Source organism: Lethenteron reissneri, chromosome 5, assembly GCF_015708825.2.
Source record: "Lethenteron reissneri isolate LAM-NWPU_2019-01 chromosome 5, ASM1570882v1, whole genome shotgun sequence".
NCBI classification, from domain to species: Eukaryota; Metazoa; Chordata; class Hyperoartia; order Petromyzontiformes; family Petromyzontidae; genus Lethenteron; species Lethenteron reissneri.
Window position 1 is genome coordinate 10,790,487 of NC_083783.1, and position 128,089 is coordinate 10,918,575.

Below are 128,089 nucleotides of genomic sequence, written 5' to 3' on the forward strand. Positions count from 1 at the left end.
GCCAGTACCATGCCCGGCCGCCTTTGTCTTCCCAGTGGCGATGTTTACACACCGCACCAGGTACTCATTTGACGCTGCGTCGACCTAGGGGAGGCCCAGGGACCCGTTCAGATAACACGATGTCACACAATTTTTGTTCATGGGTAGTCAGTGTTATTTTCTAAATGCTTATGCCTTAAAGGTATAAAAAATGGCTATTATTCCCCACAAACTTTGCTTTTGTGACCAGGGCTTTATGTGAAGGAATAACACAAATGCACACCACGTTTTCTCATTGAAAATAGGTACATTTCAAATAGCACTGTCCTGTTCACAAAAGCAAAGTTTGTGGGGAATAATAATAGCGATTTTCTGTACTTTTGAGGCATAAACAATTGAAAAATAACACTTAGTACCCAGGAACAAAAATATATATATATTTTTTGTTACACAGTGTAATCGTCACTGGTATCAGCCTTGAGCAGGAATCGAACTCGGGTCGCCGGGCTCGTAGCGCAGCGCGCTAACTGCTGCACCACCGCTCCCCACACCACTCATTAATGACACACACACACAGCTTAGCAATAATATTAGAAACGCAGTGGTGTTACCAGCTGGACAGTATTGTCCTCGAGTAACCGATTAGTGCGGCTAAGATGCTCGCAGTGGCGGGTTCCAAAATGGTCTATGGTCCGTTTTGGAGTGGCAGCTCTTAAACTAGAAACAACAGAAAATATGTTTTGTGAAAAATGCAAAAAAAATCACGGACAGACGAGATGACAGACAACCGTGATAACCTCCGATTAGCACGATTGGCTACGTATGGTGCGAAAGAAGCTCAAGATACATACATAAATGTAATCAGGATAGCAGGAAGGTTAATACAACAAGAACATTCATATACGAATAAGTAGAGTAAGGTAGGGTTAGATGTTTGTTTGGATGAGAAAGCAAGGGACGACATGTGAATGTGGTTTTCACTGGGAACATTAGAGGTACCATAAGAAGCCGGGGAAGATAGCGAATTGTGTTACTCGAGCAATTTCAACAAACTGGATAAGAATAATAATTTACATTCATAAGCAATCGTTGGATATCAGCAAGAAAATCTTAAATTTAATACGGTGACGGACAGGGAGCCGCATTTTGAACACTGCAGGCTGTTTGGATGCAACTTGGCAGGAGAATATGTTGCAAAGTCGCTGAGTAAATATCGACAGAGCCACGTGGAAGGATGGCCATGATTACTGACGACACAGGAGGTAGTGGGTTTGATCCCGACACTAACGCCTGCTGTATATTTGTAGTTTGCGTGTTCTCTCTCTCCCCGTGGTCGCGTCGATTTTCCTCTGGGTCCTGCGGGGTTTATCCCCTCTAAGACGTTTCAGAATCAACACGCGTTTCGAGTAATTGGCTGCTGCCGTGAATTTCCACGCGATGAAAATCCACGTTACTTGTGATGGCCAGGTCTCTTCTGTAAAAGAGATACGTAGCTCAAGTGGGGGGGGGCACTTTCCCTGGTTAAGAACACAATTGAAATGACCGAGCGGCCCTGCTTGTGGCTGCGGAGCGAATGGCGTGAAGTGACGGGCACACCCAAAATCCCGTTAGGCGGTTCGTCAAATGGCCCAGTTTAATAGCTGCCACATTACCCGACGCTGCGAGGCGCTTCATCTTCCACGTTGTGGAGCTTGCGGTGGGACGCTCCCCTTTGTCCGCAACAGAGATGAATGCGGACGTCCTCTGTATATAAAAAATAAGAATAGGGTTTACCCTCAGTTTAACACGTAGGCTTTCGCGACCAATGTTATTCATAATCAACGTTTTTGGGTTTAGATCGCGTTTATTTATAAATGTGTCGTAACTCTCCACCACCCGACACGGCCAATCAGTAAAAAAGTGTCACGTTGACAAAGACAAATAGTTCACTGCTTTAGCCTAACAGTACTCAAATTGTAAATGTTGTGGCTTCAACACACCGGTGGGCTAAAGCAGTGAACTATTTGTCTTTGTCAACGTGACACTTTTTTACTGATTGGCCGTGTCGGGTGGTGGAGGGTTACGACACATTTATAAATAAACGCGATCTAAACCCAAAAACGTTGATTATGAAAGGTTTTACCCTGTCTGCCAATACAACAGGTTGTTAAGATGTTCACACACCAAAAAAACACCTTTTGTAAGGAATCAAATCTGCATTAACCATACACAGTACTTGTGGTGAGCATGCAAACAAACACCCTCTGGTAATTAATAAATGCCTTGTCTTTGAAAGTGATTGGCCGACACCGGAGACGGCCTTCTTGATGGCCGAGTCTCGCCAGCCAGAAAAGCGAACAGTACAAAGCAGCTATATCATGGGACCTTTCATTGGCAGTATAAAAATCTGAAAAATAAGAATAGCGAATAGGTACCAGGATATAACATCTTCTGTTGTTGTGCTCAAATTCTATGCTCCCACTGTCAACAACCCACAACTGACCAGCGTGGTGAAGTATGGTCACGCCACACCCCAACTGCGCCGCGAGACCCCGTAGGGAGTGTTATATGTTAGAGCAGATTTGTTTTTATTGTTCTTGTGCGCTGTTGGGTTGTGTAGAATAGAAACAACATAAGTAATTACAATTCACGTCTCCTTCGCACGTGCGTTTCGGCACGACCAGCGTGCGATTAAATTTCGATTTAAAGCTTTCGTGACTGCAGGGATTCATCTTCTTGGTTCCTTCGGTAAAGTCACGTAGAATGAAAATTAAAAAAAACATAATAAAATAATTCTCACGACGTTTCGGCCACAACGCAAGCGGCCGTCCTAAGGTGGAGAGCAGGTCTGTCGAGAATTATTTTATGATGTTTTTTTCCATTCTACGTGACTTTAACGAAAGAACCAAGAGGATCAGCGTGCGATTGTTTATTAGACATCCCTCCCATCAGTGGCGCGGCCTCCTGGGAGCGCGTTACATGTCCAGCGGCATTGCTTCGAGGCAAGCGACACTCTGAGCTGGCTTTGACACGCGGGGTCTCATCGTCAGACATGACGCCCTCCCACCAAGAAGGCGGTGCGGCTGATGGGTTGTATAGACAAAGGGTTTTCATTTGCACCCGAGGAGAGACGGGCATTCGAAGGAGACATTGTCTGATTACATTCTTTTTGTTAAGGCGCTCTTCAACCCCCAATGCAGCTTATATATAAGCTCCTAGTTTGGTAGTGTCTCATTCTTCACCTGAAGACGGCTGCTTGCGTTGTAGCCGAAACGTCGTGAGAATTGTTTTATTATGTTTTATTTTTATTATTTTATTACTTCCCTTCTACGTGACTTTACCGAAAGAAACAAGAAGATGAATCCCTGCAGTCACGAAAGCTTTAAATCGAAAAATATTGTCTGATTATTTAATCGATCTCGTTGTGTGTGTATTGTAAATACTTACTGGAAATTGTAAGCCTGGCTCTGCTGTTGTGACCCAGGAAGTCAAAACTGGTTTCAGAGTTTGCTAGCTTAACACATCTGGCTGTCGCTGGATGATGCTGGTTGTAATTACTGGCGAGATGTCGTACTCAAATTGTAAATGTTGTGGGTTTACTCTCCAACACACAAGCGGTGTGCTGTACTAGTAACGAATTGGCATGTTCTGTGTACGTGGCAGACCTTACTATTTGGCTGTTTCAGGTTTAACGACGGATTTATATTTACGCAATCTAAACCAAAAAAACCTGTCTTCTTGGTTCTTTCGGTAAAGTTACGTAGAAGGGAAGTAATAAAATAGTAAAAATAAAACATAATAAAATAAATATATTATTTTATTTAAATATATTATTTTATTATGTTTTAGTAATAAAATAATACAAATAAAACATAATAAAATAAATATATTATTTATTTTAAATAAATATATTATTTTATTTTAAATATATTATTTTATTATGTTTTATTTGTATTATTTTATTACTTCCCGTCTACGTGACTTTACCGAAAGAACCAAGAAGATGAATCCCTGCAGTCACGAAAGCTTTGCATCGAAAAAAAAACCTGTATTATGGATAATATTGGTCGCGAAAGGCTACCACGTGTTAAACTGATGCTGGATATTGTCCGCAAAGACAAATGTTTTACTTTATATTTGAATAGCTATTCCTGCTTGTTTCTATTGTTTACCCCTGCAGGTGGATATACCGCCGCCCATCGCGTGCACCTTGCGATATTAACGCATTCGCTTGCATTATACTATTGTCGTGCAGTAAGTCAATGTAACACATCCTCTTATGTGTTTATGCCTTGTTGCACTTTGTCGTTATGTATTGTCACGCTGCATTATTCTACTCGGTGCAATATCGTGATTGTTGGAATTATTATCGCAATTAAATGTTTCTCAAGGGAACTATTTTATATTCTTGGTTCTTTCGGTAAAGTCACGTAGAAGGGAAATAATAAAATAATAAAAAATGAAACATAATAAAATAAAAATATTAAATAAAATAACATGAATCCCTGCAGTCACGAAAGCTTTAAATCGAAAATAATTTTTACCGTTTGCGTTTGTACCTTATTTTAAAAATGTTATTTAATCATAATCCTCACTTTAGTTAAATATTTCAAATATCATGTTGTAATATACTGTACATTATGTGATGTGTTGCCATTGTTTTTCCTTCATTATGTATTTCTTTATATTTTTCTATGCGACCTGTTACGTGCGTTGCGTTTGACCCGGTAACCTCTAGATTTGTGGTCGGGACCATTATAATTCAATGGCACCACACCTACTACCGATATGCTAATGTGACCGCTCGTTCATTTGCAAGTCACGCGTGGCATTATGTTAATTTTCACCTTCCACTACGCCCACTATGTCAGCTCCAAGCAACATCCGGGTGCTCAGCCACGGGCGGACGCCCCCCCCCACAGCCCTTCCGGCATCAACCAATCACGTCGAGATCTGCTACCCCCCCCCCTGGCCCTGCCCACCGCGGTGACGTCACCGCGAGGAGGCGGAGTCTGACCGAGGTGGGGGGCGGGGCCGAACGGGTCAATGATGGCGGACGTGGAAATGATGGCGGGAACGGAGGCGAATAAACAGCGGTCGATGGACGAGTTGAGCAACCCCGACGGCTCTGGCGACGAGAGCGTACGTGTTTCACCTCGCCGCGGTGGCGTTCGCGGGCGCTTCCCTCGACCGTCGCTTGCGCCGAGAGAGGTTTTAAAGGACCACGCGAGGGGTTATTTAACACGCGCACCCACGCGGTCTCGAATTGCCTAGTGCGGATAGGCGACCCCGTTGTTTTCCGCGCTTCTGGTTGGCTCGCCGGGTCACGTGGTGGTGCCTCCGCGCGTCCGCGATTGGTGGAGCTGCTGGGGCTCCTACCGGTAGGGGTTTGTCCCATGTACGGAATGTAAACACACGGGGATCAATGGTCGCGTTCCGTTGACGAGTCAACTCTAATTGTTTGTGAGCATGAAGCTGTTGTTTTATTAACTGTTTCAATAAGGTGTGTAATGTGTGCAAACGTTACCGAAGTTATACGGAGTAATGTGTCCCGGTAGCCCATGGCACGCTAATTGCTATTAACATCGCTCGCGTGCAGTAGTGCATTGGATAGAGTGGCATTCCTTTACACATTTAATGGGTTATTTAAATAATTTTGAATCATTACGTACATTGAAATGGTTCCCAGCTTTACACGCCGCCAAACTTGTGAACTCTGTCGTTTACGCCGGTCTATACGCCGTTTAGTAAATGAATGGGGGAGCGGTGGTGCGGTGGTTAGCGCACTGCGTTACACTATAAACCCAGCCACTCGGGTTCGATTCCCTGCCTCGGCTATCGGCGAGTGGTATTTTAACCGCCCCCCCGTCCCCCCATACATAACCCACACTGACCAGTGTGGTGAAGTATGGTCAAGCAAGCCACGTAACCGACACGGCGTGGGGAAGCCACCGTTCAGCAAGACTAAGGGCTAAAATGTACTCACATGGTTGTACTAAGTACCGTATTCGTTATCCACGTCTTTGTTCCCATGTCTGCGCTCCCTTCCTTCACCTTCAACGCGCACTCACCAGAGTGGTGAAGTATGGTCGAATATACTCGTGGCCGGACTGATATGGGGGAGGCCCTCATTCAGAAGTGGATGTTACACTGGCGAAATCCCTACACAATACGTGTGGAATCTGTACTACCAATGTGAATCTTGCATATAAAATGTTAATGCTGTAAAATGTAATATTATGGGTCTTTAAATCTCTTGACTAAAAAAAAATACACATTTTCCACACGTAAATTCCATTGAACAATCAAAATTACGTTAACCACCGTTATTTATTTTTTACAAAGTGATACATATTTTAGCGACACTAGAGAGGTGATGATGATGATGGGCAGAGTTATAACGGTTGCTTCTTTACGCAGGAGAGCTACACTTGAGGCAGAATTTTTTGTTCAGAAGCTTCCTGTATTTAAATGTTTGGCCAACACCACTTACATTTTGTGTTTTAGATATGAGAGTAAACCAGTCAAAGCGGAGGAAACCCATACAAACAAGGAGTGAACATACACATTCCACGCAGATAGGTGCCCGAGTAGGAATCGATCCCAGGATCTACTTTGTGAGGCACAGCAGAGTAGGCACAAGTCTTACCTGTTTTACGTGACAGACCTGACCAATTGGCTCAAATGTATATATGTATTTTTTAAAATGTATATTTACGCGATCTAACCCGAAAAAACCCCGATGGACAAGTGCAGCGGTCCCTAACCTTTTTGGCACCAGGGACCGGTTTCGTGGAAGACAACGATTTTCACGGACCGGGCGGGGGGGGGTCATCATTGGGTATTTCCCCCTTTTCAAAGAAGCTCTCCAGCGACGTTTGTTTTTTACTCATTTTGGCTAGGGTCAGCTTGTGGGCTTGCCAAAACTATGACAAGTGCGCAGTGGGGGAAAGAGGCGCGGACGGAAGTGGTCAATAATAAAATGATGGGCGGGCCACGCGCGGACTCGCCGCGGCCCGGTTCCTAACAGGCCACGGACCGGCCCGGGGGTTGGGGACCCCTGGACAAGTGTTACCACTGAGCCACCCTGCCACCACCCTACAGGGCTTAGAACCCTTCGACTTCCCATTCACGCGTCGACCGTCAGAACGTCCGCTCGTGAGTCGACCGCTTTAACCGCAGCACTCCTCCCCCCCGCCTCCACTTGTCGCTGGGCGAACGAATGTCCACCTCCGCTCACCGGCAGCCTCATTGTTGCACTCGCAGGACGACGGCGTGAGCACGGGAAGCGGAGCGAACCCCGACCGGCCGGACACTCCGACCAACACGGCGTTTGCGCCCGGGCGCAAGAGCTGGTGCAAGGGCAAGTGGAGAGCGAAGAAGTGCAAGTTCGCCTTCAAGTGCGTCAACTCGCTCAAGGTGCGGAGACGCGTGCGGCCCGGGTCGCCACGAACGCACGCACGCGTGCGCTCGCTCGCTCAGACCGCACGACGGCAAATGGCGGCCGCCATTCGCCACTGGTGGACGCGCTTCAGGCAGCAGCAGCAGAAATCGCAGGGCAATTTTCTATCCCGATTATTTGAACTTGTAACGCGCCATGCAAAATGTTTGCTCGCTCACGAACAGAGAAAATTTGCTCTTGAGCAGCGGGGAACCATAGGACAAGCGGGAAAAGGCAGCCAGGCTGTGTGCCGGTGCCAAATTCCCCCCAAACGCTGTCATCCTCCATATATTAAGATGTTGGCTAAATAATGAGTGCCTCCTTTGTTTTATCTCTCGTGTACGGTTTTGTTACCTCAGCATTAATGTAACCTCTTAATTTTCATTGAAATAGTATAATTGTGTACTGACATTATTCTTACACAGAGCTGAACGCATGCGTCGTGAGCATCATAATCGGGATTACGAATGTAACTGTTTACGACAAGAGCTCCTTGATGATTATTTATTCAATAATTGCAATTCAATTCAACATTGGATAATTTTTTTGGTATAGTCTTGCTCACTGTTAACCATTATCTCGACCGCTATATTACGTACAATTATAAAATAGTGCCTTTGAATAAAGGCGCTATTTGAATAAGGCACTATTTAATTTAAATATATATAAGATAAGTGTAACATCGTTTGCATAAAACAGGCACATATTTACATAATCCTGACATGCATGATTTGAAGTATGTGTTGTGAACTTAAGAATATTTGTGAAATCTATTTGCATGCCATGAAAGAGTTATAGTCTTCTTTGCTAGTTCGCATACCTGTCCGTGCCTACCTTATTACAGACCAATTTCGAACTCACTGGTCACCCCGTGCCCTTATCAGTCTCAACGTTTATCCCATCACAAGGGACAAACAAACAAATATACAAAAAAAATTGTGCCCGTATTGAAACGGCTGTACGCTGTATGGACCTGAAAACTAATTTCCCTATACAAGAAACAGTATAGGTTGAGGGGTATGAATTCGGCACCTCACTAACTAGTGTAGTCAAAGATGATCACGCTCAAGATGGTATTTTAACATTAAAACTCTTCAATAATAATGAAAAATGCGAACAGCCACCAGCACACGGCCTCGCTCCGACTCACACCATGCATCTGCCTCGCCGTCCAAAACACGGCGGGAAGAAAACTGCTGCGCCCCTTTTAACATGACGACCAAATGCACGTGCAAATATCATCTTGTGTTTGCAGTCTGCCAGTGCGGCCCACTCAGGTTTCTCGTAAGCTCCTGCGGCCTTGTTTGTACTCGCAAAACGTACTGATGATAGACGGACTTTGACATGCCCCCTTGATGTTTTGTCTTCGTCGTCCATGTCACCCGCCACCTGCTGACCGTTGACCGTTGATTTTCATACGTCGGTGGCCGTGTGGTTATTGCCCGCCGGATGCGCACGTGAACTCTTAATGAAACCAGGTAAATTCGTAAAGTTGTGTGTTCTTTTGTGCACAGGAGGACCATGGGCAGCCTCTGTTTGGGGTTCAGTTCAACTGGCACAGCAAGGAAGGAGATCCTCTGGTGTTTGCTACTGTGGGGAGTAACAGGGTAGGTACCATGCTGTGCGTCACACCACCTTCGCCACGAGCAAACGGCACTAAACACATAACCGCTTTCAGCCTCGGTCGAAAAGCGTGAAAAAATATAGCATCACGGTACTTGTTGTATTGGTGACCGGGCTAAGACCACCTCGCTGGATACTGCACTTACATGGTGACTGTGTTCCTTCCAGAGATCAGGATTGTTCTGACGGTGTTTAACGTAGCCTGGCTCAATATTTAAATAGTCCCCCGGACAGTATTATCGTACATGTCATTTACTTTTTGTGAGTTCTTAAATATATGCAATTGTTATCAGCGATAAGTAACGGTGGCGAGAGGTTAACTACCTCGCCTGGTATACAGGAGGTCGTGGGTTCGATCCTGACCCTGAACGCCATGTATATATTTGGAGTTTGCATGTTCTCCCTGTGGTCGTGTGGATTTTTTCTGGATCGTCTTCGTCTGGTTTTTCCCTCCACATTTAGAAACACGCGTGTAGAGTATTTGGCTGCTATAAATTTCCACGTGACAAGCCACGTCGTCGAGCTATCATTTGTGGCCAGGTCACTTCTGAAAAAGAGCTACATAGCTCAGTGGGTCTTACTTGGTAAAATTAAAATAGTTTTATAGTTGTTTTTTAAGTTAACAAACATCTCTAAATGTCTGTGCTCTCCAGTTACGGGGTAAAAAGTTGGGCCATGTCCTTGCCCAATCCTGGGCCAGCGAGCTCAAACATTCAAAGAACGAGACAATGGACAACCCGGCTTCATCACGGGTGGCTGAAATCCCAAATTTGAACCTGGGATGCCAGTGGTACAGGCCCAGAGGCGCCTTCGTGTGTGATTTCTAAGCACTGCTCTGCTGTTATCCGAACAGTAAACACGTGTAATCCATTGATTATATTTAGGAACGTGTATACCCGTGTTGCCCGTGAACCAAACCAGCCGGAATGTGCCCGAACTTGTTCGCACAAGCTAAGTAGTGGACGAGCCCGGGTAGTGCCTGGATGGGTGGCCACCATGCACGCCAGGTTGTCATAGGCGCTGCTACCCGGTGGACAGCAAACCCTTTCGTTGTACTCAATTCCTGTGCGCTGCCTCTCTACACCACCCCGCACCTTTGCCGACCGACACTCACCGGCGGTGGTGAGGTATGGCGAGATAACCCGGATGGTGTGGGGAGTTACTCTTGTACGTGCGTTTGTATGTATGTATGTATGCGTGCGTACATTTGCATCTTTGTAATCCCCCCCCCCACCCCTCTCTGTTCCAGGTCACGCTGTACGAATGCCACTCACAGGGTGAGGTGAGGCTCATGCAGTCGTACGTTGACGTAGAGGTGAGTGGTGGACCCGGCTGCCTGACTTTAATCTTTGCGCGGGCGCCTTCACTGCTGCTGAAATGCCACTGCCAATGTCGTCATCATCGTCGTCGTCATCGCGCACGCATCGTCTCCATCGATGATTGTGATCGTGATTGGCAGTCATTTCCGCCGTTATCAGTCCATCGTCGTTATTGTCGTCATCATGGTAATGACATCAGTTGTCACTTTTTGATAATAACACCAGGGTTGAGCGATGGCGCGTTGAATACTGCACCGCACTACGTATCTGGTGACACGAGTTCAATTCCTCGCCACAGCGAACATCAGTTGCAAGTCCATTGTATAGAGTTATGGTTGTTTATAAAATTCCCCAGCCTTCGTTCTTTTCACCTCCTGTAAACCCTCTCTTTCCCATGTAATGTGCATGTTACAATATCAGCCTTTTTGGCATTCATAATTTGAGTTAATATCTATATTGTAATTGACCCCCACTTCTGGCAAAACTGATATTATTATACACCCACACGTGTGTGTTCACATATGTGTGTTCCACTGATTGGGGGAGTGTTGGCGCAGCATTTAACGCACTGCGCTCCAAACCAATTCACCCGAGTTAGATACCCGCTCGTGATCAATAGCAGTGCCGAATATTTGAACCTGTCCTGGGCCTCCCCAAAGGTCGACTGAGATGAAAGAAAACGAGTACCCGGTGCGGTGTATAAAACACCACCGCTGCGGGAGACAAAGGCAGCCAGGCGTGGTGTTGGCCACCCAGCCCCCTCGTGTGCAACGCCTGCGTTCCTAGGTGCTGCTCGCTACAGCAATTGTTAGCGAGCAGCTACAAAGTGTCCTTCGCACCTCATTGCCTCCCTAGTGACGACGTCACATTTATCCCTCTATTTAGAGCGAAACAGGAGGAGTTCTCCACAAATGTGACTGTCGCCTGATGATGCTAATTGTAATTACTGGCAAAACGTCATGCTCAAATTGTAAATGTAGTGGGTTTACTCTCCAACCCATCGGTGCGCTGTACTCGCACGTTTTGTTTACGTGACAAACCTTACTAATTGGCTGTGTCTGTTGGTGGCGGGTTTAACGGCACAATTATATTTACGCGATCCAACCCAAAAAAAACCTCTATTCTGGATAACGGTTCTTTCCCCGACGATCCGTTAAAGGCTGCACGGGCAATCTTTGTTTTTGCGTCAGTGCCATTGCACCCGCGCGTTTGGCTTCGCGTTCGTCTGCCCGCGCGCCGCGCACTCGTAACCGACACCGAGGGCGCACGCGCCGTCGTTTGCCCTGTCGCAGGCGGACGAGAACTTCTACACGTGCGCGTGGACGTACGACCGCAACACGAGCCACCCCCTGCTGGGCATCGCCGGATCTCGCGGCATCATCCGCATCATCAACCCCATCACCATGCAGTGCGTGAAGGTGAGCGTATAGCGAGCCCCCCCCCGCCACCGCGTGGAGTTTTGAGTCTCACGCCGATTTTGTTGGGCCACGTGAGAAGTCGTTTGCAAGGGCGATGTTTGCCGGGTCGTGAAAACGATGAACGCTAAACGGATAAAAGCACGGCAGTGAAGCACGATAGAAATCGGAGCAACCAAACAAGCGTGTCACATGAGAAATTGAAAATGTTGAGCAAACGTAAGTCGGTGTTAAATAGTAAATTTGCTCTTGCGCAAGTTGACTCGGGCAGATTATTTGTATTTTGATCGTTGCACATTTAAGTTTACTATTGTACTAATGTGTAAAAAAACCCGACTATATGATATGAAATGCGATTGAAAATTAACTCTCAAAAAAAGTGACGGCTCCGCATCAGAATTCCAGGTGTTTTGTGCCATCACCGGTGACTGTGTGCGCGCCACCGTTTCATTGTCGTGGGGAGCGGTGGGAGCAATGGTTAGGGCACTGCACTAAGAACAGCAGCGGCAGCGATATTTGAACTGGATCTGGGCCTCCCTAAGGTCGATTCAGCCTAATATGATGAACCAGTGAAATGTGTAAACATCAGTACTTGGGAGACAAAGGCGGCTGGGCAGTGGTGCTGACCACCCACCCCCTCATATGCCGTGCCGGCCTTCATAGGTGCTACTCACTAACTAACGGCACTTGCCGCGACAGTCAGTAGGGGGGATCTTTGTGGGCGGTACTGGCTGCACAGTGGTTAGCACACTGCGCTGTGGACCAGACGACTTCATTGATTGATTCCTGGCCACGGCCAACAACGAACGATGTTGAAACCGGTCCTGAGCTTCGCCTAGGTCAACCTAGCCTCAAATGAGTACCTGGTGCGGTGTGTAAATCTCAATACTGGGGAGATGAAGGTGGCTGGGCACTGTGCTGGCTCACACGACCCTCTCGTGCACTGTGCCAACCTTAAAAGGATCCACGCTAACAGAACGTGTCCTCATGGTGTGTCATCGGTAACAAATGCTCAATGTTTGACTGTATATTGTGTCTCGTTACTTTTCGTCGCGTATTTGTGCATCATGTTGCGTGTTTTGCGCGTGTCCGCACGGTTGCGACCTGACGCCTCGCTTGCCCGTTTGTAACCGGCCGATGTAATAACCGACGCTCAATAATCCCCCAGCACTACGTGGGCCACGGGAACGCAATCAACGAATTGAAATTCCACCCCAGGGACCCCAACTTGCTCCTCTCGGTCAGCAAAGGTGAGCAAACGGAGGCGGTGGCCCAATCCCAGCGGCTGGTGGCGGAAAAACTTTCCATCGCTCGTCTTTGGGGTCTGACCCGGCTGACTCTTTTTCTCCGCTCGCATCATTTTCGCCGTCATGGGAGACGCTTGGCTCTTCTTTCTCAACAATCCGCGTGCGGCTCTGAAGAAATTCGTTTCTTGCCTCTGGAGATCTGCTTTTTCGTGCGTTTGCTGGTTGCCTATGTACAGTGCGAAAGAAGTTCAACATGCAGTCCATACATATGAAGGGAGAGGGGGAGGGCTCCTCAATATTTTTAAACTCCACGGCGCGCACACTTCCAAGCCAGCGCACGGTCCATGCCGCACGCCGTTTGCCCAGCTGCGGCGCACGTGCGACCGAGGAAGTCGAGAGGTCCGGCGGTGGGAGCTGACGGCCGACCGCTTACCCTGCCGCGCCAGGGCCACCCAATGGAGAGGGGAGGGGGCGGGGGGGGGCGTGGTAGGATGGGGGGTGGGATCGACCGCTGGCCGTCACGGAGGAGGGGGGAGTTTGTTTGCCCTCGTGAACAGTGTGGGGGTTCTCTCCTATACTTCCCAAAACACGGCGGCACGTCAGGGAGTTGGGGGTGGGGGGGTTGCGATACGGTGCTGTTCCTCGAGGTTGGCTGCCCGACTCGCTCAGTGGGTTCGTGATGGCCATAGCAAATGCTGCTGCATATTACCAATAGCAGTAGCAGCTGCGTTATTAACGGAGCAGTTGCAACGTTACTTTCGATAGCAGCAGCGGTAGCAGCAGTGTTATCGTGAGTAGAACTACTTGTTATTCCTAGCAGCAGCATAGCCACAACTCCACAAGCAATGTGTCTGAGCGTAAGGATCGGTTTTCATAGATTAATTTCTACATGCCTCTGATTAAAGGTCTACAAAGCGAGTAGCATCAGTATTACTAACAACGGTAGCGGTAACAGTATTTTTTATCAGAGGCAATAACACGGATTATCAGTGAACGACAGTCGGAGCATCGTCGGTGTTGTCCCGTAAGTGGGTATCGGTGGCGGCAGCAGCAGCCTTGGTCGGCGGAGCACTGACGCGTTGGGCTTTGTGGATGCCGACAGACCACGCGCTACGGCTGTGGAACATTCAGACGGACACGATGGTGGCCGTGTTCGGCGGCGTGGAAGGACATCGCGACGAAGTCCTCAGCGCCGTGAGTTGTCGCCCTTCCTCCCACTGCGCGTGGCCCCTCCCAAACCCCGCTCGTGTCTCCCCCCCCCCCCCCCATGAGTTCACGCGCCAACGTCATGGTTCCCCCCCTTCATCGCCACGCACATTCGTAGTCCGCCTGGAGGAGTGGCACACGCTCGCTTGCTCACTTGCTCGCTCCTTGTTCATTCGCTCGCTCATCCTTTCACTCGCACGCTCGTAGGTTCACACCCCGACTCAACGAGCCACTCACCAAGTCGCTCGCTCACCCGCCCGCGAACCTCTGTAACGAGCGGCAAATGCGCGACCGCGAGGACGTATCCGCCGCTCCCCAAAAGCGGGACGCGCGAGCGCGAGCGTTTGTTTCCACAATGCCTGCTGCGTCCGTCTATCTTCTGCGTGCCAGGACTTTGACCTCTACGGAGACAAAATCATGTCATGTGGCATGGACCATTCTCTGAAGCTGTGGCGCCTGGATTCGGAGAGGATGCAGAGGGCGATACGCGGCTCCTATGAATACAACCCCAACAAGACCAACAGGCGAGAGCGGGGAGCGGGCCATCGCGGGGCACGTAGCGGAGTTGGTCGGTACCACGCGGTGGTGGCAATTGCTCTCGGTGTTCACCATGGCCCCTTGTCCCACCGCGGGCAGTGTCCAAACGTGGGCGGGAACCTTGGCGTATATGCCACCGTCTGTTTTTAACGGGCACTCCTTCATATTTCCATACTCCTTAGAATACCCTCGCGGAAACTTTCTCACCAGAAAGCTACCACTGTGCCCTTGCTATCGCACATGATTGTGGTCGAGAGATAAAATGCTTCGAGGAAATCATTGTCAGGATTTGCCACCCTGGGTGGTACCGATAAAGCAGTGTTTGGGTCCCGTGGCTCAATTCTGTTATGGCTGGCAATGGCGCCACGGTTAGCACAGAGGTCGCCGGATCGATTCTGCATCTCCATGCGGAAATTTAAAACTGTGGTGAAAGTTTCTTACCCCCCCTCCTTCCCCTTCCCTCCTTCCCCCCCCCTCCTTCCCCCCCCTCCTTCCCCCCCCCTCCTTCCCCCCCCCTCCTTCCCCCCCCCTCCTTCCCCCCCCCTCCTTCCCCCCCCCTCCTTCCCCCCCCTCCTTCCCCCCCCCTCCTTCCCCCCCCTCCTTCCCCCCCCTCCTTCCCCCCCCCTTCCTTCCCCCCCCCCCTCCTTCCCCCCCCTCCTTCCCCCCCCCTCCTTCCCCCCCCCTCCTTCCCCCCCCCTCCTTCCCCCCCCCCCCTCCTTCCCCCCCCCTCCTTCCCCCCCCCGCCTTCCCCCCCCCTCCTTCCCCCCCCCTCCTCCCCCCCCCTCCTCCCCCCCCCCTCCGCCCCCCCCCCTCCGTCCCCCCCCCTCCTTCGCCCCCCCCCTCCTTCCCCCCCCCTCCTTCCCCCCCCCCTCCTTCCCCCCCCCCTCCTTCCCCCCCCCCCTCCTTCCCCCCCCCTGCCTTCCCCCCCCTCCTTCCCCCCCCCCTCCTTCCCCCCCCCCTCCTTCCCCCCCCCTCCTTCCCCCCCCCCTCCTTCCCCCCCCCCATCCTTCCCCCCCCCTCCTTCCCCCCCCCTCCTTCCCCCCCTCCTTCCCCCCCTCCTCCCCCCCCCCTTCCCCCCCCTCCTTCCCCCCCCCTCCGTCCCCCCCCTCCTTCCCCCCCCCTCCGTCCCCCCCCTCCGTCCCCCCCCCTCCTCCCCCCCCCTCCTTCCCCCCCCCCTCCCCCACCGACCATCTTTGTTCACCCAGCAGTTTAAGTAGACCAAAGTCTGTCGGCAGGTTGTGTGTGGTGGGGTAAAGTATGGGTACTCCCACCTCTGCCAAGATGCCTAGCTAGCTTGGACAAGTAGGCCAAATACTGTCGACAAGTGGGGAGCTTTGTTGAGCTTTTTTAACGCGCAGTTGAGTTTTTCTTCTTCTCACAATCATTATCATCATCAATCTTGTTATTCCACGTGTTTGCGTTGGCAGGCCATTCCCGTCGCAGAAGGTTCACTACCCCGACTTCTCCACGCGAGACATCCACCGCAACTACGTGGACTGCGTGCGCTGGCTGGGTGACCTCATCCTCTCCAAGGTGCCAAGGGGGGGGGGGGGGCTCTCTTTTAGCTTCCGCACGAGTGGAGGCCTCTCCTCTGGCAGGGGCACGAACGAGCAATTGCAGGGCTGCACCTTTACCAAATTTTTGTTGTTGTCCATGAAGTGGCTCCACTTAGGAAGCCGCTTAGGTGGTTGTGTGTCAGCCTACGCTCCCACCCGTCTGTGCTTGTGTGCGTGCGTGTGTATTGCGCTGCTCTACAAACCCGGCGACCCGAGTTCGATTCCCGCTCACGGTCAACACGAGTGACCATTATCTGAACCAGTCCTGTGCACGTGCGTGTGTGTTTCTCTCAGTCGTGCGAGAACGCCATCGTGTGCTGGAAGCCGGGCAAGATGGAGGAGGACGTGGACAAGATTCGCGTCAACGACTCCAACGTCACCATCCTGGGGCGCTTCGACTACACGCAGTGCGACATCTGGTACATGCGCTTCGCCATGGACTTCTGGCAGAAGGTGAGAACCACGTCTTGGCCCGTAACCCTCCCATTTCTCTGCAGACTTGAAGAATTTGCCAACCAATATTTATATATACGTGAATAAAAGATTTCCTAATTCCGGGCGCGGATGTTGCTTTTCACCGCGGGCGTGCGACAAGCGAAGGGAATATTCACAGCGAGTTGAGTGTGCTCCTGCTTCCAACGTGAGCATTGGGTTGTCGCTGCTCACCTGCGTACAGTCGGGATGAGTCCATCCACAGGGCTGACATCGCTTTTGTGCGGTTTCCAGAATATGCGGCCAAATCCACCTCTAACCACATTTTGCTCTCTTGTACGGTTTGAATTCATTCGACATGAGGTGGCTATGCGGTCGGATGTGGGACAGCATTGTGTACTGTGTGTGTACTGTGCGTGTGTGTGTACTGTGTGTGTGTGTACTGTGTGTGTGTGTACTGTGTGTGTGTGTGTGTACTGTGTGTGTGTACTGTGTGTGTGTACTGTGTGTGTGTGTGTACTGTGTGTGTGTGTGTGTACCGGCCTGTTTTTGATCAGAGCGCAAACTTCCGCAGAAAGCAAAGGGACCCATGCCCCCCCACCTCAGTCAGGATTTTAACTCGAAGCATCCCGGGTCTCCTAATCCCCCCACCTCCCCCCCCCCCCCCCCAATGGAATATTCAAGAAGAGGCAAAACAAACCCAAAGACTTGCTGATGTAAAAGTTTAGTAACTTCCACGTATCGGCTATGACTGGGCTTGTGGTGAATCTGACAAGGCGCACTCAATCTAGGCCGAGTCATCGGGTGAGTGATGCTTGTTGTCGCCACACGGACTGGCTGATGTCCACCTCACACCCTCTGCCCCCCCCCCGTGCAGATGCTGGCACTCGGCAATCAGGTGGGCAAGCTCTTTGTGTGGGACCTGGAGGTAGAAGACCCTCACAAGGCGAAGTAAGAATCTAAATATTTTTTTTATCACAGTCACAATCTTCGCTATGCCGAGTACTGTGCTTGATGACCGTAAATGATGATGAATTGATGGAATGAATGGGGAATGAGCGAGAGCCATACAATGGGCATATGAAGAGGGGACAGGAGCGGTGGCGGTTGTGAGGGGGGGGAAGTTTAAGGGGGGTCGTGGGATGAGCTCGGCAACAATCGGTGAGTTTTGAGTGCGGAGCGGAAACCAGTGAGCGATGGTGGCCGTTTAATGTGGAGGGGGGAGGGCAAGTTTGAGTGAAGGGGGGCAAGAAGTGTGGGCTGGCGGCGTAACGGCGTCGTGAGACAAACCCGTTCGGAGCGCCTGCGGCGCAGCGCACGGCCCCCTTCCTTTGAGGCAACGGCTCCCCGGAAGCGGATCCCACAGAGATCTTGAGCTGCGAGATCCCGTCATGTGATCTCTGGTCACGCAGCAGCGGAGGGCAGCGTTTTCCGCACCTGCTCTTGCACGCCTGTTGCGTGACCGTCAAAGCAATGTTTGGTTTTCACAGCTGGGATTTAAGCAACCGAAGTGAAGAAGCAACCTTCAGGCGGTGTCGGTGTTTTCCGTGCAGTCTTTGGTGACCTTGCCGAGACCATTGCCCCGCCGCTTTGAGGATGTGGCTTCGGGGGCGCCGCGGTGGCTAGGAGACGTTAACTCCCTCGCCTGATTGACCCTGGCGCCTGCCGTGTGTTTGAAGTTTGCTTGTTCTCCCTGTGGTGGCGTGCAGTCTCCTCCGGGGCCTCCGGTTTTCCCCTCTGCATTTAGAATCGACGTGTCACGCGTTGAGAACATTTGGCTGCTATAAATGTCCACGTGATGATCAGCCGCCACTTCGTTGCGCTATCATTTGTGGCAGCCAGCCAGGTCGTCTGTGAAAGAGAGCCACGTAGCGGCTCAGTTGGGCCTCTTACCTGGTGAAATAAAATAAATAGTTTCGTAAAGTTCATCCACAAGCAGCTGGGAAATCCTGGCTGCCAACCCAAGAGGTCAGCAGAGAGCTCCATGACCGAGCGCTCTACTGACCCCTCGCTCGGAGGTCAGGCCACTGAGCTGGCACCACTGAGATCTTGGGATGAGTGCTCTGATCTCTGAGCCACCTGACCACCTTCCTCAACAACAATAATAATAATTATTATTTCAACTTGTAACGCAAAGTGTTCGCTCGCTCTCGAAGGTGGAGAACGACTTGAGAGCGGCGACGAACCACAGACAAGCGGGGAAGGCGGTCGGGCGATGAGTCGGCACCTACAGTTGCCCAGCCTCTGCCGTCCTCTGTGTATCCAGATGCTTTCAGCCAGTTGGTGTTTATACACGTGGGAGGAAACCCATGCATGCGAGGGGGCCAGCACTACCCCGTACAGATGGAACGGATGGAGATCAGTCTGCACTTTTCTGAACCCGCATTCTCCTAGCAAGCCAGGGCATGCCACCTCCTGGGTGCCGCCGGGGAAGGGAGTTCCACAATAACCGTGCGGTCCGCCAAGCCCTCGCTGCCGCCTCCACGGCTGCCGCCGCCGTGCAGACGAACTTGTCGTAACCCCGTGCGCGCCACCCTCCCCCGTGCGCGCCCGCCAGGTGCTCCACGCTGGCTCACCCCAAGTGCATCTCGGCAATACGGCAGACGAGTTTCAGCCGAGACAGCTCCGTGCTGATCGCGGTGTGCGACGACGCCTCCATCTGGCGCTGGGACCGTCTACGGTGAAAGCCGCACGCCGGACGCCGTGACACCGCCCCACACCCTCGTTCTCCTTTCCCCAAACTGCACCCCTCGGCCCCCCCCCCCGAGTTCCCCCCCCCCCCCCGAGTTCCCCTGCCCCCCTCCGAGTTCCCCCCCCCCCTTGCCCCCCCTGAGTACAAATCGTGCCACGCCGCCTTAACGGAAGACGCAATCCATTAAACAATATAAACGTGCACGTGTACCCTGGTCGGGGTGGTGCATTAACACCTCGCTCCGAGAGCCAATCGCCTCACCGCCCTGCTCTGTGGCGTTGCCAAAAGACGCCGCTCACGCACCGCGCGCCTCTCTTGTAAAAAATAGCCGGGCAACCGCCTAAACGGGATTGTCCCGTGCACCGAATAAAATTAACTTAAACTCGTCGGAACGTCGCCAGGCCAATGCGCGCATCTCCTTCACGAATGGAGAGTTAAAGACACAAGCGACAGGAGTGTGACCGGCCATGCAACCCAAACTAAAGGACCGTTACAGTAAACCCACTGTAGTGCACTCCGTCAACGGAGAAGGAAGAGCAAAATGACAACGCTGTCTCTCTCATCTGATGAAGCCCTCTCGGGGTGGCCTGCAGGCCTTGACATTGGCTTTCGAGCTCCTGAACATAGTGCTGCCATCACGCACGCAAGAATAGATGGAATGTCGAAAAACGATTTAGCTCATTGCAAGTGAGAGGGAAAGCGAGCAACGTTAACTGAATTGCTGTTGAACGTCACAACGCGCGTTCATAAACAAACGCGTCACCGAAATGACGTCACTTCAGTGACCTCATCTCCTGTGATGTCATACTTTTTGGAATCCTTCTCTAAATGTTGTGTCTGGGCCCGATTTTCAGATGAATTTTGATTATTCGGATAAATCGGGAACATCCCCACCATCCGCCTACCCACCGACCAACGTACCCACCAAACAACCTATCCAATGACTTACCCCGTGTATCTCTCCTCCCCCGTTCACCGCCGCGGCAATCTGCCACACGCTGCCCCAACCCGGCTCTGTGCCTCGAGATAACTTGCAGAGTCAAATGTTGCCAGAGCGGTTACTCCCTAATGTTCCGACTTCTTACATTTACCAACCTCGCCAAGTATTTCTGATTGTCATCGTACCATTTTCTTTTTTATATTCCGGTTTAATTTATGATTTTTTTTATTTGCCTTGAAGCCAAATATTGCCTTAAAGGAAGAGCAACAAATACGCTGTCGGTCTTGTCGAGCGTTAATCGGTGTTTTCATTTCGCTGACAGCTTAACGTCCTTGTAATTATTACTAGAAACTGGGAGCATCTCCGACGTTAATAACGATGGGGGTTTTTTTTACACAATACTAGGTAATCGACTTTGTATGCATGTAAAATAATTTTTGTCACTCCACTGCTGGATGAAGGCCTCCCACACGCCGCGCGGGTCGTGAGGGTTATTTGACCGTCACGCCGGCCGGTGCGGGTTGGTGATGCCGGGGACCATAGCCCGCTGGAGCGGAGTGCAGTACAACAGTGGATGTTTCTGCACGGCCCTCCGCTGACGGTGTAGCTCCGTAGCAGCCGACAACACCTTGTTTTGCACACGGCCGCTTTGCATACAACTGGTGTGCAGGCTCCGGCTTGCTTAGCTTTCAAGGTTCCGTGCAAGCGACGCCCGCGGTTAGCGATTGGTGCGATTCCGCGAATCCGGAGTGGAACGCCGAGCGCAGGAACGGGCCTCTCTTGAAAGCGTGGAATCTGCTTCCTGCCGTTTGTAAAAAATGGAAATAAGCCGATTGGCTTTTTCTTTTCACATTAATGGCCATCGACCGGCCAATATTGCAGGGAGTGATGAACGAAATCCCTGTTCCTCCAACCATTACCACAAACCTTTCCCAGCCGGTTTAGTAATTTTTCAGTCTCGGTCTTGGAGATAACTCGTGTTGCGAAACTGTATAAATATTCCTCACTTTCAAGGCTGCAACGGGTTTTTATGAACATGTTTTAAAATTCTTGACGATGCAAAGTTGTGCGTGTGTACGCGTGCGTTCGTGTGGGGAGGGGTAGCGTAGTGGTGAGCGCGCTGCAATACGAACCTGGCGCCCGAGTTCGATTCCCGGTCACGACCAACACCATTGACAATTATCTGAACCGGTCCTGGGCCTCCCCTAAGTCGACTCAGCCTCAAATGAGTAGCTAGTGCAGTGTGTATACATTGCCACTAGGGAGACAAAGGCGGCCGGGCGTGGTGCTGGCCACCCACCCCCTCGTGTGCCGTGCCGGCCTTCATAGGTGCTCGCTTACAGCACTCGCCCCAACAGTCTAAAAGGCTATCTGGGGATCTTTGTCTTTGTGTGGTGCTTTAACGCGGCTTAGAAAGGCTGGCTTATGAAGAATGTTTTGATATCTGTCTGGCTGTCGTAACGATTGTTTTTAAGTGAATGATGGAAGAAAGGACTTTGTGTGTGTGTATATGGTCGTTTTCCATATAATACATTTTCCCAAAAAAATCCAAACATTTCTACAGCTCACACCTCATAACGAATTTCGACTCGAGACTTTGATGCCCGTTTACACGTCAGAGACAGTCAAAACAATAACAAACTTTAAAATTGTTAACCACAAAGCAGACTTTCCTAGTGTTTTGGGCCATCCATGACAGCCCACGAGGTTTTTTTTCATCAAAGTTCTTTGCGTATATTTGAGTGTCCTTAATTTCACAAAAGGTTGTTTTTTTTAATCGTACATTGTAAATACGTCACGTCATGGAAGTTGAAACTAGCTGTCGTTTGAAATCTCAGTGTAATCGTTAATGCAGGGCCACTATTGTTATGCATCAAAGCGGTCTTTCTCAAGTGGAAATATTTGTAATTCGGAGATGCTAGCGATTGCCTCAAACAAAAAAAAGAGATGTGTTCATGAAAATGTTTGAAGTTGAGTTGAAAACATTGGAGATGGTTAGGATTTATCAGAACAAGTTAAGCTGTTGTTTGTAATGTGTTTTTCATAAGTATCGATGTTATTTTGTACAGAAAAATAAAGCCATGCTGTGGTTATATTTTGCCTCGAGCGATTTTTATATTGTCAGCGTTGGTATAAATTCCACATTCCCATGGCGGTGCCTGACTGGAGAATACAACGAGCCAAGGAGAGCGGCCATCGCTCATCATAATCATCAGCCATGGTCAATCCACTGCTGGATGAGGAGGGCCTCCCCAATCTGCTGCCGTATCTCACGGGCTTGCCGTGTAACAATCCGCCTGACACCATCCTGGTCTACCGAGTTCCCACCCGATATCCACTGGCTCACCCACTCGCTCACTCACTCGCTCACCCACTTGCTCAACCAGTCGCTCACCCAGTCGCTCGCCCACTCGCTCAACCACTCGCTCGACCACTCGCTCACCCAGTCGCTCACCCACTCGCTCACCCAGGGTCACTCTTGCACATCCTGGCCTCTCACCTCGTTACTCAACATCGCTCCGTGCGCTTCACCGTGACGCAGAATGCCTCGGAGCTCTCGGCATCGGACCGTGGGCGACCCCGGGGAGGTGCCGGTGGAGGTCGTAGTGGGGGTCGAGTGCGAGGAGTGAAGCACCCAGGCCCACCGAGCTGAACCCGTGGCTGCTCTGGGCGTGTGAGTAACGCGTGCGGGTAACGCGTGCACGCAACACGGCGTGTCAGGAGGCGGGGGTGGAGAGGGGTGGCCACCACCCGACTGGCCGCTGCATCTTTGTGTCGAGGGGGCCACTGGGACACGCAGGGGCTGCGTGGGTGGGAGCCGTGGCGCAAGTGGTTAGCGCGCTGTGCACGAACCTCCAGCGAATGCGAGTTGCTAGTTCGATTTCCGCTCACGGCTAACGCCAGTGACGATTGTCTGAACCGGTTTACGCCCTTTCCCCCCCCCTGGGTCGACACGGACTTGCATGGCGCGTTGTGTAAACATCGCCACTGGGGGAGACGGAGGCGCCCGAGTGGCTCTCGACACCCATTCCCGCGTGTGCCGTCCCGGCCCCCAATGGGTGCCCCTCCGAGTCTTGTGAGGCTGCACAGCAGAATCAGCGCTATGCACAGAGAGAGAGAGAGATGGTAGATGTTGGGTGAAATGTACTTTGCCTTTATTCAGAAGCCATGCCGCAGTGTCCAAGTATAAAGAGTTGCAGGTGTATAAAAATATCACATCTCGTAAAGTAGTTTTTTTTTATCTTTACACTAAAGCGATTTTGGTCGAGCAAAAATAATAATTACATCGATTCATTTGTTTTTTTGCGTGACCGTACCCGCACTCTACATGACACAGAACGTCCACAATGAGCATCATCCCTTTAGCAGCTGGCAAAAAATTTGAACGGGGACAAAATAAAAAAGGTTAAAAATTATCGCCGGACATGCATGCAATTAAACATGCGTTGAAGTCGACATGGAGGGTCCGTTCGAATGGGACGCTAAGAGAGAGTAACAATCCTTGTTAGCGGACAGCTTCACAGAGTCACTGGAGGTCGGGGAGTGAGGCGGGCGAAACCTCGTGCGGTCGAGAGGGGAAACTCCATCCCGTGCACGCACACGGTGCCAAAACCTGTTCCCTCCCAGCGCTGTGCGAGACACACGGATCCCCAAAACCGTTTCCTGAACCGAGTGGATACGAAATTAAAAGCCGCATCTTCACTCTGCTGTTATTAATCCACACGAAAGAAGCCGTCCGAACAGCCTCTCACATCCGGTCTCCCTGTACTCTTTCCAGTACAGCTGGGCCAGACGATGGATCGGAGTCTGAGGGCAGCATGGCACGGTTGTGCGTTGTGGCTTCTCTGCAAATGCTCAATGGAAAATTAAAACACCAACCGTTCTGCGTGGAAACCCACGTTGGCTCGGTTCGGATGTGGCAGTGGAAAATGTGTGCTCTCAGTCTTAGCATATGGATCTTAAAATAATTTTCCTTGATGTATCTGCTTAGGGGGGGGGGGTGTCTTGCGTCCAGTTTTTTTATTTAAAATTTTGCCAGCTGTAGCAATAACAATAACCAAATGGAAAAATATTAATTGAAAAAAAAAACACTTTCGTTTGCCGATGCAGCAGTATAACATTAAATCTTGCTTACACCATTGAGTCTAAGAAAATGTACACTTCAAAACAATAACATTCTGTACATTGCATTTTTTTACTTTCATTTTTCATGAGCGATGGTCTTTCTTAGCGTGCGGTGATGGACAACGTGCAGAAGAACCCTTCATCAGAGATGCTCGGGACGACTTTTTACAACGTTTTAACAGTAGGGATATGCGAGTAGCAGATGCTGTTTTGACTTTTTTACGAGTAATTTTTTTTTTAAGTGAACCTTGCAAAATTATTTTCCCGCTGAGGTCAAAAAGGCAGTCATTAAACAGTTATTTGCAGAGCTTCGTTATTTTTTTTCCAGGAAAGCCTCGCTGAGTCTCCGTTTTCCAGGAGGGCCCTGCCTTGGAAAGTTTGTCTAATTCATGAACTTTACTCTTTTTTTATTTTATTTCGTATGGGGTGGAAACCGGATTATCCACAAGACAACGATCCCCCGTGTACCCTCAACAGACTGTGGGGAGAAGTGCTGTTAGCGAGCACCTAGTGAAGGCCTGCACAGCACAAGAGGTGGGTGGCCAAACACCACGCCCGGCCGCCTTTGTCTCCCCAGTGCTGATGTTTACACACCGAATCAAGTACTCATTTGAGGCCTAGTGAACCAGGGAGGGAAACACAAGACCGATTCAGATAATCGTCACTTGTGTTGGCCCATGATCGGGAATCCGATCTCGGGTTGCCGGTTTTCTCAGCGCAGCGCGCAAACCGCTACCAGACAAAACACACGCGCATGTCGTGACACGAACGCACGCTTTTTTATGTACAGGGTTAGCAAACCTACTTGCTGGTACTGCCACCCACCTCTCTGCCCTGCAAGTCACGGCCTTGTGTGCGCGCGCACACACCCCGCGTTATTCCCGTCGACAATTTTGACGACCGATGTTTGCGCAAAGTTCTTTGTCGCAGTAGATTGGGGAGATGTTGCATTCTCGATGCCAGAGCCAGGATTGAAGGTGAGTCCAGAGAGCGAGAGAGAGACGATGGCTAAGGAGCGACAGGCGGCGACTACAGGCACATTGAAAACCCGCCACCCTTTACAATAAACCTTTAACCCAAAGCTTCACCACAAGTTCAAGACATTTTAAGAAATGTACACAACCATGCTCGACGGTATACGGGTGCGTACACGGGAAAGAGTACAGACTTGTTATTGTGTTGTTGTTGAAATTGTGCCGCTGAACGAGTGGACACGCTCCCCCCCCTCGTCTTCTTTAAAAACAGACGCGACGCTTTGTAACGTGCTATAAAAACACTTAAATAAAAACCTAACTACGAACAACCACAAATACGGATACACGTTTAAATTAGACGTTTTGCTTTCAGTGGCCGCCCCTTTCCCCCCTCTCTCTCTCCGATCGCTTTGGGGAAGGGTGCGAGACGTCGCCGCCGTCTCTCTCGACGTCGCCCGCGTCTCATCACCGAGGCGACTTCCGCCGTGACGCGGCAGCGCCACTGCTGAGTGCGCTCGGGGGGGACTACACTTTTATTTGTTTTAAAACCGTGGGCACCAAACTTGTAATCATTAAAAAAAAATGAGTTATCCCTGACAAAGCGAGCGTCGACGATGCTCATCCATTGGTGGAAATTCCACGTTTCCATGGCAGGAGGCGCAATCTGTTATCAGGATTGACCACGGGTTTCGTCATAATTCAGAACAACCAACTCCATGTCCACCCGCACGGTAAGATTTACGTGGCGAAACAATGCGGTTAACTTTAGACGCAGGCGTTTTTTTTACGACCCCGTGTGAAGGTTCGAAAAGAGTTTTCTTTTTGGCGAGAGAGCCGAGCTGTTGGCCATCATCTCCAGCCTGCTTCTTGAACATGGCACATTTGGCGATGACGTGACAACTCGCTTTGATCGGCTCTGTCTGGTGGTGGCGGGCTACCGTGAGATGTGTGACATTTATAGAACACCAAACGAAACCCAAAAGACACTAACCGTGAACCAAAAATAATACGGCTTAAAATAAAAACATTTCCTCATCACTTTAATAAAATAACCCTAGAAAAAAAAATATGAATGTGACATTTGTTTTTTTTTATAAATACAGTATTACATTTTGGTCAGTACCTTTTTTTCCGTCAACCATTGCAATCGCGTTCTGCTCACCACTCTGCTCTTACGTCTGCGACAAAGAGTGCCCCCCCCCGCCCGCCCTCGGCGCGTCGTGGCCTGGTGGTGCCTCGCGTCTGGGCCACTCGGCCATCTCAGGCACCTTCACAATTCCGCGTCACTCCAAAGAAAACCCACGTCGCCATCCATAACAACGAACGCACAGTTAAAAAGGCATTAAATAGTACAAACAAATTAATACATAACATCATTTAAGCCATCGATTTACTCCCGTCGTTACATACTCGTATGAATTCAGTTTCAAATTATTATTTTTTATCGGCGGAGATTGTCAGTTTTTTAATGTTTTAATTTGGAGGTGGAACGCCCCATCAACTTCAACGCAACCGAGTAAAAAAGAAAACAATGTGGCCACATACGCGTGGGCCACAGGACGCCGTTCATCATCTATTGAGTCTCCGGTTTGGTCTGCCGTGCGTGGCGATGTATTTAGACGCGGCCTTCGGTCGGCCTCCACGCGCCGACGCACACTCGCCAACGAGCCCGACGCTCCTCATTTCGTTCAATTGCAACTTGAGCAAAAGTGAAATGTTCAACAACAACAAACAAAAATAAACCCTTCTGGGAGCCGACCGCGCGTGTGGACAACGTGCGATGACGTCAACGCCGATTGGCCTGTCGAGACTCGCACCCGCGACGAGAATGTGGAAATTCCACCACTGCTTCAGTTCGATGCGACCGTCGAAACGTTTCCCGTCTGCCCGGGCGAGCGCGCTTTTGACATCAAACGAGGCCCGCGCTTCCTCCACCTCCTCCTGCGCCGTCCGGCATAGGAGGAGGTGGAGGAGGAGGTGGTGGAGGACGGGCGGACGTCGTCGTGGACGCCGCGCGACGGGCACAATTTGGCGAAGCCCGCCAGCACCTCCTGCCCGTGCTGTCGGCGACCAAAACGTCCGCCCTGTGACGCGCCGCCCGTCCAAAGGTGTCCACCACCACCGCCACCACCACCACCGCCACTACCACCACCGCTGCCGCGTCCGTACTGCTCGGTGGCCAACCGCGGCGCAAACCCCCGCAGTTGTTCACGAGACATTCGCAAGACAACTTCCACGCGGTCACCGCAAGACGATTTGGCGTAAACCACCACCCCACAAATAATAGTAAAAATCCCCCATGTGGCCCAGCGGCGTAGCGACCGAGTCGTGTGCAGGCGGTGCAACTGCGCTAGGGCCGTGGACCGGGCTACAAGGAGCGGGGGGGGGGGGGGTTTGGACTTTTAACATCTCAAAGAGATGGGTGGGGGGAGCTGTATGTTCTGTACATGCATTGCCTCGAGTGGTGGGTGATTCATTATATTATTATTCCGAGTCGGCAACTGACGACTTTTAACGTCCTGGGGCAGACTCACAGATTTCCGGGCGATAAGCGGCTCGCTGTTGCCTCGCCCAAGAGGGGACATCCCCCCCCCCCCACCCGTGCAAGATGCACGCAAACCCCCCCCACGTCGGACCGAGCACGCGTATTTTAGCAGGAGCTTGAGACACGTTTGTCAATGCCTCTCCTGTTTTCTATGAATGCCAATAACGGTAGGAGTTGAGTGTTGGGCAACAATGGATTTATTTTCTTCAAGATTATGATATTAGGGCCACAAGAAAGCTGAGTTTAAAAACAAGAACATCTTAGTTCTGCCCATATATAGAAGACACGTGGAAGGCGACGGTGTAAGCCAAGTGACACACAACTGAAACGCTGGACTTGAAATGAGTGGGCTACGACTTCAATCTTACACGGGTAACAACGAACACAACACGAGGGGATGTGCGCACGAGTACGACAGACAGTGTTTTATCTGTACACACGAACATATGCAAGTATATACATATACAGAGTATGTACACAACGCGCCGCATTAGCGCAGTGCGCCAAGAACCCGGCGACGTGAATTCGATTCCCGCCCACGGCCACCATCAGTGGCAAGAGTCCCTGTGCTGTGCCTCCTGCACAACCACGCGTGGACCAGTGTGGTGAAGTATAGCGAAACGCACCCGCCCCGCCAACCCCCTCCACCTCCCTTTCATCCAGCAGTGGATTGACAAAATGGCTGTAACTTATTCTAATGTATTGTACACACACGTGTGTAGAGCGTACACAGTACTGCATAAAGGTACGTGTACACGTGTTGTATTGACATCCTAGGCAACACACACACAATGCTGTTACAGGGTCTTCACGGCGACCCTTAGTGCATTCATCTATGGACGCATTCAGATGCGTGTGTACGTGCTGCGAATGCCACAATCGGAGGGGGAGCTACGTCACTCTTTAAAGCCTAATCACCCTACACAGCCCACCGAATACACACACACGCAGGTGTTGAGACGTTTGCATATATGTCTTCATTAGTCTGAGACGGGATGCGTTATAATACAGCAGCACTTTGCAAGTGTCCGTTTGAAAAGGACAGCATCGGTTGGATTCCTGGATGGCATCGGCTGGAGTCCCACGGTGTGGCTGACGGGACTTTCCTCCTCCGCTTGCAGTGAAATGGTGGAGCCCCCGTCCAAAGTAAAGAGATGATTGGAGTAAAAAAAAATATTCAGTTTTCTGAAGTTTCTCGAGTGCCCTGCACAGGATGGCCTCCAACAGGTCACGGAGTGTTTGTCGTACGAATAACCCAGAAAACGCTCCGCCGCTTTGAATTGTCCAGGAACTAAAGCCAACGTCGGGGTGTGCTGCTGCTGCTGCTGCTGGTCACGAGAGGGCTTCAGGACAGCGAGAGAGAGAGCGCGTCGTTCCGCCGCACCTCCTCCTCGTCCCGCGTGAAAGGAGTGCAGACGACCACAGTGGGGGGTTCACTGTAGCGCCATTGTGGCTCGTGTCTTTACACTTTCCGTTCATAGAGATGTCCGCCTTGGCCTGTCGATGTTCCGATGCCGTTGACGGTCTCGCCAGCGTCTTCGAGGAGCTATGTCAGAGCCAGGAGGTGTGCCACTTTCTGGGAGGGGGGGGGGGGTCTCGACCGATGTGTTGTCACGCCGGACATCCCCGTCGTGAGAATGCCCCGAGCCGAGCACCCCCGGCGTTAGAGGCGTCGGCGACGTCCCAGAGCCTCTCCCCCAGACACGCACGTGCACGCTCGGCACTCCGAGCTCCTCCAGCGGCACGCACCGTGCCATGCGGGCCTCGCGAGTGCCGACAACCGACTTGAATCTGACTCTTGTGGATGCTGTCGGAACGCTCCCGCCATCTCGGTAACGGAGCGAGAAGCTTTGCCGAGGTTCCGAGGCCAGCGTCCACCCTCGTTAATACCGCGAGGTGCATTGGACCGTAACATCCGCGGCCGTCTGCATCGCCAGCGGACGTGAAACGACCCCCCCCCACCCCCCCGTGATGCAAGTTAAAAGCAGCGGCCGTAGGTCACGCGCGTGCATGCCGGCATCGCCGTCAAAACTGTTGCATGCTTCACACTGCCTGGTCGTTAAAACCACGAGATGCTGGGCATTTTCGACAAGAGATAGGAATGATTGTAAAGTGACAAATGAAACAAAAAATAAGGTCGAGTTAAAGCATTTTCAACCCTCAGGCTTTCGTGACCGATTATTTTGATTCGCAAATGGTTTTTGGGTCGGGTTTGCCGAGTAGGGGAAAAAAACGTGCCGTGCGCCCTCCACCACCCGGCAACGGCCAACGAACGAATCTGCCGCATGACAAAACGAGCGTCGCCAACGTGGCGAGCGCCACCGGCGCGGGCGGGCGATGTGCACGCGCTCCGCCAACGTCTCCCGCCGGCTTCAGCCGCAACCAGCGTCGTCAGCTCCAAGTATTCTTGACGGCGCGCAGTGACTTACAACGGAGGCCACGGCAACAATTGACCGATGCAATGTGAACGCCGACAAATAGTCCTCAACTCGACTTAGACAATTACTTAAAGCTACGACGCTTTAATGTCCCCCCCCCCCCGCATTTAACGCGATCAGCCGCTCCCAACTGCAGCCGTCGGCGTTCAACAAACCGTCTCAAACAAATGCGGCAAACGTGACATTGACTTTTGCTAATCACGGCCGATGAACTCTCAAATATGAAGCGAAACGGACTTCCCAGACTTGGTCGACACGGGGATCAAGCGAACTACATTATGGCCGATGCAGATGTCATGACTTAAAAGGAATATGGCTTCGAATGTATTTTATGAACGTTAATTTATTTAGTAATATGGTAAAAAAAAAACTAGTGGTAAGCTTCACTGAACTGTCTTCAGGTATAGAGTATCCGGACATACACACACGCACGTACAGCGGACACAGATCTATAATATACGAACGCACGTGCATATATGTACACGTGTATTCGTAAAACGCACACACACACATTAACGCACACATGTGAAAGTTAACAAATACTACGTATGTATTCTTACGGGCCTACGACAATCACTGTCAGACCTCGTAGCTGAAAAAGGTTGAGCCAGGACAGTGTTTGGATGGGTGACCTCAATTCCTAACAGGTGCTATAGGCTGCGGGGCTACATTGGTGGGCCAGAATAGGGTGGTAGTGCAAATGCCTGGGATTTATTTGGCTGTCCTTCACCACGCTGGTCATACGGGCTGAAGGGAGTGGCGGCTCTGCCCTGCTAGTCCATGGGCCGGAGTACACGTCTGTACCACTTAAGTTGGTCAAACGTGAGCGGTACCCATGTATTTGTGAGGCTAATGAGAGCGAATCATTTCGTAGCCCACTCATTTGAAACGGTTGGCACGCTATTCACTGTTATTGGCCCGCAAAAAGAAACTGAAACCACTGAAGTTATGCCACCCTAAGTGAAGTATCTGGCGTGGGCTGGTGGACTACACGTGGTGTATGTGGCACCAGATGGAGACTGAACAAAATCCATCGGTGTGTTTACAGAAACTTCCTGTTAAGGGTCTCCGTCGATTGCCATCTTTGTCAGCAGTGGTCTTTATTTGGGAACTCCGCAAAAAAGCAACCTCCCGTTACAATGGGACTCGTTATTTTTATACGAAATAAAAATGATGCGTCCGCGGCAACACCACGGGGAGGGGAGTGGGGTCAAAGGTGTTAATGCACGGGCGAAGAAGGGGACGGGAGGGGGACGGAGAGAAGAGGATGACCGGGAAACGGGGATGTGAGGAGCCGCTCGGACACAAGTCCCCAGGACGACCACAGAGGGCAGGGTTCAAGATGTCTGTGATGAAAGTTTGAGAGACAGAGGGTGGAGCAGCGTCTGTTTCCACACGGGGGTTGTGGGAGGAGGAGGGGATTCTGAGGTGGGGTTGGCCACAGAGGCCACGTGATGTGCGGGAGGCTGGAGTTGATCTCGAGAAGTGGTTCTTAACCTTTACCGCAGCCTTGCAACCCCCCCCTAAGGTTCTCATTCGTAAAAAAAAATGTACAATGTTAATAAATACAGAGGTTTGATGAAAAGAAGTAGTTGTACTTACCTGCCCGTGCTTCTTAATTTGTGTTTTCGATTATTTACCTTCTAAAAACACTCTGGCCACGTCTCGCACCCCCAGGGGGCGCGTGCATCCTAGGCTAAGAACCACTGATCTAGAGAAATATGTTCAGGTCCAACATCTGGTAAGTGTGCCTTAACTTGGCTCTGAGCCTGAGGCACTTCCATGAATCCTGGTAAATCCTGAGCATCCTAGCTTTCCCAAATCCTTAATTTTTTGAGCCGCAGTTTTTAATGAACTTACATCAATTTGCATCAATTATATATCTGGCACGCAGATGTGCGTTAGCATTCACCGCATATATACACACACACAGACGCACGCACGCACAACAGGCAATGGAAACGGCAAAAGCACGCACACTCAAAACTGTCCTGTGTCCGACTTCTATAGAAAATTGGGGAAGCACATTTCTCCTGAATTTGTACAAAAACATCCTCAATTTAAACCCATCACAACCATCCCCCCCCACGTCTCCTTATGGGCAGCACTTTAAACCGAGTTGGCGATTTAGACCAGGGTCACTTTGGCGGTGTTTTTAATCAACCTGAAATCGTATCCCCCCCCCATCACCGCCTCCCGCCCACCCCCCCATCTAAGACCACGTCATACAAACGACCCCCCCACCCCCCGCCTCATTAAATAAAGCTTTGTAATATTTTTAATACAAATACAAACAATTGATGATAATTCAATAGAATAAACATTTAGCCCATGTTGGGTGGTCAAGTCCCAGGTGAGAATTGAAGGCGCTTGTACAAAAAGAAAGGAAAAGACTTCGCTGCGTCGTGCGTAAACATTCGCGCCTTTCTTAAATCGTTTGCGAATCAGCAGAGGAAGGCGGGATGTGAGCTATGGGTGGGTGCTTTTGGAAGAGAGAGGATGCAGCACGGCGGTTTGCGACCGTTCCTAATTTACGTTCCTCAAGGCTTCGCGAGAGCCGGGGCATGGGGGGGGCGGCCTCCATCAGGGTCGTAGTGGAAAAAGGGAAAGTTGTACGTTGGGCGGTCGGCCCGCGTGCACTTGACCGGACGTCGCGCGGCATCGCCGCCACCGACGTGTCCGTCCCGGTGCGGGCTGCACGAGAACGCAATGCGCGTGGCTCCGCCTCGGCTCTCGACCACGCGCCCACCGACGCAGCTCGTTCCGCGCTCACTGCTCGCTCGCTCCCCACTCCACGCCCGCTCCCCACGCCGCTCCCGCTCCCCACGCCGCTCCAGCTCGTTTCGTGACGCGGCTGCCGGAGACGTTCACGTCCCAGCGGGGGAGCTCCGCGGTGCGGCACCACGCTCGACGTGTCCATGCGCCCCCCCGCGACCGCCGCGGCGGAACGTAAACGGTGGCCGGGTCCAACCGGCAACACCGACCGCGATGAGGAGTCCGGGTGCGGGTCGTGAGCCGCGCCGCTCTCTCTGCGCCCGCCCAGGTGGCGCTGCCGCCATCTCCACGACCGCCCGGGGCGTCCCCCTGCCCGTCGCCACTGCCGCGAGCGCGGCACGGCACGGCGTTCTCGCCGCGCGTTGCCCGGTCGGCGCACCCGCCCCCCCCCCCCCCGCCCCCCCGGCGGCCGATCGTCGTTTCTTTGGCAGCCTCGGCGTTCCGCGTCGAGCTGGGAGGTCGGCGCTCTCCACGCCCGCGTCCCCGCAGAGACGACGCCCGGGGAGGAGGGGGAGGGGGGTGGCTTGCGCCCTGCGGTGCGGCGACGGAGGAGGGGAAAGTGGCGCGTGGGAGGGGGGAGGGGGGGAGGGAGGAGGAGGCGGTGGTGCCGCCGCCGCCTCACAGCGCCGTCGACGAGATCTTCTTGATGCCGCGGCGCTGGGCGAGGGTGGAGGAGCCCACTGGCTCCAGCGCCGGCTGGGCCAGCGTGTGGTGCAGGGCTGAGTAGGTGGCGGCCATAGCGCCCTGTGGGAAGGGCGAGGGGGCGGGTGGAAGAGGGAGCGTTTGTGAATGTGTGTGGCCGACTGTGGTGTGATTCTATAAAGTGGGTTTGTTCCGTGTGTGTACGCTGCGCGTACGAGACCCGATTCCCTCTCGCGGCCACCAACACCAGTGACGATTATCTGAACCGGTACTGGGGCTCCCCTAGGTCGACTCGGCCTCAAACGAGTAGAGTATAATTCTCCTATAACGCAGTAGTTGCGTTCATGAAAAACACCGTATTATGGAAAAATATAGGGTAAAGCATAGTCCGCAATAACCACATGAGATGCATATGCAGGCCGTACAACCGCTAATTCCTACTCGCGCCACGTAGTTCTGCTCACTCAATCGCGTTATATCCAATTCGCGTTCTAGAACAGCCTTTACCTGGTGCTGTGTGTAAACCTCGGTACTCGGGAAAGGAAGGCTGCCGGGTGTGGTGCAGGCCTTCGTAGGTGCTCACCAACAACACTTCCGCCAAGTGTGTTCAAGTGTGGGGATCTGGGTGCACGTACGCATGTGGGTGGGATCTCCTACCTTGTGGGGAGCAGTAGCGTCGCGGTTAGCACGCTGCACTATGAACCTGGCGACCCGAGTTCAATTCCCGCTCATGGCCAACACCAGTGACAATTGTCTGAGCCGGTACTAGGCCTCCCCTATGTCGACTCAGCCTCAAATGAGTACCTGGTGCGGTGTCGAGTAAACATCGCCACTGGGGAGACAAAGGCGGTCGGGCGTGGTGTTGGCCACCCACCACCTCGTGTGCCGTGCCGGCCTTCGTAGCTGCTCGCCAACAACACTTCTCCAAACAGTCTGTTCAGGCTATGCGGGGGATCTTTGTCTTTGCCTCCTACCTTGACAAGCGCCGCGTCCTGCCGAGTCAGCTGGCACTGGGGCAGCGTGTCGCGCAGCGCGATCCACGGGTGGCGCAGCACCTGGGCGGCCGTGAAGCGCTGGTGCGGGTCCACGTGCAGCATCTTCTTCACCAGGTCCTGCACGAGTGCGCACCACGCAAAACGCGCGTCCAAGTCGGACGCGTTGAACAATAGTCAGGCACGCGCGCAGGGTGGACTGACGGCCCAGGACCCTTCCCAAAGGAGCCGGGAGACTCGCCACGGCTTTCCTGCGACAACAATCGCGTGCGTCTGCTACCTTGGCGGCCTCGGACACCGTGTCCCAGTTGCCGCCGGACAGCAGGAAGCGTCCGCTGCCGATGCGTGTCAGGATCACGCCCGGCGTGTCGTCGGGCCCGTTGGCGAAGGGCGTGTGCCTGGCGCCCGCCAGGAGAGGGGGGGGGGATGCAAATGCAGAGGAGGACAATTCGAAAAATAAACTCGCTACATTTGTCAATAAACAAATAAATGATGGGTGATGCTCGTAAAAAAAAGTAGAGCGATTCCATTTCAAGTTCACGAACAACTTAATTGCAGCAATGTTTTATATAATTATTATTGTTGTCGTCGACATACTTCAGCAATTTGTACTTATATACGTTATTCGTGTTTGGTATTGTTGGAACTTTCTGACCCGCCCCAACTGGACATCTGCAGTCTAAATTAAGAATCTGATGATCGTGATTGAGAAAAATCACTGAGAGAGTGCCCAGTCTGATCTCAGAAGCTAAGCAGGGATGAGCCTGGACACTGCGTGGATGAATGACCACCATGCACAAGCTGGGTGTCACAGGGTTGCAGCGTTCCTCGCTGGACACGAGGTACGTCTCACCGTTCTACTTCTGTCCTCTATAGCCTCCCACCGCTACGCTTCCTCCCCCGCTCCGCCTTCATCAACCTGCACTTGACCAGTGCGGTGAAGTATGGTCAAATAACAGCCACTGTGCGGGGGGCGGCCTCATCCAGCAGTGGGATTGACAAAGTGGCTGTAATTAGCCAAGATAGTGGAATCGAGTTGTTTTATTCCCACTAACACAACTGCATGGTGCTATCAACACGGACCGCCAATGGGCGCCATGGCGTGTGTGTGTGAACGCACATTATTTGGCTGAACACCTTTAATGTGTAGAGGATTGCAGAGCTTGGGCGACTGTTGGTGCCAGCTCATTGCCTGGCTGCTGCCTGTTCTAACAGCGGCCAGGATCCACAGATAGAGCCATAATATTGCTCAATCTGTGGATCCTGGCCATAATATCGCTCTATCTGTGGATCCTGGCCATAATATTACTCTATCTGTGGATCCTGGCCATAATATCGCTCTATCTGTGGATCCTGGCCATAATATTACTATCTGTCGATCCTGGCCATAATATTACTCTATCTGTGGATCCTGGCCATAATATCGCTCTATCTGTGGATCCTGGCCATAATATTACTCTATCTGTGGATCCTGGCCATAATATTACTCTATCTGTGGATCCTGGCCATAATATCGCTCTATCTGTGGATCCTGGCCATAATATCGCTCTATCTGTGGATCCTGGCCATAATATCGCTCTATCTGTGGATCCTGGCCATAATATCGCTCTATCTGTGGATCCTGGCCATAATATCGCTCTATCTGTGGATCCTGGCCACGCCGTCCAAGTTGCTCCCTCACTCGAGTTGGTTGCAGTCATCGTTTACGGCTGAAGCCACTGCGGTGATGGCGTGCGAGGTGCGAGCGTACCCAGCCAGCATGGTGTAAAGCAGAACTCCCAGGCTCCAGATGTCGCACGCTGCATCGTAGCCCTGCCTCTTGAGCACCTACGCAGACAAAACACCCACGCGTGCAAACAAAGTAGTACAATCAATGTATCCATATCGACTGCAGGGGCAACTGCTGTCAGTAAGCAGCTATTAAGGTCAGCATGGCAACACGGGGGGGGGGGGGAGGGGCAGAACTAATCCCAGCCACCGTTGTCTCAGGAATGCCAATGTCCTTACACTCATTTAAGGTTGAGTTGACCTAAGGGAGGCCCAGGACCGGACCAGTTATAATTCTGCACATCACTGAAGTTCGCCAACGCTGCGAAATGAACTCGGCCCACTGGGTTTGTTGCGCGAGAACCACCGCTCTCCACCATAGTTCCATACAAAGACAAAGAGCCCCCATGTAGCCTTAACAGACTGTTGGGGCAAGTGCTGTTAGCGAGCACCTATGAAGGCTGGCACGGCACGCGAGGGGGTGGGTGGCCAGCACCACGGCCGACCGCCCTTGTCTCCCCAGTGGCGATGTTTACACACCGCACTAGGTACTCGCTTGAGGTCGAGTCGACCTAGGAGAGGCCCAGGACCAGCTCAGATAATTAATCGTCACTGGTGTTGGCCGTGAGCGGGAATCGAACTCGGGTCGCTAGGTTCGTAGCGCAGCACGCTAACCACTACACCACCGCTCCCCATAGCCTCATACACACGCATCGTGGTTAAAACTTGAAAAATTACTCTCAAATTGAGAGACATAGCAACAGTCGCCCTGACTGGCTAACGCTCCGTTGCAGGCCAATGCTTGCGCGTTATGACAGCAGCAGGGCATTGGAAGCGCAAGGGGCTCCGTGCTTGCCCAGACATGGCAGCCACACATGCGAATCCTCGAGTGGAAGCCACGAGTGAAACATCAGCCGGCTACGCGCTCTCTCACCTCGGGCGCCACGAAGTTCGCCGTGTAGCACGGCGTCATGAGCAGCCCGTTCTCGGCGCGCAGCTGCTTGGCGAAGCCAAAGTCGCAGATCCTCAGCGACTCCGGGTTCCCCGACTCGTCCACGTACAGGATGTTGCTCGGCTTCAGGTCTCGATGCACCACCTGGCAGAGGAAGAGGGACAAGAGGAGGAGGAGGAGGGAGTCGCAAGGCGGCATGAGTGGCTGTGCGCGTGTGGTCGGCGCGGTGTTGCTGTGTGTGTGCATGCGTGCGAGTGGTTTCTGTGTGTATGTGCACGATTGCTTGCTTGTGTATGCGTGCTTGCGTGAGTGGTTGCTGTGTGTGTGCGTGCGTGCGAGTGGTTTCTGTGTGTATGTGCACGATTGCTTGCTTGTGTGTGCGTGCTTGCGCGAGTGGTTGCTGTGTGTGCGTGCGTGCGTGATTGCAGTGTGTGTGTACATGCGAGAATGATTACTATGTGTACGTGCATGAGTGATTGCTGTGTGTGTGTGTGTGCGCGTGATTGCTGGGTGTGTGCTTGCATGAGTGGTTACTGTGTGTGTGTGCGTGCGTGAGTGATTGCTGTGTGTATGTGTACATGCGTGAGTGATTACTATGTGTACATGTGTGAGTGATTGCTGTGTGTGTGTGCGTGAGTGATAATTATGTGTGCGTGCGTGATTGCTGTGTGTGTGTGTGCGTGATTACTATGTGTACATGCATGAGTGATTACTATGTGTACGTGCGTGAGTGGTTGATGTGTGTACGCGAGTGCGTCCGAGAGAAGTGCACCCACCCCCTGCGAGTGGAGATACTCTACGGTGCGCGCTATCGTCTGCAGCACCGCGCTGGCCTCGCGCTCCGAGAAGAACTTCTGCCGCAGGATTTTATCCAGCAGCTCCCCGCCCTTCATGAGCTCTGTGACGAGGTAGACACTCTTCCCATCGTCGTACACCTAGAGATGACGAGGTACAAGCTGTCATGGTCATCGTAGACCTAGAGATATCATCATCATCATCATCATTATTTTAATCATCACCATCCTAGAGCTACATCACTGAGAATTCAAGATTGCAATTCTCACCAACCATGAATTGGCCAAAATAGCAGCAATGTAGTGGGGTAAAGTTGTAAATTACACCATCAGTGTCGCCTGGAAATTAATTCCCGTGCACCTGCGGCAGGAATCGAACCATCGGATATGTGCAAAGTGCTTTTGGTGGCGAGTGCTCCGACCGCTGGGCCATTGTTCAGCAGCCCGTACACCGTGTACATACAAGTAGGGAGAGTTAAAAGCCCTTTCAGGCCATCCACTCACAGGCCATTACTGACAAAGGGGTTGTCACAGGCGCTATTTACGACTGGGGCTAAGAGAGTTCATGCGTGCGTGCGAGTGTTTGGAGGTGTATGTGGGGAGCAGTGCCGCACTGATTAGCAAGCGTGCACTATGAATCCAGCAACCCGAGTTCGATTCCTGCTCACGCCCAACACTAATGATGATTATCTAAACCGGTTCTGGGCCTCCCCTAGGTCGACTCGGCCTCAAATGAGTACCTGGTGCAGTGTGTAAACATTGCTACTAGGGAGACAAAGGCGGCTGGGCGTGGTGCTGGCCACCCACCCCCTCGTGTGCCGTGCCAGCCTTCATAGGTGCTACTCGCTAACAGCACTTGCCCCTACAGTCTGTTAAGGCTATACAGAGATCTTTGTCTTGTCGGTGTATGTGGGAAGCAGTGCCGCAGTGGGTTAGCACAACCGCACTATGAACCCGGCAACCCGAGTTCGATTCTCGCTTGCAGCCAACATCAATTACGAATGTCTGAACTGGATCAGCCTTAAATGAGTAACTGGTACAAGTGTGTAATCCTCAGCACTGGGGAGACAAACACGGCCGGGAGTAGTGCTGGCAACATCACTCCGTCGTACACCGTGCCAGCCTTAATAGGTGCTCGCTAAAAGCATTTTATTGTAGGCTACATGGGAGATCTTTCTCCTTTTTGTAGGCGTATTCATGGATGTGTGTATTTGTACTTGTGTTGATGTGTGTGTCCGTGACTACGTACGTGTGTGCGCACTGTCTTATGACAAGCACCTACCCCTGTAGGTCTACTCAGCCTGAAATGGCCAGATCCCGCGTATGCACGTGCGTGTGTGCGTGCGATGTTGCCCACACAGCCCCTTTGCAAACTCGTGTCACGCCGACCCCAATATGCGCTTTGCCAACAGCACCTGCAGGCACAGCCCCTTCAGCCGAGAGAACTCTTTGGCTCGTGTCATCGCCTTGAGCTCCCGCTGCTCCACGCATGCACGTGCGCTCCCCATGTACACACATGCCCCGTGTACGCGCGCTCGCTGTATACACATGCGCTGTGTGTACGTGCGCTCCCGTACACACGCGGTGTGCACGTGCGCTCCCCATGTACACACGTGCCCCGTGTACGCACGCTCCCTGTGTACACGCGCTCCATGTGTATTTGCGCTCCCCGTGTACACACATGCCCTGTGTACGTGTGCTCCGTGTCTACGTGCGCGCGCCTGTTTCCCCTGCGCTGCCGTGGCAGCGTGTGGCCAGCCTAAGCCAATTAGCGTAAAGGTCGCGCGCGTGCGCCTAATGGCCCCAAACGGTCGCCGAGCCGCGACGGGGGTTTGTAAACGAGTTAACGAGGGGCCCAGCCCGTTCGATAAATCTGGAAGAGGCCGAGTTTATTGAAACCACAGCCGTGTTTCTCGCACGACAGTAAAAATATTTGTTCATTCTGAAAGCGAGAATTCAGCCGATTTAAGTGCAAAAACAAATTTAGTGTCATGGGTTTTGCGTGTGTGCGGTCATTGGTGAATGGGCTGAGACCAACAATTCACGACACTAGAGAACCCGGCTTAATCACAGGCGGGTGAAACCTGGATTTGAACCCAGACTCTTAAAGCAGTTGCGCTCAGCACCCTTCCAGTAAACATCCAACGTTGGTCGACGTTAGGCCCCGACGTTGGTCAACGTTGGCCCCGGCGATGGCCCCGACGTTGGCCCAACTCTGCACGTTCACCGTTCTGGCACGGCCATGTAAAACCCTCCAGGCCACCTCGCAGGCCGAGCATAATTTATCAGAGACGAACCTAAGACAATTTGCGGATTTTAAAGCGAGCTTACGTCTTTTAACGTGATGACGTTGGGATGCTGTCCGTAACGGAGAAGGATTTCTATCTCTTCCGATGGGTCTCGTTTACTCTTGTCGATGATCTGTTCAGCAAAATAAAACAAAGTAAACAAAACATTAGAGAATGTAACAGTTGGCGTGTGGATAGTTCATTCATTCATTCATAGATTTCCATCTATTTCTTTTTCTACATTTAAAAACAGGATGCAAACCATATATTTAAAGGAATCCACAACCCAAAAAACACAAACAGACCTTATCTGTTAGATACACGCCTGTTAAGTTTGCGCAGTAAAGGGGTGATGATGTTGCCACCGCGTGCGATCCCAATCGAGTCATTTCCAGGTACAGCATTGGGATGCTTTTTGGCAACATTCTGTGGGCTTTTAGCTATGGGAGAAAACCAGAGAACTCGGAGGAAACCCGTACACATGCACACACTCACACACGCACACAGGCACGCACACAGGCACGCGCACGCGCGTACAGACCTTGACGGCGTACTCCATGTTGGTGGTCTTGTGTATGCAGCGCTTGCACACCGAATAGGAGCCCACACCGATGTCCTCCCGCAGCTCATAGCCGTCCGAGAACTGCACGCTGTTGCCATGCAGCTGCTGTTGGGAAACAAAGCTTTAGTACTCATAGCTAAGTCCGGGTTTCATAGCCGGCTGCTGCCACGCTCCACAGTCGGTTTTTTCCCCATCGCCAGCAGGGCCGGCGACAACATCTCCTGCCTGCGCTCTCTCAACTGGCTTCTCATCATCGCCAGCAGGACCCAGCGACAAGATCCCCTGCCTGTGCCACCACTGTGCCGCTACTGTCGGTCGTCCACCGTACCGCTCCTCGCTCCTGTCACTCCGCCCTGCACTACAGCTCATGGTGGAACTCTTTGCAGCAGCAGCAGCGACTCACAACCTCCTCCTCCTGTCTACACAGAGGAGCGGGGGCCGTGGTCACTGCCGGGCGTCGTTTCTCTGTGGCAGCCCCCGCCGTTGTGACGCGGCCATCATCACGGCCCCACTGCGCACTCGCAGCAGTGGCAGCGATCAATCCACTCCGACTTTTAAGAAATACTCTAAGGCCCCACTCCTTTCTCCCAGCGTTTGAGTGTCACCTGAGTTTGGCGCCTCGCCTCTTGAGTCACGGTCATTTACATCCGTGGAATATTGTGAGTGTTACAGATTGCGTTATAACAATTATTAAAATTACTCTGCTAGCAGAGCCTGCCAGGACATAGGAAAAAACCTTGACAAAGACTCCTAGGTATGGCAGTGGGTGAATATCCATTGCATCGCTGCCTTCTTCAGCGATGTGATCGAACAGAGGCAATGAGACCCTGCAGAAGGCAGCAACACAGCGGCGTAGCCTTCACCCACCGCTGAACCGACTCGTTAACTAAACACTTGCAGGCCGGCTTTGTACTCTTTAGTGGCGTGGAGTCGCAACTAATCACGCATCCCGCTGAGGTACTCCTAACCAGGGAGGATAATGTCCTCTAACTGCAAATCTGCTGCACCACCTCACGTAACTCTATGTTTGCCTGATTTTGATGAGGAAGCGTTTGACCAGGATGAGGTTACTACTTTGTATTCGTACGGCTGATGTTGGTGTAGAGCAACAACGTATAATTGAACACGGAGATGGTTGGGTCAGATAATCGTGTCGGGAGTGGCGGGGGGGGCGGTGAATCGGTCGGCCGTGTTTGTGAATCGGGCATCTCGTCGTCGGGGCGTTCCCGGCACGAGCGATCGTAGCGCTCGGCTGCTCCACCTGCACGATGGGGTGAAGCTGCGTGGTGGCCATCACGAACGTCTCCTCGACGTCGCCCAGCGGCGTCGCCACGAAGCTGAACCCGCGGAACAGCTGGTGAGCGTTGGCGCTGGGAGGCACGCCTGGGGAATCTGACAACAAATAAACCACAAATAAGAAATGTTCTCTTGATGTAAACTTTAAACGTACGTTTATGGAGCCAACACAATGATCCACATTTGTATCTTGGGTTCGGCCGCGTGAGAGTTTTACTCCCGAACATTCTCGTTATTAACCCTCCGCCGCCCAACAAAAAAAGTCACGTTTACGGAGATATGATTTTTCTTTACACGTGCCAACACATGGACCGAACGCCCACCGATAAACTCCTACCCACTGCCGGCCTGAGAGAATTGTATGCATGTACGTTGTATGTATGTTGTATGCATGTTGTACGTATGCATGTTGAACTACTTTCGCAGCCACGATAATCAATGGCGTGGGGAAGGACAACAAACTAAACACAAAAAGCAGTTCTAGAGTAATAAAGTTTGTCAATCTAGATGATTTATAAAAGTGCATAGCTCCAGTGGCTTCCTAATATCGGAAAGCGAGACAGTCTCAGACGGCCGCAGAAGCGCGTCTGAAAGCGCGCGATGGCGGTGACCGTCTTTGTTCGATGACGAGCCAAAAGCCGCTGCATCGGGTAGCGAGCTCGGATCACAACGTGAGACCGCTTCAGCTGACCATGCTGTTCTTATGTTGTACAGACACACATATCAAGCGAGGGCGATGTTCATTAATCTGAAAAAATCTTCCAATGACCCAAATCATTTCGTGCAATGTTGACAGTGTGATGTCACTGCCGCTAAAAGTGCGTTGCGTGATCTCATGTTGGCAATACATTTAGTCACTTCAGCTTAAATAGTTTAAATATAATAATCCTTACATTCAAATCATCGATTTACTGATGGAACTTTATATATATGAAAAAATCAACGAATAAATATTTACCACCTTAGCCATACTTTTTGGATACGAGAGAGTATTATTGATGTCATGGCTATAGCACCGTTTTATAATTTTATCGTCGAGGACAATGACTTCTGGCACTGCAAAAATCTCTTTATACGCAGTTGACATGCACTTTGTGTGTGTGTTTGTGTGTTAACGTGTTTTTTTGTCTGTGTGCTTGACTGTTAATGTGTTTTTGTCTTTGTGTGCTTGTGTGTGTGTTAATGTGTCCTTGTGTGTTTGTGTGTTAATGTGTTTTTGTCTTTGTGCGTTTGCTTTTTGCCGTCAAGAGTATTTGAAAGTCCGATTCGGCCTTCTATCGCAAGGGTTCCTCCCCGCTACCGTTACAGGGAACCCGGTTCTCACCTTTTGGTGTTTTAGCCGTGAATTCAGGGTCGAAGTAAAACGTGTCTTCCGGTCGGCCTACGGCAGGCTTGAATGGCGGGTGAATTTCTTTCCGATAGAGCTTCTGTAAAATGACACGCACGGTACAGAATGAGACGTCGATCCTCCGAGTGGCTGTACAGGGGGAGCGGAGGCACAGTGGTTAGCGCATTGCGTGCTTTATCAACTCGGCGACGCGAGTTTAATTCCTGGCTATGGCTAACATCGGTGGTGAGCAACATATGACCTGGTCCTGGGCCTGCCACCAGCCTTTACTTACGTGTGCACTGACCAGTGTGGTGAAGTACGGTCAAACAAATGCCAATACCCACAATGTATGTCTTCATCCAGCAGTGGATTAACAAAGTGCTGTAATATATTTTATTTACATATTCATGATATGGCTGTTAAAAGTGCATTCAATGGCCTGCATGATAAGCATTGAATGTCAAGTTAACACAAGTCAAAATGCCTCTGTTCAAATGAAATGTATGGGGGTGGCACTCATCTCTGCTGGCAGCCCTGAGCCAGTGGTGGAAATTACACATTCCTGTGACAGGGGCCAATCTGTTTATCGGACAACCACTGATCACTCTGCACAATGTGGTCCTCATGATGACAGGCTGAATCAATCTCCAGCCAAGAAATGCACTAAGTTATTCTTGCTCACTCAGCCAGCCAACCGATCACTCAAGCACCCACCCATGACTGCACTCAATCACCCACGCATCAATCCACTCACCCACTAGCTCGCCCATCCATTCCCCCATTCACCATCAGCTAAATAAAGTAAAACGTATACAAAAACTTACGTTCCAATCAATAGTGGAAAAGAACGGATGTCTTTTGATTTCTTCCACACCATCAGAGCCAGCTCCTGAAAGTAAAGTATAACACGGCACATCAGGACAAACACGGTGGGATTTCTAGACAAGAAAACCACGTGATTGTAATTGCATGATCGCTCCCTCCCATCATGCCTTGCATCTCATGTGACACCACCGCACCGCTTGCACACAGCCTTGTCTAGACCACCGACTCACAAGGCTAAACAGTGTCACCAACGAAGCATTCTAGACAGCAGCAGCAGCAGGAGAACAACGAGACAACAGAGTTTCACCCTCGTTGGGAATCATCTGCACAGTATAGCACTTGCTGCCTCCTGCCGCCTTGTGTCACAAGGGCGCTGTGGCCGCGCTCGCTCTGGTCATTGCGGGCGACAACGAACGACTCTCAAAACTCCCGTAAAACTCTCGACGGGTCAAAGTGTCTACTTGCTCAAACAAGCGATTGGTCGGTGCTCATACTCCATTGGTGGCCCTAAATCAGTGGTGGACATTCCACATTGCCATGGGCTGTGGCAAGTCTCTTTAGGTCAAAGGGTTTTACAGATTGTTACGAACCCTGGATGGATGCATGTACCGAGTGGACCCCTAAGAGAGGTGATGTGGATTGGAGGATCGAGGAACGCGTCCGTGATTTCCAAGAAATCTGCCCATTTCTCGAGCAAGTTCCTTGTTTCGGAGGAGGTTTCGTGTTCCCGCACTGGAACATTTTTTTCTAATTTTAACTTTTCATTTTATTGCAATCTCATTTACAATGAAAAAACAGTAGGTTAAGATACGCGATACGATTGTGATTTTTCCTTCTTCCCGTTAAGACGCCGTTCGAAGACGCTGCCGCGCACGTGCCCCGAGGGTCTGGCGTGCTGGACTTGCATCGAGGGGGGGGGGGGGGGGGGGGAACCTCAACCACGTGTTTGTTTTTTAGCTGTCGGAGGAAACCGCACAGCTCGGGAGGAAACCCCATGCAGAACATGGGGAGAACATGTACAGTGTGAAAGAGTAGGCCAACATACCCCCCCCCCCCGCCTCAAGAGGGGCTCCATGGTAAATCAGGAGAGTGATAACAGAATGATGAAAAAGGAATCGGGGGCTTTATTCTTTCCAGCACTAATGCAGGTGCACTGAGCAGATATAACTGCTCAACACGCAAGCTATTAATGATTTGATATCGTTCGCCTTTTGGCATTGTTCTCTGATCCGACACTGGTGGTGAGACAAAGCCATAAAGGATGCCGTCTCTGGAGTAGGCCAATCAGTTTAAAATACAATGTGTACATTGTCATCGGAGCACGTTTGTCTGCATGTTTCACCACAAGCATGACGTGTGTTTAATGCAGACTTGACGATGCCTTGTGCCCTGAGAACGATTGTTTAAGGGCGCTTTATACATTCAAATAATGATTAAATTATTATAAGGTATCTATTTAGTGTTTGAACATCTGAACACCTCCTGTATTATTGTCGTACAGGGTAAAGCTTATTCTTTGGGTCTTTCGGTAAAGTCACGTAGAACAAAAATATTAACAAAAAGCTTCGACGTTTCGATTGCAACACGAGCAATCGCTATCACGAGGGAAGGAGGAGGGGGAAAGCTGCTGAGGCAGGCTGCCACATGTCCTAGGTGGATGCCCATTCCCACAGTGAAAGAACGGCAGGCGCAGATTACAGATGTCCAGCCAATGGATCAGCTCCAAACAGCAGGTCCTGCTGTCAGAGACAAGGGCTCCTATTTGCTGCTCTGCCATTGCTTAGTCCAGCAGACGTTCTTGCTTTGACCCGACACTTACCCAAGCTGCTCCGTTGACGAAAAAAAGACAAAAATCCCCCCTACCAGTTAGGACAAATGCTGTTCGCGAGCACCTATGAAGGCCAGAAAGGCACACGAGGGGCTGGGTGGCCAGCATCACGCCCGGCCGCATTTGTCTCCCGAGCGACAATGGTTTTACACATCGCACTAGGTACTTATTTGAGGCTGAGTCGACCTTGCGGAGGCCCAGAATCTGTTCAGATAATCGTCCCTAGTGTTAGTGGCCATGAGCAGGATTCAAACTCAGGTCGCTGGGTTCGTAGCGTAGCGCGCTAAGTGCTACGACACCACAGTCACAAACACACATACGCTCACACACACACATGTGCACAAACAAGACAAAGGCACTCACCTAGGCGATTGCCTGGGTTCCTCTTGAACAGCATTCGCAAGAGACTCTGCGCTTCTCCACTCAAGAACTGCGGCATTCCTAGCTTGGCCCTGCAAAGCACGGGTCACAACAATACCAACAAGCTGAAAAGCCAGTCCAGGAAGGGAGTCCGTATTTTGTTCGGGGTTTCAACCGAATTCGGTTTCTGAGCAATGGATGTGGAGTTGTAAGGAAAAATAAAAGTCGGAGAGCTACGGAGCACATCCGCGAAACTCTTACACACACAGCTTAAATAAGCCGCTAACCACCCCAGATATTCGCAATATCTGGGAGGGCGATCAAACTCACTTCAGAATCATAGTCATCGTCTCCTTGCGATCTTTGCCCTGGAAGGGGAGCGTTCCCGTGAGCATTTCAAACTGTAAGAAGAGGAAGGCAGGAAACGGTGGTCATTCAATTGATAACATTCATACATTTTTCACATATGGAATCTGCGCCGTTCTTATAGCGCATGAGCTGTCAAGGTGCTAATGTTTCACAGATGGGTAGAGTCTGCAAGTTAAGGGGTGATGTTGTCAAAGTGGTTGTACCCAATAAAAAATAAATAGGACATTTCCAAGTAATTTCACAAGCCTTGCAAAGTTTTCGCCGTGACAATGTGGTCAACGTGGCCGACTTTTTTTCTCTAAAGACGTTGCGGGATCCCTCACTGTCCACCGTGAAGCTGATGGAGTGTGGTATTTTTGTTGGTTCATACGGCCGGTATTATTAACCGGGGCGGTCGGCGGGCTCGAACCACGACCCTCTGCGACGAGCGGCGAACGCGCTGCCGCCGGCCCAGCCGCGTCGTTTCGAGAGGGCAGCGTTTGTTAGGGCTACGAACACCGGCAGAGGAGCTACACTCACAACAACGAGCGGAGTGCCGGTCGGCTAAAAGGCAGCCAGGTGGCAGAGTGTGGAGCACAGCAGGTGCATCTATCAGTCATCTCAGTATCAACAAACACATGGCACCTGGGTCTGTCCCGTGACCTCCTGCATCTAGCCTGGCACAGCAGTCAAACCATGGAACTTGCGTCTGTCCCGTGACCTCCTGCCAGCGAGCCTTCCACACTTCACGCGACGGCCTCAAAATGCACCCAGCCTGGCACAAAGCGCCGTGGTGACGTCACCGCCACTTGGTGGTGAACGGCAGCGGTTGTTGTTGTGTACGCGTGCGTGTACGCGTGTGCGTCGCGCTCGTTACCATGAGCACCCCGAAGGACCACCAGTCCGCCGAGTGAGTGTGGCCCTTGCGATTCACCACCTCAGGCGCCATGTACTCCACGGTGCCACAGAATGAGTAGGCCTTCTTCTCGTGGTCAATCGACTCCTTGCTCAGCCCAAAGTCTGAACACAATCACACACACACATGCTTGCACACACGTGCTCACAGAGACAAAAATCCCCCAGCCACATAGCCAACACAGACTGTTGGGTCACGTGCCAAGTGTTGTTAGAGAGCACCTTTGAAGGCCGGCACGACATACGGGGGGAGGTGGGTGGGTGGCCAGCACCACACCCGGCTGCCTTTGTCTCTCGAGTGGGGATGTTTACTACACACTGCACGAGGTACTCATTTGAGGCCGAGTTGATTTGAGGGAGGCCCAGAACTGGTTCAGATAATCGTCACTGGCATTAGCCGTGAGCGGAAAACAAACTCGTGTCACTGGATCGTAGTGCAGCGCGCTAACCGCGACACTACCGCTCCGCACAACACACACACACGGGCATGCACAAACACGGAGACACACATACGTACAAACATAAACACACAAACCTACAGCAAACGTAAACGGATACACACAAATAGGGACAAGTACGTTCTCATGCTACGACAATGATTGGAAGGGCGAATCCACTTCATACAAAAAAACTCACCCGTGAGTCCAATGTGTCCACTTTCATCCAGCAGAATGCTGTTGGGAAAAGAACAAAAATAAAATCAATTTGGCAAGCCGCTGCATTAAAAGAGCCTCCTTTTTAGTTTAATAATAGCAATAAATAATGTTGTGTTTTCATACAGAACGAAATCTTTTGCACAGAACCGCAAGGAAAAACCAGACAAGCAGAAAGGCGCCAGAAAAGTTCCCAAGCTCTGTGGTCCTATGTTTGGGGTTTCCCCCCCCCCCCCAATTCCATTCATGAGTGGAAGGCGATTCGACCACGCCAAGCAATGCACGCACGGAAACATGCGCGAGTGCGTGCGTGCGCACAGACGCACGTTTTAGGAATGCGCACCGCCACCCACGCGCACGTTCTTACTGACGCAAGTTAATCACGCCGATAAGCGGCGTTACATTCCATTTTTTTGTTAAAATGGAAACTTTTTTTCTAAGTATTCCCTTGCTTATCTCTCCCGCAAACGACACACATCTCAGCATTGGCAGGTTGACGAGCTGTGCGGCAAGCTTAGCAGTGTTTGGTTTCAGGGTTTTTCGTAGTTTTTGTCAAAGCACGGCGTGCAGTGACCTCGGACGGACAGAAGAGAGATGGATCCAACGATTCACCGAGTAGAAACGATTCCGACGCTCCCGATAGACATTTCGTTAGTGTTCTGCTTGTTTTAACCAGGAAAGCTCCGATGAATCTTTAAAACTTGTTTTCCGGAGGGTCTTGCCAAGTGTTATCGCAGTAGGAGGGGCGATGTCGCTCTGTGTAATGTTGTTGCTGTTGAGTAATTCGTAGGTACATTTTCAGCAATCGGGATGTCTTGGCCAATATCGGTTACACGGTATGGTTTAAGAAGTAGCTATGGAAGGAAGCCCATGCAGAACAGGAGAATATTCAAACTCCACACTTACTCACTCTCTGTAGACCAGGGGGAGAACACACAAACTCCACACACACACTCTATAGACCAGGGGGAGAACACACAAACTCCACACACACTCACACTCTGTAGACCAGGGGGAGAACACACAAACTCCACAAACACACTCACACTCTGTAGACCAGGGGGAGAACATACAAACTCCACACACACTCACTCTCTGTAGGCCAGGGGGAGAACACACAAACTCCACACACTCACTATTTCGCACACACACACACACACTCTCACACTTTGCAGAAAATGGGGAAAATGTATAAACTCCACACAGAAGGGTGCCTGAGTCAGGTATTGAACCCAGCACCCCCTTCTTGCTGTGAGCCACTGCGCTGCCCTGCCCCCAATATTGACGACTTACAATGAATACAAATCTACACAGCTAGTGTAACCTTCGAGCTCTTAACAGACACAGGACAGGGGCATGTGCAGCAGAATAATACGAGACCGGTAAAAAAAAAACGACACTCACAAAAAATTATGAATTGCCAAATCAAAAACGTACCCACAAGTTTGACAATAGGGGTCGAAATGCCAACTAAACCGCTACATGCGTCTTCAACAGGTACACGAGCAAGGTGAGGTTCATTGTAGTATGGCGATTCAACGAGGGAGCACAGCTAAGGGGGCGGCATCTGGGTAACTATTTTTCTGCTGGGAAGATTTGGGAAACGCGATTAACCCTCTGGCGGGGCGTTGGTTCGGTGAGAATAATTGTTATGCTGGTCGTAGAGTCTCAGCCAAGTTGACGACACCGCATGGGGTTTAAAGTCAAGAGCCTCAGTCGTCTGTGGATTTCACCGAGTTCATCTCTTCGTCTGGTCGACTCGAGCGGTCAAACGTTCAGGCAATCGCTCGCAGTGATTGGACGTTGGTGTAAAGGGCGAGCAATTCCACCCCCCCCACCCCCTCCCATGTGATCAGCTCAGCCAATCAGTGAACTCAGAAAATGTTTCCATGTTATACATTAGCAAGTAGACTAATCGCCATCTGTACGGGGATAGTGTTGTGGGCTCTTGCTGGCGTGCGTGGGTTTTTCTCTGGGTTCCACCCACATGTACGAACACAATCATTAAGCGGATGAAAACATCTCAATATATGGAAATACACGCAGCTTGCCTAATAGTTAGTAGCACCGGCTCACCGCCTCGCCGCTCCCTTCCAGCTCATCCGCTTCCTCAGCGGTTGCGAGATGCAATTTGCATAAACGACGACACTTCCCAAAACTAAACCAGACTCAAACGACACGCAAATTATCCCCTTCGTTAGGATTTCATGAACGAAACCAACGGTCGACTCACTTCTCAGGCTTGAGGTCGCGGTAGATAATGCCGAGGCTGTGTAGGTGGTCCAGCGCCAGAGCCAGTTCCGCAAGGTAGAACTTGACGTCCTCTTCCGTGAACATCACCTGCGGGGGGCACGGGGGGGGGGGGGGGCAAGCGAAGGGAACTATGGAAACGACGACAGAAACAGTTCCGCGATGACGTCATCTTCAGGGCGGCTCTCCGACGCGTGTCAGGTGGTGCTGCTCACTGCGAGACTTCTGCACGAAACTTCATTTGTCCCGTGGTAGGACGACGGCGTGGCCTGGTAGGATGGGGATGGTTGAGTTGTATCTGTATGTGTTTGGGTGATTTGTTTACCTTTCTTGTACTTGGCACTGCTATCGTGTGTTTGTACTGTTTGTTGTTGTAACGTTCTTACTCGCACACACTGGACATCTGTGAACAAGAGCTTCATGGATAATCGGATTCCTCCAGTCTAAATAAATATTCTGATTCTGCCTATGTCTTTGTTGTGTCGCCCTTCATAGGTGCTACTCGTGAACAGCACTTGCCCCAGCAGTATGTTACAGGCTACATGGGGGGTCTTTGTCTTTGTTATGCACTATGGGGAACGGTAGGGCTGCGGTTGCACGCGACAATCCCGGCATCCCGAGTTTGACTCTCGCTCACGGTCAACACCAGGGACGATTATCTGAACTGGTCTTGGGCCTCCCCTAGGTTACCTCAGCCTTAAATGAGTATCTGGTGTCATGTGTAAGCATCACCGTTGGGGAAACAAAGGGTGTCGTGCAGACCACCGACTCCCTCAAGCGCCGTACAGACCTTAATGGGGGCTCGCGAACACCGCTTGCTACAACAGTCTATGAAAGGATATACGGGGAATATTTTTCTTCATGCGTGTGTGTGTGTGACATGTGATCCGCACGTACAGCTGGGCCTGCTCACCTCCTTTGAGAGTCGAGTGAAGAGGTCTCCTCCCCTGAGGAAGTCCAGAATCAGGTAGAGCTTCCCTTCTGTCTGGAACGCTGCAGCACAAACAGAACGGGGCAGCTGAGTGGGTGACTGGGCAGGTGGCATGGCGAGTGATTGCAATCGGTGGTGAGCAATTTGCTGTACTGCTAGTTGGGTGGGTGGGTAGGTCTGTGGATAAGTAGGTAGGTGGATGGGTAGTTGATTAAGTAGGTAGGTAGATGGGTGGGTAGATGGGTAGGTACGTGGGTAGTTGGGCAGTCGGGTAGGTAGGTGAGTGGGTAGGGAGACAGCTAGGAGGGTAGCTGGATAGGTAGGTAGGTGGGTAGGTATGTGGGTGAGTAGGGAGATCGGTAGCTGCATAAACAGGTCGCTGGACAGGTAGGTAGGTGGTTGAGTAAGTGGGCAAGCAGGTAGGTGGGTGGTTGGGTGAGTGGGTAAGTCGGTAGGTATGTGAGTAGAGAGGTAGGGAGGTGAATAAATAGGTAGCTGGATGGATAGGTGGCTGGGTGGGTAGGTAGGCACATGAATGGGCAGAGATAGGCGTGTGATTGGGTGCATCTGTAAATACGTTGGTGGGAAAGTGGTTGGGTAGGTGCATAAATGGGTATATAGGCGAGTAAATAGGGAAAGAGGTGGGTGGGTAAGGTGGGTGGAGGAGTGGGTAGATGGGAGGGTATTTGTGCGGGATAATTATCAATCGTAAGTACTGGCTTGTCAATCCACTGATGGATGAGGGCCACCTCCCTTCTGTGCGGAAACATCGTTGTGTCCATTCTGGAGTGCCGGTAAACGTGTTCGGTGTTGGGAGACGTTGCTGGCATGGCGTGCTGTCGTATCGCAGCACATCCCTACCGCCGCGGTGCACTGGTGTGGTGTGTTACGGTGAGGTACGGTGGAGGGTTTACCATAGTGAAGCTTCACTATGAAGGGGTGGTTCACCTCCACCAGGATATCTCGCTCCATCTTCGTCCGCACGCGATCACGGACTGGAGGGGGCACAGCGCACGAGCAAAGTGTCACAGCAAAGTGTCACAGCTATGCAACTCTTAGCCCAGGACAGGCTGCGCGAAACATCTCAAGGGAAGACGGAACCTGGCAACCAAACGGTGCGGGTTGGTAGGTGGGCAGGTTAACGAGGTAGGTGAGGAAGTAGTTGGTGGGTGCTAGGTATGTGAGTCGGTAGGTGAGTAGGCAGGCGTGTGGGCAGTGTGTGTGGGCAGGCAGGCGAGTGGATCAAAGCTGCGTCTCAATGGCAGAACACGCCAGCATTGCTGCCTCGCCACGGTCAGAGCAAGGCCCCTGCCCTGCGAAGTCGACACTCGGTCATCACCGCTACAGCCGCGACTGCCACCACCGTCAACGCCACCACCCTCACCACCACCACCGTCACCGCCATCACCCTCACCGCCACCGCCACCGCCACCACCGTCACCACCATCATCACCACCACAGCGACCACCCTCACCACCGCCACCAATGCTACCACCGCCACCACCACCGCCACACACTCACCCTTCAGCGTGGCTTTCTTGAGCACTTTCATGGCGTACAGTTGCCCAGCATCGGGACCCTTGATTTTCCGCACCAGAAACACCTACAAAGACAAAGGTCCCCCATGTAGCTTTAGCAGACGTCTGTGACAAGTGCTGTTCGTGAGTAGCACCTATGACCAGGTGATAACCTGGACAGGCGAGAGCCAAAGCAGGTGAGAGACTGGACAGGCGAGAGCCGTGAACTGCTGCTTGAATGTGGATGATGGTGCCAGGATGCTGCGCCGGTGCAGTGGGAGAGGGTTCCAGGCGGCTGCTGGTGCAGCTCAGCCACAGGGTTGCGGGTTGTGGAGAAGAAAAGAGTTTCCCAAATAGGATGACCACTTTTGATTTCCCACACAGTGGTACGAGTTGTTTATCCACCCCAGAGGAATGATGATGATGAGTGGCTGAGTTGACCTCTGACCAGGACGTGAATCGCTACCTTCCTGTTGATTCGCGCACGACGACCACCGCGACACACAGCCGGAGTCTCAGCGCCAAACACTTTGCATTTAGTGGCAACCAAATCTGATGTCAATTACAGTTACGAACGCAGCTGCATTTTTACCGATTTTTTAAATTATATTTTTCCGATTATACCCCCGGGTGCGCAATCTGCGTTGTGTCACGAGATTAACAATGTCCACTTGAAACTTCCACTTTGAGTGTGTGTCACAGGACGGCCACGTCCTGTGACACACGCTGATGAAGTTAAAGAATTCCTGAACTTCTCAAGCCCCTTCAACAGCTTCTTATCCACGCTGCGAGCACACCATTCATGTGCCCTGTAAAGAGTGTCCGTTCCATATCAATCAGTCAAACAAAAGTGAAAAATCTCAGGGAGCTCTGCACGAAGCCGAATTAAGTATTTTTCTTTCGTATGGATTAACAGAAGCAGATGTAATTTTAGATTTGTCATCCACTCAATTGTCCGTTCTGAAGCAGAGTGGATCTCGTCCATTCCTCCTGTAAAGGTGTGAAGGCAGCGGCAGCAGCGGAGCGTTTTCGATGTGGTTGATGGTTTGGGATTCGTGGCCGCGCTACTCGCTGGCCGCTGAATCGTTGTCCATCAGGTGGCCGCATCGGCCACGTGGCCAGGTCACGATTCGGTTGATGGTCGACCATTGGCGGCATGGACGGTTGAAACCGGCAGGTTCGACGGTAGGGTCCTGTATGAGATGTCGATTTTGGACGTCGGCAGCAGCCCAGACTTGCTTCCATCTCTCTCGCCTTTATTTGTGTTTGTGGCGTGGAGTGAATAAAGTCAATAATATTTACAATTAATCTGGTTTGCTCTTTCCATTGCCATTGGTGATCAGGTTGGGGCCATCAACACACTGTACTTGAGAAACCATTTTAACCACAGCCGGTTGAAGCCTGGACACAAACCCAGGTTTTCAGCGGTAGCGGCCCCAGTGTCCATGACGCACGGTATGAGCCCCTCCCCCCACCCCCGGTGTGTCACCTGGCCACCCACGTACAAAATATCGTTAGTGTTTTACGTTTCAAAACCGAAACGTAAAACACTAACAATAGTTTTTTTACTTACTCCAACAGCACGCAGTGTCCAATGTGTAAAACATAAATAAAAAAAAATTCCCATAGTTCTGTGGGCCACCACCAACCACTGCTCCGGATCCAGATTAAAAGCCTTCTATTTTTAAACACAAGGTCACCCTGCACTTGGGAAAAGGACATTGCAATATATTTTATAATTTTTTAAAATTCCCCCACCAATCTCCACCCACCAAATGTCGAGTCCAATCAATCGTTGTGGGGACGCAGCTCGGCACTCCGCCCATGTTCGTGGGGTGTGGTGCAAGACGATTTCTCCCGATTCAAATTCCGAAAAGAAATCGCGCTGTCATCGGCTTTACGCCAGCGAGGAGATTATGACGTTTCTTCCATGCCACAGTCTCGTGTCGTATCGGCGAAAGGGGACCTCCCCCCAGGGAGAGCGTACGTGCTTTCGGATGCTCCATAAGGAGCGATCGGGGTGTCAGCAAACCTGACTCTTGGAAGCTGAGCAAACTTGTGGCTGGATAGTGATTGGATGGGCGACCACCGTGCATAGCAGGTGTTGCATGCCGCGGGGTCACGTGGTGGTCAGTAGAGCACAGTCCGTGGTTGAAACATGTGTGCTGAGCACATATGGTTCAATGCCCCAAAACGTCCAGCGACCAGCAACAAACAGCAACCAGCGATGACAATAAATGCTGATAATTATGACTCTGCTGCTACTGCTGATGATGATGCGCAGAGCAGAGACCCCTAACTACACTGCCACTCAAAGCCAGATAATTTGTGATCAGACTGCGATGGAAAACTTAAACTGTGAAACGTAATCTCTGCATCCCCACAAGTCCATGGGCAGCGATCTCTGGGCCTTCACGCCCGTGGCACCCGCACTGTGGAACTATCTACCAAAGGCTTTCAGGGAGTTGGGTTCGCCTAAAAATATTTATCTGTCAGAAGGCATTTTCTATTTTAATTGGCCCACTTCTTACCCAACCACCCCGCTCCCTCCGCCCTGCCCACTGTCATTGATGTAAAGTACCTTGAGATGTTTTGAAAGCCAATATACAAGCACCAATTATTGTAATTATCACATGTGAAGCATTAACAGAGATTAAGAGGCGGCGTAGATGCGAGAGTCTGGCTGGGTGAAATTGTACCTTTCCAAACGAGCCCTGGCCCAAAACTTTGAGCAGCTCAAACTGTGATGGGTCGGCCTTCTCGGAGCCCTCCTTCACGTGATGGGTTATGTTTATCTCCTTGATGTGACCTTCATCTTGGCTCTGTGACGACGAGAAACGCACACAAACACGCACGCGCACGCAAACACGCACGCACACAAAATAACTCAAAACAATTGTTGCTTTAACCAGGAACACATCTGGGGAAAAGCACCGTCAGAGAGTGCCTAACATGGGCGTTGACAAGGCCAGGTGGTGGCCGCGTTGACCGCTCGCAGCAGAAGTTCGCAGGTTCAAAGCCCAGCGGCCGCCCTGGTTAATACTGCAGGGCTGTACGTACCAAAAGGAGTACCGGTGGACGCTAAAGATCCCATGGGCACATTCGAAACGTAAGTCCAAATTTGATAAATTACCTCTGCTTGTCTGTGAAATAGAACGCCCGCATGATAGCCTCGCACCGCAAGAATGGCGCAAATACCAAACCAGAGGCTGGCGTGTCCAGTACCAAGAAACGTCCTCCTTTGTCTCCCCACAGCACCGCCATTCACACACTGTATCAGGTACTCATTTATGACTGAGTCAACCTAGGAGAGACCGAGCGCTCTCTTGAGTTAGGCGCACAAACGCAAGTGGCGGCCGGAGCAAGTTACTGCAGGGCCGCAGCATTACCAGCCTTCAAGAGTGTGTGCCGACATAATGTAACAATAATCCAACGTGCGATTACGTATGCAAATACCATTGCTCCTCGAAGTACCGAACAATTTGCACAAGTATAACATTTTATATATACACGACTTAAAAGCAAGCCGGGAATTAATTTAACACAATTAGACCCTGCAATGGGATTTACACTGCGAGGAATTAAGGGGCCAACATTCAATGACATTCGTGTTTGGACAGCTTGTGATTTAGCCAAGAATAGTGCACATTACAGCACTCTGCTAATTGTGTGCGAGCTTGAGAGTGTGAGCGTGCAAATATGCGAGCGTCCGCGTGTCTAAATGCGTGCCCGTCGGAGATATGTAATGGGGGTGGCGGCAGCGTTCGCGGTCAGCACAATGCACTACAAACCGGACCACACAAATTCAATTAACGGCCACGGCTAACAAAAGTGGCGCATATTGGAACCGGTTCCTGAGGCTTCGTATCCCCTAGGTCCACTCGGCCTTGATTGAGTACCTGGTGCAGTGTGTAAATTTCAGCCGTGTGTGGAGACAACGGCCAGTCGAGTGTGGTGCTGGCCCCCCACCCCCGCAGTGTGCCCTGCCGGCCTTCATAGGTGCTCGCTAGCAACAACTTAGACCAAGATAAAGATCCTACTCCCTCTGCCCCCCCCCCCCCTGTAAAGGCTACACATCCGTTGGGGCACCTTCATAGTTGTCTCGTGTGCATGTGTGCACGACGGCCACATGCACATCGTGACCAAGTCACCCGGGATGAGCTCGATCTCGAAAAGCTAAGCAGGTTTTTTTTGTTCAGCCTGGATAGTTGTTTTGACGGGTGACCACCGTGCCAACAGCAGGTTTGCTATAGGCTGCTGCGGCGCTATGCAGTCGGCAGCAGAGGGCAGAGCAGCTACGACCGCTGCAGGACTGTGCCCCGACGCCTTCGCCGAACCCGCAGACGACGAGCACGAACCGCGCGGCATTGGGAGGCCCTCGCCCAGCTCTGAACTCGCACTGAGCCCAGCTTGACTGGCGGCCATAGAGACGCTCCCACTTGGTGGCGTTCAAGAGTACGGAGTCTATAAACTATTTAAAAAACTAAAAACTATTTTTAATTTTACCAGGTAAGGCTCGCTGAGCTATACAGCTCTTTTTCAGAAGCGACCTGGCTCTCACAAATGATAGCTCAACGAAGCAGCTTATCACGTGGAAATTTATAGTCGCAGCCAAATACTCTAAACGCCGGTTTCTAAGTGTAGAGCAAAAACACCGGAGAACCCGGAGAAAAATCCACACAACCACGGGGAATGAGAACATGCAAACTCCAAATATCGAGGTGTCAGGGTCAGGATCGAACCCACAACCTCCTGTATACCAAGTGAGGAAGTTTACATCTCGCCACTATTGGAGTGTGTGTCATACCTGTCAACCCATACGGTTTACAGGGAAATTTAGTTTTCAGGTTCATACGCTGTACAGCCGTTTCAATGCGGGCACATTTTTTTATATTTGTTTGCGTTTCTCCCTTGTGATGGGATTTTGTAGGATGAACGTTGAGATTTATAAGGGCACGGGGTGACCAATAAGGTGTGAAATGGTCTGTAATAAGGTAGGGTCCTGATAAGGGGTTGACAGGTATGGTGTATGCACGTGTTGAATTTTATTCGCACAGTACATAGCCAGCCTTGCTAATCGGAGGTGCAGCAGTGTGTCGGCGATCGCCGTGCGAGCAGCTGCACATCGCCCACAACGCTAACGTCCCGGCCTTGAAGCACGGCCCTGTTCCCGAGCTGTCAGTTCCGGGACAAAACCGCTGTCCAGATCATGCCACTCAATCATCGCCTGCAACTGCTTTGTCCGTCGCCTGAGCGAGTAGCTGCACTGCAAGGTTCCTGCGTTGAAAAGCACGCGCATGGTTGTTTCTGGTAATGGCGCGGTCAGTTCTATTAAACGGACGCTTCGATCGTCACCGACGAAGGGATGCCCATTATAGTCGCCACATCCTTCACCCGTGTTCAGTGGCTAAGATGTTGACGTAGACCGAGGCGACGCTGCGTAGACGCTAGACAGGACGGCGATCGAAGCATCCCCAGAAACAAGGGCCATATCCTGCCCTTGTCCATGAGTGACCCAATGTTTAGAACAGGAAATTAAACGACGGCTCGTAGTTTTATGCACCAAGTTTATGTTTTCTAACAGGGTGAGAACTCTAGATGCCAGTATGAGTCTCAATTGTAAGAGTGACGTGCAGCATTCATTAGAATATTCCGTGGGCGATTTTTTTATTTGGCAAAATTAGTTGGAAAATGTACGAGCGATGGAACGCTTCGCCACAAACCGCACAGTCTGCCTCTACTTTCAAGCGAGCAACTAGTTGTGCCACTGCTTGCAACCCGGTTGCAGAGGCGTCCGCGTGCAAGCGAGTTGTGCAGCCGATCGTTCAGTTGCAGGTCCGGCTTCAGGGCTAAGCCGGCCAAGTTGGCACACGGACACCAAGGCACACACACGGGAAGAGGATGCCCACTTGCCAGGCGAAAACAGCTCCCCATCACCTCTCACTCACCGGCCAGCCACCGCCAGGGTGTGATGCCGTCATGACAAGTGGGGGGGGGGGGCGAGGGATCGTTTTACCAGTGGCCGAGTGCCGCGGGCCTCTAATAAAGCGACACCGACACGCAGCAGAGGCGCGGGGAAAGTCCTAATTTCTCGGGGGACTGAGCGACGTGTGAAAGAGTGTATTTGTGTCTTTGTGTGTGTGTCTGTGTAGTCCTGGGCATCCCCAAGGTCAACTCAGCCTCAAATGAGTAACTGGTGCGATGTGTAAACATCGCCACTAGAGAGACAAAGGCGGCCGGGCGTAGTGCTGGCCACCCAACCCCTCGTGTGCCGTGCCGGCCTTCATAGGTGCTCGCTAACGGCACTTGCCCCAACAATCTGTTAAGCCTATACTGGGGGATCTTTGTCTTGTCTGTGTAGTGTAGCGGTTAGCGGGCTGCGCTACGAACCCAGCGACCCAGATTCGATTCCCGCTAACGGTCGATAGCAGTGACGGTTATCTGAACCAGTCCTGCGCTTCTCCTAGAACGACTGGACCTGTCCTAGGTCGACTTGGCGTTAAATGAGTGTCTGTTGTGCTGTGTAAATATCAGCACTGGGGAGACAAAGGCGGCCGGGCGTGGTTCTGGCCACAACAAGCCCTCTTGTGCCATGCCGTGCCAAACACAACAGGTGCTCGCTAACAGCACCTGCCCCGACAGCCTGTCAAAGGCTCTACTGGGGATGTGTATCTGCATGTGCACGTGTGTGTCTATTTATTTACGAGAGCGTTGACTTGGCCTGACGTTCACGAAGCAGTGACGCTGCTGTAGAGATTCCATTCCGTTGGCCACGCCACCCTTGACTATTCCTGCGGTGCAATAACCCTGACCACACCACTCCTGCGCACGCCAGCTTCCTGGTGCAAGTTAACGATCCGTTGACGTCAGTGCCAGGAGTAGGCCATTGTGTGCCGCCGTCAGGGATTCAAATTTCGTCCCCAACAACAGGCGAAATGCCCCCAGGTAACTCTTGCAAACGAGACTCATCCTGATCTATTTTCAGGTGTCACCTGGTGGAATAAAATAAACTTTTTCATTGAACCAAGAGAGTGTGTGTGTGTGTTCATACACAGTTATGACTCAAATGAGTATACCTGGTGCGATGAGTAAAATCATCGCATACTAGGGAGACAGGCGGTAGGGCGCGGTGCTGGCCACCGCGCCCTACCGCCACTCATGTGCCATGCCGAACTTCATAGGTGCTCGCTGACAGCACTTGCCCCAACAGTCTGTTACAGGCTATACGGAGGATCTTGTTTTTTTTTGTCATACACAATACTGTATGCACAAGGCATGTATTGTACAACAGTGGTTACGAAAATGACAAACTCTTTCCATGTCACAGCATAACAGGAGACGTTTCGGGTAAAACGCCCTTCTTCACACCAACTAGAGGAGGTGCATCTGAGCGCTTTATCACAGATTTACAGTCAGGGCAGGTAAGAATTTACAACAGTACAACAACACGATAGTAGTACAACGTACAGGTAAGGCAAACAGAAATCACCCAAACACATACAAATAAACCATCCCCATCCTACCAGGCAAAGCCCACTGTGGTATTCACTTGTTTTTCAGAAGCAACCTGGCCAGAGTGGCTTATAACATGGAAATGTCAAGCAGCAAAATAATCCAAATAACTTGCATGCATATTTAGACACCATGGGCACCCAGCAGAGAACTGGGAGAAAAAGGAGACACGTCGGCTTCGGGGAAAAAAGGCGAGTGGGCTTGGCCAGGCACATCGCCAGAAGGGACGCAGGCCGGTGGCTCGGCATCACGGCCGCAGCCGGGCTACCCCCCCCACCCTCGTCGAGAGGGCGTCCACCGTGGCCCACGACCACGGCGGCAGTGGCCACGGCGGTCGGTCGCGCGTGAACCAGGCAGGGCTGTCTCACTGCGAACCCGCGACGGACGGTGACGGCTTGGGGAGGGGGGAAAGGCCTTGATCCAGCAGCGGATAGAGCACGGCCCCATGATAATAATAATAATCATGATGGTGGCGGTAAAACTTAGCAGTCTATACCGCGGTAGACACAACGCTGTAATTAGGTTAATTATATATTTGCTGAGAGCTATTCTAGTGCCGTTCAATCAAATCCATTAAGCGTATTAAATCGGCTAAATTGCTTTTCAATAAAAGCTTTATCGTACGCATTATAAAGAAAGGCTTTCCTTTATAATGCATATGTATACACACAAAGTTCATAGCTTAATACGATAAATATGGATGCAATTGTGATGGGAAGGTACATCCATAAATGCGCACATGCATGTGTGTACATAGAGCAGTACATATACTGTATGTGTATGTGCATAAACACATAAAAAGTGTACTCTTAGTAGAAAAAAAATCTTTACCTCAACCAGCTGAAGCCTCTAGTAAGTCACGTGACTCCTGTGTGGTCACCCCTCACTCTGAACCCCGCCCCTCTCCCCGCCCACTGTGAAAACGCACTCCGCTCATCCTCCTCCGTACAGCAGCAGCAAAGTCAAGGCCCTGATGCAGCCTCTCCCTCCTCACCCCTCCTCACCCCTCCTCACCCTGTGCTCCCGTTCCTCCGCTCCTTTTCCATCCTCCTCCTCCTCCTCTTCCTCGTATTCCCAATTCCTTCTCCCTCCCCATCTAACTTCCTGTCGTGTAGCCACGTGTACAACAGTTCCCCGTTAAAGCAATGCCAAGTCAAAGACATATTCGTCGTGATAACCAAATGGGTGCGTGCTGTTAGCGAGCACCTATTAAGGACAACACAGCGCACGAAGGGGTAGTGTGGCCAGCACCACACCCGGCCACCTTCATCTCTGCAGTGGTACAATTTGCATTCTGTGCTAAGTACTATTTTAATACTGAGTCGACCTAGGGGAGACCATGGACAAGGATTAGTTAAGATCATCACCACTGATGTTAGGTGTGGCCGGAAATTTCCAACGGAGGTTGTTGCGTTTGTAGCACAGTGTGCACAACCACCTTGGTTTCCCCAGTGCTGATGTTCACACACCATACTTGGCCCACATTTATGGCTGAGTAAACCTAGAAGGGGGCACAGTGCTGGTAATGACTGCATTTGTCAGCGATATTTTTCCGTACACTCAAACAGCTACACAACTCACAGGCCAGACCCCCCTCTGTCTCACCGGTGCTAAACTTCAACCACCATGCCACACACTCATTAAAGGCTGAGTCAACCCAGATGAGGCAACAATGCTGATACGGTTTGCATTTGGAACACTCGCAGAGCCTCCGACCTTGGCTGGTATAGAGGAGGTCGTGGTTTTCGATCCAGACCCTGACGCCTGTATATTTGAAGCTTGCATGTTCTCCCCGTGGTCGTGTGGATTTTTATCCGGGTCCTCTGGTTTTTTCCTTCCACATTTAGAATGGTGTTCAGAAGCTTTGGCTGCTAAACATTTCCACGTGATAAGCCAATTGGTTGAGCTATCAGCTGTGACCAGGTCACTTCCAAAAAAGAGCTACACAGTTCAGCGGGGCCTTACCTGGTCTCCCCAGTGCTGAAATTCAAAATCCATTCCAGGCACTCATTCAAGGCTGAGCCAACCTAAAGGAGGGGGCAACCGTGCCGGTACTGATTGCATTGGGAAGGGCTTCTTTGACACGAAGAACAACAACACAGCCAGGACACCTGCACGCTTTTCAGTGCAAATTGGCAGCGCATTAGGAAGCGTGGGGACGCACGGGGTTAGAAGTGGAGGGGGGGGGGAGCCCATTCTGTTCCGGAACAGCAGCAGCAGGACGGCCACTCAGAGAGAGTTTATTTTTAGCGCGCACGCGGCGGCTGAATTCTAAGCATCGTTACTTGAGTGCAAGAGTAATTGTGCTCATGCACACGCGGGCAGATTCAGAACATCACCATCGTCACCAGAGTAAGCTGCGTCACCACCACCACCACCATCATCGCCAATGGCAGCGCTGTCATGATAACCATCATCAGCAGCACCATCACCACCATCATCATTGCCGCCACCACCATCATCAACAGCACCATCGTCATATTGAGTAAACACTGTGATCATCATCATCATCAAAGGCAGCGCTGTCACAATAATTATCACCAGCAGCACAATCACCATTGTTATTAACACTCTCATCATAATCGCCACTACAAAGCGTCACCATCAGCACCCATATTCATGATGGTTACCTCTAACACCACCGCAGTCCACCACAGCCACCATCATCACCAGCATTAGTACCGTCATCTTGATTACCACGACCACAACAATGATTATCAACTAAGGGTAGATACAAATTATTTCCACTTTGTGAGTGGTCAACAACAGTTATTCGCTCGGCTGCCCATGTCAAAGTAATGTGGAGTTTTCATCGTCGAGTCAGGATTGACAGGAGAGATGAGTGCAACATAAGGCTCGTACGGATGTCGGGGAAATTTGTAGATCACCCACACACAAAGCCAAAGATCCCCTGTGTAGCCAACATCGACTGTTCTGGAAGGTTCTGTTTGAGAGCACCTATTAAGACCATCGCGGTGCACGAGGGGGGTGGTGTGATGATGTTTACACCCTCCACCAGCTACTTATTTATTGCTGAGTCAACCTAGGGGGGCCCAGAGCTGGTTCACTGCTAGTGTTTGTTGTCGCTGGTTCCCAGCGCAGTGCGACTAGCCACTATGCCACCAATCCCAACACAGAGACAAAACTTAACTCGATAGCCTGAACAGACTGTTGGGGCAAGTGCTGTTAGCGAGTAGCACCTATGAAGGCCGGCACGGCACACGAGGGGGTGGGTTGGCCAGAACCACACCGGCCATCTTTGCCTCCCGAGTGGCGATGTTTACCACACACCGCACCAGGTACTCAATCCCGACAGATACTCTTCCACACACTCTTGCTCCCAGTATACTCGCACACATGCAATATCCATGGACATTCACATGCAAAAGCGCAAAAAAACAACCACACACACAAGTATACGTACACGTAAAAAATAACCCATACACACACTCATGATTGGTGGCATCATCACGGCGCTCATGCCAGCCTAAGTGCACTTTGTTGGCCACATGAAGCGTCGAAGACTGACTGAAAGTTTTTCACAAAACAGACCCAGTTGTTACCTGCTAGCAGACAAAGATGACCGACAGATGCACCATCTGGGCCAGCTTGTTTTATCCACCCAGCACTCAACTCATTGCTGTAAGCGTCGCTCCTCTGCATTCTGTTGTTGTTGGAGGGTGACTGCCTCAAACTGGCGAGTGGTCTCGTCTACAATTTGGTACCAGTAAATGGAAATTTTAGTTAGCTCCAAATTCTCCTGTACTATATCATCCCATTTCATCTACTGCCCGTGTCGAGTCTATTTAGCCCCCTCTATGCGGCCAAACAGAAGCTGCTTGGGCATGTGGTGGCTGGGCATGCGGGCTACGTGACCCAGCCAACACAGCCTCCTCGCCTGTCCGAAGAACCCACTGATGGGACTGTGTCCAGACATCTCAAGGATCTGTAAGCCTTAATATGCAATATCAGACATTAACACGCACAAGACAAGACAAAGATACCCTCCATAGTGCTGTTAGCGAACACCTATGAAGACCAGAACTGCACGAGAGGATGGGGCCAGCACCACACCCGACCACCTTTGTCTACCCAGTGCAGATGTTCACACACTGCACCAGGTACCCATTTGAATTAGGGGAGGCCCAGGACCAGTTCAGATAATCGTTACGAGTGTTGACCACGAGCGAGATCGAACTCGGTTCGTAGCGCAGCACGCTAACCGCAGCACTACCCTTCTCCGAATGCACTGACACATTTTAACAAGCACACGCACGAAGCCACACACTCAAACCACACACACGCACGCACGTGTAAACAAAGCCAAACAAACTAATCCATGCGACCACCAATGTGTTGCGACACACCATCGCTTCCACGACGCAAATGCTCACGCGCGCCAATGCCCCCACGGATTTCTAAACCTCTGTATCCGCCGAGCCCTCTACTGTACACAAATCAGCGTTTCCCCGCCGATCGCAGCGGCGCACAGCAGCTACTTATCTGCTTTAGCTACTGCCCCCCAAACCCCGGGGCCGCGGCAGGGATGGCCCGGGCAGCGTTACTGCTACGCCCATCAAACATTAAACGAGCCGAGCCACTGCTATTATGGCCCGGCGGTCGATTCAACGCGCGGCGAGGACTGCCGCAGCAGCACATCGATTCGGACGCCGCAGCGGCCTCTGGGTAGCGGGTAGAGTGGCCGGAGTGGACGGGTAGGTTTGTGGGGAGGTGGTGATTGGGTATGCAGATGGATGAGCAGGCCTATTTAGGCTCGTGGTTGGGTGGATGGCTAAGAAGTTATGTGGCTCGGTAGTTGGGTGGGTGAGTTGGTATGCAGGTAGGTCGGTAGGTAGGTGTCGGGTTGGTGAGTATATATACAGGGAGGTAAGACATTAAGTGGGTAAGCACGTTTTTAGGTAAGTGGTGCATAGATAATTTGGTGGGTGATTAGGGATGCAGTTATGTGTTTGGGTAGGGAGGTAGTTGGGTGGGTGAGTAGGAATGCAGGTGGGTGGATAATTCAGGTATGCAGTTAGGTAAGTGGGGAGGGAGGTAGAGGAGTGGATGAGTGTGTGAGGAGGTATGCAGTGAGGTGTGTACATAGGTCGGGAGGTAGTTGGGTGCGTGCGTAGGTATTAAGGTGATTAGGGAAGAAATTGAGTAGATCAATATCAAACCGGCAAACATCAACATCAGAAAAATCACACAATATCTATGCTTTCATTGATAATTAAATAACTACATTAATTAAAAAACAGCATTCCTTTGTCAAACTACTGCTGCATGAAGGCCTCCCCACGCCGTGCCCATCATGGGAGTTTGTTTGGCCATACTTCACCAGACCAGTGAGTGCGGTCTGATGAAGAGCGGTCGCAGACCCGGTCCAGACACGGATCAGCCCCGAGGTTCCGCCACGGCCGGGAACCCGTTGGGGCTCATCCTGGCTCACAGCGTGGCGTGGCGTGGAGCGACGGTGCACGGGCGGTCAGCACGCCGCACGCTTTGAAACCCGCGATCCAATTCCAGGCCACAGCCTCCGTTCAGTAGCGAGAGAAATACAAACGGGTCGCGAGCCCAAGCCACCCCGCACCCCCTGACTTCGGCGACCTGCAACTGGCCAGCATGGTGAAGTATGCTCAAACAAGTGTCCAGACTGACGGCAGCGGCATGGGCTAGGCCTTCATCCAGCAATGGACTGACGAAGAAACAACCGATGACCAATATTACAATAGAAACCGAACAACAAGTTCGTAGCGAACCCATTGCTTTTAAGTTTGCTAACTTCATACAATGGATCACAAATCCGACCGTCACACATCCACCCTGACCGATAAGCTGCCCACACACGGCGCAGGCATTGTTATCTGAGCATGCCGCGACTGTCATTGCCTGTAAATGTTCGCACATCTGGCCTTTTAATATCACCGATAACGTCAGTCCCCATCGAGTCGCACATGCGACGTTGGAATGGCAGCCGTCGTTAAATCCCAAACACAGGGATCACAAACAAACCAAACCGACACTCCAACTGGCAGAGCCTCTTGTCAGAACACTTCACTCACAATCGATTACGAGTGCGACCACCACCATCACCATCGTCATCATCACTCCACGGTCGATAAAATAGAATACAACTACTTAGCACGCAATCAACAGCCGTCGTCCAATATGTATCACACCCCCCCCCCCCCCCCCTTCACGGCAAAGTGGACTTTACGTGGCCCAACGAGACACAATCACACCGCTCTAAGCCTCGTTTTTGAGAGGCAAAACTTTTGACTTAACCGGCACAGCCCACGGGGAGCATTTAAAAATAACCAAGCCGTGAGTCGGCGCGACCACAACGCCACGAGGCAAGTAAAGCCGCATCCTCCGCCTCGGTACTCACCATGCTTTTTTGCACCGCCGATCTTAATAGCTGTGACATCCTGGATTAATACACCGGTTGCGCGCAGCCGGGCAGCCTCCTGCGCTGCCCAACCAAACTCGATCAATGTCGCCCCCAAAAAAAAAAATAATTTAAAGTCACCCACGTGCCGTGGACACGCCAACAAACGGCCAGACTTCTTGAAAGCGGAGGAGCGGAGCAGACGTCGCGTAAGCCGCCTGGGATTATTGATATTGGGCCCGTCGATAAGGCCCCGTCGTGTTGCTCGGTTGAAACGGGGGTTTTAAACCGCACGCACAGCGACGGCGGGCAGGCGGGCGGGGGGAGCTGGCAGGATCTGCGCGCGTCTCGCGTGTGCGTGCGCACTATAAGCCTGGCACGCTCTCGCACGCTCTCGCTAATTCACGCACTTCCGCTTCGGCGTAAACCCACAAAACGTTAACCCCTCCTTTGCCGCAAACAGTCGCGGGGAATTTGCGTATCCTCCGATGCACTTTTAAAAGTTTTTTTGTTTCCGCTCGCGCTGCTCTTTTGCACTGCGGTGTGTCAACCACTTCCCCCCCCCCCCCACCATGCCCCCCACCATGCCCCCCACCATGCCCCCCACCATGCCCCCCACCATGCCCCCCCCATAATTTGTTCTTCCCCCCCTGTTGTGTGAATGGAAGAACGGCCCAAGCCTGCGTGATATCTCAGCGAGAGCTCTGTAAGGAAGGACGCACGCCGAGCTGTACCACCGGGCCATGTGCTCATTGTAGCAGTGGGACCTGCGTCGGTGGATAAAGTGAATCAAGATAAATATAACACGTAGTAGGCTTCCGTGGCCAATATCATCCACAACACAGGTTTTTTGGGTGAATATAAATGCATCGTTAAACCCGCCACAGCCAATTAGTAAGGTTTGTCCCGTGAACAGAACATGCAAATTCGTTACGAGTACAGCGCACCGGTTGTGTGTTGGACATCAAATCCACAATCTGTCGGGTGGTGGCGGGTTTAACGACACATTTATATTTACGCAATCTAATCCTAAAAATAGTCTATTAAAGAAAATGATTTTCAAGTAGACAATCTTGTTGCTGCCGTGGTGTAACGGTATATCTCTCCTCATCACCAACATCATTACAGCAGAAAGCCGTTGAATAGTCCGACGTTTCAGGTGATGCCCCTTCTTCAGGGCACAGAGGAGGGCAAAGAGAGAGAATGACTTCCATGTGTTGAGGCTCCATTTTTAGAATGCAGACACTGTACTGGGACATCTGGATCAAATTGACAAATCAGTTTCAGATATTGATTAGCAGACTAACTTTTGTAAAAACGATTCGAGGAAAAACTGTTGGTGTCAGCTCTCTCCAAGCGTGTCAAGTGTGACGTGCGATCTCCGACTATCAGTATTGCCCGCCCTCTGGTACTCCCCCTGAAGAAGGGCCATTGCCTGAAACATCAGCCTGTTACGTACTTTACCGCTGTAAATCAGAGTTAATGATGGATGAGTTAATGACAAAGGTCATTAACTTCACGTCATCAAGATAAGATAATGACGTTTAAATGTCATTACACGAGTGTCATCAAGTTCAGATAATTATTAAGTTAATGGGGAACGTATTTCGCCACTAACAGGCTGATGTTTTGGGCCACTGGACCTTCTTTGTGACAGATCAAGAGGTTTCGACACAGCCTTGATGAGCGTCATTACCTTGCTAACAGGTACTTTACTTTGCGCTTGCTGGACGTTGGCGATAAAAACGTTATCACGAATAAAAAAAAAGCTCTGTAATCACCAGCGCAACGTCAAAGCACTCAAATTGTAAATGTTTAGGGTTTGGTTCTCCAACACACCGGTATGCTGGAATGGTAACTAATAGGCACGTTCCACTCACATCACAGACCTTACCGATTGGATGCGTCAGATGGAGGTGGGTGTACGACACTTCTACATTCATGCGACCTCAACCAAAAAACACGTCATCACGAATAAAAAAGCTTTTGACGTCAGCCAACTCGGCCAGGCTTCTCTTAAGAAGTCTGAAACATTCTTGAGATGCGTCCAGAGCTAACTCGGGAGAAGCAGTGCCTCCAAAATGCTTTGGACAAAGGCGCCGGACTGCCTGGTCCTCTTGATGTATTGTGCCACAAGATTGCCCACGATTTGCCGGGACCACGAGCACGGCAGTAAGGTGGAGATGCCGATGGTGTTCGACGTTGTGGCATCGGTGTGGCGATGGTGTGCGATGGTGTTCAATGCTAATGATGACCGAGTCGAATGTTCCAAGCCATCAAAGCACAAACGATGCCAACGCCACAACTGGGACCCTCCACAACTGGGACCCCCACAACTGGGACCCCCCACAACTGGGACCTCCCACAACCGAGACCCCCACGTGTTAGCCAGACGGTCCTTGTCTGCAACATTGGCAGTTCACCCAGCACCGATTCAAATGACCAGCCCTGCTGATGAGACACTGCGTGTGTCAAAACCGGTACAGCGTATTGCTTGCCTTGAAGCTCTGCTGCTTAAAATGAAGCGCTCCCAGAAGGCCATGCGGCCGATGGGTTGTGTAAGAGATATTTGTATTGCTGGTTCGTGCACAGACGGACGTGTGAAGGAGGTGTACTGTCTGCTTGTTTATTTTGTTGACGCTACAGTTGCAGTATTATATAATTTCTCATCTCTCGGCTGTTTAAAATTAAGTGCCTTCTGGCAAGTCAGAAAAATTCAACACCAGCTTTTTGCTTGCTACTGTTGAATATTTTATACGTGTGCAAGGGTACACACACACATATAACAACCGCCATTTGCCACTAAGTGGCAGTGACGTCACCACGGCGCTTGTGCCAGGCTATGTGCACGTTAAGGCCACATGTAGTGTTGAACGCCCGCTGGCAGGAGGTCACGGGGCAGACCCAGGTGCCATGGGTCGACTGACTGAGATGACTGGTCGACGCACCACCTGTGCCCCCTACTGTGCCAACACACGGACACACTCGCACACTCACAAAACAACAGCAATTACTAACACTGGCCACTAAGTGGTGGTGACGTCACCACGGCACTCGTTCCAGGCTAGGTACACCTTGAGACTAGAGTGCCAAATGCTCACTGCCACACTGAATACAAAGGACACCCTCCCCACATGTAAGTGACCACTGAGGCACGTGGAAATTCTACATTACTATGGCGGGGGGGAGGAGGACGGAGAGGAGGGGGGGCAGACTATGCACAGAACAATCACTAGTGGGGCCTTCCACAAAGTGGTATATATTTTATCGACCATGAAGGAATGATGATTATGATGATGGGGCCGAAACGACACCCAACTGGGAATTAAACTTTCGATCTTCCCCCAATGTGGGTTGAGTGCTCTGATCAGTGCTGCTGGTTTATTTACGAGTATGATCTAATTTTCTGAAAACCGTATCCGGGGGGGGGGGGGGGAGAGTTATATGACCATACTTCACCTCAACGTGCTGTGGGGGTGTCTCTTAGCCACATGTAAGTACGTTGTGGGGTACACGCACACCCACAGCAGCTGCGTCTCTGGCTCATGGCTCAGGAACCCCGCGACAACGGTTCTGTTTCTCCTCTCCGACACGGCCTTCATGAGCTTGCCACTCCCCCCCCCCACCCCGTCACGAGCCACAAAACCAGCCACCACCGCTGCTTGACCCAAACGCTGGAGTGCCCGATGAGATATTTACGGCACACTTTTAGGTCATTAATTTTTTAAATGTTAAAGTGAAACTCTCCCTTTACAACTCCCACACCCCCATCATCACCCCCCCCCCCCCATGACTCACTCACTTAAAAATGTAACAACTCGAATAGGCGGGATGGGACGCACCGCAAAACGTGCTTATCTTTCGGGAAAAAACCCCTGAGTTTAATAATGAAAACGTAGGAATGGTGCAAAAGAAGACCGTTTTCTAATCGGTACACATTACCTCTGTTGTGAGCCCAATTGATCATGAAACAGAAACAATGATGGGGGGGGAAACATGGAACTCAAGCCGAAAAGTGCGCAAAGAAGCGCGGGCGCAGGCACGCTTGGGAGTCGCACCGAGCAACAGAAAGAGGAACACGAGGACCAGAAAACAAACGCTTCTTCCAGTTGAGGACGTAGTATTGCTGGCGAGGAGAAGTGGAGTGGGTGGACTGGGCCAGAGGGCACGTCGCTAGACGGGACGGCGGCGGCTCGCACTAAAGAGGGAACCAAACAGTGGGGGTGGCGGCTGCCGGCGGTGGGAAGTCACCTGAGAGAGGGACACGTCCACCGTGGAGCGGCAGAATCGGCTCGCGTGTGAGCTGGGATGCATCGCTACGTCACGCGGACTGGGGGCTATGGCGGAAGCGGTTTGGCGAGGCTTTCATCTGGCAGCAGAGAGAGATTGGCCGATGATGATGAATACAATTTGGTCCAAACATTTTTTCAATGCAAATTGTAAATAAAATTTCTCTGCTCTGTTACTCGATTTGGATTTACAAATTGGAACCATTGCAACTTACTTCGAATGCTTGGCAGGACCTTCCCTGAACAAGTAATGAAACTGTGAGGCTTTTCTGGATGAACAGGCTAAATAATAATGATATTCCAGTCTGCACTATGCGTGGTCACCGCTGACATTTATAATTAACGATCCTTGAGCAATTGGCCGAACAATATTCCCAAGATACCACCCTGGCTGGCAAATCGTAACAATCGCTTTCTTGAATAATTTGTATGTAAGATCGCATAATCACCATTACAGCTTTTTCAACGTAAAATGCCACTGCAAGTATGTGGGAGTAGGTTGCCTGGAAAATACAAATTTTGGGGTAATTTTTTCTACGTCAAATGAAACAGGGGAGAGATTAAATTTTGCTCACATCTGGTGATGCGAGCTGTAATCTCCAGCGAAACTTTAACCAACATCGTACAAGTTGTGCTTGCTCTTCAATGTAACTGGTTTGCTGACAACTTGATTTGAGTGTTTTTTGTCAGTGGTAGCGGGTTAAAGTTAATAAAATATTGACACAATAGCTGCATCATCTAACCCAATAATAAATCAATGATAAATCAGATGAAACTACAGAATGAAAAGTAACAGGATTTCACGAGTATAAAAGTCGGTAAGCTAAGCTTTCTGCCTGTGATGATGGACACTACTCAAAGTGGCTCATGGCAGACACTGCTAGTGTTGGACCTTGCTCACGGTGGACACCGCCCATGGTGACACTGGCCATGGTGAATAATAGTTGCCGCGTCCACCCCCAGGCAGTACCTACCCCGTGGTGAACCCCGCTGGCTCCCGCGCCCGGCGCCGAGTAAACACGACCTTTCATCTCCTCTCCCATCGGCGTCACACAGAGCCGCGACCGCCGCCGCCTCCGCCGCTGCTGCTGCTGCTGCTGCTGCTATTGCTGCCCCAGAATTTTACGACTCACGGTGTGGTCAATTTTTATTTATCGCGAGACGGGGGCGGGGGGAATTCCTAACCTACACATTACTCCAAACGACTTTCGGGTAAATTACGTTAAAATGCGTACGTTTTACCACGAGACTGTGACGCGGTGAAAATGCACTTGAGCAGTGTGTGTTGTAGTGTGTGTGTGACCAGGAGGGGAGCGGTGGTGTAGCGGTTAGCGCGCTGCGCTATGAACCCGGCGATCCGGGTTCAAGTTCCACTCACGGCCAACACCAGTGACGATTATCTGAACCGGTCCCGGGCCTCCCCTAGGTCGACTCAGCCTCAAATCACTACCTGGTGCGGTGTGTAAACATCAGCACTGGGGAGACAAAGGCGGCTAGGTTTCACGTGTGCTGTTCCGGTCTTCATAGGGTGATCACTATAGCACTTTCCCCAAGCCTCTGTAAAGGCGATACGGGGAATCTTTAGTCTTTGTTTTGTGTCGGTGTGTGTGTCAAAGTACGTGGGGGAGTAGTAGCGTAGTGGTTATTGCACCGCACTACGTACCCGGCTACCCGAGTTCCAAACCCGCTCGCTGCCACAATCACCACCACCGTCACTACCACCATCCTCATCAACATCATAAACCAGTGCTACAACTATCACCACCATCATTCATGCAGTGCCAATAAAATGAGCATCACTCTGGCAGAAGCTGGCTGCCCTATAAGCGGACAGACTCCTGCCATGACAATGTGGAGGTTGCCATTAAATTAAGAAATGTGATGCCACGCCATGCCCAACCTTTGAGTCGGGAGTCACCAAGCCACTGCCATCACAATCACTTTTGAACGTTTGTTGAACGATGAAAAAAAAACAAAAGAACTAAACAAGAACAGGCATTTCCGGAGTTAGAGGAAAAGTGTCCGGGTTGCATCAAGGCGGCGGAGGGCGGAAGGCGGAAGGAAGGCACGGGCCGGGCGCAGGTGCTTATCAGTGCCGAGGAGGAACCCGCACACGCACAAACACGCGAATGCAAGCACACGTGTGCATGTAAAAAGATGAATATCTTCCGTATAGCCTTTAACAGACTGTTGGGGTTCATAAAACTGAAATGTAATGAAAAATACTGCATCGAATTTATTTCATCGAAATGTCTCGATGTAAACCACTTTGATCGTAGGGTCGTGAGAGCTGTTTGAGTTATCTATCAGGAAGAAAGTAAACGAAATTTTTCAATCAAAATTCTCAACTAAATTTTTTTCCTCAGCTGAGACAAAGTGACTTATGCTTGTTACAAATGTGCAATTGCCGTGGGAATGCTTTCATTATTATTATAAGCCTCGACTTACTGGATTCTCTGTATTGACGTGAATACAAAAAAAATAACGATTTATAAACTAGAAGGACAGGGTCTTTGTTCGCTAATTTTCAAATCTTCGCATAAAATGTGAGCCGTAGGTCGCTTTTACCAGAATGAATTTGACCTCGGTTACTATAACTTCCTGCATTCTGAATTGATGTGAATTTGAAAAAAGTTACGATTTGTTATTGATGTAAGGGGAGAGGTCAGTGTTCACTAATGTTCACAAGTTGTCACTATAATTGCGAGCAAAAGTCGTAAAAGTGAAACTGCACCGAGTTCAAATTAAAAAGTGATTCCACTTCTTTATTTCAATGTCCAAAAAAAGTATTGTCACACACAAATTAACTGAATAGATGATTTATTATTAGTATTCTGTAACGGCGTGCAAAATGAAAAGATAAAATCCGAAACGGGGGCGCACTTGGCTTTATCAAAAGCGGCGCTGGTAGAATTTTGGAGAAAATGTATTATTCTTGTGACTAATAATTAGTTACAATTTTAATATAAGCCTTTCATGAAAAACATATCTATTTTTATTGCGTCAAAATCCACGTTGCCTACCCAGCGTTACATACAGCGTACATTGTCAGGCGTTAGGCACAGATCGCCACAACTATATGTATAACGGGGACCGCCAGGACATCCTTACAAACCTGCACAGCCCATCTTGTGGACCAGGTGGCTTGCAATGATGTCACATAGGGCAGTCCGCACAGAAACGGCAACCTCCATCAGCAGTTCACTTGAGAGGTCATCTCCATCTGGCGCTTTAACCTAGTTTCAACCTCTGGATTGCGCTTCCTCAACAGATGGCACACGCCAGACAACCACTCACAGGGAGTGACTACTTCCTCCAAAACGTGAGGCACGGCAGCTCCAGCAGGTCACCCCCAACATTGCCCCATGTCATTTGAGTTGAGGGGTTTCCCCTCCCCCCAAACCCTCCCAAAAATTATCAGTAAAACTTGGAAACCTGTGCGTGGGGGTCGGATCACTGTTTGTTCCCTGAAGGAAGACGATAAGTGTGGTGCTGCAGGTTACTTTTTTTTCTTAAAGAGCGACTTGTGAGCATGAGCTACTGAGGCAGTTTCCATCTCCTCAGCAACCCGTGACCACCACTGATCCTGGCATCACCGTACGGCTTTCTGAAGCTCCGATCGAAGGGTGCGGTAAACCTCCTCATGTTTCAACAAGGGGTGCTGTCGACGGCAGGAGTGGGCCTGCCGCTTTATCTCAAGCCCCCTCCGTCGGCCAGGGTCTCTGAGGCGGTCTGGACTGCGTAACTAATGTTGCAGCCGTACGAGCCAGTGCTGAGCCACACCTATTTCCCTTCGGTGATGATGCCAACCCCAACTGCAAGTGATGAAACTTTTTTCCTGCAGCCTTCATCAGCTAGTTGAGACCAAGCAATTGTGTGTTTCAATGGGGACCCGAGGCGGGATGCCGCCACCACTTCAGTGGAAGTGTGGAGGGGACGCATCTTACAGATGACAAGCCAAAGATCAGTGGGTAGATCAGCTCCGTGGCAGGTCCTGGTTTCCACGCCAAAGGCCCGCATCCACTCTTCTGTCACCATATAGTCCAGCAGTTGTTTGTGCTGGAACCCGGCACGGATCCATGAGTTCACTGTTATTACAATGTGTGGATTCGCTGATGCTGGAACAGCGTGTTGGTGATAACAGGCTCATGGGCTGCACGGAATTCTAGCAGCCTCATACCGTTGTTATTGAGCACGCACGCACGCACACGTGCCAGCCGCAGGGCCAAAGTTTAACCCGTACCAGTCGCCATGCAACATACCAGAGTACAGCTCACCTAACCTCACCTCCACATTTTCTCTCACTTTCCTATGCGTTCCCTCACCTCCACTCGTCTTCACTCACCTACCCCTCAAGCTCACCAACCTTCCCAACACATCTGGACTCACCCTCAGCGAATACATTATCACTGACCTCGTCTCATACTCCCTCATTTCCCCCCATCTCCACTTACCTTCGCTCACCCCTCTTATTCTTTAACCACGCTCACCTACAACCTTCACTCACCTCCCCTCATCTTAATTCACCTCACCTCCCCTCACTTCCCCTCCACTCATTCTCATCCCCCCCCCTCTCATCACACCTTCCCCCACCTCACTCCCCGACACATCCCCTCACCTGACCTTATCTCCCGTCGCCACCCTCCCCCATCCCCTTCTATCTCACCTCCCTCACCTTCCTTTCAACCCCGATGTTAATAATAATTTGCAGCAGTTCATTCTTCCATTCACTCCAACTCGAGATAAGCACTGACCAATATGGACCTTTGTACAATCACACAAAGCCTTGTGGAGCAGCAGTGGAATCTGGTAAAACTGAGCGAGAGTGCATCGCACATTCCGCCCATCCGCTGCTAATGAGCAGCTCAAACACACCACACCGGCAGGGCTCGCTAGCACACTTAACCTGCCCCTATCTTTACATTGTCCTCGTGAAAGGCCACACACACACACAGGGAGAACAGCAAATATTACATCATTCCCTTTCACTCATTACCCACTTCAAACAGCAAGAAAACACAACCAAACTTCATTCGCACCCATGTGGCTGTCTAAAGCGCAAGTAAACTCGACCGGCCGCCACCACAGGAACGTGGAATTTCTGCCGCCGCGGTTTCGGCTTCACCGACGGGGGACGAGCGCCGTCCAGGCTCGTTCGAGCGGAGGTGGTTCGACTTGACACCGCGTAGTAATTACGACTCGAGTAGCTCGGAGAAACACCCCTCGAATACACAGACGAGTCATCGTCATCGTCGTCATCATCGTCGTCATCATGAGTTAATCTGCCGCTGGATGTAGGCATCCCGAAGCTGCCGCCCACCCAGCATGGTGCTGCGAATGTTAAAGTCCACCCAGCACCTACGTGTGAGCTGATTTAATCGCTCCATCTCCTTGATACACGTTCCACGCCTAGGCTGCAACTTCATTAATTATCAATCTTGACCCGTCGTCCATCTGCCCCTCGAGGCGTGACGTGTCCTGCCCGAACCCACAAGCATCACTCGAGTTTGGATGACGTCTTTACCCTGCCGCAAATTCTCTTATCCGCGCGTCGCTCTTTGGCGTCTCTCGCGTAGCTCCAAACCGTGCATATCTCCACGCTTCCTTGCCGCATGATTTTTACATTCGACATTATTTTTCGTTAATGATCCAAGCCGTAAGAACGGTACGTCACACAGCAGGCAGCGCGCGCTTTAAAACAGCAGACATAAAACAAAATTGCAGCGTCTGCGGCTCCACTTAGCATCGATTTTTCTTTCTGCCCCCCCCCATCCCCCCCAAATCTGATGCCAACAAGAGAGTGCAGGCCAAACCAAAACACCCAGGCATGCACCTCTGCATTGTCCGTGTTATTGGAATGCATTGACAGTGGGTTTATTAATTATTTAACAGGCCACGTGTCCCTGACGAGCGCCGTTATCTCGGGACAATGCGGCGCCCTTGGTCAGGTGCCCTCTAACCAAGGACATTCCCAGTTATAATAAGAATAATAAGAAACGGATTTTATTTACCCGTTTGACCGCCGTCCCTAAGAATTCAACCTAAAGCCTCAGCGTGGACTGAAGATCCAACGCTCGTCGATTCGAAATCGTCACTCGATCGCCGCTCGCCGGCAGCCAGTCACCCCCTTGTCACTCTTCTATCGCTACTACCACGGTTACCGTTCCCGTGAATGACACCCCATCGATCCCTCCACCCGTGGTCGAGTGCTCGTGGTCAACCAGACACCGACTGCTTCATCTCATCTGCCCCACCTCTGTCCACCCAGCGGTGTAAATGGGTTTCACCACAGTTAATCGATCGACAGCTCGCGTGCGGTGGGATAAAGTCCCGGCAGCATGGAAGAGGAGGCCAAAATACCCCCTTATTGACCCTCTCTGGAGCCTTCTACAGTAGAGGCACTACCAGCAACAGTGGTGTGAGAAAGCAGTTTCAGGGCTGCGCCTTTACCCGTAAACAGACTAGCAGGAAGGAAACAAGGTGTCGAGATTCTTAAATCTCCCCACTTCCGGAAATTCAATATTCCCATTGAAAGGACCAGTCCCTGCCCATAGGATGCCCACTGTTATCTTCTCATACAAAGTGGTACTTATCTATCCACCACAAAGGGATGGTGGTGGTGGTGATGATGATGATGACGATGGGCCGAGTCGACCTCCGAGTGGGATGTGACCCCGCGACCTTTCGATTGCGAGTCGACAGCCGCGACCACCGAAACGGCACGGACTGATTAAATATGTTCACATCTATCACTCCCACGATGGCATTATTAATGTTTAATGCCAAGCCATACATCACGCTAAGCGGCAAGTGCTGCTCCCCCCTTTGCCAATGTTTGATTCAAATGAAGTCGGTCGGTTTGAGGAAGCCGCTTGTGAAAAACGACTGCAATTACCCCGGGCGAGTTGCTGCTACATTCAATAGAGTTGTGCTATCCGTGTGAATTATGCATAAGCGATAAGGCTGCTTTTACAATCACGCACGGAGAAATATGATAACCTGAAGCAGAGCAGCTCGTAGCGTGAACGACTCTTAAGACATGAAACAATCTAAAGATTAAAATCAATGCTTGTGCTCAGGACACACGCGTTGAAGTGCGTATGCGAAAATCAATTATTTATCATTTCTGCAAATGAAGTGCTAAATGTTTGCCTTGGACAAAATGGAGGAAGAGGTGGGCCGACTGGATCCGGAGATCAGAGAGCTGAAGCCGCGTTCCGACCCAGGTGCGAGCGCCACTGCCTGCGTGCGATTACAACTGGGCTCTCAATGGGGCTGAGTTAATGGTCTCAAGCACCGGTCAACAATGACTGCACAAATAAATAATAATAAAACTCTTGCACAAATTGCACTGAATTTGGATAAACTTCGGCTTTGAGAAATACAAATATTAAACATAAACACTGTGGCATAATCGCACGAGTGTTACTTTTTAATGCATTTTAGACATTTCCATTTGTTGTTATCAAAATGGGACAAACAAGAAAGTCAAGATGTCACCTCCCTGCTCAAACATGCTTTGCACTTGGCAGTCCTGAGCCAGTGGTGGACATTCTCAGCTCATCGTGGAAATTCCACATTCCTATGCTGGGGGCAAGTCTACTCACAGGACAACCACTGCCTAATTCATAGGGATGATAAATGATTATGATAATAATTGCACAGTCACTGGTTACCAGGTTGAGATCATCGAAGTCACTGACAACACTTCAGATGAAACCTGGACTTGAACTCAGCTTTTCAACAGGGTCAGTCCAATGTCTGACATGTCATCATGAACTTCGTAAGAGAAAGAGACAGAGACCCAGCCCTATGGCTCAGGCTAAGGATCTCAGCGATCGCTGGCTCAGTGCGTCTGCCACGGCCATTATGAACCCACTGACACACAGTCCCAAGGCTTAACCCAGAATCTCAGCTGTGCCGGTCCAATGTCTCTGATATGGCCATTATAGATTTACTGAGCTACCTTGCCTCAATTGCTGACACTCACCTGCAATAAAATAGATCAAATATTACGTTTTTAGTAACAAGTGTCCGTACTCGGGAGTCCGGGATTCACGAAATTCAGGTGCATGTCTCATCAGATCGCCAACAAGCGCGAGTTAATGTTTCAAAGCCTAAACATCTTCAGAGGGTGACAAGCATCCCCGTAGATTGATTCGAAACAACTCGCACAATATCAGTGTCTTGGGTCACAGGGAAACACAGAAACTGGCAGAGCATCTGTTCGAAGTGGCAGTTAAAACACAACCGCAAGCTGCTTTTACAAAATACACACACGCACAAAAGGCAAAGATCGCCCGTTCAGGCAGGAACTGTTAGCAAGCACCTATTAAGGATGATACACCACACATGCCAGGCGCCTATATCGTTAATGTACCATGTGTTAAGGCTGAGCTGACATAGGGGAGGCCCAGAACAGGTTCAGATGCCACTTGCACTTAATGAACATCAGCAATGCAGAGACAAAGGTGGCTAAGCGTGGGGCTGCCCACACCACGACCTCAACTGCTATGCCAGCCTTGCTAACGGCACTTACCACAATGAAACCCTTGCATTTGTGTGAATTCAAGACCTTACGGGACCGTAGCGGCAAGTGCTGTACTTGTGTCGAACACAAAGCGAAAGACATCCCCGTGTAGCCTGACAGGCTGTTGGGGACAAGTGCTGTTCGCGAGCACCTATGAAGGTTGGCACAGCACACGAGGGGGTGGGTGGCCAGCACCATGCCTGGCTACCACCTTTGTCTCCCCAGTGCTGATGTTTAGACTCAGCACCAGATACTAAACTTGAGGGTGTTTCGATTTACGCAAAGGCCGAGAACTGGTTCAGAGAATTGTCACTGGTGTTGGCCGCGAGCGGGAATCACGCTTAGGTGGCCGGGTTCGTGGCGCGGCACGCTAACGAGGCTGGCAAACACAACGCTGCTGCTCTCCGACAGTCCGGTGAGTGTGCCACAGAGGTTATTCACTCATTACATTCGAAGTGGCGAGGAGAGATGGCAGTACAGTCAACGGGTTGTGAACGTGTACTTCATATGTGCGGGTCGTCTGTGGGCAACTCTGCTTTCATCCCAAATGCAAAATATTAAAAATTAAGTTTAGCAAATAGCTGGGTGGCAGTGTTTTGAGCTTTTTTTCCATCATCCTCGTGGGATTTGTGGGCTCTCCAGTTTCCTCCGTTATGCAAAGCGCTCCCAGAAAAAGTAACTTTTCCCAAGCCTCCTCGTGCAGGACCCTCCTGACAACAGATTTGAGACTCGGCGAGACCTTCCTGGGTAAACGTACAACAAAGTGTGTGCCAGTGGTGGCAATACCACATTGGTATGACAGGGGCAAATCCATTCACAACACCACCACAGCTGATTCCCCCCCCAAAGCAGTGATTATATTATCTACCCAGGGAAAAAAAGATTATGGACTGGATATAGATAATATAATCTTCTCAAATAATCTATTGCTGTTCTGCCATCTTTTGGTAACCTTTGAAAACCAAACCTACAAAACCTGGTATTCCCAGGCAGTGTTCCAACCAAGTACTATCCAAGCTCTATCCAGCTTAGCTTCCGAGATCTGTCAAGATGAGGGGGGACCATGAGAACAACGCAAATACATAGAGTAAAAAAAACACTCACCTGATTGAGCTGCATATCATCTCCCATTGGGTCGTCAGAAACCACGTTTCCATTCTAGACAGCAAGCACACACAGGGAAGTCACAATCTTTGGTGAGCGGAAGACAGCGTAAATAAAAAAGAACTATCGGGTTAGATTCTTTCGTTATGAGCAAAATAGCAATTCCCGGCAGAGCAGCTTGGGACATAAATCCACTTTGCGTTAATGCAAAACGGCAATCTCCCGACTCCTGCCTACAAGCCCGTGTTGCAACTGTACATGTCGATGCAGAGCCCCTTTGTCAATCCCCTGCTGGATGAGGGCCTGCCCCCACCTCGTGGGCCGTGGAGGTTACGTGGCCGTGCTTTGCGCACCCTTGCGAGAGTGGGCCGGTGAAGCCGCCGCACAGGATTGGCTCAGATATCACCCGCCGTGGCCGGCTGCGAGAACACGAGAGGGAGGCATGGCTAGAACCACGTCTGGCCACCTTTGTCTCCTCAGTGGCGATGTTTACACACCGCACCCAAGTGCTCATTTAAGGCCGAGTCGAGCTTGAGGCGGCCTAGGATCGGTTCAGACATTCGTCTCCGATGTTGGCCGTGAGCAGGGAATCGAACTTGGATCGCCGGGTTCGCAGCGCAGCGTGGGAACCACCACCACTCTACTAACATACACTCACCCATACTCGCACATATACAGCATACCCATACAGCAGCAGCGACGGAGTTGCATTGTAATGCTTAATATTGTGTTGTTCCACTGCTGGCTTGTCATGCACTACCGCTCCCCACATTATTATTTGCCACTGACGTTGGCCGTGAATGCAACAGGTAGCCGGGATTATTATTCGCAGTGTGTGAACCACTGCAAAACTGCTGCCCTCACGCATCATTCTGTAAGCGATAATAAATTGCCAACGTATATGTTTGTTAAAAAAAATGAAATTTTCAATTTAAAACGATTTAATGACCGATTTAATCTAAAGTAAAAAAAAGTCTTCCTGCTCGAACCACCGTGGTGGGCAGGTGTCCTCCTCCACCGGTGACCAAGCTAGCAGAGGAAATCCCTGGAATGAGGGTGGCACAGATTTTGAAATATTGGCGTGCGGGGCTACCAGATGGCTCTGGGGAAGGGGGTTCATGATGGCCGTGTCACAGACAGAACTGGCAACGCTGGGATCACGGATTCAAAAGTCCGTTTCATCTCCCCTGGAAAAAGTTTGTTCTCTCTCTCTCGAGTGGTCTCGGCAACAATCGCCAACACCTGGACAAAAAAAACTCACGACTTAAAATAGAATTTCCACTTAGTTCAGCTCATATGGGCCTTGAACGTAAAAAAATAAAAATGTCAGTATGACTGACATACGATAAACACTCTTGGCAGAGGACATTAAGTGAGGATGAGTGGCTTGTGAAAGACCAACAGAAGTAGCTCTGTGACGTCATCTCCCACGAGCTGTTTCCCCGACACGATAAGAATAATGGTTTATAGAGCACATTTGTTTTTTGTGCTCTTCTTATGACGCAAGGACTATCGCCAAGGAAGGCACTGCTGTGTTCGCAGGCGCAGCCTGCAGCAGCTTCACCGTGGGGAGCGACGTTTAAACGTGTAAATCCCGAGTCGTCTGCCCTGCGATTTTCCGAACTTGACACGTGTGGACCGTACGACTCCACGACGCAGTGGCTTTGTCTCCTTTTGAATGATGTCAGGGGACCTTCAACGTCCCCTGCAAAGAAGAATAAACCCACAAGGAATAGCCAGGGCGGGATTCGAACCGCAAACCTCTGCGCCAAGCGGTGAACGTGCCTCCGCTGGGCCAGGCTGCCGCTCAAATGTAATAATACTCTGGAAGGAGATTTCCACATCTCGAAAAATGTGAGACTGAGAGCAGAGCTGAGTGAAAATTGCCAGGGAAAAAAAGATATAATGTTAAAACGATTCTGCTTGAATAACTGTAGCGTACATTGTATATTTCACGAGCACGGGGAAAGCCGTCTTGCAGCAGCAGTGACAAAAGCACATGGTAAACACTTGGAAAGCCAGACGTCTTAGAAGAGGTGGGAGTACCGACACTTTACCCCACCGTACGCCACCTGTTGATCGACCAACTGTGGTGGAAACAATTTACATCGATGCTGGATGTTCAGGGGCGGGCGAAGGAAAGATTAAGGAAACGCGCACTCAGAGATGGAACTGAACCGGAGATCTCTGGATCGCAAGTCCAGGGTGCCGACATTAAACCCAATGACAAAGATCCCCCGCAGAGAGCCTTAATGGGCTTTTCGGGCAAGCGCTGTTGGCGAGAAGCCCCTATGAGGGCTGGCAGGGCATACGACGCGGTGGGGTGGCCATCACCACGCCCGGCAGCCACACGTGTATACACACGCCACATGTACGCATACGCAAAACAAAGATCTCCCGTATAGCCTGAACAGAATGTTGGGGCAAGTGCTGTCAGCGAGCACCTATGAAGACCGGCACAGCACACGAGGGGTAGGTGGCCAGCACCACGTCCGACCACCTTTCGTCTCCCCAGTGGTGATGTTTTTTTACACACCGCATCAGGTACTCATTTGAGGCTAAGTCGACCAAGGGGAGGCCCAGGACCGGTTCAGATCGTCACTGTTATTGGTCGTGAGTGGGTCACCGGGTTCGTTCGGTGCCACCAGGTTGGTATGAACCCGCTCACGAGTGCTACGAACCCGGGTCACCGGATTCGTAGCGCGGCGCGCTAACTGCTCCGCCACCGCTCCCCATACACACACGTGGACACACACACACTACTCAAAAAGAGATCTTTGTAAATTTAATCTTGATGCTGTTCTTCGTTTAATTAACGGGCTTTGAATCACACTTTCCAGGTAAGTTATAGAGCGAGGGAACCCCTAATGGATTTATAATCAATATGGTCCCTGCAGAAAAAAAATCTATCTCAAAATCAATCACACAATTTAAACACACGGCCCGCATACATCAAAAGCGTGAGACTGACCCAAACCTACGCAACCCTGAAGACTCTCAAAAAGCAATATGGTATAGATATTTTAACTCTCCACAGTTCGTTTCCACTTTCACTTTCTACTTAAGTCAAAGCACCATCCCAGCTCAAAATGCAATGGGCTGATGCTAATGTTTCTTGGTGGAAATTCCACATTCCCATGGTGGTGGACTCAATCTATCCAAACTACAACCATGCTTAACTTCCTACAAACTGGTACGAATTTTATTGACCCCTTAACTACAAAGGCCTTGGGGAATGATCATGATGGTGCAGCTCCTGATAATGTGTTAATTCGGATGATGATAATGATCCTGAAGATACTAACAATGGTGATGCTGTTGAGTGGAGCTTCTCATGATGATGCCGATGATGAGTATTAAGATCATGAAGGCGATGATAATGATCTCAAGATAATGATGGTGATCATGATAAGTAGTGATGCAGATGATGAAGCTGATCATGGTGATTACGATAATGATGTTGAGATGGCAATTAGGCTGTTGATGAATGAGACATCATCCAATAGGTCAAGCCAGCTGTTCAATTATCTCCCTAAAATACATATGGAATTATTTTAAACATTAAATATGCAACTTGCAGCATTGAAAACATGTGCAAAATAAGCAATTCAGGCACAAATATACAAAACAAAGTCACAGATCCCCTGTATAGCCTTTAACACGCTGATGGAACAAGTGCTGTTAGCGAGCACCTATCCAGGCCGACACTGCACACGAAGGGGTGGATGGCCAACACCACGCCCGGCCACCTTTGTCTCCCCAGTGCTGATATTTACACACCGCACCAGGTCGTAATTTAAGGCCGAGTCGACCGAGGGAAGGCCTAGGACCAGTTAAGATTATTCACCACTTTTATTGGTCGTGAGCAAGAATCGTTGATGATGATGGTGGCGGCAGTGGTGATGCTGATGATGGTATTCGTTACTGATGTTGGCCGTGAGCGGGAATTCAACTCGGGTTGCTGGGGTCGAAGCGCAGAGTGCTTACACCACCGAGCCGGCCGCTCGCCGAAACACCAACGTGATGTCAGGCACAATATTCACACCGGATGTTGCCCATCAAAACGAAAAAAGTCTGAGCCCGAGTGAGAGTGTTGTGAAATTAATAATGAAGTTTTAAAAAGGGAAATGCAGGTGAACCGGTTGTTTGACGTGTACAGCGCGACTGGAGACGGGACAGTAGGCACACACACTCTCTCGCCACGCTAAAACACAAAGCTATATATCGCTTTACACGCTACATCAGTGCAATGCGCTGTCAAGCGGGACGCCCCTTTTGAGGCCCAAGTAACATAGGCTGGTGTGGTCGACAACACACTTGCCTGGCCGTCTTTGTCTCTACCCCCTCCCACCAACCAGTGCTGCTGGCTGAGACCATGCAATGTCAAACAAAGTTTATTTTTTAAACGGCAAAGTGACTTAGGTGGGCCTGATGGCTCAAGAGGTCGAAGCGATGAGCTGGTAAACCGTTGAGTTCCTGGGTTAGAATCCAGGTCAAGGCACCCATTACTAAAACAAGAAAGAAACCTCAACACATTAGTCAAAAACACTGTCGTCTTAAAATTGAAAATATATAAACGGTGACGCTAAGGGCCAAATTAATTGTCCACCACTGGCAATGCGACATCACCAAATAGTTTAGTTGATGGTGATTAGAACGGGCTCTCAACACCAGTGAGTCAATGGTCACCAAAGTAAAACCAATCAGACAAAACGAACTTATGTACTTTATGTGGCTACAAATTCCAGCTCTAAATTATACATATCAGCAACCACGCCTGGCCACCTTTATCTTCCCAACGGTGATGTTCACACATGGCACCGGGTACCCGTTCACGGCTGAGTCCACCTAGGGGAGCTACGATATACCAGAGGCAGAAAACTAGCTGAGGTGGCTGGGCCCATAGCACGGAGTCAGCAGCAAACCGCCACACGTCACCACAACTCCCACACACTCCCACACAAATGCGTACATAGATCCCCGTCATATCCTACAAAAGGCTATTTGGGCGAATTCAAGTCAGCGCACACGTATTCAGGCCAGCACGGCGCACGAGTGACCAGCGTGGCCAGTACCATGCTGAGTTGGCCGCCACTGTGTCCCCGGTGCTGTATCAGATACTCATTTAAGACTGAGTCCACCTAGGGGAGGCCCAGAACCGTGTGCTGGTACCACTTGCCGCACCGACGTAGCCATGTACAGGAAACCAAATGAGGTCTCTGGGCTCATAGCACAGTGTGCAAACTGCAAACCACTGCCCCACCACTCATCCCACACACGACAAAGACAAAGATCCCCCGCAAAGGCTACATAAGCTGCTGGGGCAAGTACTGTGGAGGTCACCATCGGTACACATATATACACGTGTGCACACAACAACAACAGCCGCCATTCGCCACTAAGTGGTGGCGATGTTACCACAACGCTTGCACCAGGCCAGGTCCAAGTGAAGTGTCGAAGGCTCGGTCAAAGGAGGTTATGGGACAGACCCAAGTGCCATCGGTTGACCGTCTGAGATGACTGGCAGATGCAAAACCTGTGCACCCTGCTGTGCCAACTTGCTGTATTTAAGCTGCCCGGCGCTTCGCTCGTTGTTGTGAGTGTCCTCCTCTGCCCTCCACTGTTGTGGAAGGGTGCCTGCCTCCAACTGCCCAGTAACGTCCTTCGCGAGCCTCCTCCATAGAGGCCGATCTTGACACCACTGGTACTAGTCTTCGGGAAGTCCACTCAGCTTCCACATTCACATATACCGCATCAGTCCATCTCTTCTCCAGCCCGTGCCACGCCCGTTTAGCCAAACCTTGGCCGCTTGGGCATGCAGTGGCTGGGCATGCAGGCTACAAGACCCAAACAACTGCAAACTTTCAAGGATTGCGAGTTCCTCACACAATTCAGCCTGGTATTGGATGATACAAAATACCCAGGCAGGTGCTTAGTTTTGGTGAGGCTGATGGTAAGGCCCTAACTACCTCTTAGTGGCACGCTCCAGGTTCAGCAGTAGAGCCTACAACTCCTTAGAGTGAGCAACAACCGCCAGATCATCAGCATACATAGCATTGTTGGACCAGTAGGGAGCCATCCCTTGACAAAAACCCGGGCGTCAATCAGCTACCCATTGTATCTGTACCAGATAATTCAACTAGGTACAGCCATGGAAGGCTTCTCGAACAATGTGGTAAAAAATAACGTAAAATAATGTGAGGGGCCAGAGATTATTTGACTGCTCTATCATTTGTGACCAGGTCACTTCTGAAAAATAACTAATAGCTCAGTGGGCTTTACCTAGTAAAACAAAGTTGAGTTTTGTATTTATTAGTGATTTCCTTACCTTTCCTATTCTTTGCTGGTTTTAATTGTCGTAACGTTTTGACCCACCCTACTGGACATCGATGTAAAAGAGCTTCATAGCTCATCAGATTTCTCCAGGAATAAATATAGATTCTGCCATCCCTGTCGCACCCCAACATGAACAGGGAATGGCTCCGACTCACAGTCACACAACTTTACCCGGGCCTAACCACCCATCATGATTGTGAGCAGAGTCAGGGACCCCAAAACGTATGAAGAACAACCCAGAGCCCTGGCCCCCCTTATGGTATCATAGGCCTTGACCAGGTCAATAAATCAGAGATGTAGGTCCCTTTGAAATTCCTGAAACCTCTGCTGTAGCAGACAGACACAGAATATGGAATCCATGCAGGACTGCAATGTGCACACTACAGATGCACACACATTACAAACACTCACATACAGAGACACTACAAATACACACACTACAAACACACACGCATACAAAAGCACACACTATAGATACACACACGCATACAAAGACACACTACAGACGCACATAAACATACAAATACAAACGTACCGACTGCATGTTTTAGAGTGGGTATATTTTTTACAGGACTGTCAACTGCCAGCACATTTTACCACGGGGGGTACGAGCAAACTGCCGATTGTGTAACACGCAGGTCACGGTACGCTGCAGAGATTTTGGCTTTTCTTCAGACTTGGCTGGGAAATGGGGGGGGGGTCTTGGAAAGTTCGCAACGACAGTGTCTGACGACAATGCCGAAGCGACCTGGGTTGCAATCCGGGTTTTCAGTCACGACACAAAAAGACCGCGGGGGCTCCCCTGGTGCGTTCACAGGGGGGGGGGCGGGGCGGTGAGACGTGTGAGGTTCGGCACGTTGTCAAGACGTTTCGAGCTTGGGGGGGGGGGGGAGGCTTTTTTTCAGTGATCGGAATTGACATTGAATTTCGAATTCAGTTACCAGAAGAAGCTCTGGGCATGCTGGAGAGACGTGTTGGGAGACCATCACAGAGCTGCAGAGCTCAATGGCGCCAATCCACGCAGTAAGTGATCAAAATGTTTAGTTTAACAAATTAGGCTATGACCAAATGATCAAAAAGAATGTGCCCAAGCTCGTGATATTTCAGAAGCTAAGTAGGGTTGAGCCTGGATAGTGCTTGTATGAGCAACCGCCAGGTGTTGTAGGGCTGCATTGCGGCACTCAAAATAATTGTTGTGCTGCTCTGCGCTCTGCTCCAACATCTATCTATGCTTCATGCAGTCAGGGTCCAACTTGGCCAAACTGGACAATAATTCGCACGTTATTTATTTGGGATGTATATACAGCAATCACCGCTCTATAACGACAGACTTGTGCCCCAGGTCTCTCTTGCAAACGAGTCTTAATCTGGTCATTTGAATTCTCACTTGGTTAAACCAAATAGGTTGAAAAACTTAACCGGCACCGACTGGCGTGGTGAACGATGGTAAAACAACAAGCTGCTTCACCAATATTGCATGGATAAGTCCTTTCTCTGGCAATGGATTGATAAATAGCCACACACACATTCAAACCACATGGGAACATATTCATTGTACTTAACATGTGTGCCATGTAAACTCGTACATACTGAGGCAACTCGTACACACGGAGGCAACCCTTACACACCAACACAACTCTTACACACCAACACAACTCTTAAACACTAACACAATCCTTACACACCAATACAACTCGTACACACAGAGGCAACTCGTACACACAGAGGCAACTGCAGATTGCACAACGTTGCTGATTAGTAATAAAGGATAAGTGGTCTGGCGCAATTGATTTTTATATATTATCATTTACGGGGTTAATCCTTACAGTGCATTCACCTGCCCTTTGTACTTTGAATAGTTTACACATTAAACCAGCAGTCGTGCTGTCGAATTACAAAGAAGCAAGCTGCCGTATGTATGCAGAGAGGGTGGTAGCTATTGCTGAATTGTTAATGGTGCTCATACTTATTCATTTTGCCCGAATTAGCCAGACTGTGATTCACAAGTGGTTTCTTTCCGGTTAGACAACGTAGGCATAATGTGATTTATTTAGTCAATTTTCGCTTGTTTTTCAACACTCGAGTTTGCTGAAAACCCAAATACATTGGCACATTTTCCCGTGCCGTGTCAACTTCAATTGACTGGCTCCGTCGCTGGGTGATGGAGGGGTGGAGTTAAAAGATTGACATTATAACTCCCAAAGTAAACACAATTATTGATCCTAATATTGGTCGTGAAAGCCCACATGAAATGACCCAGGATGCGCCCCTTAGAAGCCAAGCATGTGCCGCTACGTAACAAACAGCCATGCACAATACACGTGCCATAGGCCGCCGTGGGGCTATGCTGTTGGCAGCAGAGGGCAGAGCAGCAAAATCTGCTGTTGTACTGCACATCTATGCTTGCCGCCCTCACAAAACCACACTGACCATCCTGGTGAAACAAATCACCCGTGACCCACATGGCATGGGGAATCTCTCATCCAGCAGTGGATTAACAGGACGGGGTCCAGTCTCTACATAGAGACACGGCAATTGATGACATCAAACGAAACGGTCCCCATTTCATCGGCCGCAGCGAGATTGACAAATGATGATAGGAAGTTTGCAGGAGTCGTGCTAGTGTTGTGACCGGTGGTCGTGTTTGTGAAGGCAATGCTAGTTTTGGGTGATTGCGGTGACGATAATGATGAAGACGACGGTGGATTGAGTTGAGATGTAGACTTATCACCCTGCCATTACAATACGCGCGCTCCGTGGAGTTATCGGTGGCTGCATTCACACGCGAGCCGGGGTGCACGTGCCGCTTGTCTGCGTGACTCACGCCGACATAAGCTCTCTGCAACAACTCACGCCTCCCACATTCCGTGCTCAGCTCTAATCTTCCGATATAATTCACACGGCCCCTCAACTCACGGAGGCTACGATGGCGGAGATGGCTATGATTCATATTTCCCGGAAACACGAAAACGTCGAGCAACACACAACATGCTCTGCTAGGCACTAAGTGGCACCTGCCAGTGAACCCCAGTGGGTCAGCCTATATTTTTTTTATGACCCTGGCCACAGGAATGTGGGATTTCTCGCTACCTGGTTCAGAGGTTTCCTTTTTGCTCACTCGAGCCGGCAGTTTGACCTTATGAAACACAAGTTATTATTCGTATAATACAAACGTGGCCAACATCAGTGGCGAGTTCAATATAGCCGGACTGGTCTTGCGCCCGCCACGCTCACCTTCACCAAACTCCACGTTCCTAGGCCAGTGATCAGTCCCTCTCCAAAACACATTCCCACAAAATGTACGCATTAACCCCTCCCCCAACAGAGGGATAGGCCGCATCCCAAGAGCACGAACCAATGCCATTAGCTAAAAGGTACTGCATATAAAACAAGGTACGAAAAATTCTTTGGAAATGACAAAATCACCGTGAATGATTTCAACCTCATCAGATCTTGGTTAGTATTTGGAAGGGAGACTGCCTGGGAATAATTTGAGTCATGCTGCAAGGTGGCAAGGTTATGGCAGTACACCAATGAACCCATCCACACGGAGCTTTGAATGCTACCCTCTGGTATCTGTGGGTTTTGCTGGGTACTCCGATTTCCTCCCACATGACACCAAATATTAATTCGTGGAGCTGGTCAAAAAACCACAAAGTAGCCGGACCCTAATAGAGGCTTTTTGAGTTAGATTGCGATTATATAAATGGGTCGTTAAATCCGCCACCACCCGACATAGCCAATTAGTAAAGATTTGTCAAGGAAACAAAACATGCCAATTCGTTATTAGTACAGCACACCAGTGTGTTGGAGAGCAAACCCACAACATTTACAATTACTCCAATTGTACTCGAATTGTAAATACTACGGGTTTACTCTCCAACACACAGATGTGCTGTACGAGTCAAGAATTGCCATGTTTTGTTAACATGTGGTGGCGAGTTTAACAACATTGATATTTACGTGATCTAACCCAAAAAAACCTCGATTATGGATATAGGTCGTGATAGCCTACGTGTTAATCTAGCCGGACCCTCCTGAACAAATCCTTGACACTCAGCTGACGTGTTCCTGGGTGAATGAAGGACATTACTTTTACAATGACTATTACACGGGGCAACATTCGACTTCTGTATTGAGATCGGTTTTTGTAAACTGGGAAAATTACTCAGAACAAAAAAATACAATAAGCCACGCAAGGTGGTGTTAAGTGAAACAGAAGCATCATTCATTTGAGTTTTTGATTCTCAGGCGGTTGAGTACATTGCACATCATGTGGCGAGGGACCAGTCTCATTACTCAGACGCAACACGGCATCCGCTGCTGATATCGCATCATCAAACTGTGCAGCATCGCCAGGTGACAATGCTGGTGGTGCTGATGATGCTGACAATGACTGATCATAAAGATTGATGATGGTGGTTGTGGTGATGACATATATGTTGAACTTCTTTCGTACCGTAAGTAACCCAACCGTGCTAATAGGAGGTGCGGGTTGTGTTTGTGCGGGTGATAACAGTGGTTGTAATGGTGATGGTTGGTTGTAGTGGTGATTTTGGAGGTGACAGTGATGACAATTTTGGCGGTGGTGGTAGCAATGGTGGCAGTGGTTGCCGATGTGGCGATTGTGATGGTTGTGGTGGCGATGGTGAAAGTAGTTTGTTGGTTCAGGTGGTGGTTTGGTGGTAGTGGTTATGATGTGGTATTGAAAGTGATCATAATAATTAAAGTAGTGACTGTGAATGTGGAGATGATAGCCATTGGTTGAGACACTCCATCCCATTGTTTATGATGACTGTTTAAATTCACTAGCTTATAAGACCAGTGTTCTACTGAGTCAAATAAAATCGTAAATCAGCATACAGTACTCTATACAAACGACTGGCTAAAGAGGTACAATTCCAGTTAATTATTTAGCTAGAAAATGCCAAGCAATGGAAAATGAAACCGAAGCCAAGCCTGTGACTGATGTCGCTGATTAAAATGTGAACAGTTTTTTTCTGTTTGGTTGAGGTAAAAAAATATATTAAAACCAACTTTCTGGGTTCATAATGGTCAAGTCTGGGGCAATGAGCCACCCATGGAATGCCCTGTGGGGATGAGAGAGCGAGCGACAGAGCTTGAACCCAGGTCGTGAATGGATGTGATGGCTCAGTGTCTCTGATACACAGCCATTGTAAACCTCTTGCCGATGACCACATCACATGGAATGCGTCAGATCTCGTCGGATATCAGAAGCTAAGCAGGATTTTGGGCCTGGATAGTGTTCGGATGAGCGACCGCCACCGTGCACAATCTTGTCGGTTGCCGAGCGAGCAGTGGTGGGGCTATGCAAGTGGCCCATGCTCCAGCACTGTGGTGGTGGCTGCAGCGAGGGTTGGTCGATCACCGCAATGATGTTGCGAAGCTCCCTTCCCCCGTGGGCGTCGAAATACCATACCCTGGCTCACCAGGAAAGGGAAGTACTGCAAGTAGACTAATCGTTAACCGTTTCCTTCTGTATGGGGATAGAGTGTTGCCCCCTCGGCTAAAAACCTCTTAAAATAAAATCCCAATGCAGGACCCTGCCGTAGACGAGCCCCAAGACTCGATGTATCTCTTCTACTCTTCACAATCTCCTCCTGCCTCTGTCCAGCACTCATCGCATCTCTTCCTGTCGTCCCATTCCCCACCTTAATCCTTTCCTCTTCACTCCCGTCAGCCTCCACTGCATCCTTAACGTCGCCCATCTGTCATCCGACGTCATCGCTCGATATCCTTCCCATACATACCCATTTAAGTCGGTTTACTTTGTAAATCATAGTACATCTGGTTGCCATAGTTTCAATTCCCAAATCTCTCGTTTCTAATTTCGTCATCTACTTTTGCCATATGTGCCACCCACTGCCAAAATCTACGAGTTTCTTTCCAAAACTGCTCCTGTAAAATGTAAGTGCTCAGATTTGTGACACAGTTGGGCAAAGTGTGGGTAACTGCACGCCTATCATGAGCAAAAGGGAGGCTGCTGGTGGTGATGATGGTCTATAACTATTACTTTGGCAATGAGGCTCTGATGATGATGCTGACAGTGATGTCCAAAATGCTGCTTCTGATGATGCTCATAATATTGTGATGGAACAGGTGATGATGTTTATAATGGTGGTGGTGATGCTTTCGATCATTGTAATAATGTTGAGTATTGTTAAAATTATGGCGACATTATGATGGTGGTGCAATCATATTAATGTCGAGGATGATTATCTTGATTATGTTAATGCAGTTGCTGCTAATGCTCATATTGATGATGGTGGAATTTGTTTTATGCTGTTTATAATCATCCCTTCGTGATGGCAACTATTCCGCAGCTGCTGCTAACAAAGCTGATTATTGTTATAATGCAGTTAATGATGGCAATGATTATGGGCTTTACCCAGAAGGTAATGTTGATATATTTCAAGAATTAATGCAATGTTGTTGGTAATGATGGTGATAGTCAGGATGGAGATAATGTTGAAGTTTATAATGCGACTACGAATGATGATTATGCAACTGATGATGCTGAATCGTGATGATGGAGCTGATGTTGCTAACGAAGATGATGCTAAAGATGTTTATTGTAACAGCATTATTGATGATGCTGTTTATACTGCTGATGGTTTCAGTCACGATGATGTTGAACCTAGAAGATGAACAACAACTTGATACTGCGAGTGATATTCTGGTAACAATGATGATGACGAATGTTGCCTGATAATTACAATTCTGGCGACGCTGTGGATTACGGTTTAGTGATCATGATTGTAATTTCAATAATAGCAATGCATTGCAATTATTACTGTGGTTATCATGTCGCTGCTGCTAATGGCGATGGAGATTATGATGACGATGCCAATTTACGCTACTAATGATACTGCTGATAGCAAAGCTACACTGATTACAGTACGCCACTGATGACTGTCCTGATGATGATGCCTGTCAACCCATACGGTTTATCTTATTCTTGTGCAGGGAAATTGAGTTTTCAGGTGCATACGACGTACACAGCCATTTCGATACGGGCACAAAAAATTGTTGCGTCTATTTGTGTTTCTCCCGTGTGATGGGACTTTTCAGGATTAAGGTTGAGATTTTAATGGCACGGGGTAACCAATACGGTCTGTAATAAGATAGGCGCTGATAAGGGATTGACAGGTATGATGATGCTACCGACTATAGTACCGACGTTGCTGCTTCTGGTTTTATATTTCTGATCATGCCGCCGATTATAATAATTCTGAATTGATTGATGCTCATGATGACGCATGTGGCGAAATAAGTTCAACATTAGATGACGCTCGCTGGCAATGAAGCTCTGATGATGCTTGTGGAACTGCTGCTGACCTGATGATTTGGTGGTGACTATGCTGCTTACCACCACGATACCACCACCACCACCGGCATTTACAAGCAACCCCGATCACGCCGGTGATGTTTAAGCCACGGCACCGCTGGCACCGCATGATATTAATAGCCTCACCTGCCTCCAGCGAACCTGTGGACCAGTCACGACAGACACACGCGCCAGCCATGGGAGCACACGAACCGAACGGCGATACAACGACAACGACAAAACTCACCTCACTGTCCGAGTGAACGTCCATCTTAGGCCAATGATCTGAGACGCACGCCAAAGGCATGGTGTTACGGCCGCATCAAGCCACGACGAAACAATCGACGACAACTACGAAGAAGAGAGCGCAGCGACCACCGCCAGGACGACGAAGACGACCAACGCGGCTCGACCGAGCGCAGTGGCAGGCGACGGGCGCGGCACCGTCGCCCTAACCCCGCGGCGACTCCGAGCGCCACCGACTACACCGAGGGGCGAGCGAGCCGCGATGAGGCGAGCCGCGATTTCTCCGCTCTCGCTCGTTCTCTCCCCACTCGTCTTCTCCAACTAACAGGCGCCAGTCACCGCGGTACGCGCCGTCCTACAGGCGGCTCTAAGGAGGGTTTTTTCTCTCTCTCTCTACCACAGCAGCAACCTCACCACCATCACCGCCACCACGCCGCTTTGCCCGCCATCTTACTAAGGGGGGCGGTAACTGAGTGATCGTAGGGGGGGTTCAAATGTGCGTGACGTCTTTGATGACGTCACGCGCTTGTGTGCGCAAATCCCATTGGCTTTGGTCGCTTCAAGATGGCGGTTTTGGCTTCCGGGTGTGTCTCGCCGCCCCCCCCCCCTTTTCTCTCGCTGGTCTCGCGCGCACGCGAACTGTGCCGCCATCTTGGTACGGGGGTATTACGTCACAAGCGTCACGCCGTGTTGACGTCACTTTGACGTCACATTGTTTAACCCCCCCCCCCCCCCGGTCACATTGACAAAGCGAATCGCGTGCTACGAATGTGTAATTATTTAATATTTTGATGCAAACCTGTCAACCCTTTACCAGTGCCCTACCCTATTACATGTCAATTCAGACCCTTATACATCTCAACGTTCATCCTACATTCCCCCATCACAAGGGAGAAACAAGCAGATGAACAACTCACGTTTTGTGTGCCGTTGTTGAGACGGCTGTAGGCCGTGTGGACTCAATTTCCCTGTGCAAGATTACGGGTACACCCTATGGGTTGGCAGGTATATTAATGTAAAACAAGAAGCAAATTACGTACTTACTTTTATTCTTATCGGGCCCCAGTGTGTAACAAAGGCCATTGCCCTAAACGTCCCAAATCATTCTTATAAATATAAATTTTAAATAAATAAAATGAAACGTCGTGATTTATTTTAATTTAATTTATTAACATTTTGTTGTATTTCTACATACGTGATTTTACCGAAAATAACTCACTTCACTCATTGTTTTTTTTCGGTAAAATCACGTATGTAGAATACAAGAAAATTTTAATAAATTAAAATAAATAACGACGTTTAATTGTATTTATTTAAAATGTATTTTATTTCTACATACGTGACTTTACCGAAAACACCAATGAGTATTATTTCTGCAGTAACGAAAGCTTTAATCCTAGATTATATATTTCTCTATTTTCAGACCACAGCAGCGTTAATAATAACGAATGTGTTGAAATGTCCATTCATCAATGGGGGGCGGGGCGGTGGCCAGGAGATGTTAACGACCTCGCCTGGTACACAGGAGGTCGTGGGTTCGATCTCGACCCTGAAATCTGCTGTATATTTGGAGTGTGCGTATCTCTCTCTCTCATTATAATCAAGGTGGCGAGATGTTAACGACCTCGCCTGGTACACAGGAGGTCGTGGGTTCGATCCCGACCCTGAAACCTGCTGTATATTTGGAGTGTGCGTATCTCTCTCTCTCATTATAATCAAGGTGGCGAGATGTTAACGACCTCGCCTGGTACACAGAGGGTCGTGGGTTCGATCCCGACCCTGAAACCTGCTGTATATTTGGAGTGTGCGTATCTCTCTCTCTCATTATAATCAAGGTGGCGAGATGTTAACGACCTCGCCTGGTACACAGGAGGTCGTGGGTTCGATCCCGACCCTGAAACCTGCTGTATATTTGGAGTGTGCGTATCTCTCTCTCTCATTATAATCAAGGTGGCGAGATGTTAACGACCTCGCCTGGTACACAAGAGGTCGTGGGTTCGATCCCGACCCTGAAACCTGCTGTATATTTGGAGTGTGCGTATCTCTCTCTCATTATAATCAAGGTGGCGAGATGTTAACGACCTCGCCTGGTACACAGGAGGTCGTGGGTTCGATCCCGACCCTGATGACACCCGCTGCTGCTGTATATTTGGAGTCTGCGTGTCTCTCTCCCCGTGGTGGCGTAGATTTTTCTCCGGGTCCTCCGGGTTTTCCCTCCACATTTAGAACCAACAACATCACGCGTTTAGAGTAGTTGGCTGTGATACATTTACAAGCGATAAGCCACTTTAGTTGCGCTGTCAGGTCGCTTCTGAAAAAACAGAGCTATGTAGCTCAGTGAATAAATAATGCTGGGTGTAATTGAAGGGTCACGCCTGATGGGTCTGTGACGTCAGAGCTCCGTATAAGGGCACGCATGCATCGCGCTGACTCAGCAGCAGCAGCCCCAGCAGCAGAGGCAGCAGCAGCAGCAGCCCCAGCAGCAGAGGCAGCAGCAGCAGCCCCAGCAGCAGAAGCAGCAGCAGCAGCAGAGGCAGCAGCAGCAGCAGCCCCAGCAGCAGAAGCAGCAGCAGCAGCAGAGGCAGCAGCAGCAGCAGCCCCAGCAGCAGAAGCAGCAGCAGCAGCGGCAGCAGCAGCAGCAGCAGAGGCAGCAGCAGCAGCAGCCCCAGCAGCAGAAGCAGCAGCAGCAGCAGAGGCAGCAGCAGAAGCAGCAGCAGCAGAGGCAGCAGCAGCTGCAACAACAAAAGCAGCTGGGCTGCTGCAGCCCCAGCAGCAGCAGCGGCAGCAGAAGCAGCAGCAGTAGCAGCAGCAGCAGTAGCACCCCCAGCAGCAGTAGCAGCAGCAGCAGTAGCTGCAACAACAACAGCAGCTGGGCTGCTGCAGCCCCAGCTGCTGCTGCTGCCTCCTTCAGCCCGCGCTCTCCAGGAGGCAGCGCTGCGTTCGCTTCGTGCAGCGAGCGACACGGGGGGGGGGGGACACAACGAGGCATACATAGTGGCTGTGTTGGGTGGTGGCGCGCTTAACGAAACTTTATATATTTACGCGATCTAACCCCACTAAAAAAGCAACCTGTATTATGGATGATATTGGTCGCGACAGCCCTACCACGTAAAACAACAACAACAACACAATGCGAGCATCGAGTGGCTGCTGGCTGGGGCGGGCGAGCTCCTCTCGAGCCCAGCAACAACTCTCTTGTTGTTGTTGTTGTTCTTGTTGTTGTTCTTCTTCTTGTTGTTGTTGTTGTTCGTGGTGGCTACTGCGGACCGTCGCCACCCACACGGGCTGGGTGACTGGCGGAACGTGATTTCCCGTGTCACAAGTAAGCATTGCGTTTGAGTTGAAAGAGCCGACGAAGTTCGGAAGACGTTGAACGGCAATAATAATAATAATGCTCATAACGATAGAAGAGGTAGGGAGTAACAAATACTGGACACTGGCGCAGTTCATTTATTGCAACTCTTTCGCATGCCACAGAGTTGCATGAAACCCTAAGTTTGATTATTTGGTTGTTGCATGCAACCGATACATGTTTGCAAACAAGTCGTACGAAGCCAAAATGCAAGCTTGCGTGCAACCGATCGAAGTTGCATGCCAAGTAGCATGCAACCAGGTTGACCGATGCAATTGCATGCAACGTGGTTTCATGCGAGTGATCGCTCAGCTGTGGACCCACCCGGCAGTACGTACAGCTTCAGCACCAGAGCCATGCGGACTGCACGTGTGTGGTGTGTAAGGCTGCAATTACCACCAATAGCCACGAGATGGCACACATTCACCGTGAGTGGTGCAAATCTGCATCTTTGAATGCCCTTTTCTTCATTTCTTCCAACGAGCAGCCCCGCACCTAACTTTGGACGTGACCGCCCGTCCCTCCCTCCCTCCAGCCAGCAGAACTCGTTTTCTATGATAGTATGATATGATCAAATTCCACCTGTGCTATCGGTATCATTTCCCGAGACAATAATGTCTCCGCAGCAAGCCATCGAACAACCCCGCTTGTAACGTAACTAACTTAACCATTTTTATTTTAGCAGGTAAGGCGCACAGAGCTATGTGACTCTTTTTCAGAAGCGACCTGGCCGAAAATGATTGCTCAACGAAGTGGCTTATCACATCCACGTGTTTCAGCAGCCCAATGCTCTACACGCATACTTCTAAAGAATGTTCCAATTAGCCTCTAACATTATCAGCACTGGTGCCCACGGATATCATATGCCCTGCAAAAGGCGTTAATTTCCAAATTAAGAGGTACCCCCCGATAAAATATTCTTGCTTTTTTGTTCAGTCATTGGCGATTGCACTGAGACCGTCAACTTGCATCCCGGGTTCACCACTGGCGGATTGAGACCTGGATTCTAACCCAGGCTCTCAGAGGTGCCAGCTCAATGCTATGACCACGAAGCTACGCGGCCACTTACAAATTGAAATAGCGATCTTTGCAATGAATTGTGCAATATTACCAATGGTCTCTTAAATTATGTCAACCGTTTTTAACAAGGAATACGTGTAATAGACCTACGTTTGTGGTTCTGCAACAGAGCTGCGTTCACATTCAATGCTGACTCATAAATTACAACTAGACTTGTTAGCATGTGCAGAGCTGTCGGCTCAAATCGAGCCATGAGGCAGGCAGGCTTATTATTAAGGAATCCGATTCAAGAGGTGCAGTGGCATCAACAACCCACTAGGGGGCACTCTTGCTAAGCGGTCCCACTGAGCAGAGCCAGAGGTCACGTCAGAGTCTCTCGCACTGCGAACAAACTCGCAGCTCGACAGTCCTGTGCCAGGCCACGTCTCTGTGCGACCATGCTGGGGGAGCAGGCCTCTCCTCGTGTGTATGTTGAACTTCTTTCGCACCATACGGAGCCAACCAGGCTGTGGAATTTACTTCCCTAGCGGACAGTCGCTCCGCTGAATCTCCCCCTCGCTTTATTCAAATCGCGCCTTGAGACGCAACTGATTTTTAAAGGGATTTTTATATGTATTAAAGCCTTTGTCTTGGGGGTTGTTGTCTGATTGGTATGAGGCTAGCTGTGTCTGTGTGTTTTGTACTGCGCCTTGTGACCTCCGGGTGAAAGGCGCTTTAGAGGTGTAAATAATATATTATCAGTGTAGTGGTGGGAATTCCACATTCCCATAGTGGAGGCATGTGTCTCTAATATGACCAACAATTCTTACTTGTTTTAACTACACCAGAGAGATGATGGGCTGGGTTGACTTTGCGATTGGATTATTTGCCACTCGAGGTAATACTGTGGGAGTTAGGATTATGAAACGTGATCCCATTGAATTTGAGACTGAAAAATAAATTCCCAAGAGAATTTGACAACTGATAGTTTGGGATCGCTGGTCAAGTGAGATGAATCAGTGGGATTGAAGGCCAGGACACATTATCCCGTGGGATTCTCGATTATGAAACTAAACCTCACGACATTCCCAATCGACACATCATATTAATATATTAATTAGAATATCACCTAAGACCAAATAACCCATAACGCGCCCGATCTTGTCAGATCTCAGAACCTAAGCAGAAACGAGTCTGAATAGTGGTTGTATGCGCGACCACGAAGTACAAACAAACAGGTGCTATAGGCTGCTGTGGGCCTACGTTATCAGTAGAGGGTAGTGCAGTAAATTCCAGCAATCGGTTATCCTGGCCTTCCAGCGTGACAATGTTTGCTCAAGTCGCAACTGCGTAACCCACACGGCGCGGACAGGACTCCATCCAGCGGTGGACCGACAAACGGCCTGTGACAATGTCGGTCACTCCCATGCGCCACTTGTGCAGGGAACAGTCCGTCCCTTGGCCGCTACCCAGTAAACAAGACAACGTTGACTCAACGTTGACAAGTGGTTGGAAGGCTGTAGCCCGACTGGAGGGTCACGTCATCCGCTGGCTCGTGACCACACGTTTTTGACAAAGCCCTTCGATCACCGCGGTGGAGATTCAATCGCAGGGCAGGTTCCCAAGCGCAGCACAACCTTACACTCAACCTGACACTCGTGTTCAATCTTCGATTTGAAGCTTTCGTGACTGCACGAATCCATACTCTTGGGTTCTTTCAGTAAAGTCAAGTAGGTATAAGATGTCTTCATATCGAATTATCCTTACGAGAGTCACCCTGACCCCCCTCCCCCGCTTCCCGTAACAGACAGACTGGCCTAAGGCAAAACTTTAGTTGAGAAGCGTTAATAAATAAATAAATATGGCCCTATAGAATTTATCCCGTTAACGCCGTAAGATTCCAGGCTGCAGCGGAACTTCTCATGAACTCGCGTCTGTGCGCTGGAGTTCGTTGGCAGAATGCCGATGCGTGGATTAGTGGAGTGGGTTCATGGCGGGTGCTTGGATTAATGTGCTTACAAAACGACACGTTTTGCTTCACTTTGCCGGGTGACATTTTTTTTTCCACGACAGTTTGTGTCCACAGCTTAACGTGCGCAGGGCGACTCACATACTCATCCCATGCAACCCGCACACATACAACCCGCAGCGTAGCACAGTGCCACGCGCTCACGGCACATTTGGTACGTGGCAGCACATAGACAAAGATCCACCGTATAGCCTCAACATATTTTGGGGCAAGTACTGTTATCGAGCACCTTATAAAGGCGATCTTTACACATCGCCTCGTATACAGGAGGTCGTGGGTTTGATCCCGACCCTGACTGCTGTATATTTGATTTCGTATGTTCTCCCCGAAGTCACGTGTCTTTCCCACCTCCGACTAACACGGCTGGCTACGTACGGAGCTCTACATACACACATGGACAGGGTGGGTGGCCAGCACCACGCCCGGCCGCCTTTGTCTCCCTAGTTGCACCAGGTACTTATTTGAGGCTGAGTCGATCTAGGAAAGACCCATGATATTTGTCGCTGCTTTTCTTTGCTGGGGTTGGCCGTGAGAGGCAATCGAACCTGGAGCGCTGAGTTCGTAGTGCAGCGTGCTAACCGCTACACGATCGCTCTCCACTACAAATATAAAGATCCCCCATATAGCCTTAACAAACTGCTGGGGCAAGTGCTGTTTGCGAGCACCTATGAAGGCCAGAACGGCACACGAGGGGGTCGGTGGCCAGCACAACGACCGCCTTTGTCTCCCTAGTGGCGATGTTTTTACGCTCCGCACCAGGTACTCATTTGAGGCTGAGTCGACCTAAGGGGAGGCCCAGGACCGATCCAGATAATCGTCACTGATGTTGGCCGTGAGCGGAAATCGAACTCGCGTCGCCAGGTTCGCTAGCGGTTACCGCTACACTAGCGAACCGCTATACTACCGCTCCCCATAACACCGACTAACTCACTCACCCACTCACCACACCGCACTCACCACACTGCAGCTCACCTCACTGCTCTCTCTGCTTCTTCACTCGCAGTGATTCACTTTGGAATCCCCCCCCATCGTTTCCTATCCCAAGCTCCTCCAATCAGAACCTTGCTCAGCCCACGGAACGTAGTCAACTCCGATCTGTTACATCTTCAATAGTGCTGCGTATGTCTGACCGTTCGATGCGCTGGCACTTTGGGCTTGCTACTCAAGTAACCGTGTTAAATAAATGCACACTGCACCACGCTGGTCGGTGCAGGTGCAGCTTGGTGAAGGTGGGGAGCATAGTCGCGAGAGTATTGTACATCATCATCATCAGCCATGGTCAATCCACTGCTGGATGATGGCATCCCCACTACCACTGATCGCTACTCACGTCACTTCGCCGTCACCAGGAAATGCCTCCCCCCAAGTGATTCTTCAACTGCGGTGACACGTGCCGCAGACACCTGTTCCCTTTGAGTGAGGGTGGCCCAAGCTCTGGGTGGCATTGGTTAGAGTGAGTGAGTGAGTGAGCGAGACACAGAAGAGGGTGACAGGCACGCGAGGTTCGGGTGGAAGTGGCCAGGGTGCCGTTGCCCTGCGTCTCGGCGTCCGTCCGAGCCGAGCATTGTTGGCCGAGCCACCAGCAAATCATTCCGGCATCAATCTCACGCCGACAGAAGATTCCTTTTATCTGGGCCAACACAAACGCCTCCTTCCTGCCTCGATTCCTCCTCCTCCTCCTCCTCCCATCCTCTCAATATTCCTCGCGGCGTGATGGGGGGGGGGGTCTAAGAAGGAGAGCGATTGTGCGAGGGGCCCTCTCGGTGCGCGGCTGTGGGAGTCTCCGGGACTCGTCGTGTGGAGGGCTGTCAGGACGCGCACGATGATCGATCTAAGAACGCGGGAGGGTTTGTCAATGAGAGGGACTAAAGTTCATTCCGATATATTGACTCGGCACACGTCACAACGCCATCAGAGTCGCCCCCCGCACCTCCCCCCCCCCAACTCCCGCTCAAACGAGCGTGCAGCGTTGGTGGTCCCGAGCACAGCGGTGGAAATTCCACATTGCTATGGCGGGGGTAGTCTCTCCCTAGGATAACCGCGGGAGACTTGGCACAAAGTCTTAGCTCGCTTTATTGACACCCTCCCCTCCCCTAATAGGGACCGTGATGATGATGATGATGATGGCCTGAGACGAACCTACGACCTTCATTTGAACTTTGCAGTAGGAATTGAAGTTACCCCTGTGGCAATGGGATGTTCGCAGTGACTAGGCAGCAATACCACGTGTGTGTCGCTACATGTTTGCGTCCTCTTGCGTCGGTGGCCTCGCAGTGAACACGCGCTCATGTTGGGCCAACGTCGGCAAGTGGTTGGAACCGTTGAGGCCAATGTCAGCCCAACGTTAGTCCAACGTTAGTCCAACGTTAGTCCAATGTTAGCCCAACGTTAGTCCAACGTTAGCCCAACGTTAGCCCAACGTTAGTAGTCTAACGTTCCACGTTTACCGGCGCTTCACTTTGGCCACAAATGCAAGCCTGTGGCTTGTCTTCAAAGCGTCTCTATGAGTCTCGATGTATCTCTATGAGTCTCAATGTATCTCTATGAGTCTCGATGTATCTCTATGATACTCGATGTATCTCTATGAGTCTCGATGTATCTCTATGAGTCTCAATGTATCTCTATGATACTCGATGTATCTCTACGCGTCTCGAAGTATCTCTATGAGTCTCGATGTATCTCTATGATACTCGATGTATCTCTATGAGTCTCGATGTATCTCTATGATACTCGATGTATCTCTATGAGTCTCGATGTATCTCTATGAGTCTCAATGTATCTCTATGAGTCTCGATGTATCTCTATGAGTCTCGATGTATCTCTATGAGTCTCGATGTATCTCTACGCGTCTCGAAGTATCTCTATGAGTCTCGATGTATCTCTATGCGCATATCAGTGGTTCACTAAAAGGTCCACAGTCGCACTTCCTGCGGCTGGCATCCTGAAGTTGTAAATCTGTGAAGGAGCCGTGCGCATTGCCATGCTGCTGATGTTCCCATGATGCGGTTGATGGTTCCACCACTACCAGTGTCTTCGAGGAGGAGGAGGATGGGAGGAGCATGAGGATGTGAAGGAGGAGGATGAGGAATGTCAAATACGGGAGGTGCAAATACCAACAACAACAACCACCTGTAACGCATTACATATTGTGATGCATTACTCAGTAGCATGGCGAATGCGACAATGAATGCAAAGAAGGGGCGCGTGGGGGGGGGGGGCTCTATGACCATGCCATGATCCGTATGCGGGGAAGAGCCGCAGGTTTGCACGTTTGTAAACGTGAACACGCGCCCCGGGTTTTATGCGTTCCCGCGCAGACCATTTAGCCGCCGCGTCTCATCCCCGGGGCCGTTTGTCAAGGGCGCGACGCCGCCCTCCGAGTCCGCGGCGCGCCAGCGGCAGCAGCAGCGGCGGCAGCAACAGCGGCAGCAGCAGCGGCGGAGACTCATAGAGATACATTGAGACTCATAGAGATACATCGAGACTCATAGAGATACATCGAGTATCATAGAGATACATCGAGACTCATAGAGATACATCGAGTATCATAGAGATACATCGAGACTCATAGAGATACTTCGAGACGCGTAGAGATACATCGAGTATCATAGAGATACATTGAGACTCATAGAGATACATCGAGACTCATAGAGATACATCGAGTATCATAGAGATACATCGAGACTCATAGAGATACATTGAGACTCATAGAGATACATCGAGACTCATAGAGACGCATTGAAGACAAGCCACAGGCTTGCATTTGTGGCCAAAGTGAAGCGCCGGTAAACGTGGAACGTTAGACTACTAACGTTGGGCTAACGTTGGGCTAACGTTGGACTAACGTTGAGCTAACATTGGACTAACGTTGGACTAACGTTGGACTAACGTTGGGCAGCAGCGGCACGGCGCGGGACGTGGACGCGCGGCTGCCGCTTGGCTCCGTGCGTCCCTAGAGCCGCGCGCGTTGTGGTCAGCGGGGAGCGGTGGCGCGGCGGTTAGCGCTACGCTGCGCCACGCAAGGAACCCGGCGACCCGGGTTCGATTTCCCGCTCACGATCAACACCGGTGACGGATTATCTGGACCGGGACTTCCCCAGGTCGACCCAGTCTTAAATGGGTACCTGGTGCGGTGTATTGTAACGTCGCCACGAGGGAGACAAAGGCGGCCGGGAGTGGTGTTGGCCACCCACCCCCTCGTGTGCCCTGTCGGCCTTCATAGGTCCTCCGAGCATTTGTTCCGAACAATCTTTGGAGCAGAGGAATCGTTGTCTTTGTGTGTCTGAATGTGTTCATTGTCTGCCTATACGCGTGTGGAAATTGGTGCTGCAGCGGTTAGGACAATCACGCCACGAACGCCTCTGTCAGCTGTGGCCGGGAATCGAACTCAGGTCGCCGGGTTCGTAGCGCAGTGCGCTAAGCACTCCCCCACCGCTCACCGCTCCCCAAAGACACACATCAATTCCTGTAAGAATGTTAGCACCAATGCTGCAGAATTTATTCTCTCCCGATAGACCGTGAGGATGACGGGATGTGTCAAAAACAGACTTTCATGCAATGGCGGAAACAGGATTTTCAGGTCGGGGGGGGCAACCCCTCCAGCAATGAAAAATTATAGAGGACTTGTTAGTAAGTAAGGAGTTGTTAGTAAGTAAGGACTTGTTAGTAAGTAAGGAGTTGTTAGTAAGTAAGGAGTTGTTAGTAAGGACTTGTTAGTAAGTAAGGACTTGTTAGTAAGTAAGGACTTGTTAGTAAGTAAGGACTTGTTAGTAAGTAAGGAGTTGTTAGTAAGTAATGACTTGTTAGTAAGTAAGGACTTGTTAGTAAGTAAGGAGTTGTTAGTAAGTAAGGACTTGTTAGTAAGTAAGGACTCGTGTGCGGCGATCGCACAGCCATCGATCGAGGGTCGAATTCGAACCGCGTGGTGTGATCGGCACCGCGCTCGCTGAAGGTGTTGATGTCTTCAGGGAAGTCGTGGACTGTATACGCAACTGCGCACAATTCTGAGTCACTTTTAACCACTTTGCCGTTACTTATTGCCAATTATGGACTCAGACTATTGTCCTATCATCTCATAGAGTCCCTGGCACGTAATAACATGCTACACAGTGGCAGTGGGGGTCGCAAAATGCCGATTTATTACGAATAAACCCCAATGATCTTATCGAAATTAGGGATTTCGATTGGATCATTGGGGTGAGGGGGGGCACGTGCCATCTAGACCCCCCACTGGCTCCGCCAGTGCTTTCATGGATTTTTTTTCATGCGGAGGGACAGATATCGGAAGGAGGCGAATTATAATCCGCGTATTTATTTGGTCGCTTAAATTCGTCAATGAATTGGAGATGATGCTGTTGACGTTGGTGGTGGTGCACGTGGTGACGATGATGGATGCTGAGTGTGCAGGCGGTGTAACTGCGCCAAGGCCACACATGGGCCAGGCTACAAAGCGGGCGAAGGAACGTCGGACAGTGGGCCCCATTTAATTCCTTGGGCCGGGGCCCACACCAACCACGCAACGCCACTGGGTAATAATTACGAGTTTATTGCTGCTGATACTGCACCTTGATTACGATAACTCTGCTGCTGCTGCTGATACTGATGATAATAACAATAATAACAAAACTGTTGCTGCTGATAATAACGATGCCGTTGCTGTCGACGGTAATATATTCTTCCGCTGCGATAAATGTCTGCCAGTTATGCCAATTGCTGCTAATGTGATGGCGTCTGCCGGCGGTGCCACTGCACCGCAGATTTCCGATTGCACGGGTGCTGCCGCGGATGTCCACGGGTGTGCTGCGTGGCCATCTGTCCGTGCGCGCGCGTCAGCCAGCGCGGACTCGTGATGGCCACTCCCAGGGGCAATGGGGCAGCGACGTGGGCAGAGGCGGCCTGAGCCCTGAAAACACAAGTCGCTGTCTGGCGGCCTCTGTCTCACCAGGTGATGCGTCTTCGTTGGTAGCTAGGTAGCTAGGTAGGCGAATGGGTTAGATTAATAGGTATGCGGATGTGTGAGTGGGTAGGTTGGTGGGTGGTTTGGTAGGTGGCTTGGTAGGTGAGTGGTCAGGTGGGTTGATAGGTAGGTAGGTAGGGTGAGTTGGTAGGTGGATGGTTTGGTAGGTAGGTGGATTGGTAGATGGGTGAGTTGATAAGTGGGTGAGTTGAGAGGTGGGTAAATTGGTAGGTGGGTGAGTTGGTAGCTGGTTGGTTTGGTAGGTGGGTGGATTTACAGTTAGGTATACGGATAGGTAGGTAGGTGGGTGTGTAGGTAGGTGGGTAGATTGGTGGGTAGATTGGTAAGTAGATGGATGGGTAGATAGATGGGTGGTTTGGTAGGTAGGTACAATCTATGAGTGATTGGGTGGGTATGTAGGTAGGTTTATGGGTGTCTGGGTAAGTGAAGAGGTAGGCCGGTGGTGGCTGGCATTGGTTGTGTAAACAAACCCCGTCACCAGCTGCTGTCCACGCCAATCTCTCAATGCTCAAGGTGACTCTGCCGCTCTTCCTCAGTTGCCACGGGCAGTCCACCAGAACCCCTACCCTGCTCACACGATACCATCCACTCGCCTTGATAAACACATTCCTGCCGCTCATTCAACCTCATCCTAGAATCTCACCCAGATCCGGAAGAGCGCTGGAGAAAAAAAGAGTAGAGCAACGCAGACGTCCAGAATTAGCGCCTCGATCAAGACCCAAACACCGCACCTTCTGTCTTCCTCCTCATCCTCATCCTCCTCAAATGCCCCTGGTGAAACCATCAACCGCACCAGATCATTATCAATAGGCCGATGCACACATCTCCTTCATGAATGGAAGATGAAAGACACAGGCCACAAGTTTATTTGTGACCTTGCAACCCAAACAACGGGCCACGGAGTAACACCGCTGTGGTCTGCGCTCAACCGACGGAGGAGGCACGTCAGATACACGACGACGACGTCTCCTGCAGCTCTCCTCTCGTGGCCAGCAGAGCGAGACGTTGCCATGCAGCTCCTGCACACCTTTGCTCCCGTGTGCAAGAGTAGACTTGTATTTAACCTCACAACTGCCCAAGCTGGCAAGTGGTAGAGACTGCGGGGCAATAGCAGGTGTCACGGGCTGCGGTGGCCAAGGTGGCAAAAGATGACGGCACGGGTTCTTGACACGTGTATTGCTTCGCGAGGTATCTCTTCGTATGAGCGGCCTTTCTTCGGGGGCTGTCGTTTCCTCCCACGCGAAGGCGAAGCTCTCGACGTGTCGGAGTTGGCCAAACGTCGCGACCTCGAGCGGGGCCCTCTGGCGAGCCCCATAGAGGCCGGCGTGACATTTTAACCGGCAGGCTGTCGCGACCAATAACTGATGAAATACAAAGGTGTGTCGTAAACCCTCCTCTACACGACCACAGCAGGACCCTCGGTGAAACTAAAAAAATATATATATAATGGAGTCTCGGCTCGGACTTTCCTGAGTTAACAAAGGGCATTATGATAAACTCGAGTAGTAAATTCCACTAAATCACAGAGTCCTCATCCCAGGCCAGCATCCATCTGCTGGCCTGGCCCTGGTCCTAATCAGGCGTGATACATGGCTGTGGTGCACCCACGTGCCTCCTTACAATTATTAGTGCTTTGTGCCTCTGTCCATCTGTCTGCCGATCTGCATGGTAACTGCGCCCGTGATTGGCACCATCTGATGCAGGCCATTCCCTCGTGGCGGAATATATACATTGGGTGGGTGGCTCTGGACCACCGCTTTTGTCTGAACTACCGAGCAACCTCGGGGTCGGAGAGTTGTGGGGTTTAAAAGTTAATTCTGTCTGTATCGTTCACGCTTCATTTAATCATAATCGTCATCATCCGACATGGTCAATCCACTGCTGGATGAAGACGACGGATGCACTCATAACACAAACGCACATGTGACCAAGACACACTGACACTCTCACACACACACTCACTCACACACTCACACACTCACTCACACACTCACACGCACTCACACTCACTCGCACACACTCACTCAACAACAACAACAACCGCCATTCGCCACTAAGTGGCGGTGACGTCACCACGATGCTTGTACCAGGCCAAGTGCACCTTGAGGCCACGTGAAGTGTCGAACGCCCGCTGGCAGGAGGTCACGGGGCAGACCCAGGTGCCACGGGTCGACTGACCGAGATGACCGAGATGACTGGCTGATGCACCACCTGTGCCCCCTACTGTACCAACTCACACACTCACTCACACACACTCACTCACACACTCACTCACACACACTCACTCACACACGCACTCACACACACTCACACACACTCACTCACACACGCGCGCGTATACAAACACACAAAGACACGCGCACTCACACATTTGCTTGCACCCAAATACAAAGAACCCCGAAATAATCTTGAACAGACTTCTGGGCCAAGTGGTGTCAGCGAGCACCTATTAAGGTGCTCAATGGCACACGAGGCGGTGCGTGACCAGCATCACGCTCGGCCGCCTTTGTCTCCCCGACGGCGACGTTTACACACCGCACCAGGCACTCATTTGAGGCTGAGTCGACCTAGGGCAGGGCCCAGCACCGGCGCAGATTATAATTCGTCACCGCTCTTGGTGACCGCGAACGGGAGTCGAACTCGGGCCGCCCGGGTTCGCACGCGAACCACCAGCGCACCCTCGAACACTCGCACGCCTCGTCAGGTCCCACGCGCTCTTCACCTCGTCACCTCGAGGCAGCGCTCCGCGCTCTCTGCATTTGCAAGCGAAGTGGCGTAACGAATGTGAGAGGCGTTAGAGAAAGGGGCGGGCGGGAGAAAGTTAAACCGAATCCGCGCGGCGTTTACTGCAGGAAGTAATCAGGGCAATTCGAGGCGTGACTGCGCGCGGGGTGGCGAAGTGCCGAGCGGTGGCCGAGGGTTGGTGGATTGCGCGGAGATGGGAAGCCATTCGCAGTCGCTCGCCACGGCGTTCGTTGTGATTCGTGATCGTCGTCGTTGTTGTTGTCGTTGTTGTTTTGAATCCGGCCGCGTTGTAGGAAGTTGAGCCCTCCACGACCCGGCGTGAGAGAGGTGCTTCTTGTGACAGACATTGCGGCGGATTTAACCAAAATAGCGATTCTGTAATTATTATTCTACAACGTCTGTTATGTTGCGGTTGTTGATGCTGTACCTTTAGTACGGAATGTTGATTAACTTTTAACTGCTCAGCATAGGCCTGCGAAGAGTATGGAGTATAAATATGCATATACTCATATTATATATTTCATGTATTTGAAATAATGTTTGAATATATGTAATATATATTATCATTCTATTTATATAGTTTAATATATATTACTGTATATTTATTTAAAAATAAAGTTTTATGAATATTTTAAATACTCTATATGCTTCATTTATACTGTATATATGTTTGGCGTTTAATTATCGCAAGTTTATTACGCAATCTATGATTAAACGATGAACACGATGACGTCATAATACAATAACTTTATTTCGGAAGACGTGAAGGAAAACGACGTCATGTCACGTGTATCATCTCGTGATGCAGAGATGTCATTACTTTATTGCCATTTAGTTTTCCCATGATAGATTTTGTCAGGATAAAACATGCTACATATATGTGATGTTACACAGTAACCACGATGTGATGATGTGTTGCCAATCTGACGCTACGATAATCGCGGTTATCTTGTACAATCTACGGTATCGTGACTCTCGTCATATCTCTGTAATAGCTCACTCCAAGCTAGGGTTGTTCTACAATAACCGGTAACCACTTTAAAATCGGCTACCGGTTCGTTATCTTGAACCGGTAACCGCCACAGAGCCACACCACCACACCACAACACCCCCACACCACCACAGGGGCGTCATCTGGCTGCGCTTCTCTGTCCGCCAGAGACTCGCTCACATTGGGAATGATGTTTGTGGCTCCAGACGTTGAACCGGTCGCCGGTTTTACCGGGGTTTCTTCCCCATGCGGTCACTGGTAAAGCAAAAACACGATCACAACAACAACAAACTCCTCAATGCAGACAAAGGTCCCCCGGGTAGCCTTAACAGACTTTTGGGGCAAGTGCTATTAACGAGCACCTATGAAAGCCCAACGTGGCACACGAGGGTGGGTGGGGGGGGCAATCACCACGCCCTTTGTCCCCATAGTGGCGACGTTTACCCACCGCACTATGTTGACCATTAACTTAAGGCCGAGTGAACCTAGGGGAGGCCCAGAGCCGCGCGAGTTGCCACGCCACGCCACCGTGGCAACTCGCCAACTTCGATTCCATCTCCCGCCCCTCCCCAGCCGCCTCCCTCCACCCGGCGGTGTCGATGGGCACCGCCGCAGTTCAGTCGACCGACCGGCCGGCGGGCGGGTCGGCAGGTTGCGCGTGGTGGGGTAGAAGGCGGGGGTCGTCTCGCCTTTCCCGAGACGCGCGTGGCAGCGTGGCAGAGTGGACAGACGCGCACTCTCCACGGGGCCCTCTCGATGGGGCCCTCTGCTGGAAGCCATTCTCGCCGGTCGTGGCGTGAGCGCTTCTTCATCACACCACCAAACACTAATTTTACGTAATACAGGTTGGTTTTTTGGGGGGGTTGGATCGCCTAAATATATAAATGTGTCGGTAAGGCCGCCACCACCCGACGCAGCCAACTCGTAAGGGTTGTCACGTAGACAGAACATGCCAGACTTGCCGCCTGATAATGCTGGTTGTAATTACTGGCGAAACGTCGGACCCGGATTGTAAATGTTGTGGATTTGCTCTCCGACACACAGCCGGTGTGCTGCTGTGCTAGTGACGAATTGGCACGTTCTGTTTACCTGACCAACCTCTTGCTCATTGGCTGTGTCGGGTGGTGGCGGCTTTAACGACACATTTATATATTTACGCGATCTAACCCAAAATAAAACCTCTATTATGAGTGATATTGGGCGCGAAAGCCCTACCACGCGTTCAACTCAGTTCCCGGTTCGGAACGTCGTGAACCGGTAACCGAATCGACATTGGTTTGAGTGGAGCCCGCGCCCTTCGTGAGCGCCAGTTACAGACCTCACGTCCACGCGCTTCGATCGCTCGACGCAGTGCCGAACGTGCGACAAAACGGTAACCGGTTATTCACAAAACTCAAAACCGCTTTCCTATATTTTTTTGCGGTTACAGCGCCTACGATTTTCACGGTTGGCTACCTACAGAGGGCAAGACGTTCAACATATATACACGATGGAGTAAAACTGTTTGAACAATCCCAGTTTATATAGAGGCGAGTTGCTAGTGCGGAGGTGATGGATCTCAATTTTCGAGTTATTTTTTGCGATGTCTGTTTTAAGTTTAATCCATGCGGTGTTAGTCGTCGTGGTGTTCGAAGTGAATACTCCGGCAAAACTACATAAACATCCGATAAAATGTGACCGTGTCACGAACCCAGCGATCTGCGTTTGGCGGAGGGGAAAAAACCGGTTTCTTTATTTTTGGGGTTAACCGCACCTCCCATGAGCACGTTTGGCTACGTACGGCGCGAAAGAAGTTCAGCATACAGCACACGATGTACTCCAGCTGTTTGAATAGCGCTGGTGTACAAAGGCGAGTTGTTAGTGGGGAGGCAATGGAGGACGTATAGTGCGGCGAGTTCTTCCGTTGTCGCGCTGGTCGAATAGTCAGAACAACCCTGAGCCGCGTGGCCGCGCTGTGGACGCGGGGAGGCTGGTTCGCCTCCACTCCACGTTTGGCCTCCGAGGGGAGCGATGTCTGAACTGGGCTTGGCCTCTCTACTGTATCAGTCTGCGCTGACCAAAGTGGTGAAGTATGGTCAAACAACCGCCCATTGACTGCTTAACTACAACTACTCAACTTTTTTGTATTTTACCAGGTAAGGTCCCACTGAGCTATGTAGCTCTTTTTCAGAAGCGACCTGGCCACAAATGATAGCTCTACAAAGTGACTCATCATCACCACGTGGACATTTACATAGCAGCCGAATACTCTAAAGTCGTGTTTCTAAACGTGAAGGGAAACGTGAAGGGAAAAACCCGGAGGACCCGGGGAAATCCACGGGACCACAGGGAGAGAGACACGCAGACTCCAAATATACAGCAGGCATCGTCAGGGTCGGGATCGAACCCACGCCCTCCTGTATACCAGGCGAGGTAGTTAACATCTCACAGCCACCGTGATGATGATGAGAGAGACGTGAACTCCACATATACAGCAGCAGGCATCAGGGTCGGGATCGAACCCACGACCTCCTGTATACCACGCGAGGTAGAATCACTCACGAGGAGAGAATCACTCACGAGGGAGAATCGCTCACGAGGAGAGAATCACTCACGAGGGAGAATCACTCACGAGGAGAGAATCACTCACGGGGAGAGAATCACTCACGAGGGAGAGAATCACTCACGAGGAGAGAATCACTCACGAGGGAGAATCACTCACGAGGAGAGAATCACTCACGAGGGAGAATCACTCACGAGGAGAGAATCACTCACGAGAGAGAATCACTCACGAGGAGAGAATCACTCACGGGGAGAGAATCACTCACGAGGGAGAGAATCACTCACGAGGAGAGAATCACTCACGAGGGAGAATCACTCACGAGGAGAGAATCACTCACGAGGGAGAATCACTCACGAGGAGAGAATCACTCACGAGAGAGAATCACTCACGAGGAGAGAATCACTCACGAGGAGAAAATCACTCACGAGGGAGAGAATCACTCACGAGGAGAGAATCACTCACGAGGAGAGCATCACTCACGAGGAGAATCCCTCACGAGGAGAGAATCACTCACGGGGAGAGAATCACTCACGAGGAGAGAATCACTCACGGGGAGAGAATCACTCACGAGGAGAGAATCATTCACGGGGAGAGAATCACTCACGAGGGAGAGAATCACTCACGAGGGAGAGAATCACTCACGAGGGAGAATCGCTCACGAGGAGAGAATCACTCACGAGGAGAGAATCACTCACGAGGAGAGAATCACTCACGAGGAGAGAATCACTCACGAGGAGAGAATCATTCACGGGGGAGAGAATCACTCACGAGGAGAGAATCACTCACGAGGGAGAGAATCACTCACGAGGAGAGAATCACTCACGAGGAGAGAATCATTCACGGGGGAGAGAATCACTCACGAGGGAGAATCGCTCACGAGGGAGAGAATCACTCACGAGGAGAGAATCACTCACGAGGAGAGAATCACTCACGAGGGAGAGAATCACTCACGAGGAGAGAATCACTCACGAGGAGAGAATCACTCACGAGGGAGAATCACTCACGAGGAGAGAATCACTCACGAGGGAGAGAATCACTCACGAGGGAGAGAATCACTCACGAGGGAGAGAATCACTCACGGGGAGAGAATCACTCACGGGGGAGAATCACTCACGGGGGAGAATCACGCGCTCTGAGTCGTGGAGCTGCGAGTGGAGTGAGGAGCGAGACGCGGAGTTCCTCTGCACGTGGAGGATTAACGCCTTGGAACATCGGTGGTGATGATGATGATGGCGATGATGGTGATGATGGCGATGATGATGGTGATGATGATGGTGATGATGGTGATGATGGCGATGATGATAATGATGGTGATGATGATGGTGATAATGGTGACGATAATGGTGATGGCGATGATGATGGTGATGATGATGGTGATGATAATGGTGATGGCGATGATGATGATGGCGATGATGATGATAGCGACGATGATGATGATGGTCATGATAATGGTGATGATGTTGGTGATGTTGATGGCGATGATGGTGATGATGGTGATGATGGCGATGATGATGATGGCGATGATGATGATGATGGCGATGGACCGGTTTGCAGCGCACTGCAAAGAACCATGTCGTGCGAGAGAGAGTGGGAGACACAGCTTGACCAAGGCCACTCGCCGCTCCCCGTGAGTGTTGTGACACGCACTTTTCTGTCACCCTGGCATGACTTATGTCCATCATTAGTGTTCAAAGGGAGACCTCTGCTGCTTAATTCGGCGTAAACTCCCATTGTCTGTGCGTGTATGGCCGAATTTCTGGTCTCAAAACTGGGGATTGTTAGGGGTAGCCAACCTCTCTGTATGACTCCACGCACACTAAGAGACAGTGATTAATGTTGGTATGAATCAGCGTTGAGCGTTTGTATTCGCACAAAGGCCTAACATGTGTATGGCACTGAATGCAAATGTGGCATTTCACAAATAATTGGATGTTAATATCGGGGAGGCTGGATGGGGGCGACTCGTGGCTGCGTTTGGGTCGTGGCGGCTTTTTTGTGGCAGGGAGAGATGTGATCAAAGGTGCCTCGTCATCATCGTGATCGTCATCATCAGCCATGGTCGATCTATTGCTCGATGAAGGCCTCCCCAAAGACTCTCAAAGTATCTCGCCACTCGCACCACCGTGGCTCACGTCTTTATTTTCCGTCCATGAAGGAGATTGCGCGCATCTCGGCCTGTCGTTGGCGTTCTGATGCGTTTCGTGGTTTTTGCCACCGGTGTGTTCCAGGAGGAGGAGGAGGCATCTCCAGGCCAGGAGGTGGTGGGATGATGTGTGAGTCTCCAACGAGGACGTCTTCATTCTTCTGGACGTCTGCATCGTCCGACTCTGTTGGCCAGAGGTTGTTTTTGTTTGTTCCGGATCTGGGTGGGATTCTAGGATGGTGACAACAGCAGCTGGAGGATCGGGGCTTGAGTAGTCAGTGGCGTTGCTGAGGTCTTGGTTGATGGGTCGGTGGTTACCGATGGGAAAAAAAACGTGAATTTATTTCCCTTCACCGCGGGGTAACAATTGTAGAATAGAACCCAGCGGATAATAGGATACAATTTCCAATACGACTCTTCTCATCCGCGATAAAACGCGGATAATCGGAGTAGCGACAGAACGTGACACTCCCCGCGTGAGCTCGCAGTCGATCCCGCGCGACTCCTCCTCTCGTCCATAGAAGCAGCTGCTCCTGCTGTGCATTGTGGGTATAATCGCGGGTATCCACGGACCATTGGGATCAATCGGACCGCTGATGAATTGGAGTTTCCGTGGCGCCTACAGCCGCAGCGGATAATAGGAATCGCGGTGGGATTAACAGGGCCTCAGATACATGCCAGTTATCCTGTATCATCGGATCTCCGTCGGCACACATCCAATCCATGGCACCCCCGACATGCAGAGACGCCAATTGCCGCACCGCGCCGCCGGGTCAAACACGGACCGGGGGGGGGGGGGGGGTGACGATGCATCGTCGAGTCGTGATTCATAAACTGGTTTGTAAATTAACTAAACCGGTTTATAAACCGGTTTTTTGACGAGACGGGAGTCAAAAATGTAACCGATGTGCACGGAAAAGGGAACCGCGAGAGAGGAGAGAGAAGAGAGAGAGACTCCAAGTAAACTAAGTTATTTAGCAGGTAAAGCCCAGTGAGCTCTTCGGCGTATTTCAGAGGCGAGCTGGCCCATGCACAACGGTAGCTCACCGACGTGGCGTGTTTCCCTTCGTGACGATTTGCAGTCGCAGCCAAAGAATCCGAAGGCTGTTTCGGAATGTGGAGGGGAAGACCGGAGCAAAGCGACAAGAATAAATCCACGCGACCCCCACGGGGAGGGAGAGCACGCGGTGAGGCGAGGGAGAGAGCCGCGAGGTTTTTTCTCGGAAATACGAGGAAGGGGATGGAAAATGAGCGGAGAAACGTGAGCACGTGGTGAGCGGAGGTGAGCAGAGGTGAGCAGAGGTGAGCAGAGGTGAGCAGAGGTGAGCAGAGGTGAGCAGAGGTGAGCAGAGGTGAGCAGAGGTGAGCAGAGGTGAGCAGAGGTGAGCAGAGGTGAGCAGAGGTGAGCAGAGGTGAGCAGAGGTGAGCAGAGGTGAGCAGAGGTGAGCAGAGGTGAGCAGAGGGGAGCAGAGGGGAGCAGAGGGGAGCAGAGGGGAGCAGAGGTGAGCAGAGGTGAGCAGAGGTGAGCAGGGAGAAGCTGCATCAGGACCTCGATGCTGCTGCCGCTGCTGCCGCTGCTGCACGGAGGAGGAGGAGGAGGAGGAATGCGGCGTCTGTTTTCACAGCGGGCGGGGAGAGGGGTTCAGGGTGGGACACACAACGCCACGTGGTTTACGGGAGGCTCGAGCTGACGTCGATTTGTTGTGCTCTGTACGGTGTGGATGAGGACACATTCATCTATTGGGCAGCATCCATCGCAAGACGAGATGATGGCCAGTGGACAAGACGGGCGACTGAATGGCAGCCCAAGGACAGACCGCGAACAAGGAGATGGAGCAACGGAATCAGCGCCTCGTGTGACCCGGGGGATGATTCTCACGATTATTATTATTATCGTGAGAATTGACGTCGGCTTGGGGAGGCTTTCATCCAGCAGTGGATTGACCATGACTGCACGTGTCACCAAGAGGAGGGACGTGATGATGGTGTTGATGACGTGAGAGAGAGAGAGAAGAGGGCAGAGAGAAGTTAATGTTAGCAGAGAGCAGATCGGAGATTCTGGCTCTCTCAATCATTCTCGCTTTACGATGTGACCCCAAGCCCCCACCAAGATGCTTTACGGCGAGTTGGTACACAGAGTACAAGCTGAACACAACACGCACACACTCAGCAGCGTGTTTTATTTATACACGAAGACAAAGATCCCCCATGTAGTCTGAACAGACTGTTGGGGCAAGTGCTTTCAGCGAGCACCTTTGAATGCCGGCACGGTATACGAGGGGGTGGGTGGCCAGCACCACGCCCGGCCGCCTTTGTCTCTCTAGTGGCGATGTTACACACTGCACCAGATACTAATTTGAGGCTGAGTCGACCTAGGGGATGCCCAGGACCGGTTAAGATGATTATCGCTGGTATTCGCCGTGAGTGGGAATCGAACGCGGGTCGCCGGGTTCGTAGCGCAGCGTAGCGCTAACCACTACACTACCGCTCCCCACGAAGACAAAGAGCCACCGTATAGCCGTAACGAACTTTTGGGGCAAGTTCTGTTTGCGAGCCCCTATGAAGGCCGGTACAATACACGCGGGGGTGGGTGGCCAGCACTACGCCCGACCGCCTTTGTTCCCCCAGTTCCGATGTCTACACACCGTGCCAATTACTAATTTGAGGCTGAGTCGACTTAGGGGAGGTCTAGGACCGGTTCAGATAATCGTCACTGGTGTTGGCCGTGAGCAGGAATCGAACTTGGGTGGCCGGGTTCGTAGCGCAGCGCACTAACCACTACACTACCGCTCCCCACACTCACGCGCGCACACACAGGCACACACACACAGACACTCTCCACACACACACTGACACACACACACACTCTCTTCACACACACTGACACACACACACACTCACACACAGACACTCACACACACACACTGACACTCACACTGGCACTCACACACTCACACAGCACTCACACACTCACACACACACTCACACACACACAGACACACACACTGACACACACACACAGACACGCTGACACACACACACACACTGACACACAGACACACTCACACACTCACACTCACACACTCACACTGACACACTGACACACACAGACACTCTCACACACACAGACACACACACTGACACACACACACTCACACACTCACACTGACACACTGACACACACACACACACAGACACTCTCACACACACAGACACACACACAGACACACACACTGACACACTCACACTGACACACTGACACACACTCACACACTCACACTGACACACACACACTCACACACTCACACTGACACTCTCCAAGCCCATCATCCTTCACCAGGCGCGCGTCCTCTGCCTCCGACGCCAGCCCCGCCACCACCCTCGGCACTTTCTCGTGCAGTCCACAGGGAGGAAAGGGAAGCCAACACAGCTCCGATGTGAACTTCGCGTGCTGTGAAGAATCAGGGCCCTTTGCCCGAAACGTCGCATATTATACATTTGTCCTCGTCGGTTCGCACAGTGCATGAATATTGTTGTGGGTTTTTTTGTCGGTTGTTATTTGGTGATTTGTCACTGCTGCACTGCTAAATAATACATATTGTTGAGTGCTAAACCAGGGCTGCTGCTGGGATGTCATTTTTTCACGATACGATCATCATATTCATACGACACGACGATTATCGTCATACCGGTTTCCCCCCATAACTGTGTACTGTGATTATATTTCACAGTTGTATCGTGCTGCGTGTCGCTTAAGCTGGTGTGCGTGTTAAGATAATTCCAAAAGTTATTCAGCTGCAGTTACACTCAACAAAGGCTTTACCACGAGCACTTGAAAATCATAGCATCGGCCAAGCCCTCGCCGTCTGAAATCTAGACATCCATTTTAATGTACTTATTTAACGAACTTAGAAAACGAAGTTATTTGATCAGGGGAGCCGTTCTAACTCGTTGCTGAAGGGTCCTGTCCCCGTGTTTTTTTTCGTCATCTTCTTCATCACGTGAGCAGGACGCCCGAACACGCAGAGGAATCCCAACGCCTTGCGCGAGGGGGCAACGCTGTATCCCCCGCGTACAGATGGAAACCAGTTGGCGATGAGTCCACTTGCCGTGTCGCCGCCTTCGTGGCGAGGCAGGCTTGCGGAACCTCCATGGAGGCACACGGGTGGAAGGGAGTGTCACAACAACACCTGTGCTGCGGTAATACACCAACCCTCGCTGCTTCCTCCGCAGCGCTGCATTTTGGTCACGTGGCCCGACTCTTCTGTCTGACAAAGGGGACCCCACTGAGACCCCACTGCTGACCCCACTGAGACCCCACTGAAACCCCACTGGGACCCCACTGGGACCCCACTGAGACCCCACTGAGACCCCACTGAGACCCCACTGCTGACCCCACTGAGACCCCACTGAAACCCCACTGGGACCCCACTGAGACCCCACTGAGACCCCACTGAGACCCCACTGAGACCCCACTGGTACCCCACTGGGACCCCACTGAGACCCCACTGAGACCCCACTGGGACCCCACTGGGACCCCACTGAGACCCCACTGGGACCCCACTGGGACCCCACTGGGACCCCACTGGGACCCCACTGGGACCCCACTGCTACCCACATGGCGCTAGGCAGACGTGGGAAGGAAGTTGGCGTCTCAAGCAAGAAGCCAGGGAACTTCCCTGGTGGATTCAGCTGCCGCGCCGGGAGGTCGAAACGGCACGCACACCATCACACCATCACACCATCGCTATCACACCATCACGCCATCACACCATCACACTATCACACCATCACACCATCACCATCACACCATCACACTATCACACCATCACCATCACACCATCGCCATCACACCATCGCCATCACACCATCACACCACCACACCATCACACCATCACACCATCACCATCACACCATCACACTATCACACCATCACACCATCACCATCACACCATCACCATCACACCATCACACCATTACCATCACACCATCACACCATCACCATCACACCATCACCATCGCCATCACACCATCACCATCACACGATTATACACAACGGCAGCGGCATCCCCGTGGACTGAATATCGTGCGATATATCGTCATATCGCTACTATGACTCGTACCGCTGCGGTGGCTATGAGATGTTAACTGCCTCGTGGGGTCTACAGGAGGTCGTGGGTTCGATCCCGACCCTGACACCTGCTGCTGCTGTGTATTTGGAGTTAGCGAGTCTCTCTCTCCCCATGTTCGCTTGGATTACTCTCCGGCTCCTCTGGGTGTCACATCTAGAAGACGACTTTAGAGGATTTGTCCACACGACGAGAAGTCACTTTGTCAAGCTCTCATTTGTGATTGCCGGGTCGCTTCTGAGAAGGAGCTCCGTGGCTCGGCGGTGTCTTACCTGGCAGCAACAATAAAGACAACACGCAGTTTGGGTTATTTTAACTTGTGTCTGCCCGCATTGAAACGTGCGAGCTGCGTCACGCCACTGGGCTGACCGGGCACAGCGCAGTGCCCTGCAGCTGCTTCTCACGCCGCTGCCGCTGCTGCTGCTGCTGCCGGTGGTGCCTTCCACACACTCGAGACGTCGAGAGAGATGGGAGGGGGGGTCCAGAGCGAGATGGTTTGGCTTGGCTTGGTCTGCTGTTCCGAGCGCAGTATCAGACGGCCGCGTTCTTGCACCACGCTCGACACGAACCCCTCGGCCGGCTCGTTTGGTGTGACGAGGCTGGCCGTTTAGCCAGTGGCGGCTCGCCCTCAACGCTTTCTTAACCGAGGCCCGTTTCTTCTCATTATTGTTGTTGCCCCAAGTGGAAGGGTGACCGCAGTCGCGAGCTGCTGGTACTCGCGTGACGGGCACGGTGCGACAGGGCGGCGGGTTCCAGTGACGACACCCCAACTGGGCCCCCCACCCCGACTCCTCCTGCCCCCCCCCCCCGTTGTAGCATCTGTTGCATTGTACGGGAGGCTGGCGTTTATAGTGGGTTGGTTTGACGAGCTCGCTCGCTCATTGATTGATTGTCCTTTTTATTTAACCAGGTGAGAACCCCCCACTGAGACGCGTTCGTTCGCTCATCTCGTCTGACCCTTGGGGGGTCCTGGACGCAGCCGTGGGGGAAGAATATTGCACGTTCCTATGGCGGGAGCCCGTTGTTTCTTTATCTCTTTTATACGGGAACCACCGCGTACATATAGTTATAACAATAGCAGCGACAACAACAGCAACCGTCATTCGAGGCGCGTGTGCCAGGCTAGGTGCACCGTGAGGCTATCGCGTGGCGTGTGGGAGGCTCTCTGCTGGCAGGAGGTTACGGGATGGGCCCAGGTGCCACGGGTTGCCTGGCTGAGATGGCTGGCAGATGCACTGTGCCACCTGGCGCGCACACACGGAGACAGACACAGCCGCACATACGCGCGTATCGACACAAAAGACACATATAAAAAGCCCCCGTATAGCCTTAGCAGACTGTAGGGGCAAGTGCTGTTAGCGAGCACCTATGAAGGTCACAACGGTACACGAAGGGGTGGGTGGCCAGCACCACGCCCGGCCGCCTTTGTCTCCCCAGTGGCGATGTTTACACACCGCACCGGGTACTCTATTTGAGGCTGAGTCGACCTAGGGGAGACCCAGAACCGGTTCAGATAATCGTCACTGATGTTGGCCGTGAGCGGGAATCGAACCCGGGTCACCAAGGCTCGTAGCGCAGCGGCGCTAACCTCTACACTATTGCTCCCCCCACACACACACACTGACACACACACTGACACACACACACAACATACATGACGGTGATGATGATGAGGATGATATTACGATGGACTGAATTTCCACTGAACATGTTTCGGGTTGGCGGCACGAGACCAATTGTAGCCACAGCTGTAGCGAGAGCTGCCATGGGTGTGGGGTGACGGGCAGTGCCGGATGAAGCAAGCGCGGGGCCTGTAGCACGATGTTGTTATAAAGGGGCCCTAAATAAAAAAAAAAACACGTAAATATTAAAACGCATATTTTTTACTTGCATAGTAAAGTTATTGTATTTTTTCATTTGCTATAGAGCCAGATAATACGACAAATCACTAACCTTAAACACCCAGTCATTCATAAAAATTGAAGGCGGTATAGTACTATAGTAATAGAGCAAGTGCAGAATCACTGAACCGGAATTGATAGCTTGAAAGCATTTAGCGCAGGGCCCTTGAAAGTGCGGGGCCCGTAGCTACTACATGTGTAGTAGCTACATGTGTAGTAGCTAATACTTGTGTAGTTACTACTACATGTGTAGTAGCTGCTACTTGTGTAGTAGCTACACATGTGGTACACGTGTAGTAGCTGCTACTACACATGTGTAGCTACCACTTGTGTAGCTACTACATGTGTAGTAGCTGTTACTTGTGTGGCTACTACATGTGTAGTAGCTACTACATGTGTAGCTACCACTTGTGTAGCTACTACATGTGTAGTAGTTACCACTTGTGTAGCTACTACATGTGTAGTAGCTGCTACTTGTGTAGCTACCACTGGTGTAGCTACTACATGTGTAGTAGCTGCTACATGTGTAGCTACAACATGTGTAGCTACTGCATGTGTAGTAGCTGCTACTTGTGTGACTACTGGGAGAATCCGGTACTGGTGCCGAGTGCAGACACATTTCCCGGGTCGCCGACCTGCTACAATGAACTCCTCGCGGTGATGTTATAACTGTAACAACAATACGACTCGCGATAACGGGTGATGTTTTACTTGGATGGTGATGATGATGGTGCTCATGATAATAATTATTCGGATGATATTGGTGATGATGATGATAAGGATGTTGACGATGACCCAATCACGAACAAGCGAAGGGTCGAGAGTTCAATTTCCAATCGGGGGGTCGATTTAGCCCATCATCAATCATCTCTCCAGGGTAGATAAAATATCCACCATTGTGTGGAAAGTTCACAGTGGCTGTCCTTTAGAGAGACGTCACTTAACATTAAGGGGTCTTCTCACACACACACACACTGCCTGATAACAACACCCACTCACGGCTCGTCCGTTAGGGCTACATTTATAATGAATTACGACAATTTTGAAGTAAACATGTGCGCGTATTTTGTTGAACTAATTTCTTTCGAACCGCTTTTTGTGTTTAGTTTTCTTGTCCTCACCCCGCACCTCCGATGAGCGCGAATGGCCACGTACGGTGCGAAAGAAGTTAAACATACATTCACACATATATGTATATGTATGTATATATGTGTGAAAAGCGAAACGATGATTGGTCGCGATTCGGGATCGCCCTGGAATTGAAGAATCTAATAAAGTTTTTGTTCGAGTGTTGCATTAAATATATTTACTTTGCGGTGACGGTGGCGGTGAGTGCAATAGGCCATGAACCCACTTCACTTATCACAGGACGGTACGCGTTTTATCGACCCAGAAATAAATAATGATTACAACAGCGCCCGTACCAATGAAATACCAATTACCATCATTGACAGCCCTTCATCATCTCACCGCTGGATGAAGCGTCTCCCCAATAGCGTGTTTGTTGCGGATGCTCTGTGACCATACTTCACCACGCTCGTGTCGGCGTAAAGGGGAGCGCCCAGGTGCCACCTAAATATCACCCGAGCCACCGGTGCTTCGGTAGCGCAGTGCGCTAACCGTTGCGCCACCACTCCGCGCGAGGTGATGATCACGGGCCCGTGGGGACTCGTTCATCACTTCTCAAAATAACATGGATTGATTCAAAGTTGGGAAGCGGAGCGGTGGCGCAGTGGTTAGTGCACTGCACTACGAACAGCGCAGCGAGTGACCTGAGTTCGATCCCAGGCTGCGGGTAACATCGGTGGCGAGTGATATCTGAGCTATTATTTATCGCATCATCATCATCATCAGCAGCAGCAGCAGCAGCCATGGTCAATCTACTGCTGGCTGAAGGGCTCCCCAAGCTCGATAACACATTTCCGAACCTATCATCTCGCAGGGGGTGGTCTAAACAACGGAACACCGCTTGATAGAGATTCAGCAGCGAGTTTCACATGCATATAACCGGTTTCTGCCATAGGAACGTGGCATGTCCACCGCTCGTTGAAGTATTCGACGGAGCACAACCTGAATTAATCTCTTCATCGGATCGCTAATCGCAGAACACAACTCAATGGAAATTCAAACTCCATCAGTCGCAGTTATATGCAGACGCCGAGCTCCTGCCGCAGGAACGTGGAATGTCCACCGCTCGTTGGAGCGAGTGTCCGATGTAGAACAACCTGAATCATCCTACTTACGGGGTCGCTAAACGAAAAACACAACTCCAGACGCCAAGCTCCTGCCGCAGGAACGTGGAATGTCCACTACCCTTTGGAGCGAGTGTCTGATGTAGAACAACCTGAATCATATTATTTATGGGGGTCGCGAAACGATGAACACAACTCCAGACGCCAAGCTCCTGCCGCATGAACGTGGAATGGCCCACCGTCTGTTTGGAGTGTTCGCACGAAGCAAACGAGCGAGCAAGAGCACCCCCCCCCCATTATTCTCTCTCTCCTCCTCCAGCCATTGGCGCCACTGAGCCGACCAGAACACAAAGAACCCTAAGGGGGGGGGGGGGGCGAGAGAAACAAAATCCATTGTGGGGTTTTTTTTGTTGTTGTTGCTGCCGCCGCTGCTGCCGCTGCTGCTGCTGCATTGTGCAGCCCCGATAAAGACTGCGGAGGCACTGAGCAGAGCAGCGACTTCTGCGGGAGAGTCGCTGCAGCAGCAGCAGCGAGCGGCCACGCAGAGCCCCGACCCGACGACTACGCCAGCTCACCCACCCGCCTGCTCGCGAAGGTCTCCCTTGAAGCTGCCCAACACCGACACGCACACGCGCGCACACACACATGCACACGCGCGCGCACACACATGCACACGCGCGCACACACACATGCACACGCGCGCACACACACATGCACACGCGCGCACACACACATGCACACGCGCGCACACACACATGCACACGCGCGCACACACACATGCACACGCGCGCACACACACATGCACACGCGCGCACACACACATGCACACGCGCGCACACACATGCACACGCGCGTGAACACGCTCACTGGCTAGCCACACGCGTACCCACACACACATGCACACGCGTACCCACACACACACATGCACACGCGTGAACACATTGCGCATTCACTTTTTTACGCATCGTCTCCCTGCACACGTACATTCGTACGCACGTCGACACTTGCCTGGCACGTGTACCCTCACTCATTCGCATATTCACGCAGCAATCCGTGTAAATGTACAGGCGCGTTTGTATTTTCACGCAGCATCCGTGTAAATATACAGGCGAGTTTGTATTTACAGTCGAATCCGTGTAATTGTACAGGCGAGTTCATATACGCATGCAGCAAAGGGTATATGTATATATAGGTACAAGACACACGTGCAATGTTTGTAGATATGTATATATACGTATATATACGTACATATAGATATGCACTGACACACACACTTTCACGCAAAGATCCCCCGTACATACTCTTTGGTTCTTTCGGCAAAGTTACGTGGGTAGAAATAAAATAGAACAAATCACGACGTTTCGAACGCAACACAAGCGATCTTCATCAGGTGGAACAACCGCAGCAAGAACAGCCTTTACAGACTGTTGGGGCAAGTGCTGTTAGCGAGCGCGCGCGCACCCACACGGTACATATCTCGTGGCCATTGAGCACTGGATCCACGTTTGCCTGGTGTTGAATGAACGTTGTTCCGGGATGGTTATTATACACATTATCTCGGTAGCTGGCTACTTATTCACACACACACACTGGATTACACTCGCTATGCCGGTGGGTAGCTCATTCATTGCATTACGCGCGTGTTCGTCGCTCTGAACGTTATGACCTCTGCTTATATACGATGCGTGCATTGGTAAGACACACATCGAGTCACGGTCTTCGTAATAACACATTGTATCTCTGCTAATCTTTACAATGGCTGCTAATGATTATATAATGTATATTTCATGGCATAATGTGAAATAACGGATATGGAATGCGTTCGTGTAAGCGCAAGAAGAAAGTGTTTCATAGTGCTCGTAAGAGGTCACCGTGATTGTATCAGCCATCATCAATCCGATTGTACTCGCAGCTAGAGCTTTGAGTGGGCAGCGATGTGCTCGACTCCCAGCCACGGCGCACATCAGTGGCAGAGTGATAGCTGCGCCGGGCAGAGCGTCTTCTCCCACCCACGGCTGTCTCACGAACCCACACTGACCGGCTGTGATGGAGCATGGCCACACTACGCCCCCGCGAGCGCACGGCGTAGGTAGGGGCATCCATTCATCCAGCGGTGGATAGGGGGATGCCTTCATCCAGCAGAGGGAAGTGGAGGCCTTCATTCTAGATTTGAAGTTTTCGTGACTGCAAGGATTCATACTCTGAAGTTTTTTAGGTAAAGTCACGTAAGAAAAAAATAATTTTATTTATTTAAAAAAATGTACCTACGTGACTTCACCGAAAAAAACAAAAAGTATGGAGGCCTTCATCCAGCCGTGGTCTGACAGATGGCTATAATATCGCGCTAACTTCTCTGTAAGTATGTCGCGCTAACATCTCCCCCTCCGTGCCTCCATCCGCCAGATGGACTCGGACAACAGCTCAATGTCGAGCAGATCCTCCTCGCCGGAGCTCGACGTCTTCATCGGCGCCTCGTCCGACCTCCAGGGCCTCTCGTCCACCGTCTCCTCCACCACGAGCCGCGCCGCCGTGTCCACCGCCTACACGGCGGGCGCGCCGGGCAAACCTCGAGGCACCCACGGAGACCACCATATACAGGGTCGGGGAACCTCCTCCTCCACCACCAACACCACCGCCACCACGAACACCACCGGCGGTAGTTCATCGGCGTCGTCGTCGATGATGAAGATGAAGAGCTTGGGCGGAAGCGGGGGTGGATCTCGCTCCCGGCTGTCCAAGGAGGACCTGGACAATCTGCAGCAGCAGCAGGAGGAACAGCTCGGCGAGCCGTGCGGCCAGGAGCTGAGGCTGAAGATCAACAGCCGCGAGCGCAAGAGGATGCAGGATCTGAACGTGGCCA

The 128,089-nt window shown here is 50.8% G+C and overlaps 2 protein-coding genes across 5 annotated transcripts; one reads left to right on the plus strand and one right to left on the minus strand.

The window, feature by feature from the left end:
• Positions 1–4,975: 4,975 nt before the first annotated feature.
• On the plus strand, positions 4,976–19,503 carry EED (embryonic ectoderm development). The gene is made up of 12 exons (XM_061569149.1): positions 4,976–5,100; positions 7,225–7,377; positions 8,914–9,006; positions 10,272–10,337; positions 11,634–11,759; positions 12,925–13,006; positions 14,106–14,197; positions 14,600–14,733; positions 16,174–16,279; positions 16,597–16,755; positions 17,612–17,685; positions 19,292–19,503. The coding sequence occupies exons 1-12, from the start codon at positions 5,005–5,007 to the stop codon at positions 19,416–19,418; spliced, it is 1,308 nt and encodes a 435-aa protein (XP_061425133.1). The 5' UTR covers positions 4,976–5,004; the 3' UTR covers positions 19,419–19,503.
• A 6,502-nt stretch (positions 19,504–26,005) lies between these two features.
• Positions 26,006–95,625, minus strand: LOC133352598 (ribosomal protein S6 kinase alpha-3). 4 transcript variants are annotated; one of them, XM_061568354.1, is made up of 22 exons: positions 95,231–95,625; positions 81,300–81,353; positions 56,173–56,295; positions 53,478–53,559; positions 52,871–52,951; positions 51,939–52,018; positions 51,009–51,115; positions 48,759–48,796; positions 48,085–48,227; positions 47,190–47,260; positions 46,863–46,951; positions 44,671–44,735; positions 43,841–43,943; positions 42,482–42,612; positions 41,200–41,322; positions 40,702–40,791; positions 38,353–38,511; positions 37,559–37,720; positions 36,608–36,684; positions 35,138–35,255; positions 34,840–34,977; positions 26,006–33,967 (listed from the first exon to the last, which is right to left on the minus strand). In XM_061568354.1, exons 1-22 carry the CDS (start codon positions 95,288–95,290, stop codon positions 33,842–33,844), a joined length of 2,220 nt encoding a protein of 739 aa, XP_061424338.1. In that variant the 5' UTR covers positions 95,291–95,625; the 3' UTR covers positions 26,006–33,841. The 4 variants fall into 4 exon arrangements, with proteins under 4 accessions (XP_061424338.1, XP_061424330.1, XP_061424345.1 ...); XM_061568346.1 differs by having other exon boundaries at positions 41,200–41,325; positions 95,231–95,624; XM_061568361.1 differs by lacking the exon at positions 81,300–81,353 and having other exon boundaries at positions 41,200–41,325; positions 95,231–95,624.
• Between the last annotated feature and the right edge of the window lie 32,464 nt (positions 95,626–128,089).

Coding starts and splice junctions, on each gene's coding strand:
- EED (XM_061569149.1), top strand. CDS start 5,005: ATGATGGCGGACGTGGAAATGATGGCGGGAACGGAGGCGAATAAACAG. Junction 16,280..16,596: donor GTGACCTCATCCTCTCCAAG/GTGCCAAGGGGG, acceptor TGTTTCTCTCAG/TCGTGCGAGAACGCCATCGT. Junction 17,686..19,291: donor GAAGACCCTCACAAGGCGAA/GTAAGAATCTAA, acceptor CGCGCCCGCCAG/GTGCTCCACGCTGGCTCACC.
- LOC133352598 (XM_061568346.1), bottom strand. CDS start 95,290: ATGCCTTTGGCGTGCGTCTCAGATCATTGGCCTAAGATGGACGTTCAC. Junction 52,019..52,870: donor CATAGTGAAGCTTCACTATG/GTAAACCCTCCA, acceptor TTTGTGCTGCAG/CGTTCCAGACAGAAGGGAAG. Junction 36,685..37,558: donor CGAACTTCGTGGCGCCCGAG/GTGAGAGAGCGC, acceptor TTGTCTGCGTAG/GTGCTCAAGAGGCAGGGCTA.